Genomic DNA, 144,179 nt, shown 5'->3' on the forward strand with positions numbered 1-144,179 from the left:
AAAAACGTTCGAGTTATCAGATTATAAGCGATCCGCTTTCCAGTAGGGGAAGTGGAATCTTAACTTCGAACTCCTCCTATGTTCTTCTGATTAATTTCGTTGCGGGTCCAATGACAGTTTAACTTTTCCCCGGGACAAACTTGACCTTCACTGGTTGGGTTTTTATTGACGGTCAAGCTACTCAGATCCTGAGATCCTGGCTACACAGAAGTTGCAGCGATGGGAACGAGAGGTGGGAATAGTCCCGTTTTATGATAAGCGACCACCACCATCAAATGCGCACAACATATCACCATCAGAAACGCCAGAATTTCAGTGACCATTTTTAATGTTTTTTTGAAGGGACGCGCGCTGGTAGCTTGAAGAGCTTTTCCAGCTTCACCGGGCAGAGTGGCAAGTACAGAAGGTACTCTAGCCGTTTGGAGATCGTCGGTGCGCGTGCCGACGAGGCTCGTCCGCGTCGGTCGCACCATTTTTAATTATGATTCCTTGGATATTGATGAGGGTAACTCAATTTTATAGCCAGCCAGAACTAAACTGAAAAGATCGTCGGAACTTTACCAATAAATCTTAACGGAAGCAATTTAATCTAATGACTATAACTTGATAGTTTAGCCTCGCCTTTACGTCGGCTTCTCCTGGAAATCTCAGTTACATGTAACACTAGCTGCTTGCCTAACGATGGTTCCGTTAATGCTTTTCGGAGCAATTTGTGCATACTAGAATAATATGGAGTTATGAATAATTTTAACATGAATTTTTAGATATTTTGAAGACGAAGACGTACACCTATGAATTTTGAAGAAATAAGGAGTTTCTTGAATGTAATAAATTAAAATAGAAAAAAATACGTTACAGTGGTATCGAAGTTGGACAGAAGAAATTACATAAACTACTGCATAAAAACAATATAAAAAGTCAAAACAATTTCATTCAAATGAAATTCAATCTCTATCATAGCTTGTCTTAGTCTAAATATAGAAATTCAACCAAACTTTTGTTTTGTTTTGAACCAAAATTTGTTTTAAGTTTAACTTGAAAAATATCTTAAAGCACATGAGCGTCGGTCTACGGACCTAAGGCATCATTCCAGCAAACTATATCTATACTAACATTAAAAATCTGAAGAGTTTGTTTGTTTGAACGCGCTAATCTCAAGAACAACTGGACTGATTTTTAAAAAATTTTCACCGTTGGATATGTACGGGGTCCCTGAGTGCTAGGCACGTAATGTACCACGGGCAAAGCCGGGGCGGACCACTATTATTAAATAGTGACACGCCCCGATTTCACACGGGTGCGACTTTATCTATTACAAAAAAACCGCATCAAAATCCGTTGCTTAGTTTTAATCTAAGCATACATAGGGACAGACAGCCGAAAGCGTCTTGGTTTTATACTATGTAGCGATAGTGACTACTATACCTACTATTATTTATTTAAAAAAAAAACAGCTATTTCTCAAAGCAGCACAAAGGCACATCAGTAGCAATCAAGTGCGGCCCTCGACGCGTACGATCCGTTCCACTTGGGGTAATCCTCTTAGGATGCAGCCTCATCCCACATCCCTCTACACGGATAGTTGAAAGCTTTTACTTTAGCAACCTGTTACTTCAAATAAAAATATTAGACGCCATATTTTGGGATAATTCTGATAATATTGGCTTTTATAACCGGTTGACAGCCTAGCCAGGGATACCAAAATGATAATAATAAACTGCAACTTTATATTTTTTTACGAAACGCGTTATTTATCCCAACTAATATTATAAATGCGAAAGTAACTCTGTCTGTCTGTCTGTCTGTTACGCTTTCCCGCTTAAACCTCGCAACCGATTTTGATGAAATTTGGCATAGAGATAGTTTGAGTCCCGGGAAAGAACATAGGATAGTTTTTATCCCGGTTTTTGAAACAGGGACGCGCGCGATAAAGTTTTTCTGTGACAGACAAAATTCCACGCGGGCGAAGCCGCGGGCGGAAAGCTAGTGTGTTATAAATTATAAATCAGTGATTTTAGATTTTGAAGTTTGTAAGTTATTTCCGATAATTTTCATTACGAATTTATTTAACTATGTATTTCTAGATGGGTACAATTTTATGAATATGTGTTTTAGTACATATTCGTAAATATCCATTTTTAGCTAACTAGTTAAATACCCGTAGACATCAAAACCCATAACAACTGTTAGCTATAGTGCGATTGTCTTGACGGACAGCAAAAAGTCGTAACTTTTATACATTTCCTTTGGGAAAGCAGTAATGCGTGAGCTACTTCCTTATATCAAATATCATAACATGCCACTTTTGTACTCATCAGTCTTCATCCCAAACAGTTTTGTCGGTTGTGTGACTACATTACATTTTGGGTATTTAGAACAATAAAAACCACCTATACATACATAATAATATATAGCCACGATAGCCGAACGGTGAAGAGGTCGGAGTGGCCGACGCGAGATCCGAGGAACGCGGGTTCGAATCCCACCGCCACTCGACTATTGTGGTGAGTCCACTCGTAACACAAGCTTATTTAGCTTAACACGAGGGGCTAACGGGACTATTAGTAATTTGTGCAATACAAATTGCTAATAATCTTTAAAAATAAACATTTTGTAAGAGTAGGGGCACACCGTTGATTTTTAGTTGGCCGATAGTTGTGCCCGATTTCAAATTGTATGAAAAATCGGCCAAATCGAATCGGCGTAGTGTGCGCACTCCCATACATGCCCATACTGATCAACTGACCGACTAAACTATCGGCCGACGAAAAATCAACGGTGTGCGCCTACTCTTAGGTGTCGCGTGGTGGTTTTCCACACAGTACTTGTACATTTGTATTCATGAAAGTTTTCTATGTAAAGGTATTAATAAAAAGTTTGTGCTTATTAAAGGTCTACCGTTTAACTCAGTTAGTACCCTAGTTATGACAGCGGTACAGGAAAGATGACATTGACATTATTATGACGTGACAGGGTATACAAATCTGAAGTCTCGCTGACGTTTGGCAGTCACAAAATCACCTTCCCGCTACTCTACCTCAGGCACTGATTGAGTTAAGTGTTAGAACTATAGATAGCGAGTTATTATTTTATTATTAAATAAATAATAATTATCCAGTAATCTTTAAAGTACTTCACTACATACTATAAAACAAAGTCACTTTCCGCTGTCTGTCCCTATGTACTTATTCTTATGCCTGTTTTCACCATCAATCTCTAATTTTTAAGTGACCCCTGTGATGAAAACAAAATGCCTGTTATAATATGTTACCATAGAGGTCACTTAAAAAATAGGGATTGATGGTGAAAACGAGCACTAGATCTTTAAAACTACGCAATGGATTTTCATGCGGGTTTTTTTATAGAGTGATTCAAGAGGAAGGTTTATATGTATACTTAGCACCCGTGAGAAGCCGGGGCGGGTCACTAGCAATATACTAAAAGGACAAGAAATAGCTGTAGTGTGAGCACAAATGCCTACATCAGGTGCAACGTGCTTCAATCGCTAATCCTCTTAGAATGCAGCGCTGGATCGTCTTAGAATGCAGCGCTGGATCGTCTTATGCCACTACTAGGTATAAGCTTTCACAAGGGATAAGTTATCTGGCAACTAGTATGGAGCAGCTGCTTATTTATATGAAGCTGAAAAGTTGTAGACCATTAGAAAGTGTACTTTTATCTTAGGGCAAATCCTCCTTTGCCTTTAACTAATTAGATATTTAGATATCGTCATTGGTCATCTTCCTCCGCAGTGGAGACTAAAGCATGGTGTTTCTCTTAGGTAATTAAACTTTAACGCCAATAAATAAAGTGTAAGTCTTAACCTACAACTAAAGCTCAAGCGTTATTTTTTCAACATAACTTAGGTACTTACTTATATTTTGTAACTCCATCAGCCTCTAACGGAATGATTAAGCAAATCAATTTCAAAAATTTACCCCTTTTCGTTCATATCCTCTGAAAATTCGTTGCCCAAACAATAGACAGCATTTGTTCTCCCCTTCGCGCCCTTGACACAAATCTCTTCCAAAGCACTGAAATATCAAATAAAGCATCACCTCTTGTTAATATTCCACGCACGGGTCTCCCTTTCATGTGTAATACAAACCCGAATAGTCGATTCTGCGGATGCTGTGGTAAAAATACGTGAAAAGGGCTGCACCCGTCTATTTGGATTAAGGCAATATTAGGTACACATGCCTGTCAAACGGAAAAGTAGCTTACTTTGTAGAGGCATTTGCAAGACAGGCAGAATCGGGATTCACGGGCATGCAATTTGCGTCCAAAAATCAAATTCTTTGCGATTCAGTCGCTTGCTAGATAAAAGCATGCCAAAGCCTTATACCGAGTAAAATGTTACTAGTCCGAGAGAGGTGGGTGATTCGTCGAGTATCTGTCTCGCCAAAAAACTCGGTAATGTTCATGCACACCGAGCACTGTCTCGCCCGTTTACTCGGTACGTGTGATCAAGGCATAAGCATATACAGGGTGTTAGGTAAATGGGTATATGAGCCGACACTAGCCCATGTTAATATATGCCCATGGGTATATACAGTGTGTCCGGGCATGTAGTGATCAAACTTTAAGGGCGTAATCTATGGACAATTTTATCGGTGAAAATACTTTAAATTTGGGGCTTGACCCATTTCTCGCATATTTACAAGGATTTAAGTTTTTAATTTTAAGTTTTCACCTCTTCCTTCAAAAACAAGTGATAGCGTGGGTAACTTAACATTAATAAGCAAATATTTTAGATCATGCGATAGCCAATAAAATTATCTACTAGTGGAAGTAGAAAACAGACACAAGTTTCATACATTTTAAGGGAGTAAGAATGGATTTAATTAGAAATAAACATGATTTTTTTCACATCTTTTTCAGTTATTTCCCACCACAAGAAAAACCAGGTCGTTAAGGTATGTTTTATTTGCATTGTATTATTAGTATTTGAGCCATTCTACAAAACGAATGTAAATTTATTAGTCTACGTCTATTAGTTTCGACATAATTATTGAACAGAGATACCCATTCCCAGCGGTTTCCATAGTAATCGGAATAGGTTGTGTGATTCTTTCAGGCAGTGCATTTTCGCATGTCGCGTGCGCTATGGAAACCGCTGGGAAGGGGTATCTTTGTTCAACAATTACGTCGAAACTAATAGACGTAGACTAATAAATTTACATTCGTGCTGTAGAATAGCTCAAATACTAATAATAAAATGCAAATAAAACATACCTTAACGACCTGGTTTTTCTTGTGTTGGGGAATAACTGAAAAAGATGTGAAAAAAATCATGTTTATTTCTAATTAAATCTATTCTTACACCCTTAAAATGTATGAAACTTGTATCTGTTTTCTACTTCTACTAATAGATAATTTTATTGGCTATCGCATGATATAAATTTTTTGCTTATTAATGTTAAACTACCCACGCTATCACTTGTTTTTGAAGGAAGAGGTGAAAACTTAAAATTAAAAACTTAAATCCTTGTAAATATGCGAGAAATGGGTCAAGCCCCAAATTTAAAGTATTTTTACCGATAAAATTGTCCATAGATGACGCCCTTAAAGTTTGATCACTACATGCCCGGACACACTGTATATGGTATGGTGAAGTCAGAAACTTGATATCATCATTTTTTTTTTAATTGTCATGCAAAATAAATTTTATAAAATCCGATTTGTATGAAAATTTAAATAATTAAAATGAAGATATCAATTTTCTGACTTCACCATACCATTTATATGCCTATGTTAACATGGACTAGTGTCGGCTCATAAACCCATTTACCTAACACCCTGTATACGCAATGACGTGCAAGGAACTTTCAAGGTCGTCCGAATGACGAAACTGCTAGTCACAAATCTACTTGTAACCACGCTGTCGTGCAGAGCCGAAACGTCAAACTGTATTATCAGCGTCGAATAGTTCGTGAACCCCAAAGTGGCCAAAAAGTGGACATAACCACCTTATTCCAATTGTAACAAAGACGTGTTGCGAACTCTACTTTATAAAAATGTCGCGTTAAGATCCTTGATTCTCTATTTTAATTGGATGTAATTGGTATGTAAGTGTACCAGTTACTGGCACGTGTATCACACACACATTACACATGCACACACATCATCACACATGACACACTCGCACGTTATATCTTTTACCTGGGTTCTAGTATTAATTAGTATTTTTGCATTAATTTAACTTTTATTTTAATTTTCACTTGTAAAATATTATAAAGTTTAGTGTACTTATTTGTTTATTTCCTTCTATGCACCCTAAACGCAATTAAAATAATTGCCTTATAATAATTTGCCTACCTACGTTATGTATTGTTATAGAAGAGCCTAGCACAAGCAACATCTGTTGCTTAACAGGAAGCTCCAAAAACTTGTAACTGAACTAGGCTAAGCTAAAGAAATAAACGAATTTGAATTTGATTTGAATTTGTATCGCCTTAAAACTCAAAGCGTTACAACAGCGATGGAACTAAAGTAGGTCACTCTTATATCACTTACGGGTTCCACTGCTGGCCCTGATAAAGCGGAGGATAATGAACACTTAAGGAAACTTGCGTTGTAAATATCCATTTATATCCGCTTTGCTTAGTTGAGATTAATTTAAAGGCTTTGTGATTTGTTGTGTTTGGAACACATTAAAGTAGGATTTAATCATTTGATGCTAACAATAAAAAATAAATGTTTTTTTTTCGTTCGATATGCAGTCATCAAACGAGGAAGCTTTAAAATCACATTATCCGTTATTCTGTTGGTACGTGGATAGGAAAATATACGGAAATTGGCTTGGTATTATTTTTTATTAATGATTAAAATAACCAGGATTCATCGGGTGCAATAATTATTAATTTTTATCCAATAAATGCAGAATAATCGCAACAACACAATTATTATTTTTGAAATAGTGCTACAAACTCAAATGATTAAGTAGGTATGTATTTCTTGGAAAATACATCAACAACAACAAAGATTTTTCCTTCAAATCTCAAAAAAATGCTGAACAATATAACAAAACACAGCGGAAACGAATCAAATGCCTTGGCTGATTTGTGCGAGTGACGAAAACTCAAATAAACTGACAAGGGTTGAATATATTTAGAAAGATATATTTCTGACATAGCGGGTTTCGTTTACCGCCCTTCGAGGCAAATAAAACTGGTCGGAGCGAGCCATGTGAACGCGTATTCAGTGAGTTGTAACTATTATTATTCGTACATAGTCATAAGGATTAATATTGTTGTTTTGGCCTTCTAACATTATAGTCAGGTCAATAAACACAACATCAACTATGTAATTAATAATAATGTAGGAAGCAAAATATGTATTAGTTAATTGTATGTAGAGTCATACATCAGATACAGGGCCTTTTTAAAGCAAGAGTGAATAGACACTTACAGGGTAGATATGTACAATCCTAGACTGCATCTCACTTAACACCAGAGGTGGAATTGTGTAAAGCAATCGTTATCATTTGACAGTTCATAACGTACGATTATTCTGTCTAATGCTTTGTTTAACTGACTTTATCGTACGTTATGATCACAATTTCACCTCTGGTGTGATTCCGGTCAAATACCTGCCTTGTTATGCAAAAAAAGGTTCTATATTGGCTCACATAAAATTCTAAATCCTATTCTTTGTCTTACTACCGATTTGTGTTCATAATAATCTCTCTTCATAATTTTATTTTTCATACTTTTTTTATTCATATATTTTTATTACTACCATCGGAGCTCATAACAGTTAGTAATCATAATTTTTTTATCAATACTGTTACTACTAAGAACCATTTAAAATACATAATTTTTATTTTCAGATCTTTTTTTTTCATAACATTCATTGATCATAATATTGTTTTAATTAATAATGTTGTTACTAAGAACATACTTCAACTCATAATGTTGTTGTTCAGAATAATTTACTTTATAACAGACATACTCGTATCTTTAAAAAAATCATATATAATTTAATAGAGTAGATAAGCATGCAGAGCATGCAGCATGCATTGGTATCTCCTCGTCTCCGGCGCTGCGGGATGTGCAGCCCTTCCGCCCTTGCGTAACGAGGCTCAGGCACCCACGCTTGCTTCCGCAGCTTCGGCTTTTTGGATCGCCATCGGCGCCTTCGGCGCCTCGGCGACCAGCCTCAGCCGCTCCAGCTCACCCGGGCGCCTGAGCCTCGTTACAGCGGGCGAGGGCTGCCCTCCCTCCGCGCCTCCGGCTTTTAAATTACACTCTAGGGGTAGGGCAGACAAGACTACGTGGAGTCGGTTTTGCAGCGATTCGTTTCTGTCACGTTAGTTTTGTGGCACAAAATATTGCCTGTTTTGGACCATTTCAAATTAATTTAATGTTAAAATACGATTTAATACGAATATAGACATCATGATTTTCAATAATATGGATAAATACACTTATGAGTAATAAATTTATGAAAACAAATATAAGGATACATCACATTTATGAATATTATAGTTATTTAATCGAATGATTATGAGTTTCGATCATTAGTATAGAAAAATATATGAAAACAAATATTAGTAAAAACTAAGTGTATGATTAGTGATATTATGAATATCAATGATTATGTTTTTAAATATGTAGGTTTTAATTTTTTTATGAAGAATGATCATTATGGTATCAAATTGTATGAGAAATATTTTCGGACCTCCAATGATAGGAATTGAAAAGTTATGTAAGAAAATGCGCTACCGCAAAAAAATTTTTGTTCCTAAGTAGAATCTATTGCAACAGCATAAGGTCCGGAAGACGTAGTTTGGGCAGGTCGACAACTAGGTGGACCGACGATCTAGTGAAGGTCGTAGGAAACATCTGGATGCGGGTAGTGCAGGGCCGGTCATTGTGGAAATCTTTGGGGGAGGCCTTTGTCCAGCAGTGGACGTTATTTGGCTGAAAGAAATGAAGGTCCTAGTGCTTAGCAATATTTGGTGTAGTCCGTAGATAAACAATTTTCATGTTTTTTTTTCAATTCCCAATAATATAATTATTATGTTATTGTTTAAGGAACAAATGACTATGGCTATTAATATAAAATGACTTCATTTAATAAGCTGATAGATATCAGCCGTCTTATCGCAATCTTGCAGAACCATTATGTAGAGAATAATAGCGAAATAAAACTTCGATTTGGTATCCATTATTCCCCAAAAAAGACATTACTAGTTTCAGACGAAAAGAAGTTGATAGCAAAATCGAAGATAAAAATATTGAGCAGAAAGCCTCTTTTTGTTTGACTGAACAAGCTAATACGGGTCTAATTTCCACAAATACTCTACGGTTACTATCTCTTTAAGATTATGAAAATCCAAGAAATATATTCGATGACACTCGCTGTAGCTGCCAAATACCATAAATCGAAATTGTATTGTGTTCTCCCCATACATATTTGGTGCATGTAATAATGGGTACTTCTCATTTACACTCAAATGTGATGGTCACACAATAATAGTTCTTATTTTTATTTATTTTTAACTTTGAAATCAGTTGATAAAATATCTATTTAGCTACATACAAAATAAATTTTATCGTAATAGAAGCATAACTAATACGAAAACATCACATGAAACGATAAAAAACGGGGTCATTTTTCGCGTTCTCATCGTGTCACACCTTCGGTTTCAATGAAACATTTGGTTACTTCATTCACAATTTTCATTCAATTTGTGTGTAGCATATACTAAAATCATCGTAATTAAATATACTTTTCACACAATAGTAAAAAAAATATATTCTTATAATTATTTCGAATAGAGAAAGCGAAATACGTTGGTCACACGATTTTAGGTACCTAAAATTTTGAATAATAATACAAGATTGCCGTTAAACCGAACACCAGCAACCAATCACAGCGTTTTATTCGGTTAACGTCAGTCGTGCTCCGGCCATTGGGGAGGTGAGATAGGTCGATCGTCGCTCCGCGAAAAAAATACGTAACTTTTTGTGATTATCCATAGACATACCATCGCTTGCTTGAACAATATTTTCTACCTCTAAAATTTAACCAATTTAATTGAAACTTAGGCCATTGAAAACTTAACATGTTAGACTTATTTGTGTAGTATTCGACTTGAACCGTTAAATTCAAATTTAAGGATAATTCATAAAAAACTAAAATTTTCGTCACCTTCGTGGCATCACCTTCGTGGTGTTTTATACACGAAGGTGATTTTAGGCCACGAAAGTGATTTCTTGCTTTGGTTTATTTTAAAATATAGTGACTGGTGTTTATGTTTTTACAATATTTTAATAACTAATAAATTATACGTGGTAAGTAGAGTTCAGTACATCAATAAAAAAATAAGGGCCTCGTATTTTTGTTGTCTGTCTCTCTGTATGACTGTATGTATGTCTGTATGACTGTATGTATGTCTGTATATGTGACTGTGTATCTGTTTGTAAGATCAATTTAATCTGAAGTTTGAGTTAAAAGTTGTACCTACAACAAAAATACGAGGCCCTCTGGCCTCAATAAAAATATATATTTTTGTTGAGGGACTGATAATCAGTTAGAGTTCTTTTTATTGAGGTACTGATAATCCTTTTTTTGCTTCTTCAGCATTTCAGAATGCCACCAGTGTCACCCTTAAAACCAATTGCGTAGAATCTTGTAACTTTGTAGGTGACGTTATCGGTAAAATTTTATCTTGTTTTTAAGTAGGTACCTATTTATAGTATGTTATTGCTATTTATCTATGAAAATAAGACTAAATATATGTTTTATAAACACTTAAGAGTCATTTACAGTAGTAAAGTTTGAAAAAAATATTGCTGTGAAGTACAGAATCACTTTCGTGGCATCAAAAAATTCAAAACGTTAAAGCTTCCAAACGAGACTCACTATTTGACTGATTTACTAAGAATACAATCTTTACATCAAGCGCTACAATTTTTGTTTACAAAAAGTTGAAAAAAGTTAGAAATAAAATTTGCCACGAAGGTGACGATGAGAACCGTAGCGATGAGAAATACCCTAATACGTTGTTCCTAGAAAAATGTCCAAATATTTCTATGTAGGTTCGGTATTTCACAATATCAGTAACAATGTGTGCCAGTTCGGCAAAAATTAAAAAACCTAAGGCCGGTATTCCTGAACTGAGCGACTGAAACTAAAAACTAGTTTGGGTTATGATTAGGTATCTATCTAGTTTAGAATTCTACCAATATTGTTGATGGTAGTTTTTAGTCTGAATCGAGTTTATAATGTGGATCAAATAGAGATTGTTGTTGTTGCTGCTGCATATTTACTTTTATTAAGATTTTAATATTGGTAATAGTAGAGTTTTATAATGCAAGCTCTTTTATAATGCGAAAAGCTAGGGACTGGAATTCGCTGCCTGCTGCTGTCTTTCCTAACCACTATAATCCGTGCCTTTTCAAGGTGAGAGTGAATAGGCACTTACAGGGCAGATATGTACCATCCTAGACTGCATCTCACTTAACACCAGGTGCGATTGCGGTCAAATACCAGCCTTGTTATGCATGAAAAAAATATTTCTTTTGTCTCTGGTAAATTAGAGTGGGTTGTAGTCCAGCAGTGGTGACTTAATGACTATCATGATGATGATGATGTGTCCGTTTGACTGATTTACTTTGATTAAATTTTAATAAGCAACCATTTGGAAGTTGAAATTGAAAAAAGTATAATATCCAACATAATTACGAATTTGAGGATAATCCATCGAGGATACCCTTAAGGATACCTAGGTATCCACTTAACTAAAATATTGACGTTTACTCTTTTCGTTCCCTTAATGTACTTACGAAGGGATAGAGTTTTTCGTCGGGAACTCCTAAATTCAATAAAGACTTAGGCAACTCATAACTCAAGAACGTTCCATACCGTAAGTTGGTACGTGAGGTGGTTGGTCAGAAGAAAAATACGCAAATAACTTTTGTTGTTTGATTAACTACTGGTAAGACATTTGCTCAAATAAGCTAATCAAATGACTAAATGAATCACTTAGGTACCTATGCTAATTTTAACCTTTACTGTAATTTTAAGACGTAGCGTGGGCAGGCCTCCTACTAGGTGGACCGACGATCTGGTAAAGGTCGCGGGAAGAGCCTGGATGCGGGCAGCGCAGGACCGTTCATTGTGGAAAACCTTGGGGGAGGCCTTTGTCCAGCAGTGGACGTCATTTGGCTGAAACAACAACAACTGTAATTTTAAATCTGCGTAGTAAATTCAGACCGGACTAGTATTAGTACTTTTACCGATAGAGAGAGGTGACTGAGTTTGTTGCGGTCACGGAGCTTCTTCTTAGTATATTTATGACAAAATATAGTAATTTTTTTACAGACATTTAGGGGGTTAAAGGCTCTCTTTTATTAGTCTAATGTCTGTTTGTACCATCAATCCCTAATTTTTAAGTGACCCCTATGGTAACGCATAAAAGGAACTTCATTTTCATAGGGTCACTTAAAAATTAGGAATTGGTAGTGAAAACGAGCATAACTTCTCTCTTTTTTAAAGTGTTGCCTAAGCGCACAAATACCCTGATAGGTAAATTATTTATAACTACGAGTATAGCCTCTAGTCTCAAAGCCACTTAATTATCCTTAGATTTCGCCTGACTAAAGGGGCACTTGTGTACTCGGAATGGAATTCTCACTTAGTAGGCATTAAGGCGCGAATCCACCTCCAGTCCCATCTAGCTCTTGCGCGGTCAGTCGCTAATCTGCCCCGAGCTAAGCCTGATAGCTTTACAAGCCTGACTTACGACTAGTGTTTAGTTGAGGGTCCCTTTGTGCTGCGAATTAGTAAGAGTCGCTTAAATTTCGATACTCTGAACTAAGTATTATTTTAATCCTACTTTGCTTGGTAAAGGAAAAGTGACTAGCTTTTTTACCGCGGCTTTGGCTTCGCCCGCGTGTGTTTAGAAATATCATTCAGGGACTGGGTAGTAAATGCGAAAAAACGCTCAACGGTTGGAATGTGCAGGTGTCAAAATGTCCATACGGACCGGTTGTTAGTGTGGCAGAAAGTATGAACGTCAAAAAGTCCCAGTGCCAAAATGTACATTGTTACCATGGTTACAATGGTTTAGTGACAAATGGTACACATCACAAAATACAAGTACAACAAAAGGTGTGATAGATAAAATAATCAACTGATATATTGTGCTCATGAATAAATTAATAAAATTAAATGTCAAAATGTTCAATGTTCTTGCAGTCTAGTCAATAAAGTTTTTTTGGACATTTTTACCTTGATGTTTTTAAACACGTGTTCACGTTAGCTATTATACAATAAGACGCTTGTTCAAATAAACCCAAAGACATTTTAACTTCAGATCATTTTAACTATTAATAAAACTTTATTGACTAGACTACAAGAACATTGAACATTTTGACATTTAATTTTATTAATGTATTCATGAGCACAATATATCAGTTGATCATTTTATCTATCACACCTTTTGTTGTACTTGTATTTTGTGATGTGTACCATTTGTCACTAAACCATTGTAACCATGGTAACAATGTACATTTTGGCACTGGGACTTTTTGACGTTCATACTTTCTGCCACACTAACAACCGGTCCACCTCTCGTTCCCACCACTGCAACTCCTGTGTAGCCAGGATCTACAGCTTGACCGCCACAAAAACCCAACCAATGAAGGTCAAGTTTGTCCCGGGGGAAAGTTAAACTGTCATTGGACCCGCAACGAAATTAATCAAAAGAATATAGGAGGAGTTCGAAATTAAGGTTCGACTTCCCTCCATTGCAAAGCGGATGACAGGTGACAAACAAAGGTTTAAAACCTTTAAGAAAAAGATTATGCACCACGGACAATAAATTAAATTAAACGTTTGTCGGGAAAGTGGAAATAAATAATTAGGTACCTATCTAATACATAAAATAATATTCTTTGATAAATCGTTCGGTCGTTCGTTTCAGCCAAATGACGCCCACTGCTGGACAAAGGCCTCCCCCAAGGTTTTCCATAATGAACGGTCCTGCGCTGCCCGCATCCAGGCTCTACCCGTGACCTTTACCAGATCGTCGGTCCACCTAGTAGGAGGCCTGCCCACGCTACGTCTTCCAGCCCGTGGTCGCCACTCGAGAACTTTCCTGCCCCAACGGCCCTAGTTAAATATTGAATCTTTATTTACATGCTATGTCATAACAATGAAATCACATGTTGTTAAGCAACCATAAAGAAGGTCAGACATGACACGCCTCCGCCGCGATTCTGCGGCACTGCTGGCACCAGTGGCGCCGGCAGCAGCTGGTCAAGATGGCGCGTCCAGGTCAAACCGCCGTCCGTACGCACGACATAGTGCAGCTTGCCCAGGCGCTGTACCACTGTGGCAAATGTCCACTTCTGTGCGGAGCTTCCGTAAAGTCTAGCCTGCACTCTGTCTCCACAAACAAAATGCAGTCTTGAAGGTAAGGCCAATGTGCCATTATTTCTCGATGGAGTGACTGATGGGGTTTTGAGCACAGTATGAAGTCTAGTCCTTACTTCTCGGCCAAACATGAGCTCGTAAGCTGAGTGTCCACTAGCTAGCGCCAGGGGTACCTACGCCTCAGTCGATATTTAATCTCTAGAGTCGCCTCTCTCCCCCGCCATTGCACGCAGTGCGCTCTTGATGCTCTGTACGAACCTTTCAGCATGCACCATGAACTTGTAGTGATTTTTGTTGGGATATTTCAACCCATTTCGAAAATGCGTCAACGATAATGAAGAGAATATGTCCATTTGATGGACCTGCGAAGTCGATATGAACTCTTTGCCATGGACCGTTTGGTTCTTCCCAGTGATGAATCTAAGGAGCTCGAGTTGGTTGATGTTGTTCTAAACGACATGCTTTGCAAATTTATTTACTTTATTTTCTATATCTTTGTCTATATTCTTCCAAAAAAAATAGCTACGAGCCAGTAACCCAATATGGCCCGCATGTAATTCGTTTAGTATCTGAATGTGTAAGTTTTTTGGAATAAATACGCAGGGTATTTCTTTTAAAAATGCAATCATTTTGTAGAGTAAGTTCATTATCTTTGTAAAATGTTTCAGAGATCGTCCTGATTTCAGCGCTTCTAGTATTGTGATTTTAAGCTTAAGTTCATTATCTTTAGCAGTTTCTCGAGCGATGACTTGCGACCCTATCTCCAGTGTGCTAATTTGCTGTATTTGGTGGAAGAATTTCTTTAACCCTCAATGTAGGTATAGATGTTGCTTCTTTGTCAATTTGACTAAGTATACCTACTTCTTTTCACTTGAATTTAAAGATCTCGACGCAAACACGATTGGCCGTTCGGACCCATCAGGGTATTATCTATGAGAGAGAACAGCTCCCAATCCGAGCGGTGACGCATCAGTAGGTAGCTTAGAACAAGTGGCCTGGTTGGATCAAAATAATTATGTCAATACTCTTTCGCTGAAATTTCTTTCTTTATTATCAAAAGTGGTCTGGCATTTCGAATTCCATATAAATTCCGATTTTTCACCTCTTATGCATAGCTCCAGTTAACTTAACCCTAAATGGATTTATAGAAATAAAACACAGATTCCCTTAAATCTGAACTATTTAATACTGTAACAAAACAACCATAACTATCTAAAATAGGTAGTTTGATAAATCAAATCGATATATTTTTAGTTATAGGAATGAGGAATGGTTTCATTAAAGTATGTAAATTCTACGAAAATGGTTCAAATTTTCATAGCAATATCTGTTTACTATTATTAGGCATAACAAGAGTACATGTATTCAAAAATTATTGATTTTTTACCAAATTGACTTTTGTAATCGTTATGAAAGATTTAAAACACTCCATCAAAATATCAGACATGATTTCTCCAAAATCTTAGTTAAAATATGAAAAATAATTATAATATTTATTTGAATTAGACAGATGATTGTTGTGTGTCCATACAATTTTAATTTTAGCTCGTAAGAGAATGATCTCTTTGTCAACACCAAGGACTACCTATATAATCATATTTGTCAAAAAAGCAATTCCTGGCCTACAGCCCGATGAAAACTTACAACTAAGAGAATGACTAATACAACCCCAGGCAAAAGGGCCTAGTTTTTATAGCAATCATTCTATGTATATTTACGTTATTAGTCTTAATCAGTAAATCACTTATGCTAACCGCACACATCCAACCAGATTATTATGTAATAAATATCAGAAACTGACTCACATAAGGAACATCGCATAATCGAGTTTGTGTGTACGTTATTTGAGATGTCACCAGAAATTTCTCTTCTTTCTAAAGAAAATTTTACAAAAAATACTGACAGTCTTTATCCTAAATCTAAGGATCAGATTCAATACAACAATTTGATTCAAGGCATAAAATTTTCAGTTGTGTTCAGGTGTTTGTATAACAAAAACATTAAACTTTTCACTTTGTGTCAATATTATCTTAACTCTATTGAAGATTCTTTTACTGTCACGAATCACAAATAATACATATTAATTTGTTTTTTAATTATATTATTTTCTCACTATAACATTTTCAAGTTCATGATACTGAGGATGAATCTTACTTACGTACCTTAGGCACCTCAAGATTAAATGCTTCAGTTCATAAATTTTAAAAAAGCTCGACATTAATATCTACGTACTACCTAAGCAGATATATCTTTTTTGGTAATGAAAAATGCCATCTTATCACCAACATTGTTTTCGAATTTACAACCCGCAGGGTTTTAGCCATATTGTGGGAACAAATGATTTGTTCCCACTACAGTTGTATGTCACATAATAATGGGGTTCCCAAACTTGCAACTAATTAGTTAAATGTAGATCCAAAAATTATAATTTTTGTAAGTAAAATTTTCTTATACGTAGCAACTAATGCCTTTTTTTACTAACCTAGAGTTGTATCACATTTCGATAATGCACTAGAAATATTCTCACACATTTTAATTTAGATATTTTATCTACATACATGTCTTACATCTAGGAAATGGCTACAGAGGCGTTCGGAGCTAGTAACAATAAGAAACACAACCTACTTACTGCACGTGAATTATAAAATACTAATATAATCTCAAACAAAGATATTTGAGCATTACAGAAAATAAAATTTTTGTAAGTCGGAAATATAGCGTTTATTGAAATGTAACATAATAAAAAACTAGCCAGAATTATAAAGGTAATTTCACTTTTTAATTCCTAACCCTTAATATTCGGATCGGAGCCGTATACCGAGTAGTCATGCGCTGCTTAGATTAATCTTCTCCTTTGATTATATCGAGAACACTTACATAGGAACCAGTGAGGAAGCCGAGGATTCCAAAAGAAATAAGGAAGAGATTCTTCCACAGCACCCAGTAGCATGTGCCAAGTCCGTTAGGTCGGTCCCAGTAAGTGACAGTTTCGATCACGGCAGGGAAGATAAGACCCAAGAAGGAGAGACAGACGGCGCCAACGAGCGAGATGAAGGGTCCAAGGTTCGGGATGGCAATAGCTATGCAAACTGTCATCACCACGAGAGCGATCCTGATGCTGTACTCGGCGAGGTTCTTCTTGGCACCGAACCAGTGACGAACATTCTTCCAGATGATTTCCATGGGCACGTAGAATTGGAGACTGTATGTGAAGAAGATTGCTACAGCGATCATCAGCTTAACACTCTGTCCCAATCTGAAATAATATTTTTTACTATTAATGGATATCCTATTAATCGTGGGCTCGATTCCGACATTTCCGACCTTAGGCAGATCGATTTTTTTCAAGGTAATCAATATAATAATTTATAATTTAGTTTGAGATTAAAAATTTAATAAATATCCTATAAATCTATGTAGAGAGAAAATATAATATAGTAAATACGATATTTGACTGGATTAAAATAAAATTGACTATAATAAGTCCTACATAGTTTAAAAAAGTGACACGTTTTTAGACAGTTAGTTACTAATACTTACACTTCGTCTTCAGGCAGATTGAGCGTGATGCTGCTCTGAGTGTCTGGCCCATACTTGAGGTATCCGGTGAAGCCGATGAAGGCGTACAGAGAAACCACGAAGAACATGCCAGTGTTGAGAACGCCTGGGCATCCGATGAAGTGAGTCGGCGTCTTCATGTTGTTTTCAAGGGGCATGACAACACCAATGCCTTCAAGAGCGAAGATAGCAGTTCCAAAGAAGGTTGGCAAGCGTTCGAATCCAGCAAAAGGTGATCGGTCGCTAATGCTTGGCACGTCTTGAAAGAGGTAGTAAACGGTGATACCCATGCCGGTTCCGACCAAAAGGTTCGCAATCATTGAGAATGGTGCGAGATATTTCAGGTTCCTGATCAAGTTCACCGTGATAAGAAGAGGGAGAAGCACAGCCATGTAAATTCTGAGATCGATGTCATGATAATCCTTGGAATCCTTTGTGTAATAATCCACAACTTGCTTGACATTCTTGGAGACGAATACTATGTAGACGCAGCAGCAGCCTAGTAGATCTATTACCAAAAACCAATTAACCATTGCTCTGAAACAAGTACACGAGACGTTTAGTGATGCAGAAAAAAGAAATCGTGATTCACGAGTCATATTATGTGTTAATTAAGTGCAGTTTAGATTTATATTTTCAAAGTGTCAATTAAGATTTTAAATACTCATACAAAGTAAGTATGCAGGAAGTACGAATAAAACTTGAAGAAACGGATTAACTACAACAGGTCATTGTGTACTTACTTAGCAAGCCTAGAAAACTTGTGCATTGCGGGAGGTCCAGATAAAAATGCGGCTTCAGCGGTTTCGGCAAATCCCAGAGATGGTTTTTGCATTCTTCTGCACAGGTCATGCGAGGTCCTGACCAGGACGTGCACGCAATACGTGCAGATGCCTCCGATCGCGAACGTGGCCACCAGCCCGAAGTAGAGACCTGCGTTCAGGAATGCCATTGGCATAGCCAGGATACCGCTTCCGAGGGAGCCCTTTAGGAGATGGATGAGAGTGTCCATGTCTCTGAAAACGAAATTTTAAATATTGTAATCACCATGTATAGTTAGTTACCTTTATTTATATTCTGTATTGTATTGATTACTTTTAATTTTGACGATATAGAGTTTAATTAATTTAAAATGTATTAAGTAAAGTACGAATTTATGTTTGACGTCTATAACTTATTATACTTAACACCAATTAAGTAAGGTACCTCTAAAATTATTCATTTAAAATCACGCTACTGAAAAATTTAATTCTGACTGGATAAAGCTTTCATAATAAGTATGCAAAAATGTAAGTGCAAGAATTTGTGAATGTGTTAAATGAACGCAACGTCAGTGCACTTACGATGTAGGATGAGCAAGTTTCCTGTGCTCAAACGGATTATAGTCTTCGTCCGCCTCCACATCCCGACCAGGAATCTCCATAAGAGGTAGGGTTGACCCCGCCTGTTGTTCCACAGGGATCTCATTCGGGTCAACTTTGTACCTGTGGAATGTTTTCCCAAAAACTGTTATAGTAATTGACATAACTGATACAGCACCAACTAATTAAGTGATGTTGATAGGTTAGAAGTGAGTCGGTATAAGAGTGTAAAAAACAATCATTCACTAAGTCGAATTTAAGCATAACCATGTACTTTGATGGTAGCGGTAACATATAAAGCGCCACATTTCAAGCTTGAATATGAAATGATCGAGGTGTGTACGAGGTGGTGTCGCGGTCGCGGGCGGTCGGATAACTACTTACTCGCGAGGACTACTAACTTTGTGGCAACGTTAAAAAACGCGAATGGATCTTACTACAAAATGTTAGCAGAATCTCTACTGTGTGTCAGTGTTTTGTGTAAAGTGTGATACATTCATTATGGTCTCCAAAATAATGTACAGTTTCTTTTTTCGGTGCGCTTCACTCTGTTAAGACTCGGCATTTACAAAAAGATGGCTCAACTATAAATTCAATACAGCTTTACGTAGAGGTCATGAAAGACTACAAGGACGTCTCCGACGAGGAAATTGTACAACAAGATTTAATCTTCGACTATTTTCTGGTGTTGTTGCAGGTTTTCAATTGAGATAAGTAAAATAGACATAAAGCTAAATCAAATTTGTACAAATCTCCAGTGCTAGAGCCAATCCCGAGCCTGAACAGAGATGGCGCACGAGCGGCCGCCACCGGCCCAGGCGGCGCGTGGGCCGGTGCATGCGGTCGCTCAGCAGATGACATAATATTTAACAGAACCAAACAAAACAAATTAAATAAACAAAATTGAAACCATAAAATGGAATGATGTACCGGTGTATGAGTCCATTGCTAGATGATCAAGGTCGACGAATGACTTTAATCTCGTGGAAGCAGCACACGTCTTCCCGGATCGTCCCGAAGGCGTCGAGCATTATTAGCTCGTTAAAGGAGCGAATACTTAACAGTCAACATACAATATAAAATACCACGACAATGTAATATTTTTCAAAAACAGAGTAAGTTCGAAAGGCAGCTCGCGCCCCGAGGGGCACCATAATTGAAGTTCTAAATACCGATCTACAGTAGCATTAAAAACTATCTTTTCGATTTCCTGTTGAACAAAAATGTCAATATCATTAGTTTAAGAATTCTGCAATAATTTCAAAATAATATCTTTTGATTGAACAAAAATATGAAGTTAAGCTGTGAGGCATGCTTGTTGATTCATTTTCTAAGTTGATTTTACTAAGAAAGCACAAAACATTTCATCGGGTGTGGCACCAATCAATTTAAATTATTGACAACACATAAAGGCAGTCAAAGCTAGGTCGGTGATTATTATTGCTTTCATGATTTCTGAGTCCTGAACAATGCGTGGGAACAGGGGAACTTACTTGACCATAACGACATCTGACAAGTCATTTCTGACTCCTTTTTTCTTGGGGTCATATTCGGCTATCATGGGCCGCATTTGGGGTTTCTGTAACAAAGAAAAAACAAACAGTTATTAATTTTGAAAAAAAAAATCATTCGCTTAGCATTTTATTTTTCACCTATGTAAATCATTATGACTTTACTGTGTGCAACGAACGCGTAATGACTCTTGCATATTGTAGCCCTTAGAAATAACATGAAAAAATGATCGTATCTTGACCAGGGAAGTGGCTATGACGTGCTTCCGAAGTGGGGGCTCGGTTCATGTTTACCGAACACGTGACCACGCCGTGAGTCGTTATTTTTGGATGCTAAAAATAGACGTTGCTCCCGCGCACGGCCGAAGCAATCGCGAATCTCCCGGACTGGCATCGATTCTAACCTTTTTAGCCTAAGCTAGTTTATCGTTGCCTTAATGGCACAGCACCACGATGATGCGGCCAGATTTCCATTTCATGTTTGCAATTTGAACTTTTTTATCAGTCTTCTCAAATACCTGTAGTAGAAATAATTAATTCCACAATATCCCTGAAACGGACAGACAGATAGCCTTATTCTGATATAAACTTTTTTCTAGTAGATCTTCAAATAGCTTTAAGTCATTAAATTACGTCTTTATGTCACCGTCACGTAGTTTAAACAAGATTTTATTTGAAAACGTTTCACAATACCTTCTCCTCCTGAACTGAAACGTGACACAAATACCAAATAATTGAATTCTTTAAGTTAGACACATGTTTCTGAAGTAACCAGGTAGGCATATGTTGTATATAAACTGTGCAAAGTAATAAATACCTAACGTTGCCTGAGGACATTAGCGTCACTGGGTCTTCCATTAGGAGTTTATCACATACCTACATAACTCATTCATACATACAAATATTTTTGGTCATCATTCGTTAAGAAAATTGGCACAGAAATGTTTGTAACTGAAATTGAAACTTCAACTACCTACTATAAGTAGCTATAATAAATCTTTATTTTTCATTTTGAAGCCCACATGACTGCTATGTACTGATCAATTATTTTTCCTTTAACTTGTTGTTTACGTTTTTGAAGCAGCGTATAATTTTACCTATTCTACTCGTAAAACATTTCGTGTTCAATTTGAGTGTTATCGAAATAGGAATCTAGACTAAAAAGGGCTTGCGTTCTCAGGCATAGGTTCTCCCCTCCGTTTATGTGCATGAGTCACGAGTATTTTGTGTGCATTAATAAAATTCCCCTAATTTTATTCAAAAAGCCTTCCATGGTCTAAGTATCCGTCGATAGTCAATTTTGAGAACTAACAGACGGAGTTAAAGTTTAAGTTGCCGTGGAAGAGTTCACAAGCTATTGGTCTGCCATCAGTGGCACATGAACAGGCTCGAACTGGTTGCGAATAATAAATTGGGAAGAAACCAGTTTTGAAGCCCATAGCCATAGCTCATCCATTGTTATGGAAGCTACGTAATATCGTACGAAACTTTTCGAATGCTGTATTTTACAGTACTTATTATTATTCTGTGATTTTACTTGCAGCAGCTACAGTGAAAGAGCGTGTAAGTACAGTAGAAATGTAAGCATTTGAGAAACTAATAACACATTTCAAACATAGATAAATTACGAAAGCCATGTCGTCACTTGGTTATGAAATTCTGAAAAAGTTTCATAAGATCATCAAGAATAAATAGGTAGTTTCTACTCTGATCAAAGATCAAATGTTTTGCCACAAATGATGATCGACAATTGTGGACAACGATTTCATTGACAAGTCAGCTTCCTGAATGATACATTATGTAATACGATTGAAACCAATGATTGCTGTTTTCAATCAATAATGTTTAACCGACTGTAGCTAGACAAAGATGGTATGTATGTACCTACTTATAGTGCGCTGTAGAAAAATAAGATGAGGTTGACATTGTTCAAGATCAATCTTGATCATTCTAAGGTAATGTTATGTTATGTAAGTGTTGACCAACACGTATGTATGTTGACATAAGCTAAAGGTTTTGTTGTACTGTAGGTATAATCTTGTACCTACATAATGACAAGTTTTGAACGCTACTTCTAAACTTTCTCATAACTACGAGTAAAAAAAATCCTCTCAGGCCTCAGGTAAAAATGTAAGGGGATTAGAAAAATATAATCAGTCGAGTCCATTAAGTAGGTACGTTATAACGTTACATATTATAGGTTGGTTAAACCAAGTAAGAGGTTAAACCAAGTAAGTAGGTAATTCTTGACATTGAATTTTATGACGGCATGCCACTTTTTTTTACCAAACCTTTTTCAGTTTCCAAAATCGTTTAGCCGTTTTCAATGTCAATAACCCCATCTAATTGTAGTCTCCTTCTCCCAGTCGAGTCAGAAATAGGTACATATTTCTATTTAACCAAACAATGCACTACACGGATGTTTTGTGTAAACGGAAATTGAAGCTGAAAATTGATGTTTCGAAATAATCTCTGTCGATGTGCAAAATTTTCCCCACCTAAAAGTTCTTCTGATGTTGCCGTTTCTTTTAGACTAGAGCATTTTCTCAAGCATTCCTATGTAATGTTATGTTCTTACGAATGGTCCAATACAAGTAAAATCTACGACGTTAGGTTTGCGAAAGGTACCTAACCTATTCACCCTTATAAATTACTAAGTGCATGCACTTAGAGTTAATATTCCTTTTCCGAAGGAATATTAACTTTATGGTGCATGCATGGTCATGTCAATGCTGCGTGTTTTTGCAATAAAATTATAAATGTAAGTCACATTCTTGATTTAGGTATGAAAATTAAATGATAGGTATTCTATTAAGCTTTATGTGCCAGGCATGGTAAGATTTGGACACTGGACGAAAATAATATTTAAGAATGTGTGAACAAGCTATAAGGTATAAGTAGATTGTATATCGAAATAATTTAATAGAAATTTATATTACAGTGCAAATTTACACGTCATACTGCGACACATCGGTCGCGGACGCTTTCCTAAGCAATATTTGCAACAAATAAATCAATGTCAACAATATAGGCACGACATTATTGTATATCAGGTCCAGTTTCACAAATAACAGCCGGTCTATTGTACTACCGTCACGAGGCTCTAATAAGCAATACACTTATGATGTATGACGACAACAAAGTACATTATTGTAATATTGTGCGCACTTCCATCTAAATCATGTGCCAAGGTCTTACAGAAGAATTTGCGAAATTAGATGATATTTGTCGGGAATCCATGAGACACGCCTCCCATATGACGTCACTTCTGACATTGGCACGGCCTATGCCTGAAGATTGACAAATTAGTTTTCGTTCAAAATAAGCTCACTCATTTTTCATTTTCGGAACAAAGAAAGCAATCTATAGATATAATTCTACATAGTCCATAGGTCTGTATCACGGTACCAGGAGGAGAGCAACGGCCACCCGCTAGGTCACTAGGTTGGGCTTTAAAATATAGGTTACCTGTAAAATCAATATTTAAAGCTATCCCTTGCATCCCCGTGAGTGCAAACGAGAACTGCAATCAAAACGAAAGTAAAAGTAGGTACATGCGCAATTACTAACTTAACACCCGAAAAGAATAGAAATATCCTGCTGTCACTTTTATTTACGAAAGAGCAAATGGGAGAGATGATAAGGCTCTCTCCTCTATTGCATTTTATGCACAGATACATCAATCCGATTTCAGGGTGGGGGGTACAATGAACAACAAAAGTAGCTGAACATTTTCATCCTTATTACAGTACAGTGTTAAGAGAAAGTTTACCCCTTTATTGGCTGCACCACGTATTATAGAGCAAAACACTTGCTATGTTGTATGGACTCCTGGTAGCAGTACCGCTATATGTATATTTTAATTATCTTTTGCACGTACGTAGTAAACATGAATGAATATAATATTCTCCTTTGCGTAGAAACGCTATCAACAGTATGAATAATATTAGTATTAGCAATTAGGTACTTAAATGACATAATATTATACCATGAGCTTTTCAAAATTCGACAATTATATCTAAAGTTTCAGATTTTTTCATTAAAAAAATAGTTTATGTAGCTAGTTGGAAAAAGTAGGAATATATACCTACTTTTAATAATACCGAACACACATGTTATTATATTTACAGGAGGTTTTTTAAAAGTTTGCTGGACTTAGCACAGAAGCTACCAAAAATGTAAACAAAAGTTCCGTTGTCATGCCAACAGGGCCCGTAAAAGAGATCTGCCGCCCCGGGGACCAGGAGCTTTTAGGAGGTAGTTTGATCCGACGCTAGCCAAGTAACCATGGCAACGGGTCTGCGGCGAGCGCGGCAGATCTAATCCTACCAGGCTGGCAGAAAACGGCGGGAGTTGGCACGTTCCATGAACGGTTATTGATTTGTGTCCTGTGGAAATGATCGTCCTTAGCACCCGGGCATTAGGGATGGTGAGCTTGGCGCATAGGTTGTGTCGTTAGGGCCTTCTGAAATCTAGGAGTTCTAGAATCAGAGCTACGGCGCAAGTCCGTCGCGCCGCCGCACTAACACCCGACCCTAAGTATTGAGCTGAATCGCGACCAAAGTACCAGGGAATCAGAACCCGCGAGGAGATTCAAGTTTCAAAACTAACCACAAGTAAGTACATGAAGACATTCTATGTACAAGAGTCAAGATGCATTCAAGATCGTCAAGTTAGTTAAGTATGACGTATAAATAAACATAGTCTGAGATGTTCATTGTTCATCAATCATTAGTCCAGTCAATAAAGCATTATAGATGGAAAACTGTAGAACACAATTTCTGACTTCAGGACTTTATTTAGACTAGTTAGGAGGTGAACATTGCAAAAGTCCCCGCCCTTAGCCCTTGAGCCGGCGGGGAGAGGGGGGTTTAAAGGTGCCACTTTTCGGTTTTTCGCTTAATCCTCGGAAACTATGCGTCCTAGTGACATGACTACTTTGAACCAAAAAAAGCATATTCAATTTGCTACAGGTGAGACCGTCAAGTTTTTCAATAAATTGTATAGTTTTCTCGGCATCTGCTCTAGAAGGTCTGTAATATTGGAAATTTTATTTTTGTCTTACATGTTCCCATCAGGAGAAAATCGACTAAATCAACATTGAGCAATCATTCTAGACATGCGGGAGCATGTTAAGCCTAGTTCCAGCGAGGGGACTACACCGTGCGTATATTTAGACGAATCACTTTGAGCCACTTTTGACTCCTCATCACTCAAAAACTACTGTGCATTAACACTTCAAATTTGGCTCATGTGTTGAGACTTGCAAGATATACATCAGTTTCAAATTTCATAAATATGCCTCAAACGGTTCTTTAGATATTGACGTCCAAAAATCTACATGTCTGACCTATAGACCAAATTCTAACCACTTCCAGATGACCTCGAAGGTTCAAATTTGGCATCCAGAAAGGTAGTTATGTAAATACAAAGGAACAAATAAAAAACCAGTAAATTTTAACATTTCACATGTGATAGATAGATTTTAGTGCTCTAAATATCGATTTTTGAACGTCAATACCTAAATAACCGTTTGAGGTATATTTATGAAATTTGAAGCTGATGTATATCTTGCAAGTCTCAATACATGAGCCAAATTTGAAGTGTTAATGCACAGTAGTTTTTGAATGATGAGGAGTCAAAAGTGGCTCTAATTGGTTCGTCTAAATATACGCACGGTGCAGTCCCCTCCATGGAACTAGGCTTAACATGCTCCCGCATGTCTATAGTGTTTGCTCAATGTTGATTAAGTCGATTTTCTCCTGAAAGGAACATGTAAGACAACAATAAAATTTCCAATTTTACAGACCTTCTAGAGCAGATGCCGCAAAAACTATACAAGATATAGAAAAACTTGACGGTCTCACCTGTAGCAAATTGAATAAGCTTTTTTTGGTTCATAGTAGTCATGTCACTAGGACGCATAGTTTCCGAGGATTAAGCGAAAAACCGAAAAGTGGTACCTTTAAACCCCCCTCTCCCCGCCGGCTCAAGGGCTAAGGGCGGGGACTTTTGCTATGTTCACCACCTAACTAGGCTAAATGAAGTCCCGAGGTCAGAAATTGTGTTCCACGGATTTCTCTCTACACTGTCGTTAAGGCATTCATTGACTGGACTACATGTTGATTGTTTGTTTGATAGATTTGGATCATTAGCAATTAAAGGAATAAAAATAGATAAGTAAGTACCTACAAAGTATCATAATAATTACCTAATTAATTGCTTTGAAAAATAAAGATGGTTAAGTACCTTTAGGGGATTTCCTCGATGGAACTTTTTAAACTGGAAGTTTAGTGGGTAAAGAAAGTTTATTTGATTTAATAAAAAGCAATCAGCTTTCTCGGGGAAAGAAACAAAGAAACACCTTTATTGGGTGCAGCTCTACTGAAACTAATATTGCTAATATTTTTAATAATAGATAAAAAAAACTATGCATAGAAAATCAAGCCGTTCAGAGTACCAGGGGCACATATCGTCGTGGTGGTTTGGTTCAGCAAACTCATACATTACACACCCGTCGCGATATTGTAACTATAGCCTGACCAGGAACATAAAAACCCTCGCCATGTTGCGGAAAACTAATGGTACTAATTTCTTTTAATGGCAACAGTAACTAAAAACTTCATTGACATGTCACCTTGCATGTCAGTCTATTGCTGTCAAAGTGTAAACAAACTTTATTTTAAATGTGCGCAATTGATTTTGTGAATGAAAATGCTAAAATCTTTTTATAGTCGTGAAAGAAAAGTGGTTCACAATGTGTTAAAGTATTTGTCGAAGAGAAATGCCAAGGGTTCAGACAATATTTTCATTGAAAATGTTTCCAATAAAGGTTGTCAAATTGACTGACATGTTTATCGTATAGTATAGTCCACTATGAAAATTAGCTGTGGTTTGTTTCAACTACCTATTTTAAAGTTTTTTGTCACTTTCTAAAAGTTGAATTTTATGGAATTGGGAAAGAAGTACCGAGTTTGAAGCGTTCATGAGCAGACATTGCAGTTGAATATTCAAGTTCTGAATTTGATTATTGATGAATAATAAAATAAATCCTACTAGTTCGATTGATGGTTTCATTTAATTTATTTAAACCAGGTTACCTATAATAATATTTTTTCGTTAATTTATGAAAATATCAAATTAGCCCGTAATCCTGAATCCTGAAACATAAAGTTAGCCTATTAATTTAATTAGGTACGACTGTACTCAGTGTTGCACTATCTAATGCAATTGAAGCGCCTCTATGCCAGGGTTTTTATGTTCCTGGTCAGGCTATAATTTTATTGTTTTCACATTAAAATACCCACAATACAATGAATTAATTAAATAAATAACTTTCCTAACAATCAAAATTATTTAAAATTATTTTACTTAGGACTTTTCGACTTTTCAATCACTAAAAAGTTTTTTTCCAAATACTGAAAACTTTCTGAAACTTTATTGCATCTTTGTTGTGGGCGGGGCTTATTGGATGCCCACCCATTTTGTTTTCTAGCTTTGTTCCTCACACTGTACTGTTCTCACGGTGATAATAAAATGTCTATAGTCCTTACTTCTCGAAATAAATCCTGTATCACTGTCACTCTCTCGTTTTGAGTTTTGTTGTTACCTGTGTCCCTTATATTATTTATTTTCAATTAAGTATCATTATCATTTTCTGCCCAGTGAATGAAAGAAGTCACCTTCATTGAAGACTTTGTGCAGTTGTCGCGCAGCGCAACAGTGATTAACCGACTTAAAAAAGGAGGAGGTTCTTTTGATGTAAGTACCTACACAAATTTTCTTCTCAATGTAGTGTAGTGTAATAGTACACTGAGAGTCGCAAACTTCTTGAGACATAAAAGATCTATTTTGGTCTTCTATTGTTTTCAAACTATAGATATTTAAATTTTATTTGTGTGAAGACAAAAGTGTTTCTTTGATAATAATATTATTATCTTTCGTCAGATGCCACACCCACAAGTATCTTATATTCATACTCTTGTGTAAATAAGTATACAATGTACTTTGTTGACAGATCTCTTCTTGGCACGTGTACAAAAGGCGTCTACTTAATATTTTTGAGCAAATAAGAAAATTATTTTCTAAATATCACGTTGAATAAGAAAAAACTGTTTATTTAGTGGTGGGAAACTATTCTCTAAAGTACGAGAGAAAATAGAAAATATGCAAAAAGTAGAGGTTCTCATGAGACATTTTGCTGAAAGAAACATTTTTAATTTTCACAAGTTTTTAGTAAAAAGTCACGTGCTCCGCCATTACTTAGGTAAAGCATTTACATTATTTTATGTAAAAAAAATTGTAGTACTTATAGTATTTCAGATGCGACGTCATCGTACCTGAACTACCTGAATATTAATATTTTTACTTTAAATAGTAACTAATTAACCTTAATGAATACTTTTTTTTCACCTGAGTCCACCACACTTTAATCACCTGATGGTAAGTGACGATCAGGCCGAAGCGAAGGTGGAAGCGAGCTTCACCCGTACACTTACTCGCATGTAATTTAATATTCCTTTTAGAAATAGACATTGCTGAAGTTTCATAATCAATAATAAGTTTAATAATAGTGAATAAATATAGACTTTATTGCATAGGTACCTTGAAGCATAAACCGCATCGAACTGATTTCACTGACTTGATTAAATTGAATAAGTAGTTAGTTGCTTTGTACAGAAATAAGTAAGAATGTAAGATATTGCATACGATTATGTTTACGAGTGTATGTATTTACTATTAGACCTTAGTACTAAATAGGTGAAATGTTAACTTTAACATGTTTTTTGAGCTAAATTGATAAATCTTTGCTTGTTAGGCAGGCACGACGCAAAGGTAGGTACTATTTTGGCCGGTAAAATACTAGATTTTAATTTTGAAAAGATATTAACTTTAGGTTTGTGAGTGAGACAAAGACAATAAATATTATTATTAAATATAAGGGGGTAAAGCAGCGGGAAAAGCTAATGTGTGGGCACACATGGTAATTGACACGCACACAAATCCATAGCCTAGGTATTTGTAATACTATCGATCGTGCAAGTTAATGTTATAATTGAATTTATTTATATGGTTAATCGATTTTAGATGTTCTCTTATTATTATACTCCATCTTAATTTTCTCACTATATTGCGAATAAAAATATTGTTGTGAATAACACAGATGTAACAGAAAATGTAGTTGTCCTTACATGCACATGACGCGTTTCAGTCAGGGTTCAATTGAATCGCGAAATTTAAATCGAATTGACTATGAGCCGGATGGCAGTGATTTTGCACTTGGTTCAACTACTGAATTGCTGCTGGGGGGGTCAACGTCAGATAGGCCTTGAGTCCAATGGACCGAGACCTTTCCTCGTCGGCACACCCTTGACTGACAGACGACTATCAATTGCACGTTAATTAGGTATTGCGACGATCGTGCAAGCGGGCCATATCGCAAAATATACGGAATTCGCACGTCAATTTTATTGTTGCTAACGCGCGTGTAACTAACATAATGTTAATTGGAATGGAATGTTCATTAGAAAAACCTATAGTGTTCTAACACCTGGATAAAGTATATGTCTTGACTTATTCCTCCTGGATAAATCTTCCTCCTGGATTAAAGTTTACTGGAAAATTAAAAATACAATGGTAGAGCCCACAGAATAATGAAGTAATCCCACAGGTACTACAGGTACAGGAGAGGTACCTATTCTGAAACCAGGTTCAAGACTCAAAATGGAGGATTCCGTCAACTGGGACGGCAATTAACTGGGACCGCGGTCCCAGTCGCCGGATGCGTAAAAATTAAATAATTTTCTTCCGGCGACTGGGACCACTCATGGATTTTAGTACTGTACCAATTTTAGATTGAATAATATTTTTTTTAAGTCATCTATGAGTGGTCCCANTTTAGATTGAATAATATTTTTTTTAAGTCATCTATGAGTGGTCCCAGTCGCCGGAAGAATTTTTTTTTTTTTTTATGGATCCGGCGACTGGGACCGCGGTCCTAGTTAATTGCGGTCCCAGTCACCGGAAGCCTCAGGAAATGCATGATCATTCTGGGAGTGGGTAGTCAATGCGAAAAAACGCTCAACGGTTGGAATGTGCAGGTGTCAAAATGTCCATACGGACCGGCTGTTAGTGTGGCAAAAAGTAGGCTAGGTCGATTTTATGTTTGTTTTCTATTCAGGCTTCCCGAATTTTTTCACGATAATATATGGACATCTGTTTCACATTGGTATGCCTTATTAATCGTTTAGATCCTTAGTTTAACATATCCTTGTTTTGTTATTGCAAGTAATACCAGTGGGTCTAGACAAAGTGCCATTATAATCGCAAACCAGTCGAAAAGTGGTCGAAAAGCCCCTTTTTTGTATGGAATTTGACGGATTCGATTTTCGATTCGATCAAAAAGTGCGTTTTGTCTAGGGGGTCAGGCCTGTTCATCTCCGCGAGTTTGCATCGAAAACAAAACACGCGCGACTACCCCTCCTGAGATACCAAATCGACAGGACAATCACGAGCGAGTATTGACGCACGCACGTATTCTTCACCCATTTGCATTGTAAAGACAATAAACCATATGTAAAAACGGTGGTGCAATTAATATTCTACAGTATTTTTTAACTGCCTGAATAATATTAGAAACACAAAATATAATTCATGCTTATTCATGTATTTCCTCCGCCATTTTTCGCAGTTTGGCACCTCACGTCACACATCATTTTACCGAAGTCAGCCCTATGTCTTTGGCGCAGTACCGATCACTGACGTTTGTCAACAAAATGGTGCTCGACTCTTGAGACAAGCTAAATTACACCATATTGTTAACGACATTGAGCATACATTTTTTTAAATACCTTCGCGAAGAAAATCTTCTGTACGAAGTACTTATTATTATTCTGTGGTAATACTTACAGAGTTTTTTGTTTAAATAACTTCCACTGCAAATTAATACACGCGCATATCACGAGTGCATTCATTACTCACCATGATTACTCTAAATGATACAACGGAGGAGCTCTTTGTGTGCTTAATCCATAAATGATTGGTGCATTTATCTGTTTGATTGTCTGTCCGCTGTCCAGCTCGTGACAATGATTCAACATAGTTAGAAAAAGTGTGTCAGTCGCAATTCGGAACTAGATTTAGGCAGGCCTGTTCATCTTCGCGAGTTTACATCGAAAACAAAACACGCACGATGGCCCACCTACAGGATACTACCTATTCGACAAGGCCTCACATACGAGCAAACATTGACACACGCACGCGTATTCTTGTGTATGATGGAAGAAAATAAAGAAAATGGTGTACTAAATACTGTGCAGTATTTAACTGCCTAAATAATAATAAAAACACAGAATGTACTTTTTTAAGTTGCCTCAAGACACTGAGAGGTAAATAAGTTTTCATGATAATTCATGCTAAATCATGTATTTCCTCCGCCATTTTCCGCAGTTTGGCACCTCACGTCACATCATTTTACCGAAGTCAGCCCTATAGCTTCGGCGCAGTGCCGATCACTGACGTTTGACAACAAAATGGAGCTTGTCTCTTGAGACAGGCTAAATTACACCATATTGTTAATGACATTGAGCATAAGTACATTTTTTTAAATACCTTCGCGAAGTAAAACTTCTGTACGTAGTACTTATTATTATTCTGTGATTTAGGGCTTAATTCAGTCAGTGCCTGAGGAACGCAAGGGCAGGGGAGGGTGTTTGAGACGTCAAACCTCAACGAGACTTCAGACCCGTGCCGCTCCCATATCTCAGGCACAGACTGAGTTAAGGCCTATTCAGACCTAAGCGGTATTCGCTACCGTCTGCGGCAGAGAAAACCCAGTGGGTATGCGGGAATAATACTGTTCAGACCTAAGCGGTATTCGCTACTGTCTGCGGCAGAGAAAACCCAGTGGGTATGCGGGAATAATACTGTTCAGACCTAAGCGGTATTCGCTACCGTCTGCGGCAGAGAAAACCCAGTGGATATGCGGGAATAATACTGTTCAGACCTAAGCGGTATTCGCTACTGTCTGCGGCAGAGAAAACCCAGTGGATATGCGGGAATAATACTGTTCAGACCTAAGCGGTATTCGCTACTGTCTGCGGCAGAGAAAACCCAGTGGATATGCGGGAATAATACTGTTCAGACCTAAGCGGTATTCGCTACCGTCTGCGGCAGAGAAAACCCAGTGGGTAATGTGGGTATGCGGTAATATTACTGTTCATAACGCTCTAGCCGCGGTACTTGATACTAAATACCTGAGCGAAATCCGCGCGGTATGTATAGGTGTACCAGAATCTCATGGCAAATAGGGAAAATAAACTTTGTTGAGAGCAATACTGGGGAAATTGGAATAAACGATCTTGATACTGTTTATTTAATTTTTTACTTTTATGACATTAATATTAATGAACATGAAGTACGAATATACATTTTAGGTAGGTATGTGTATGAAGAATGTTGTTATACATCGGGTTTTTAACATAGGAAAATGTCTTGAAAAATAAATAAATCGTATTATTACTTTAAGTAACTAATTTTATTATGCATCATACTTTTAACTTATCACTTCATTCAGAACTAGAAAACTATTCTAAGAACTCCACTTGCAATTTCTTGTTCTTCAATAGATGATCAAGATAAAGAGATAAAATCTTTTTCAATTTTCTTTACATGGATGGTCATAACATTTTGACCATTTCTCTGCACCAATTTGTGAGATATACCTGAAAACCCCGATAAAGCAGCTATTAAGAATAATATAAAAAAACATAACCCTCCTTGTGACGTAGTTGGGTAATAAACTAAATGTATCAAAACATTTCAGTTCAACTTACTGTCAACTCGACGACGCGCTTTATAATCAAAGATTGACTTTGAATTATGCCTTATTTTACAATTCACATTGAAAACAATATGACTTGCTTGAGCTTTTTCGACTTTTTCACAAAAATAACAAATAGTCAAGAAGAGATTACAAAATTTTTGCAGCGGCTGACAGATTTCATAATTTTCTTCGGCAGGTGACAATTAAACCATAGACAATTGCCATATGAAAAACACACTTTTCCAATATTTTTGTTTGCCATGAGATTCTGGTAGACCTATACCTCTACCCACAGAGCGGCAGCGAATATATCGCTCAGGTTTGAATAGGCCTTTAAGCTTAGGTACTAACAGTCCTAAATTTTGATAAAGATGACATCATTTTTTACTTATTTAAGTGATGTCATTGAAACTGACAAAAGATAAGAGTGCAATGACATCACTGAAAGTTTAAACATGCGCTACTGAATAACTGAAATACCTGAAATAACCGCGCTCGTTCTAGTTCGAAAAGGGCAGTTATTCTAGACTGAATATTCAATGAAGATGGAAATAGAATCTGTCTTTCAGTTTGCTTTCTTAATAGATTCAAAACTAGCATTATTAATTACCTATTGTGATTGATATTAAATCTATCCATGATATTAATAAAGTTTAGTTGCCTAGTAGCTCGAAGGCTGATTTACACCAACTTATTTTAACCTTGATTTTAACAGACTTTTGACGTTTTAAAGTTAAACATTAACAATAGTCAAAAATCTGTCAAACTCCATATAAAAATCACCGGTTAAAGTTGTAATTAGGTACAAAGTCAGCTGCAACTTAGCCTAAGTATACATATACTATATTAATCACAGAGATACTAAATCTTTCACTACATCACACGATCTCTATATTAAATGCACATGCACTCTTTCAGGTGCATTAGGGTGCATTATAATACTCGTAAGTGTACGTTAAAAAATATGAAGATGTTGCTGTTCCGGTACAATTTTCTGCAACTAACTCAATAAAATTCACTGAAAAATTAGTGTCAGTTATTGTGATGAGTTTCTCAAAGTTTACCTATTTTTACATTTTGGAAAAAATTGGGACTTAGTAACGTTATTTACAGTGAATGACAAATATTACTAGTTCTCCGTTGGGTAAATTTCTACCGATCACTTTAAATTATGTGCTTCACAGCAAATGTAAGGTGAAAGAGGACTTTGGATGAGCACCAAGATTCCATGTGTCTATGATGTTTATTTATTTTCGTTTGTATACAACTCCAGTTATATCTATTGGCTTGTCTTCGAAACGTGACAGATTCCGGTGAGTGATCAATGATACAAAAATAGTTTAAGTCTAGTGGAAGGTACGCAACGCCAAAAACTCATGGGAAAATTCCTAGTTCTGTTTACGCCCAAGTTTAAAGTTCTAGAATCTGTAAAATATCTCTTCAGTGATGTAAGGTTTACTGCTGAAAATTAATTTCTCAAGACTTCTTATTTGTGCATTAAAGTTATTTCGCGTCTGATAATATCAATTGCCTCAGGCCATCGGTGGATTTGCAAGCACTGGAATAGATTGCACCAATTTTCATGTCTTGAGCTAAATTGCTTAACTTTTGAATTATTCAATACCGCCCGCCACATCCTTCAGACGCTGCTCCATTTTATTTAATTTCCTTTTCTATTCCAACTGGTATCTATTACGGGTGGCCTTGTCAGTCATCGTGCTCAAATTCCTCCTGACCTCACAATGCCGCTAAGGGCCTCTATGTAGGTTGACCGGAAGCTGCCCTAGTGCCACATGCGACACTCGCCAATTTCAATAAGTATCTTCGAGTACTTCTAAACGATGCTTGCTTTAAATGTGAAGCAATAAATCGAACGCACAGCGTTGAATAGAGCTCTGTGATTGGTTCGTGTGTCACCCTGTGCGTCCACACCTCAGATCATAGTTCTATGACCTGAGGTCCACACGCACTGTGAGACCTCATAGTAATGTTTGTGAATACGGGCGTTAGTATGCTGGCTGAGAATTTATAGCATCAGTTAATAAACTTAATGGTCGCAAGTATCTGCTTAAAGGTACTAGTAAATACTAACTTAACGGATATTAGATTAGTTAGCTGGTTTATTAATCGTGACAACTATAAAATTGCAGAATGTTTAGTGCCCAATGAAACTGTACTTGGATAGGTGCTTCATTAAAATAACATGCTCTCTCGCCCACAAGTTTAATTCGCAAAGAAAATCTTGAAAATACTTGATTTTTTTACCTGAAATTTGAGAAGGCTGAGAAGAAAAGCATGACAATATTTGCAGGGTTTTCATTGTTTTAAAATACACAAAAAGAAATCATCTTTTTTACGAATTCAGTTATTGTTAAAATAATGATAATTGGGCCAGTATGAATGGACTGAATTTTTTCATTGCCTAACCAACTTAGCACGAGGTGAATGTGCCAAAGAAGGTACCTACCCAAATTAATTCTATTACTATTTAATTAAAGAACAATAGCCTAATGGAGACAAAACTTTCTGAGGACTGAGCCTTATTATCCACTTCCTCCGTCTCAGTTTCTCTACTAGTTGAAGCATGAGCCATAGAACGAACAATGGCTGCTCGTCACGGTATGTGAGCTGACCTTGATGCACCGGAAACAGATGCCATAGCTGCTACAGATTTTCATTCTACAAGCAATAATGAATCACTAATTACCATGCCTATTCTTGCCCCATATAATTGTTTAATAAGGCAAATTACGCATTTGTTTCCTAGACTTCTTTCTCAATTCTTTTATATCTCTTGCATAATTTTATTTCCTGTCCTACTTTAATGAAAACGCACGCTGCAGAGCCTACAAAATGCTTTTGATGTGCCTATGTTGAGTTTTAAGAGCTAAAATGACTACAAAATATTGCTTGGTGTCAACTTAAAGATGTCGAAAAATAGGACACTGTGTCTCTAAAATGCTAATGTTTTCAATGCGTTCGTTTCCATCAGACGTACTACGTTGAGAAGTGTTTTTCAGAATCTTACAGTTTTGGTATGATTAATAAGAACTACGAGTAAATTAAATAAGTGAAAGGATCAAATACTCCGTTGAAGAAGTTGAACCTTCAAAGTTTTAATTTAAAAAAGATCCCTGAACTTCATGGATGACTAGCTAGTATCACCTTCGGTGTGAGTTTCCATCGACATCAAGAGTATAAAGTATCTCGTTAATTAAAAAAAAACCTAACGCGCATATTACAAAGGCGAATTTTACTTTAGCCAGTTTCGTTTGACGAGGGAACATTTTTTTTGGTCTCGCTAATGCCAAATTTTCGTCTGGAGGTTGAAAGAATTTGGAGAGCTTCGGTCAGACTTAAACGTTAGTAAAAAATAGCCCGATGCGCAGTTGTTTCTTGTGTTTTACCTCGCACGTGATCTAAAAATATAATTTGTTACTGTCGCCTAGTAGGTATAGTGTCTGCACCATACGAGTAAACGACGCGTCGACATGTTTTCATAAATAGAGTAGAAAATAGCACATCATCGCAATTTCCCGGTCAGATAAATCTTGATAAAATGACAGAAAGTAAATAATTTACCATTGTCCAAACAAACTTTGCTGGAGTCTTAAATGGTAAACAGAATCAAGATAAAATTGTTATTTTTCATAATCATTTCATCAAACATAATTAACTTAGTTGGTGTAACGAAGCACCACGATTTCTAATAATTTCCTTTAATTAAAGAACTTTGTTATTATAATCAATGTTTGTTTTATTGAACAAGTAATAAAAAAATAGTGAAATCACATTTTTTCAGCACTACGCGACTACGCAAGTGGCTAACATTCCGAGTGTTAATACCGGTTAATACCTTGCTTGTTTGAATTACATGTCCTTCAGTCCATAATCAGTGCAAACTCCCTCTACTGACACACAAACCGAGTCCCACGAATATTGAATCCGTGGGCACTGTAACTGCTTCTTCCTATGTCACGATCATCGGATGACAAGGCCGATCTAATCAGTGCGGGCAGCCGTGATAGTGTTCGTGACAATGTGCGCCTGCCCATCACTATGTGGAAGCGAATTGATTTGACGCATAACTAGGGTTGCCTAGAAGATTATGAAATCCGGGATAATTCTACTAGGACACCGGTGTCGGGTCATAGCCATAGTAAAAAATATCTTCAAGTTTCTTTTTTATATTCAAAATGCCATTTTATTGCCAATGTTATTTAATTAAATAGGTATGTAACTTACTAGGACTTAAGGGCAAGCCAGCCGTTTCATTTGTTGTTACTTTATTTTGTCACAAAACTATTGGGTTCTCGGAATCCGGCACGATAAGGTCTAATTACTGGACTGAACACAGGACAAGACGCAAAATTCTTGGACAATCCCGGGTTTCCCGGTCACCTGGCAACCCTACGCGTAACAGCTATTTGTGCTCTATTAAGCGGTGATCAGGGAACAAAAAGCGTGCTTTGACATACGCCGTTGTGTTAGTATTTTATTGCGATTAAACTAGAACAATAGGGACTTTAACTTGACGATTTACGATTGGAGTCATCATTTGTAGAGAATGCGCTCAGTCTTCATTTAAAGTTACTTGACTTACGAGTAGACTGCAACTTCGCAGCTTTTCGGTTTGAAATTCGTTTCTTTCAACCACCAAAAGATGGAGCTGGTTGTTCTTTAGATCGCGCAGTAAAGAATGAACGATTCTAGTGAAAATGAAAATGAAAAGACGTGCTATTTTGATTACATTCGGCAAAGAAAGAACCTTGTGTAACTTCACATTGTCATAAAATTTAATAAATCTAATGGGACTTTCTTTAAATAAGTACTCCAAAATAAAGTTACGTTACATAGCAGCGACCTCGCTCGCAAACAAACAAATATTTCAATGAATCCGACCAACAGACAACGCGTTGACTGATGCCAAAGCGTAGGGCGTGCAAGCAGCCTGGAAGACTTGAGACAATTGTTTTAATTTAATATCTTTCTCCCGCGGCCTTTTATTCATTTATTTTAGAAAGCTGCTTGAAGGCTTACAGAAAATCCAACGCGAAATACGAACACAAAAAAAATACAAATCAATCGATTGGCATTTCTGTGGTTCTGCCGTTTTCAAGTGGCAGTTGTAAGATAGTGATGACAGTGGGTATTAATAAAATAAATCTATGTCAAATCAACATTTTTTAAAACTACAAAAACCGAGTTTAATTAAGCCAACTTCTTTTGTAATGAAACCTTGTAATATAGAGTATTTGCATTACGGAGTTATTAATAATATTAGTTATAATTATTCGCAGTTTCCTGTATGTTCTAATACTACAATCAACTATTATTTTCCTTATGTCCGCGTATTAGATCAAGACAAAATACGGTATAAATAATACATCGCAGGAAACGGAGACAAATCTAGAGATAATCCACATACTAGTTTTTAAAAGATCACGTTAAAACGCCATAAATTTCTTGTAACAAAATCAAAATTCTTTGGCAAAAATCCAATCATGCAAATCATTCATTGTCAGGTTGAATGATCTACTTTGACGAGTAAAATGGCCGTAAAGTTGTGTGAATGTTTCTGCACGATTAAATTAAATCACTGCTGATTCATGCGTGTGACGTTTTTAATTGTTGTCTATTTTTGTCCTAGTACGACATACTAACTGGTCACTGGTAGCGACATCGTTCGAAAACGCGTGTTGTGACGTCACCGTCTGCTTCCACTCCTTGCGGTGGCGCCAAATTCGGGAGGCCACCCTCGTGAGGTAGAGGTGGTGAAATATTAATAATCACGTGACTTCATTCAAAAGTTACGTTTCAAATGGCTTTATGGAGCTCTAAAATAATTAGCACGAGCTAGCTAATCATATTCTGATTGATGATGAGTATTTGCGAAACAATGCCAACAGCAAATCAAGCTACGAAAATCCAAGAAAGACAGTTGATTACATTCCACGCGATCCTTACCCAGAGAATTGAGGACGAATCTATAAATAATCGTATATGACGTAGAAGTTGAAGAAAACGTAAGAGATTTGCATGTAATCAATCAAGTTATTCAGGAGAAAAGTATTCTAAAGAAAACCATGACCCATCCTTGACACAAACAGGAAAGTGGCGCAGCCCTATATTCGTAAAGATTTGTCTTTTTTCGTGATCTGTTGGGCTCGTGTAAGATTTAGGATGTAAATTAAGTATATTCTGTCTTGTTACATTGTTGTTTTCACACACACACAGAAATTGGGAAATAGAGTTATTTGAATTGTTACTAATAACCATTTTCAGGTTGATTTATTGAATCCTTCGGCAGTCAATAAATTTCCAAAATCACCCTGTATGGTTTTACTTAGTTTAAATAAAGCATACGGATTTTTTACCTAATTAAACATTTAAGATTTTATTGCAGTTTAAAAATGTTTAAAGTGTTTAAAACTACAGGTCGAAACACTCGAAGGCGAAGCCGCAGGCATAAGCTAGTATTATTTAGTTGGATAAAGGCGCACTTAGTCTAATCACTAAATTCACTTCGCAGATTGCACTCGCTGCACTGTGTTTTTTATGTGGTGAATAAACCGGATAATCTTTATGGGCGTGTATTACTTAAAAGATTAGGTGACCTCATTGCTTGTTATGTGATAACTGTTCCATTAAGACATTTTAAGGATAACTAATAATAGTGGTAATAGTCGCCAGCACTTGAAACTATCTACACTATTTTGTTGCAAAATTGCATCTAAGTAGGTTTTATAACATGTCACAGTGTTTATGCTTTTTTAGGTAGGTAAGTATTCTAAAGTCTTTAGTGGATTACTAGTTAGTAGTTTAGAATTCGAGAAATTAAAGTGAAATTACTTAATCAAAATTAAAGAAAAATCTTTATACTGATCTAACTAAGCCCAATATGTAGGTATATGTATACGAGGTTGTACATTTTGTAAGTAATGTCACTGTTTTGATAAAATATCTAGGTAAACCTAAAGCGCAAAAAATGAAGAAAAAATTTTAAAAAAGACAATTGTCAGTAAAACAGCAGATAAACAAAACTCAAGGCCAGTTCTGCTCCTTGCGAGTAAGTAATCTAAACCGAAACAAAACATTTGATATTACAAACATTTGATATTTGATATATCAAATGTTTTGTTTATTTATTATTCAATTAACAATAGCTCGCGACACTGTCCATTATAAAGAACTAAGTACACATAAAGTCTATTTCTTTTTATTGTAACCGTTAACAGTCAATCAAGTTTAAGCGTAATTGGTATTTGTTGTAACAACCATCATATTTCACCCCAGAGACATCCACTGCTGGTCTAGCGTTAGTCTTCTAAAATGATCTAGATATTAATCATTAAGTCATCTAGTAAGTGTTTGCCTAACAGTAGTGCTATCAATGCACATACAGTACAACTTCCTTGACCGTTGTCATTTTTTTGCATAAATTAGACTTTTCATAAGAAACATTTATAAGACTGTCGGCGATCTCTACCCTTAATTCCATAGAACCTTCTTTGCTATAATCTCTAGTCTCTACTCTACATGTTTTGGCTGAACAGGCTGCACTAATATCGAAGGCTATCATGAGTAAAAGCTAGCAAATTATGCTTCTATCACACTTTTAAAGAAGAAACACTGAGTTAAGTATTTATGAATACTTAACTAGACTCTACATGTAAGTCTAGCTAGAGAACGTGCTTTCTTATTAAACCATAGTAGGAATATCATGTCTGAGTTACTCACCAACACATCCTTACAATAATTAACTCTTACTTAGTGTTGGTTTAAATTATTAAGTTTCTCGATTGCTGGCCTCCAGTGAGATTCTGATTTAGAAATATGTACTGTGCAAATTGTATTATAGTTTCCATTCCAATCATCAAGATCAAGTCATATTGTATAATTGGCGCAATTTTACCAATACGGATTTATCGCATTATATCCTAACCAATCAGTTTAAAGCGTCAGCAAAAACGTTAAGTTGAAAGTTAATATTTCGCACTGTTTAGATCATAATTATAAAATCATGTCTAAATAGTACATATTAAAGAAAATTGCTGCAACTCTACATAAGCTGAGAACTTTTAAACAACATTTTAACCGCGATATAAATGAAATTCTCTCCAAGAAGTAAAATGATTCAAGGAATGGTTTAGATGACGTGTAAAACAATGCACCCGAATGAACCGCAGTCGCGTACCAATTCATTATTGGTAAGAACTATAAAAAATATGCTACAAGGAACTTAAGCATTAAAATAGTTTTAAGTTTTTATATTTTTACTATTCCAATGTGTCCTAATTTAACTATAACAAGGTATGTTAGTAATCGCAAGTGTGCTTCGAACGTGCGATAGCGAATCCGAGACCTAGCTGATTGGCAGTGTGTGTGACACTTCCGCACTCTTACGTAAACTTATAGTTTACAAGCACACTTACTCGTGTGTGCGTGCTTTAGGAATAACCGTACAGAATCCGGCGTGGCAGCATGTAAGCCCGCGACTAGACTATTAGAAAATCAGTGTTAACATAGCACAGATTTGGAACTAATCTGAAATGTCGTGTATAAAAACCACCGGAAGTAAGTATTTTCGGGATTAATTTAGTAAGAAATAATTACCTAAATTTATTGCAAACAGCTAAGCTGATCCAGTTTAAGATAAAATTAAAATATAGATCTCGATATCAAAGTTATTAATGGTAAAAAAAAACAGCAGATTTATTAACTTATGTGATCACGGCCCTATGTCTCGCCGCATCACGTGCTAACCGCGTGCGCGGGAGCATAGAGCAACCTTCGCCTAGGCAAGTCATAGACCAAAAGAATTTTATACCAGTTCAGCGATAGCTCAACCGAGTGCCGCCACGAAATGCAACTGGAAATGATCTCTATCTTCAAGCAAGAAAGATGATTTCAAGCAAGCAAATACACACGCAGACCATTAACTTTATGCGCTAACGATAAAGCACAATTTTGCGAGAAATTCGCATTATGGAGTTATAAAATAATTACGTCGAGGAAAAACGTACCGTGGAAAAGTACGAATACCTACTATTTATAGACGAAATATTGATGTATACTTCTACAGTTTACCTATTTATTAATTTACCTACAGACCACCGCTGAATTTACATGAGCTCATAGGCGTAAAGGAGTTACTTTACGATTAATGAATGTAGCAATTAAATATTGAAATACTGTTATTTACAAATACATTTTATATTTAAAGGTTTTAACTATGTCTGTTACAAATTATTCATTTATAAATCGTGGGGTAGTTGCTCTACCTATATTTTCATTTAATGTGGTATTCAATTAATTTCACCCTATTAAAAATACTTAGATGTTTCTGAAATCTGAATCAAATTATTTACTGGTTATACGTACGAGTAGAACTAAATAAAAGTCTTGATTAAATAAATAATCTTTGACCCAACCGTGAAAGTGCGCCGCTTCATTATTGAAGTCTGCTGACTGCTTATTAATTAGTCGGCTAAGTATAAACATGAGTGACCCTATAACAGTGAATCGTCTCTTTGGAATCGAGTCGTTAGTTTCAGAAACATAACTCAAAATAAATGGCAGAGTTACTATGGGATTGCGGCTATGGACTAATATAATATAATACTAGCGGTAGCCCGCGACTTCGTACGCGTGGATCCCGTTTTTCACTCCTTCATTTTTCAATCCTTTCGTAACACCTTCGTTCTAGAACCCCCATGCAAAATTTGAGACTCCTAGCACTTGTAGTTTCTGAGATTTCGTGATGAGTGAGTGACCTTTCGCTTTTATAAAAATATAGATTATTAAGGGTTTCGTGGAAGTATACCAGAACGTCACAATAAGGAACAGCAGAACTAAACTGAAAGCTGAATCCAAGCACTTGCTTCACATTTGCAATGAAACACTTAACTGCTTAGTTTACTCTTTCCATGAACGGTTAATTCCCTATTGTTACAACCTTACAACGGTTTGACCAACCGATGTTACCGTTTCTTCGCAAACCAATTGCTCATTGAAAACTGTGGTTTCATAACAAAACAACTTAATCATTACATGATCTAATTGCAAACTTTCTCAATACAATAAAATGTATTTATAAACTCGCACGGTGGTCACAAGCGTTGACTAGTTGCAACAGCTTCTTACCGCTTTCCGCCGGTTTACTAACCAGATATAACTCGATTTAAATACACGGTGTTACCTTTTTAATGCGGCTCGTGTTTGTAATTGACTAATGATGGAATAGTGGTGCACATGTTAGACCTTTCACACGGCTCTGAGTCACCGTTCTAAAACAGTCCTTGGTGAATTATTTAATAAATTAATCCGCTAGCTTGCTATTCAGGCTTAATTTAAATAGAATACGGATTCTCCTTATTAAATTAAGTACCTACGTACTTTTGTTTCTGTTGATTCACGTGTGTTTATCGCGATTGGTATTGTATTTTTGGAAAAATGCTATTGATTATAAATTTTCGTTTCTTTGTATAGTAATCTTATAGCCTTGACAATCGAATGCATTTCCTAAGCGCCGTTATCAAGCGCCACAGACATTGAGTCAGAGCTGTCGTCTGCTAGATAACTTATCTACAATCTTAAGTTGTAAATTGATTTCCTATGCAATGATAAAATGATAAAACAATTGCGTGAATGTGACGTTAATTTTATCAGATGTTGAACTTGAACAAGGTAATCATTGTTGATGAAGGTAATTATAAGCTTCATAAAGATATCTGTGCCTACGCAAGTACTGGAGCTAAGTAGGGCTAAGTATTATTAGACTTCCTAAGAAACCGAATAAAAGCTTTGCAACAGTCTAAAAGCCATAAATAAAGAAAGTTTTCCTGAATTTCAGAGACCGTAAGCTTAAATTTCGAAACAATAATTGTTAGACTGCAACTGACGTGGCAAGTCACGTTGCTGAAACGAAAGTGCCTAACCAGAACAATATGTAATAAGAAAGTTTATTAAAATAAACAACCCAAGAAAACATACAAAACCTGCATTGTTTAGAGTAAAAAGAAAAACCCAGAACTTTTAAGTCTTCAGGCTGAATAGGTAGTTTTTCACATTGAAGCAAACTTTTCTGCACCCTACCATTATAACAATGTATATTTGTTATTTTATAAGAATTCACCTAAATGTTTCCGTAGTTATGTCCGGAAATAGGAAATGTATCATCACTTTATAAAAACATTTCACTTTTCATAACATTTAAAATATCAACAATTAGCAGACCTTTGGAAAATAAAGTTAGTAAGCAATAAACGCGGCAAGTTTTTCTTTATTACATTAATTTTTAATATAAAAATGAAACAGAAAATATTGTTATGTTATCTTATGTAAGATAATAATAAAGTATATACCTAATGGAAAATCTCGGAAAAAATCTCGTAGATAGAATGAAATGCCTCATGAAAAAATAGAGCGAGCAACCCCGACTGTTTATTACTATCGCCCGTATTCATAAACGATGCTTGCTTAAGTGAAGCAGCAAATCGAGCGCACGCGCACAGCGTTGAAGAGCTCTGTGATTGTTTCATGTGTCATCCTGCGCGTCCACGCGCACTGTGAGACCTCATAGTAATGTTTGTGAATACGGGCGATATGTCTATTCAAAAAGTACATACATATTTGGAAAAAGTTTAATACGATGTTTCATCCATCACCGACGATAAACACCTAGTTTCAAATATAAAGAGAAAGGTACACACACAAGGAACAGCGTAGTAGCAGTAGTAACAGCAGTTTGTGTTCGTCAACACTACCCGCTTTGTCAACAAGCACTTGTTTTGAGAAGATCTGTTGTTGCTGTTGATGCAAACAGATTATTACAGAACTGAAAAAAACTGGTTTTCACTAGTTTCTGAAGATCAATGTATCATTTTCAGGAATACGAAAGAATTTTTTTTAATTATGAAAATGCTGTCCATTTCAATTGTTATTGAGCAAATTGAAGTTAAAATAACCGAAATAAAAAGTCCAGTACGAGTAAACATGCCGAATTGTTAAAATAAGACTTGAATAGATATAGCATTACTAAAATTATTTTTTTATAAAACAACTAGCTTTCCGCCCGCGGCTTCGCCCGCGTGGAATTTTGTCTGTCACAGAAAAACTTTATCGCGCGCGTCCCTGTTTCAAAAACCGGGATAAAAACTATCCTATGTTCTTTCCCGGGACTCAAACTATCTCTATGCCAAATTTCATCAAAATCGGTTGCGAGGTTTAAGCGGGAAAGCGTAACAGACAGACAGACAGACAGACAGACAGACAGACAGACAGACAGACAGACAGACAGACAGAGTTACTTTCGCATTTATAATATTAGTTGGGATGGCAATATGAAATGGAAAGCAAATTAGACTTGGGCGTAGTACGAGTATGGGCGTAGTGCTTCAATGATTTCCTATAGCATAAATAAAAAGGTCTACCTTACTTTTTCGTAAATTTTCCAGTAATTTATGTAAAATGAGTAAATAAGTCTCGCATTCACAAAAATGCTTACAACCCACATTACCCGTAGAATAATTTGAAGTCTAAATGAATATTCAATCGGCTTAATTCGAGTAAGTCATCGTGCCATAATTAAAATTGGTTAAAATAGAATTAGTTTTCTTCTTCTGTTGTGTCGGGCATGAATAATGTACAAATAGATAAGTACGAGTAGGTATTGAAATTTTCTTTGTATTTCGTCTCGAGCAATAGCTGTTTTAAGTTTAACTGACTTTAAATAAGAAGAGAAATCACCTATGCTTGATTTCAAGGAACTGATCACTCTGTAGCTGTTTTACTAAGTATTCCAGTAATAAAATAATGAAGATTATTGTTACCGGAATACTAAATAATAGTACCTATTCCGATAATAAATAGTAGTAATAATACTGATTAATAATTAATCAATAAAAAAAATGAATCGTCAATACTACTCATTGGTACCTATCGCCTTTCATAACAGTCTTGATTGAGCTTACACTTTTTGAACTAATTACGAAAGTAAATGAGTGTAATGTCAATATTTCCTTTGTATATTTAATGTAATGCATATTATATTTGATTAATTATTATCGATTGTTATCACTCAGTCTATGCTTATTATAAAATATTATAAGATTATTTTTAATAGGAATACTTACATGACTCATACGCTTATACTGAAACTCACTTTTACTCATAGCGCCTGAGAAAATCACTTCCAATTAAAAGTAATTTAGATATGCTTTATAAATAAGCCAATTAATATATACTCGTAACTGTTCCAATAATATATGATTAATTAATCGCTAATGCCCAATTTTATACATGTCGAAATCTTTTCAGATTAAAAAAGCTATGAAACAAAACGCTTATTAAAGAAAACTACAGCAATTGCAATGGTGTGACTTAAATAACTGAGATGATTTGATGGTAGAACATCACCTACTTTGGACCTAATTAATGTATTAATAACTATTCGGGGTTAATTTTATCAGAACTGATGAACTGATCTTATTTAGTACCCTGTGTTTCGTGACTAAACCAAAATTGTAACACCCTTAGCACACCTTTTATAGGAATGACTCTACATAAAACATCGTCACACCTTAATGTACCTAGTTGTAATATGTGATTTTGCATTCAAAGTGTATCTTAACATGCTGTACTTTTAAAATTCCGATCACTGAAATAGTCCCAGTATGATAAAGTCGTCAAACTTACGCCACCCTTCGGTTTTTTCCATGGAGGATTACGGAAGATTAAAAGATAGATAGATAACGTTATTTGCTATACTAATGGCATTCTGTAATTAATATAAAATGGAATTAGTAGTAAGTATATTAGCGATATTGGCGGATCAAGTTAACGTGTAGGCAGACATGAGGGTTAGGGTAGCCAGGTCCAAAAACACAAAAGCCGGACTCTATGTTAGTGTGGGGTGCAATTAGTGTCATGGCTCATGAGTGAGTGGAGTGCTATCATCATCGGTTGCCCAACATCCTGATGCGTGCGCTTGATTGTTTTCTGCGGCAGTCACATACGAGTAAAAAGCCTAACACAAGCCGGACAGGCCGGACATGACCATAAAAAGCCAAAAACCTGGCAACCCTAGGCGCGGTGTTCAGTGTTCAGTCTTTGGTCCACTCTGATTACAGTTTATCATGAAAGCTTCAAGTAATGTTGACACTCGCATTAGGGGCGCATGTGTGAACACTGGCGTGAATAACTACAGAAAATGGCAGTGTAGGTAAGGTTTCTTAGCTGAAGCTATCTGTCTACCCGTGTAAATGGGTACGGGAAAAACTTTGTTCGTAATTTAGTATTTCATTCAATTAACAGTATGTAAATGACACAGTTCAAAGTCTATCTCACAATTACAATGAAAAACTCAATTCCTCCAAACATCAATAACAAAAATTATGCTAATTCACATCTTGAAGGCACATGCCAGCTTGAACGACTTACGGTGTAAGATTTTGGCATTTTAGGAGGTTTACCATAATCGTGAAGCGGCGCGTTAGATATTCGATATACCTAAGACGGCACATTGAGGTTCACTGTAATCTTCTTAAGTAGTTGTAATAAAAGCGTTTTTAAAAAGAACACGTATATTTAAAGTGTTGTTGTCTCTACATCACGCACGTGGCACACAACACACTAGATTGGAAAATGCAACTCTATCATTGAAAAACAACGTGACCGCTGATAAGGAAAATTTAACAATGCAGTTACCGATCAAACCGAATCGAGTATCTCAAGTGCCTGGTGATAATACCAAATTCACACTCAACTTATGAAAACATGGTCCCTTGTACATACACTTTCGCGCCATGAAATCAGGCTTAGTAATAAATTCGAAACCATTTTTACCAACTTAGTCACCAACTACCGTGACATGGCTCTTCTTTACGGACAACGCAAACAATTCGCGTTAAAATTTAGTCAATGTAAGAAAAAAATTAGGCTTCTCATTTTTTACAAGTTTTTTGTTCGATTGAAACGGCTCTACCTTTTAAATACTTGCATTTATTCAGGAAATTACACAGCAAATGTGACGGATTCTTTTATCTTTGGATGTCACATCTGGGAGGACGGTTGTTCCTCCGCCAAGTTGAGTAGGTATCATTTCTTGCAATAAGTTACGTTTGACACTTAAGTACCTAGGTAGTACTCCGTGGTTTAAAAACTTCCAACTGTAGTAAAGTACGTGCGAAAAACTAATTATTACAAAGCAAAATCAAGGTCACGTTATCTTATCGACACGGTGCGTGCCGCGATATAATCGATGGTGCTGTAACATAACTGTTGGACGCACTGGGCCCCGATCGCGCTAAAAATCTTCATTTGCAACGCGACTGGACTATGAACGAAATTCAGCTATTTGACAAATCCTTATCGTGGTGTCGTTTTGACAGCTAGTTCAAACGTATCTGAAATGTAAACAGAATGTAACTGCGCTTTTGTAAAAGCTGACAGAAAGCTACTTTTTCTCAAACTTCACGAACATTTGCTGTTTTTAATCATTAGCTTAAAAAATAAGGTTTTCGGATTTTTTATGGAAAGTGCATAAATCCTCCATCTTTGTTCGCGTGTGAACTTTACCGCGATACCGAATCGCACATTGGCTGGAATGAAAATAGAATGCGACTGGCGATGAAACGGGATTGAATTGGGGATAATAAATTAGCGCAATCGGGGCCCTGGTCTTATGGTACGATAGCACAGTAGATAAATCTATATATACTGTGACGATAGCCCGACGTAATATTAATCATAGTTCTTATAAGCCCCATGCAATTTCTTCATTTGGGAGAGTTTTGTGTCCCTTTTTGTGTATGATCCCTGGTTGTAGAGCCCCCGAAACTAGTAAGATTTTTCGATCTATACAGGTACTAAAACTTAAGTAGCGACAAAAACATAAATATGTGAGTCCATAGATGTTTGTTGCAAAAGAGCACCTGTTAAAACTATGTACATAATATGCCACAATATTATGTAGTCGAATATACCGGACTTAGGTAAATATGTTTACACGAGAGTGCAGCGTGGTAAAATTACTTTAGGACTTGTACTAAATAAACTATGTGATCAAAATTATGCGTTTATTTATGTCTACCATCTGTTGCTGATCAGGCAGCGACGTTTAATTACCGTCCAACTTAAGTTGTGTCCATGTTAGAGTTAATTAAAGACTGTCGAACTTAAATTGTAACAATGTTATGTTACATGTGTTAACAAAAGCTATAACGCACCACAGATTACGTTTCCGCTGTGCTAAGCTATGAATAGATCGCCAGTATCATGGTTTTTGCTATACAATGTCAACGAGGTATTTTATTTTATTTTTATCTTGATTGATGTCGGCGTTTGTAATCAAGATGAGTCTAACCGAATATTTTGGGATAGTGACAAAGTTTTCATGGTAAATTAGTCATTATTTTTAGGATTTATAAAAGGTTATATTGCTACAATCTACGTTCTTTTTAGTACATTTCACTTGATGGCTGGATAGTGCTAGTACTTTTCCAGCGAAGTCCCAAAGTTGGAAATAAACAAAAATCATAACCATATCGATGTATACGATAAGGGACTTTACTACCTGTGTAAATACATAAAAGGCCATCTACTTAAATTATAAAATATATCCTATCTATAAGTCGATATTGCCAATAAACCGATTCTGTAAATGAAAATCGTCACATTAACACGTATTTATTTAAACAACCAATAAGCGTACAGTCGCGATCACGAGCGTTAAGCACTAAATATCGTCACCGTCGTGGCAGAATTAAATAACTGACACTTTTGGCAAAAACCACTTTTTCCACTTTTTGTAAAGTAGAAAGTGTTACCTATATTTTGATCTTACTCCCGTGGCAATATCTATGATATTTCCAAAGATATCTTCAGTTTAGTGAAACTATTGACCATAAATTACAACTCTGTTTGTTGTAGAATTTACGTGGCAAAACTGAATAAGTGACTTTATTTAATTCTGCCACAACTCACTGCGAACGTTGCTTCAAAATACTTGTACTAAGAAAGTCAACAAGTGACTTTATTTAATTCTGCCACAACTCAATCCGAAACATTGCTTCAAAATACTCGTACAATTGTGTTTTTGATTTATTTCATTTTTGTAACATTACTTTAAATGTTACTTTTAATTTCAATGTTCATTACTCAGATGTTGAATCTGGATAGTTACCTTCATCATTATCATCATTTCAGCCATATAGGACGTCAACTGCCGAACATAGGTCTCCCCCAATGATTTTCAATATGACCGGCTGGTAGCGGTCTGCATCCAGTGCTTTCTTGCTACCTTTATGAAGTCCACGTTGTGCTTTCCGGTACGTGCCCTCCACTCCAGAACCTTGCTGCCCCATCGTCTGTCAGTTCTGCGTACTATGTGCCTTGTCTCTTGTACAGAAAAACCGAGCATAGCCCTCTTCAAAGCACGCTGTGCAACTTTGAGCTTATTTATAAGGCCTATAGTAAGAGGCCGCGTTCCCGAGCCATACATCATCAGTGGTAACACATACAGATCGTAGATTTTCGTCTTTAGGTACTGAAATATTTTGGATGAAAGGATGTTGTGTAGTTTCCCGAACGCTACCCAGCCGAGTTGGATTCGACCTCTTTCTCTACCTAGTTAACGTTTGTCCGAGGTAGACATACTTGTCAACAATCTCGAGATTCGAGCTCCTAACCGAAACTGGGTAGGAGGGCGCAACATAGACATTCGACAAAACTGACAAAAGCTTCGTTTTTCTATGTTGTTCACCCGAAGGCCTACCTTTTGGGAGATTAAGGTCTTCGAGCATTGTGCCGAGGTCTTCCAGTGATTTTGCACTGACCACACAATATCGTCGGCAAACCGAAGGTGAGTGATGTACTCGTCGTTGATGTTTATGCCGAATCCTTTCTATTCGAGGAGTTTGAAAGCGTCTTCCAATGCAGCGGTGAATAGTTTCGGAGATCCGGAGATATAACATCTCCCTCATGCCTCGCTGCAGAGGAATCGCCCTCGTACTCCACTCCTGTACTCGGACCAACATGGTGGCGTGTATAAGCACTTCAGCACCTCGATATGTACCGATACTTTTCAGAAACCGGCTTGTTCGGGAGGCTGGAAGTCATCGAACCTACGCGCGAGATCATTCGTGATAACTTTAGAAAACAGCTTGTAGACATGACTCAGAAGTGAGATTAGTCAGTAATTCTTCAGCAAGGTTTTATCCCCTTTCTTGAAGAAGAGTACCACCACGCTTCTGTTCCATGCCTCTGGCGTTGTTCCCTGGAGTAAGACGAAGTTAAATAGTCTCTGAAGGACTTGACTTTAATATCGATGTTCCACCCGCGTTCAGAAGCTTCGAGGTTATTCCGTCATCACCCGGTACCTTGTTGTTCTTTAGGTGTTTGAGAGCCATCCTAATCTCATATAGGCTGATAATGCTGATATCCACAACATCTTCGTCGAGGTATACAGCTGTCCATAAAACTTTTCAATCTCACCCAGAACCTCGGCTTTTGTTGACGTTACACTACCTTCCGCAGTCTTCAGCTTCGTAAGCTAGCTTCGCCCAATAGAGTAGTCTCTTGCGAACACTTTCGAGCCTTGGTTCCGCTCTATCGCCTCTTTAATACAATTTGTATTAAAGTTGCGAACATCATGTTGCAAGGACTTCCATATCTGTCTATTGAGCTGCCGATGTGCCTTAGCGTCAACGGAGATCTGCAGAGACATTGAACGTCGTTCTGCTATGACGTTGAGGGTAAGGAATCCCTATGGATCCCTAGGGAGAGATCCCTATTACAGTTTTATTGTTTTTGGATTATTTTAATCTTGATATTCATTTCGATGTTGGTTCTTTCAATTGTATTTCAATGTTATAGGAATCTGATGTTGATGGTTACCATACCAATTTGTTAAAAATTTATAAGTATTAAATAAGTAGGTATATTCTAGTATTATTTAACAATTTTACAGATTTTGACTAAAATTGCATTGACAAAACAAATAAAATAAAATGAACAAATCAACATTTAGGTCAATAAAAGTGTGGCAAAATTAAACAAGTGTACTTATTCAATGGAAATATTCGTTTTTGTAATACCTTGGTTGAGGCAAAACTAAATAAGTGACATTCAAAAACTAAATAACTGCAACTTAGTTGTAAAATACGGTTGTGGCAAAACTAAATAATTACATTTTTATTTTTTTATTTAAAATAATACAAAGTAACGTCATCGAATACTTTTGAATTAATAAAGGTAAATTTGCTGTATAAAATATCAAAAGACCGACAGTAAAATATTTTAACCCTTAAAAGTTATCGCCATTTTTAACGAAAAAAAACACAAAAACGTGAATATCTCGCAACTTTGGTTTTGTCAGTTATTTAATTCTGCCACGACGGTGACGATATATCGTCGTTGATTTATCTTTGTTTCTCGATATTTACTAGTAGATATAGTTTATAGATTTCATATTAGGAAAAAAAGTTATGTAGCTTTAGAAACTACGTTTTTTCCCGTGACTCTACATGCGTGCATATTGTCATAAAAGTAATAGGTAACATTTTTTGGTCAGGAATTTGTTTCCTATAAGATTTTCTGTTAATTGGGAATATCATCAAATTCGATTTTCCGATTCCGTTTTAGGATCTTTGCAGAAACAACGCTGAATTAAAAAACAACTATTTCTAAAAATAATATGGTGCACTATGTTATTTTGTATCAGAAATTAATAAATGGTTTTCTATCATACAAAAAAAACGTAAAAGAATAGTACAGTGTTCAGCACATCAGACTAAATCCTTTTGTTGCAAAATAGCTCCTTTTACGACGACATTAAATGCACCAGTGTTTAGCTTAAGGTGCTGCTGTACAACCAACCTTAAAATAATAGCACAGAATATGAGCAAGATACCCACTTAACATAATTTGAGCGCGGTAATGAACGCGAATGCCCGATAGGTACATTTGCTTTGTCTTTTTTGAGACGTTCAAACATTAGGATGACTCTTAGTTTTTTAATGAATAGCTAAAATACTTCACGTTATACCTAATGGGATGCTAGGTTGTTTTGTTTCTCCGAACGATGACTATTTTAGTTTTTAATGTCTACAAAAAGGCACACAACTTATACTTAAAGTTTCAATACAGCTCTATTGATTGACGTATTTTTTGGCAAATACATATTTGTTATTTATGGAGTCCTACAGAATTGAAGAGTTAGTCTCCTAATAGACAAACAGACTGCCAGTGTTTGGTCACGAGGAGCCACGGCCTCATTAGTATTTGAAGTGCAACCAAAACAATGGGCTGTGAAAGTAGCGTGTAGGTGATCCGCAAATGCCACCCACCGAGATGTAGGTGCTAACTATTGAATAAGCCACCAGTTACAAATCAGCACTCCAGTCATAATAAAAACATGTTGCCAAACACCAAATCTCAACAGCAATAACAAATTAACGGAAGAGTCCTTGATAAAGCTGCTAAAAATTCCTCAGAAGCAGTTCAAACCCTTACAAAAGTGTTCCAAAAAAACCTGTTTCTGGAAAAATCGAAAGCCCATTGTTATAGATAATGAGGCCGTGATTTCTCAGGTAACAGCGAATACAAAAGACAAAACAACCTATGCTCGCTGTCTGGCTCCGTCGGACACACAGACACTACGGTCGTCGACTGTTTTTTGCAACGGTATTTAGGCAGCGATGGCGCCACGCAACTCGCAGCATTATTGGGTCTAATAAAAGCCCAATTGAAATTGACACATCATTACAAAAAAGGAACCCCTTTGTGTCATCTGAACTTGTCGAGACAGGTCGACAAGTCGCGCCCAGCGGCCAGCAACGAAATTCTTTTATGAATCGTGCATGGATGCCGATCTATTCATCAACGGCGCAGAGAACAGGCTCTAGCGGGAGCTCGGAGCCCTTGAATGGGTGTTTTGTGAATCTCAAGGAATGAAAAGGGGAGCGCCGAGACATGAGAACATGAGAAACGGCATTCGGGTATGCGTGCGGGGTGAGGCGCGGGGCGGGCGCGGCAGCCGGCGCGACGCGGCGAGCGAAGCGCGGCCACAGTATATTTTAAGTCGACAGTTATTCAGTTTCGACAGTGTCCTTGAAATTACCCTGAACCGTTCGGTAGCAAAGCACGCAATAGGAATACTCTCTACTATCCCTTTTGACCATGTTTTTCAACATGTTTTTGTCGAAGAGATAATGCTTTTGAACGCTACAATACTTTCCAAGTCTGCCTAATTTTTAATCGCAAACTAGAAGGTAGTTATCGAGGGTAATTAGGTGTTTTCTGATTGTGGAGCTGATAAATTCGTGGCTTTTCGCACCCTTCTGAATGTTATGCATGTGACTGAGGCATTTGCATTATGTTTTTTAATCTATACTGATGTTACATCATTGTTGCTTCAGCCGTAATATGTTCGTATGAATACGTTTGTAATACTGCTTACTTAATTATTCTGTGGCGCGGCAGTGGAAATTTCCATTGCCTAAGCGCCTTGCTCGTATAACTTGTACCAACGCTAAATGACGGCATCGCATTGCAATACCATCCGTATTACAGCAGCGATAAAAGTGACGGCGCCCGCACGCGCTTGTTGGCTGAATTACAAGCCGACGAGTGAGCGAAGCTATCCGCGGTCGCGACCGCCTCCTCTACACTCCTCGCACCGATTTGGAGGCCGCACAATGAGCGCGCGCGCACGTTACAAGCGCGCTTCAGTAAGCTAAGGCCAAAATCTCTACAAGGGCGACTCGCTGAACTTTACATTACAACAATATTATGTAGACTTAATTTTCGCAACTTTCTAAGACCTTGATTAAACAAGCAAGTTTGTACTACTAACTAATTTTAGATGGAAGTGACACTGAAAAGTATGAAGATTAACCACTTCTACATAGACTATTTATATCAGCCATAATCAAACACGATATTGAGTCATCATAATTAATCAACTGAATTTTGACGCTGATTGTACATTGTAGGTACTTGTTTAATTTTAGTGTGCGTTCAGTTATCCTCATATAAAATTTCCTATGCATAGAGGAAACTTGGTCCTATTAATTATTATTTGAACGATGTGAGCGATCAGCGTGATCAGCATTGTTCGCGGATAGATTTCATTGGAAGCATTAGCCATTGTCGTGAAAAGTGTACGTAGGGTCGCCTTACACTGACCGGACAATGCGCACATGACACCGGGAAGTGTAAACAGACACGTGAATTTTACATTATTTCTAACAACATTGTGCATCTGACAATGCACGAAGAAATGTTTACGCCGTGCGTGACCGACTTGCGATGCATTCAAGTTATAATAATATTATTGAAGTTTATGCGTTGAACACAAATAATTCTATATCTTTTGTTTCGCTAATGCGTCTATTCTTATTGCTAATGCACAACCTGTCAGGTTGAGGAGACATGTATTGTTTCTAGTCCCGGGTAAGAGGCTTTTATCCCCACCCACATGTATGGAAAGATCTTTTGTCAAGACAAAAAACAGGGTACTTATTTGCATGACCTTTCTTATTGCTAAAACTTTCATGAAGAGTGGTGTTAAATCGGGCAAGATATTCAAGACGCTTTGGACCATCCCCGGAGAGACACATATCCTAAAATAATGGATAGTCCGAATACTCAAGTAAGAGTAGTATATTATTATCCCCGAAGATTGTTTGAAAAACCGTTCAAAATTACAACGACATCAAGTAACCAAACTTATGTTTCGCCGCAATGTTATGAATTCTGTCATGAAAAGTTATTGAAGACGTGTCCACTCGAAGCGTATTTTAAAATGAGATAACGTGATCGCGATATGAGATATTGATTAATATGAACACGTAAAATGCGTATAGGATTCAAAACCTTTTACACAATATTTATACACCAGTCACAAAAGTTTGGAGCTCAATATGCTAGCTGAATAGGTATGAATTGGTACTCCAGTGTCCAGCAGCCAAGTAGGCAACAGTGATAAAGAAAGAAAGTCTACATAATAATAGTAATTTTTTGTAAAATTGTAATGCAAAAAAGGCAAATATCCTCACTATTGTGACTCTACCAAAGTATAACATCGATGCACAATTATACTTTTATGATAGTGCAAGGCCTTTTCCAGGACCGTTTCCAAAATATTTTGGACTAAGGAATACCTACCAGACCTACCTAACCACCTACTTCCGACATACTCGTAGGAAATGTCTCAGTGAACGCGTCTAAATACGGTTTATTCGAGCGACTTTTGCACGACCTACGCTGTAGAATCAAATTACATACTTGTCTGAGACTCAGGTTGATTCAAGCCTGGATCGTCTGACTAAACTACTTAGTCTCGGAACTAAGTTATTACTGAAGCAAGCAGAAGTTGCAGCTTGAGAGGTTTTTGCAGAACTAATTTAAATATCGCTACCAATGAATGGAAAACTACTTGACGAAACATGAGAAGGGGCATTTTAGATGCACCGTAACTTTGCGAATATCATTTCCACACATGAATTTCATTGTCATTGACGTAGGTACTTATTAACTATTCATTTCTGAATTGTAATACAGACAGACTGTATAAACGCTTGATACATTGCATAAATAAAATGCTCTTTATCCTACCTATGTACTGAAAATTAAGCCAGGTCCAGACGAGTATAATGTTGTTGCAAGCAACATTAAATATTTTTAATTTTTTATATTTTTTGCCAATGGCAACTCTCTTGTACGCAATCTTACGTGGAGTCGGTGTTAAAATGGTGTCTTGAATATAATTATTGTGATAACTGCAAATTACGGTGTTTTCCTGTACCAAGACCTGCCAGGCATCCGTCCATCATACAACACACACCTCACACTGTCTCCGACAAATGTGTAATGTAAGATTACGTGTAATGTAACGTGTGGATGGCATGCTACGAGAGTTACACGTAAAGTGCTGCCCTTGCTATTTCCATTACATTACACGATGCATTCAATTACGCGTTACATCCTTCTAGACCCGGCTTTAGGCTTAAACTTTTTCTCAAATTGATCACACAGTCAACTCTGTTATATACGCGACTGAATCTAAGAAAATAAATAAAAAGAACTAGAATACGAATAGATGTCTGTGAGCTGAAGTTACTATGGCATTAACAAGGCGGCTCATTTGGGTTCTATTCAGTGATATCAAACCCAAAGCTTGCCATAGACTGGATCTGAATTATTTTTGGTAATGATGGTATTCCGATCTGAGATTATAAGGTTCATTTTCGCGACAGGAAAAGGCAGTTGTAAAAGCCCGTACCAATTGAACACTTCAATTAATGTCGGAAATTTTCAGGCCAAGAAATTGGTTAGTTGATACCATTGGTCAATTGACGTAGCTTTTTGCGCTACCAATAGTCTATGCGATTCCCCAATAGTTTTTGTGTAAAGGAACATAATAATTATGACTTCACTGGTTCACCAATTCGATTAAAGCTTTCAATGCAGCTGTAGACCTAAATTTACAGTTAATTCGAAATTGGTCAAGTTTTCAGGATTAAAACGAAATGTTCTCATGGAACTTTTAGTTGAGGAATTTTGGTTGTTTTACTAGGGCACTATTTAAGTTGTGAGCCTCGACAACATAACGTGTTGTTAGACGACATCTAATACTTTTAATGAAAAGTTTGACATTTTTCACTACAACTTTATTCAAAACTTTTTATCATTTGAGCACGTTTTGTATTATTAACATTGAATTGAAAATTATCTTGACTACAAAAACATGGAATTGATTTGCGGAAATTTTCGCACGAAGATTTACTATGGCTTTCGACGTGGTTAATCAATACAAAACTGAAGCGGTCAGCTAAATTTCACTTTCGGTAATAAAGATCTGTCCTTTAACATTGTAAAACGCTAGTTTAAGAAGTATAATATTGTATGTCATTGGCTCACCAGTGAACTTTGAGAAAGTCGTCCAAAATGACTAATTTTGGCGGAAAACATTGATGTTGTCAAAAAAATGGAAGAGAAACCTCGTCATGTGATATATCGTAGGATTGAGATAATCTTAGGCATTGATTCCACCAGCAGTAATAAAATATTGTAGGACCATATTATGGTTAATACGTTTTTTTCTCGCTGGATGTCACAAAATTTTTCAAACGCTCAATAGGACGCTTGTGTCGTTTAGTCCTTGGAAATGTTTGATAAATACGTTTGAAAAGCTTTAAAAGCCGTTTTTAAAATTGTGACAGTTGACGAATTAAGGATCTATGCATAATTAACCTGAAAATAAACAGCTATCGATTATGGAGGTGTTTTAAGATGAACCAATTCCAACAAAAGTCCCATGCGCTCGGAACACTTTGAAACTTACGGTCGCCTATTTTTTCGAAATATCCGATTATATGACAGAAACGTCACTAGAGAAATTTAGAATGGTTAATTCTTAATAGTAAACAGCCACTTTTTTCCAAAAGTCTTCAGTTTAATAAGGGAAACTAACCAGCATAGTCGAATCGCCATTCGTGACGAAAATGTGAGCTTTTACACGTCTCGTCAAACAATTGACTATTTGAACACTCAAAATATGAAATAAACAGGTCCAACGCTACAAAATTCTTGCTTGGAATCTAAACACTTCTTTTGGTACCTATATATTAAAATTAAATGCGTGAACAGCGATTTATGTAGCCAGAAGTAACTGTCGGTGCGGTCAAAAACCATGCTTTGGAGGTGCCTCAAGCTGAGTGGAAAAAATGCTATGAAGTGTTTCGGACACATTAAAAAGTACATAAATCATGAAAGACAATACCAATAAACGCAATCAATACCATTTTAATAATAAACTACTTTGTTTTCATAGTTAGGCTCACAACTTAAATAGTGTCCCACGTATGAAATCAAATTGAGCTATTTACGAAAACATTGCTGATATTGGTTCAGCCAACAACCGAATAGTAAAGAGTTAAAAAAGTTAGTTTATAATTATGGTATCCTGTTATGGACGTTTTTAGGACGGCATTGAGTTGGTATTCGATTGCTTGTTGTGTCTATTAACAAAACAAACAACTCGATAGTAAATAATAACAAAGGAGAAAACACGAACGAAATGGAAAGTAGGTATGAAACTTCATCCAGTGTCTCGGATATTGGGGTAGTAAAGATTTTATGAGTTTACGCTCTACATACCGCTTCAGGTTTGGCGTGTGCTGTATAGTATTAGAATTTATCAAAATTACATTTACTTTTCTAGCGTAAACTAAAGTAGCTATAGTATAGACGCTACCTTTAATTTTTCTACTCCTACTAGGTGGACTGACGATCTGGTAAAGGTCGCGGGAAGAACTCGGATGCGGGCAGCGCAGGACCGTTCATTATGGAAAACGATAGCAATTTAAAGTTACTTTATTTATATTGGTTTTCACTTGTGCTGTGGCACCACTCGTGTCCACCTTAATTTTCTAATGGAAAGCTATCTTACGGTCCATGTGGACTCCGTCTATTTCCGGAATAAGGAAAAGGCGTAAAATTAAATATCGCTTGGAGATACTACGGAAAGAAGCTTTCTTGAGTTATTTTCAGAATATCAATAGAATCCGTAATTTTATGAAAAATATAGCACAATTCTTGTGGTACAAAAGTAAGTCGCGAGTATTTCAAGATTCTACCACCCTATCTTCCACTACCAGACAGTTTTATCTTTAGGTATATTACCACCTTTATTACTAAAAGTTACTGGGTTCTTTCGAAAAAATATGATATAACTGACGTGTACATAACATCACAACATTGAGTAGGGACAATAGAAACGCAATTCACTCGAATAATGTATAGCGAGGCGAGGGTAGCCTTCGGTGCTGACCGATTTGCTTGCCAAAAGTATCTAGTATCAGAGAATAATGTACTACTTGGTCTAGTAATTATTCTTCCTAGACTTATTCTCAAGGTAATGCTCCCGTTTTCTGTTTTGTTTCATTAATCACCATCATTGTTGTTTTTTTGATAAAATTGAGTCTAAAGGAAGATGGATGTACTTGTAAAGTACTGAGTATTTTGCAAATAATGCATAGGTACCTGGAATGCTTAATAATTCATAAGGCGTAGTAAGTGAGCATTAAATATCAGTGAAAGAATTATACAAATCGGACCACTGTTACAAGAGATTACTCCTTACAAACGAAATCCTTCCTCTTAACTAAGTGAAAATCGTGTCAAAATCTCTACTTACTTAGTTTCTTTCTAAGTTCTAAAGATAGACAGACAATACGGCAGACAGACGCGTCCAGTCACTCATTTATATAAGAAGGTTAGATACAAAAGCCTCGTGGAGGTCTCGGGCAACGATCATCTATAGAAATGTATGTACAGTATCAGTTATTATTGACTGAGAGTTCGAATATTGATTCCCAATTAACTTTTTGATTAAGGGCAATCACTTCAATCAGATTTCAAGTGATTCGAGAAATGAGTGGAGCCAGCGTCTTAATGTTTCTTAATTGAGTGCAATTAGTATGTACAGTATGTGACAGTTTATAAGGGTAGTTGGAAAACTTGCAATGCAATTTCTGAAAAATAGTTGTTGCAAATATTCTTTCGTGGCTAGCGTCCATTTTAGCCATTGGATATCAATATTATGTTTTTTTTTATACTGATTTTGTTGTACGAAGATAATGTTCAATCAAATAAGAGAAAACAAGTTCTCCTTTCTAGCTCGAATTTTGATTGAACAAGTAGGAATAGAATTCAATTTGGCGACCCTTCTGAAAGGAGTGGTCCCATGTTCCTGATAGGCTATTCTACCATGTAATGCAAATACATTATTAATGTATGGTAATCCTTCGCGACTCGATCCGTATTTGTCTGTTCTGTATATTAACTACTTATGTGTTGCAAAATAGCAGACTGCCAAGAATAAATACAATTTTTACTGTATTTGTTACCATTATAACACTGTCCACTGAATACATGATATACATTATGTTCCGAATCATTTTACATGTTTGTTACTGAAGCTGTAGCTTAAATTAAAACGATTTGTACCTGCCTATAAAATATTATATTTTATTTTTTAAATTGCTTTCTGGTTAGTCTCATTCTATTTAATTATTAAAACTATGCATTAAATTAATTTAATTGAAGTACTTTATAGGAAGTAGTAGTGTGTAGCCCAAATAACGTTCTAGAATAAGAAAAAAAAAGTAAAGTAAAAAAAAAAAAAAAGTAAAAAAGTATTTATTACTAAAAGATGTCACATTGTACAAATTATTCTGGCGGTCTCTGCACTAAGCAGGAAAGCTTGTATCGCAGCGGCCAATACGAACAATTACCTTAAAAATAATGACATCGGTCTTAATAGGACGGACATGTTTAAACTGGTTTAAACTAGTTAACAAGTTAGGCTTAACATTTATAAAGTGTTAAAATATAGTTTATATATAAAACTGTTCTAAACAAAGAGAAGTTATTTATTATGTTATGAACTTTAATTACACTTCTTTCAATAGTTTTTAGTGATTATTAAATTGAATTTTCAGTCATCTACATGGGAATATAATGTTAACAGTTTAACCAGCACAGGGAAACATATTTATATATAGACCTACCTACAAAATAGGGAGGTAGGTATTGTGTCACAGATGTAAAGTAATGAATGAAACATGCAGTTCAGTTTTCTGCTGAAAAACGTCTTTTTACCAAATATAAATGAATATATTTTAACAACGGCTTTATTTAGTCGCCTGATTCATATTTTAAGGACATTAAGAAATTACTGGTGTGGTGTTTTGTCCACAGCTTATTTCAGCAAATGGGCCATGTCCTGTGCTGTATAATGCAGTCTGCCCACGTAGAAATAAAGTGATACGGAACTGTAGCTATTATGTATTCAGTTTAGGGGTTAAATGAGATGCATAGCACTTTAATACTAAGTATTAAGAGGATGAGTTCAAGATGCAAGTACATTCTGAAGGGGAATTGAAAATAGATTCTGAAAGTTCATTATTTCGTGAAAACTATTTTCTGCTTAGATTTCTGGGAATACAAAGTATTTGTAAATAAATAGACTATTGTGCGTTAAATTCTAATTTATATAGTTGCGGCAAATAGAGGTAGTTTATTAAATAGCTATTGTATTAAAAGAAATGTTTTACCTTTCACCTTTTTACAACTGGTTTGAAAACCAACTATGTATAAGCGATATAGCAATAGGTATGTGTGCGTTATCTAGTAAGTATTATGAATTTATTATATTCAGGGGTGGTCATTGAGGGTGGTGCAATAAAGATTTGAGTTAAATACCCACAAATGCAGTAAGGGCTGAGAAAAATTTAATATTGCATTATATCGTACTGAAATTAAGGAAAATATTGTTTGGTTTAATGAAATTGTCTGAAACTGCCCAACAAGAGTTAAATGATTAGCACTGCGGAGGCGTGTAGGGTCGCGGTCACAAACATGTTTTGGCCCAAGACACGCGTAGGCGGTTTCAGGCACTCGCTCAGCAATTCAATTGAACGCACCAATTGACTGTAAAAAGTGTTGCTTTAAATGATGCAATCATTACAATACTAATTACGCATACGAACTTCAGCCGCTTCGGAACTGCTCAAGGAAAATACTTTTCCGTTAAGTGACGTCAACAATACTCGGGGAAATAATGAATAAACTGTAACAACTCTTCAGGCCGATTTGGCTGACCGAGACAACTTTTGATTGAGGTCACGCGTTTTGCACACGAGGTGAGATTCTTTGAAAGTAGAGAAAATCATACAAACACTGTAAATAACTCGAGGAGAATTAAAATTATGATGAAAACGAGTTTCATTTTATGTGAACACGTTCTAATTCTCAGCGCAGTTTACGTCCACTTTCAAACTGAATTATCGCAAAGCATTCGTTTCAAGTACGACCCGATCCACAAGAATCGTAAAAACAAACACATAAAAAATAAATAAAATTCGCCAATAGGTAAAACAAATGAAGATAAACAAAAAAGAAACTCACCTTAAACACCGCCGGGGCTAACGGTATCGCAGCTTGATTGTGAAGATGTTTTTTCGACATTTTCGCTCCTTATCTGCTCCACGTCTATTGAAAATTTGTCGAAATCGTCACAAAGAAAAAAAACTAGGTAAATATCTCTAAAAATTTAGAAAACAATTCCAAACAAAATTATTCTGAAAGCGAGTTGCGCTCCGCAAATCGCCGTCTAAAATTGCAGTTAAAAACTTTTTCGGCGTGCGAAAAGATGTTTCGGTGACCGCGTTCAATCGTGAACGTTTCGTTGTGTTCGAGAGGTTGACTGAGTTGTGTTTTTATAGTGTTTTTTGGTGAAAAAAAAGTTGGCGATTTAAATTAGGAAGACGCGTTGCCAAGAGTACGTCGCTCCACGGTTGCGGTCAAGTCGGCAATGAGCGGGTGGGGCGAGCGCGTTCACGAGTTTCACGACATCGGAGCGCGCGGAGTCGGGCCGGTGTGGTGCGGCGTCCGCTGTATGGCGCGCGCCGTGACGTGGGCTTGGAACCGAATCGGCGGCGGCGAGACGCGTGGCGCCGCCACAGCGCCGCGGTGCTCCTACGCCAAGGGACGCCCTAAATCACTTTCGAACACCACTTCGTAGACCATACATCACCAGGACTATTGACATAACTTTTGGCTACCGTAAATTAGGCTTTGACTTTTCAAGGTTCAGGACTCATCAAATTGGTAAATCAGGGGCGATGAGCTAAGTTTATTCAGCTTAACTGTCAAGTTTATTCAGTAAATCTATCTAGAACCGATTTCCAAACATACTTAGGTAAATAATACCTAATTATTACTAGTTATGAGTAGCTGAGTGGACTTTGCCCAATGAGTTTTTAATTTTCCGCTTTTTGTCATGGTTTCAAAACTTTTCATAACTTTGATGGCCCCACACGCAAGAACTTGATGATACTCGTAGTTCTTCGTATGAAAAACAAATTAACCCGTACCAATATTAGGTATCTTAAAAGCAAACCCTACATTTAGAAAAAACAATTCGGGATATTAAAAAATAATGTTTTATTAACTTTAGTACAAAATGTTCATCGATAAACAGACCTTAAGTAATCGAAGTTTGGCTACAATTCTAGTAAAATAGCCTTTCTAATTATGAGAACTTCTAATACCGTTTTTAGAGACAAATCTTTTATCTCGCTCGGACATTCCAAGAATCGGTCGTCATGAATATTGACATGCTCTTCGTGTGACTCGTGACGACACTGTAATGTACAAATACAGACAATGTGACATACCTACCTAGGTATGTAGGTAGATACTTTCATTGCAAATAAAGAGAATATTTTTGATATTACTTTTCAGATGAATAAGATGCATCGTTTCTGATATGACTTATCACTGAGGATCGAATGATTAATAACTTACACAATTTTATCTCGCTTCATAGCTTTTAGTCATCGCAAATTACCAAGAACAAAAATCAGATCAACGAAAATAATATACTGAAAAAGATCCATTTATCTGTAAAAATATTTCTTCAGCCTTATCTACGAATTGTTTCAGAAAACTGTATCAACCTTTTTCTTTTTTCTTTAGACGCCTGCAAAATAAAGCGACTCTATAACAGCGGTTAAAACTCAATGATGAATTTAAATAAAAATAGTTTAAATTTAGCAGACGCAGTTTTATTGCAGAGAGATTACCACAGACAACAAGATGGCGACATAGAGCGTTTTGTCTATTAACTAGAGACGTAACTACATACTAGTGTAGATCTGCTGAATCGGTAAATAGGGTTCAATATTAATAAATACAACACTCTCACCTAATTTGAACCCTTGTTCTTAAAACATAACTACTTTAAAATCAATACAAATAACATTTTGCATCTAAAGTAAACTTAAAGACATATTAATAGCTCTCACCAAAAATTAACAGTTTTAGTAATGTGCAAGTTTCATAATACCAATTTTACTTCTAAGATACTGAAACTTGTCTCTAGGTAAAGCTTTAGTGAATACATCAGCAAATTGCTCCTTAGTACAAACATAATTGAGATCAATTTGTTTCTCTACATATTTCTCCTTTATAAAATTATATTTGACATCGATGTGTTTACAACGCTTATGGTAATCAATATTTTTGATTAAACAAATTGCACTTTGGTTATCTATATTCAAACAAATTGAATCCTGATTGAATTTGTGGTTGTGATCAGATCTCTTAGCAATCCAACACGGCGTGTCAAACCGTTATCATCGAACGCTTTGGCGAGGTTATTCCATACCTCTCTTGCAGTTTTGGCCTCTTGAATATGTACATAGTTGATAGGATGTACAAGTAAAATTATTTTCGATTTGGCCTTCGTGTCAAGTCTGGAATCAACAGGCTCCTTCGCCGTTATACAGCACCAAAGTTCCTCATGTTCGAGATATGTTTGGACTGCGAATTTCCAAGTGGGATAATTATCTCGTCCTGTCAGCTTTTCGATTAACGCCATTGTATTATTTGACGACATTTTTGCTGAATTTTAAAGATGGAACCACGTGAAAATTTTTTGCAATATTTTTGCGTATTTCTCAATTTACTAACTGTTAAACTATTTGTTTTATTCTACTGTTCACTTTTATGCAAAAATCAGGTGGCCTGGGCCCATAACCTGATGAATTTAAATAAAAATAGTTTAAATTTAGCAGACGCAGTTTTATTGCAGAGAGATTACCACAGACAACAAGATGGCGACATAGAGCGTTTTGTCTATTAACTAGAGACGTAACTACATACTAGTGTAGATCTGCTGAATCGGTAAATAGGGTTCAATATTAATAAATACAACACTCAATTATCCATGATTGTATCAATATGTAGCATAAAACAAATTAACAACTTATTTTAGGCGTTAGATCATCAGCCAACTGCTGTATACTTATGTCTCCCCCATAATTATTAACTATGATTTTTGACTACTTCAATGTACCTACTTAGTGCTTTTCAGATAATGTTCGTTCATGCCTATGGTTTCCAATCTCCATGTTTTCTTTGACTTTTCCAAACTTCATGAGACTTGGAAGCTCTTCCCATCTTGAACCCCTTGAATCCCAGGAAAACTTCAATTCAAAAGAATCCTATCTTGCTAGCTCAACGAAGCTATAAATTACCATCGATCCCGTGCCTACATGTTGAGCATACAACATAATCATCACGACAAAACACGTGCAGTGTTCTTTGCCAAAAATGATGACGTCTGCGTGCCATAGGAAAACTTAAACAGCACTGGGAAACTGAAAGTGAGAAAATGCCATCTATTTTGGCTGCCTTAAGATGTGATGGATGAAGGGAATCTATTAAAAATTCGTTCTTCTACTTCATTTGGAGTCAAGTCACTCCTTCCTTTGTAGTCTCTAAAAGACATCTCGATCTACACACAAGATAGAGTATCAAAATAAATCAAGAGTACATCTATTAGATACGTAGATAGTAAAGGCACAGTATATATATGAGCTAATTATCTACTGTGGTAAAGGGGTAGGGTAGGTAAGTCTGATCAAACAAGGAAATATCTAACAGTGACCATAATTACTTATACATTCACTGCTTGCTGCTGTCTTTCCCGAATAGCTACTGCTTATAATCCGGGCCTCTTCAAGACGAGAGCGAATAGGTACTAACAGGGCAGCTTGTACCATCCTAGACTGCATCTCAGTTAACATCAGGTGTGATGCAGTCAAATAAAAAATATATTTGTAAGAAACTGAGTTACACGCTCGCTCACCAAAAGCTACATTGAGTACCTACACTACCTACTTAATTATGTAGTTACACGACAAGCAGCAAAGATGCTGAACAAAACCGTTATTAAAGACAAGAAAACCCGGTCCAAAGTAATAGGGTCACATTGGGGTCTAACGATGATGATGGGGTGCCGAGAATGAGGGAGAGACTGGAAGGAAGTTGTAAGGAAGCGGGTTTTGATGATTTGTTCCATGAAAACCGGTCTAGCAGGAAGGGGAAGGGGCAAAAGAATTTTGATCTGGGAGTTTATCCATCCAATTCGAGGACGGTCATGCGACTCTCAGATCTAATTACAAAACGAGGTTCAAACTCTAAATTATTTTGTCTTAGAAAAGTAGGTACAGTCAAATCAAAAAATATTTATTCAATTTTGACCAGTATTTTGGCATTAATGTGTAGTAGGTAGTAGCGTAATTTTAAGGTGTTTAAAGGTCCTGTGGCATAGATTGCTACTTTAATTATATTACCAGCATTCACGGTTCACGTGATTTTGTATTGATTGTGTGATGCTATCGGCGATGATGAAGATAGATAACGCGTAAATTACAATGTTAGATAAGCTGATATAAAAATACAGTACTTTATCGATAAAAACGTGCTTTTTTCCAGTTACAAATAGTACCACTTCTGGTGCTTTTAAAAACGTAACGCTATAGTTACGGTTAAAGTTACGGTGATGCAACTTAACACAACACTTATGTTTATAGCCCCAAAAGTAGAGAAAAGTCTGTAGTAGTCCGGTAGGTGTTAAATTAAAGATAATCATACTTTACTTATGTTGCAACAAGACGTGTATTCAATATTTACCAAATTAGGATCTATGTAGGATAACCACCGTATTTTAACGCTATATTTCTGTATCTCCAAAGAGTCTGCGACTAAGGCGCCACTTCTAATGGAAACGTAATGGGCGTCTTCCGCGAAAATGTGAGTACTGCTTGCGATATGGTGATTAGACAAGAATTTACACGACTAGATAGGTACAGACATCATAGCAAGCTCAACACTGGACTCCTCCTCCTTATGCCTCTGAACTTAGGTGCTGTTTTCCGACAAAAATGGATAACCTGATGTGCTGTTGACTGTATCTGCTTACTAGCAAACGTGTCATTAACGGCCCATGCGCAGTTAGCTGATAATCTGACGCCGATTTTAAATAAGAGGGAAAATGCTTACCTCACGTTTTCACAATTTTAGGCTAATTACGAACTTTATTAGTACCTAGTAGAAGCGTTATAAGTTGTTAACTCTACGGATAGTCCGTCAGTGATCGTTAAATTTGTATTGTGAAGCTTTTTATGGACACTGTCTGATTTAACCACACAATACCTAGATGCCTGACTTATATGAATGTCTGAATGTGCTGTTGATTGAGCGTAATATGTACTGTACAGAGTAAGTAATAAAGACGCTATGGCAAAGGATTGCTAGAAATCAAGCACATTTAAGTGGTAGGTAATCGACTGATGGATTCATTCGTCTTTGCGAATGAACAATTTAATTCAAGCTGGTTATATCCTAACCAAACCAGGAACAACTCCCAAGAATGTGACCGATTTCGTACTTAGTAGTCGACAACCATTCAGACCTTTGAAGACCTACATATCTTGCGTCCAGCTGGGCTAGGGTGGTAATCATATCGTTGATTTTAGACGACAATTAGGCTTATCATGTAAAATCGATAAAAGCTTATGGCGGCGCGTATCCTAGGCCTAACTATCTCGGTACGCGTTGATTTGTATACCTACTTAATAATGATTTGTTGAAATAAAAATTCAAGTAGGTAGGTATCCCAACTCCCAAGTCAATGTAGCTCTTGAGATACAATGTAGAGCGGGTTGGAGACCAAACTATGCAGTAGGTAAGTAGATTATGATCTGAAGATTGCTAATATCTTGGAATAGAAGATCAAATATGGGAATCGGGCATAAGTCAAGTAGCCCAAGCAGGTTCTCAATAAATTGGTGTACCTACCAATACCTTAATTAATTTACACAAAATATGTTTTATTGTTCTATGAACTGAAGAAGCTTAGTGCGCACTTCTGTTGCTAATTAGGTAGCCATAGTCAAGTGGAAAGTCTATAGTCATGACCCAGCCTGACCTCATCAAATTGTTGGCATCATCAAAAGTAGGTATAAAAAATTAACTAAGTTTAAGCTACTTTAGATTTGCGTTCTTTGCGGCTGTCTTGATGAGCTAGCTGTCTTAGATTAGCCTTCAGTTATTGGATTGATTGACGGCAAAGTTGTAGAGGCCTACAGCATTTTTAGTGGCGTAGAAAGGTGTGGTGGTAGGCATTGTTCCTTCGACACAATACAAAGGTCGTTAATTCTTAAATTATCATGTTGTATTTTACTTAAGGTGTTTCTATACAAAATTAGTTTTCTACATTGATTTGACCATAATAATATGATTCAGGATATGCATCCACTATACCAAGTGTAAATAGGTACCGAGGTCAGTACAGTATCGAAATAAACACAGTTTAGTTGTGTTCTTCGTCTAAATACATTTTAATTCCATTGAAACACGTTACAGAAAAAAAGTCGGAATTCTCCCATTATGAGGCAAAATGCCATTATAAGATAGCAGGTAGAAATATCGCAACTATTGCCCAAACCACGAAAGGCTGTAAGTGCCCTGGAAAGGGCTTATATTTTGATTTTGATATCATTCGCTGTTTTGTGATTATGGTAAATCAATAAATGACTGGATGAACCTCATAAAACAGTAAATAAAACTTTGATTGTCAAATGTGTACGATAAAAAACAGGAAGTATGAAACAGCGATTAAAATCTTGCATAAATTATGTGTATGTATTTTATTTTGGTCTCCTATGAATACATTATGCTGAAAGTATATGCGCAAACGCATAAATTTATTTTTATTGCACACGTATTATGACCGTATCTTGATGGCGCGACGTAGAGTTGACATTCAGTGTGCCTAAGTAAAGAGAGGAATATAACTAACTAGCTGACCCGGCGAACTTTGTTCCGCCTTAATGGCAATAAATAAGCAGACTTTTTTTTTCGAACGGGATAAAAAGTATCCTATGTCCTTCTCCTGGCTGTAAACTACCTCCCTGACAATTTTCAGCTAAATCGGTTCAGCCGTTCTTGAGTTATAAGTGGAGTAACTAACACGACTTTCTTTTATATATATTGATAACTAATACCTTCATAAACAAGAAATACATAACATAATAGATTTCTACTACAACCTATTACAATCATTAAGGATAGTGAACTCTTCGTTCGTTCAGCTTTAACTGAACAATTTTAAGTGAAATAGATGATGTCATCATCATCGTCATCATTATTTCAGCCATTGGACGTCCACTGCTGAACATAGGCCTCCCCTAATGATTTCAAAGGCCGGTTGGTGGTGAAAGAGACGTGAAGTGAAGGAAGTAATAAATGAGTTGGAGGCTGCTTGATCCATCTGGGTAGGTAGGTACTTTACGGATCCAGTGTGTTTTATGGTGAATTCTATCAGATGTATTGTTCTTAATAACAATGATATCATGGCACCTAAAATACATACGATCTGATTTATTGTAACCGAATAAAACCCTTTTGCTAAAAGTATAGGAAACGTCCATAATCATTATGGAAATTACCAGGAACCCTTTCAGCAAACGATCGACATTAAACGCTGTTGTCGAAATACCCTCGTTAATATTTGATTACAAGTGGCTAGTGTCTATAAACTAAGGCTGAGTGCACACTGATCGCAAACAGGGCCGTTTTACGTATTGTGTTCAGGGTTTCATGGTAGAATAACAAGGATATGTTTTGGAACAGTTGCTAAAATATTACAATTTGGAGAATGATTCTGGGTTAGTGGGTATTAAAATTAAATGTACTTAGATTAAAAAATTACACCCAGAAAATTCACGAATACATTACATAATGTTATTGTAATAAGGTTACTATCGTCGTAAGCTATTTCATGGTAACTAGACGTGCTTGCTTCTAGAAGGACTGATAGTCAGTAAGATGAGTAAGAACGCATTCTAAAATTCGCGAATATTCATCGCTACTTTACACGGGATCAAAGTATTGTAATTTATGAAAACCAGCGTGATCGTGAGCCAATTTGGAAGCTGCTGCGAAACAATGCGCGAACGCAGTTAGCACCTCCGAGACGGCGCTAATGGATTGATCAGTTTCGCGGTGCGATAACTTCAACAGGCCTCTTTTACGGTAATTCGGTCCCTGTCACCCATGCTGGCATCCCGCTTTGCGTGAGTGGGATGGAAACATATTAACTTTGTGAATAGCTCCGCCTTTTTCGGTGCATGCGCACTGACATCTAGTAAAGGTAAAACTTCGTATATTTAAACAGCAAAACATATCCTTTACAACTATTGCTGTATGTCGTGTGTGTATTTAATGAACGTAAACAATGATGTACTGTACCAATACAAAGAAACATCTCCGTTTAAATTTTACAGGACTTTTTAACGCAGTAATCACAAACTACGTTTATGGTATGATGATTTCAGAATTAAGTCATCATCCGAATTAGATTTCGACCAACTGAGTAAGACCTGAAAACGCGTCTAAATAGCTCCTACCTATGATGCGTTTTGTCACGCCGTGATTTTCCTTGGTGCCTTATCGGGCCTTATCTAAGTTTCTACAGATTATATTGCGTCACCTGGAATGGGCGTGTTGTGGTATCATTAAAATGATTCATCACGTCTTCGTCGGAGATAACGTTTTTCACTGTACTTCCCTCGCTTGTGTGTGTAGGGGCTCTACTCGTACAGCAAGGCACATCAAGCTGAACCACAAAATAAGTAATTGTAGCTGAACACTATGGCATCTCATGCTGTTGAAATAGCAATTATTTTGCAACAAACATGAGCATTCTGATATGCTGACACCTGTTCTATGTTGCATACTAATATTACTAATGCTTACAAACCAATACCTACGGCTCCGTTCGTGTAAAGGTCAGTTAAACAAAAAATATTTGGCAAATTCGACTCGACCGCGAATCATAGAACCTCTGGGTCGCCCGCCAGTCGCCACGCCCGGGCACATGCGGCTCGTTTGAAACTTGTAGGAGGCAAACTTGCCCCGGAAAATGCATTTTCGGAGTCACGGGCATTGCATTTTAGTAAAAGCTACACGTAGTAAAACTATGATATAGTATATACAGGGTGGAAACGATAAGTGATCTCACTCGATTATACAAGATATCAAAAAACTAGTTACTGATCCTGAAAGTGGTTTATGAGCTCTATCAAACGGTATTAATAATATGTTACAGAATAAACTGGATCTATCCGAAAATTCAATGTTTCCAGCTTCCATACATTTGGTAGTCACATTATTTTAAAAACTACACATGATAATATCGTAAAACTGATTACTGATTCTAAAAGTGCTTCACAAGCTCTATCCAATGGTATCAATACAGAATAAACTGGATCTATCAAAAAATTCAATGTTTCCTTCTTCCATACATTTAGTACTACCACAGTCATGACACTCATCTATTGACAATATTATAGCAAGTAAAGCCTAAAACCAATGTTTTCCATGAATAATTTTAAATAAGAATACAATTTACGAGTTTATTTTAAGAGTTTATTATTCAATGAAAAAAAATACACTTCTAATATTGTGTGTCTGGCATACATTTAGTATGGAAGCCGGAAACATTGAATTTTCATATAGATCCAGTTTATTCTGAAACCTATTATTGGTACCGTTTGAAAGAGCTCGTGAAGCACTTTCAGGATCAGTAACGAGTTTTTCAATATCATGAATAGTTTAGAAATAATCGAGTGAGATCACATAGAGTAGCTTCAGATCAATGCAAAGTTTTATTTATAACTTTGTATAATATTGAGTCACGGATTTACTGATAAGCTAACATACTCGTATTTGATTACGAGAAGCTTTGATAAATGTCAGTTTTATAATGATCTTGTCAGTTACCAGAAATGAACGCGTCATAATTCGTACAGACGAAAGCTCACAGACATATCTACGTCTATCTATACAGGGTGGAAACGTTAATGTGTTTATAATAGGATGATGATTTATTAAACTAAAATCAGAAATCTGTGGCAAACGTATGGATAGATAAGTAAGATCTACCAAAGCTATTTCCTTACCTATTTATATTTACCCTTATCAAAACCGCAGTCCCTGTGAACTTTAAAGCGAGAACGAAAATACTATTAGGAATTTAATAAATAGGAATATTCCGTTGCATGAACTTGCATGACGCACATTTCTTAGGTACGTATTTATTTGTCCTAATTAACTAGCGCGTGCAATAACACCTAATTATTAACCGTAAATATGTAAGTGTGTGTCAGACTCAATCGTGGTTATCAAACCACTTTTGTACTAACTTTAGTTTAAATAAATTGACCGTTCGTGCGCCTATTGAAAATTATAATTTCCGAATAAGTGGGTAGGTTACGAGTAGGTACACAATACACATACACAACCACTAGTTCATACCATACCAGTAATGTTTTGCGTATTACTGGGCATAGGCCTATGTAAGCTCTTGTCACTGAGTCGTAGAAAGTAGGACCTTATTCAATACGTAGCTTTGCGTATTCATCCCGCCATCTCTTTGGAGGAAGAAGCGGTCTCTAAGGTCGAGGTCAAGGACCACCTACTGTTAATTCGACGTTATTCCTTACGGATACAAATGTAACAAATTATTTACCACCGAAATTATAAACAAATCGAAAAAATTAAGATGCAACGCTTAAAATTTATACTATTTACCTTACCACCGAACACAATTGACTGCAGGTAGCTTTACGAAGAGACTAGGCGCAGACCACCGACTTTTAGTTGGCCGATAGTTGGGCCCGATTCTAATTTGTATGAAAAATAGGATAGGCCGATAACAAATCGGTGGTGTGCGCACTTTCATACATCTCCATTCTCCATACTGATAAACAGCCCGAGCCTGACACACCTATCGGCCAACTGAACTGTGGTCTGCGCCTAGGCTTCTTAATTAATAATAGCTTTTGAGATAAGTAAGTAGATCTTCAAAACAAAAAACTACTGGATGTACGACAATAAGTATTGTGCCAATGTATTTCTTAGGTTTCTCGACGTTACTCCTTGAATGACGCGATTCAATAGAAGCCAAACTTAAAGGTCAACTCCAGCATCATGAACGAGTGGGGGTGGGGAATGGTCTTGGCCTGGATGGCTGAAGGATCGATGGCTCCGGCGCCGCTCCGTCTGGCTCCAATGTGACGTCACTGGAGAAAGCGGATAAGCAGGGGTGTTTGGGTGATATAAAAGATTTGGCTACTGTAGATATCTATATTTAGAACGTGATCCCGACAAAAACAATGTTTATTGAATGAAGGTTGCACGTTGTCTGTCTGTTGTGTAGTTACGAAATTATTTAGGTAAACTACCCAAAATGAACTCGTACCTACCTAAATTGCATTCTTAATTATAATTATTCTTGGAAAACATTGGTTTTAGGGTTATTACTTGCTATAATATTAACAAGACATGCATGAGTACCATGACTGTGGCTGTACTAAATGTATAGAAGCTGGAAACATTGAATTTTCGAATGGATCCAGTTTATTTTGTAACCTATTAAGTACCGTTGGATAGAGCTCGTGAAGCACTTTCAGGATCAGTAACCTGTTTTTTTACTAAATGTATGGAAGCTGGAAACATAGAATTTTCGAATGGATCCAGTTTATTTTGTAACCTATTATTTGTGCCGTTGGATAGAGGAGCTCGTGAAGCACTTTCAGGATCAGTAACCTGTTTTTGAATATCTTGTATAGTTTTTAATATTAGGTGGTTTTACTAAATGTATGGAAGCTGGAAACATTGAATTTGCGGATAGATACAGTTTATTCTGTAACCTATTATTGGTACTGTTTGAAAGAGCTTGTGAAGCACATTTAGAATCAGTAATCATTTTTTCGATATCTTGTAGTTTAGAAGAAATCGAGTGAGATCACTTAACGTTTCCACCCTGTAGGTACTTAGTTATAATTAATTTATTTAACAGCCTAAGAAATAAGTTTCAGCTTTAAAAATGACAATAATTCCCTATTAATCTTTCATCCCCCATTATGTAGCTTAATGTCATTTAGGCTCTAAGACTAGAGGCTAGCTCAAGACCAGAGGTGGCCAAACTTTTGACCTGTGAGGTCTACATAATGCTCGAAAATATTTCTTGCGGTCGACTAAGTAGAGTTTTTAAAATCTAATAGAGTTTAAAAAAAGTATAAATTTTATTTAAATCGGTTTACTTTCGGAGCCTAAGTATTTAACACAAACAGACAAAAAACATAACTACAAAAATACAAATGGGTAGTATATAACTGCAAGTCAAAAAATCATCATATTGCATTACTAAAAAAATCCGAATTCTAAGCAAAGATACTGATTGCACAGCAAAATAATTACCTCAAAATATTAAAATCTTAGCAGCAATTTAAGTTCGTGACGCATTGCTATTTATTTAAAAAGTGAAGCTAAGTATTTAATGAGTGCATAGCTAATATAACTTGCGCACAGTAAATGTATTATAATAGGTAACTACGAGTACATCACTTATACAGTGCCGGATTAAGCCAGCGCGGGGCCTGTAGCAAATTTCTACCAAGGGGCCCTTGGTTTGCTTTAGGTTCTCAAGTTTAGGGTATTAAATGAAACAAAACTGTTACAAATGAACTTTTCTTGATTTCATGTGGGCAAATTTAGATATAACACTTTCAATATCAACTTCTTTAAGCAAATCATGCTCTATATTCAACAAAGTAAGATGATTAAGACGTTATTGTCCCATCGTGTTCCTTAATTCATTTTTAATACGTTTTAATGTTGAAAAAGAACGTTCGCCATTGCAGTTAGTGATCATGAGAGACATGTAAATGCGCAAGGCAATTTCTAAGTTTGGAAAACACGATTCTAAAGAATTATTTATTAAAAGTTTATAAAATTGCTGCTCCAGAGGCTTCGGTTTCTTGCTGTCAATAACAGTAGCCACATCTGTTTTCAGCAGCTCTGCAAACTGCACTAATTCGCCACATAGGCTGTTCTCCCAATCATCTTCGTATGCACTGACCATACTTAAGGATTTGTCCAAAATCTCTTCTGGTGTAAGAGATTTTAATTGTAGAAATACTTCAAAAACACTAGTAATCTTATAATATGCTTTGCTTTCATACGTTTAGTTAAAGCAGACAGTACGTTATCAATAATGACAATAAACACCTGAACTTCGAAACGTTGTCCAGGTGTTTGATTTTCGACAAAGTCGTCGAGTGTAGTAGAGCCGCTGAAATGGTCGTACTTTGTATTTAGCTTGATTCGTCTTGATGTCTGTTGCTGGTATTCTTCACAGTTGGTCAGATATTTGGCTCTTGCCTCAATATCTGAAAATGTGGATGGCATTTTTTGGACGTAGCCATAAATAAGTAATGATTCATAAAGAGCGTATCCCGTATTAAGGTCTTGATCAGACGACTGTAGCGAAGCACTAGTCGCTTGCATGCGTTCTAGGATTCCGTTCCATGTAATTGTCATTATTCCCGTTTCTAACTTATTCATCGTTGAAACTAGTCCGTAAGCTTTATTACGGCACTCCGGTTTTTGATCCACGTTACTGAAAATGTCTTTCAAAACTTGCTTAAAAGTGACAAAACCACATAAAAGTGCCTTCGTAGCATCAGCTCGGGCTGACCACCTAAATTCAAATTCAAATTCAAATATTTATTTGCACAATTTTGGGTAAACATAGTGGTCTTAAAACTAGTATAAGTAGATCGCCAAAATTTGCTGTATAATTAGTCAGCGTACAAATATTTAAATAATTTCTACAAGAATAAATTACAAATAATTATTATGTCATTTACTACATGAAAATAATTAAATATGTCAGAAATATAAAAAATAAAACAATGTCAAAACAATCAAAATAAATTAAATCAAACAATAAAATAATGCCATTAAAAGAATAATTAAAAATAAGTAATAAATGTCATTTTCGATTGAAATATTCATTCATAGTATAAAACGTATTTTCTAATAACCATGCATGCAATCTGGTTTTATATAAAGGCCCTGCAAGTGTCCTAATTTCTTCGGGTAAAGCATTATATACTTTCACCGCCATTGAAAATGCATTCTTATTACTTAGCGTTAGTCTACAGAAGGGGACTTCAAGCAATCCTGTAGGACCACCTAGTGTCCGATAACCGTTTTAAAATCGGAATTTTTGAAGTAGAATCTTTAAGTGCGTTCGTAAGACGACCCCATCGATAGGTAGAAGCGGAAAAAAATGTATAGAGGTTTTTAATGAAATCGAAGAAAAGTAATGCTTATGTACAGCAGTCTGCAGCGCACTTAGCAACATTTTACGCTCCTATCTAAATTAATATTTTTTTATTTCGGTCAGACAGGCGTTGGAGCGCGGGGCCCCCAAATTCGCGGGGCCCGTAGCATTTGCTACTCTTGCTACGTGGCTAATCCGGCACTGCACTTATACCACGTACATTAAGTGCTCTCAATCGTTTCCTGGACCAAAACCCAAAATGTGACGTATTTGCAGAGGGGTGGAGTACGTTACTAGCAGAATGTTTGGGTTACTGTGAAAATAATCGCATCTGATTTATGTACTTTTCCTAAATTAAGTTAAGTTAAATTGTTTTTAATTACTTAAATGTTATTCTGAGCTTTGTTACGTCTTGTTTGAATAGTGTAATTGGTACTACCGTTCTATTCATGAATAAAATAAATAAATAAATAAATAAATAAATAAATCATTTATTTAAAAAATTCTCCCAATTTTTATATCATGCACTGCAGTTTATCTAAATGAAAATCATTTTATTTGTCATAATAATTGAAAGCCCAGCTTGCGTTTTTGGCCATTTAGCTAAGTATATTTTTGGCTTCTGCAGGCGATGTGACATACTTGAGTCGAATCGCAAGCCCTATAAATGCTTGCATAAATTACTTTATTTAAAAAAAAAGGGGACAGTTAGGTACATTTAACATTCATCCTGCATTTTTTTAAATCCATTTCACTTGTGTACACAATACACCAAGTCCGGCGACTTGGTGTCGGCGGTCTTATTTCAAACGAATCATGTCACCGTTTTTGTTTGTCGGCGAAAAGCCGCCGACTCATGTCGGTGGATCGTCAGGACTGCATTATTGAACGGCGGCATAAAGTGTTAGAAAAGACGCAAAATAGATTTTCAGTTCAACTTTAAGAAATAATGCCATACAAAGAACATTATTTTGATTTAATTTTATTAAATTTGCCTCACAAGTTCTCTGAAATTTTGAGACATTATTGTTGAGCAACTTTTAAAATGCACATTATAAAACATGTTGCAAGAATAGTTATATTGATATGAGTATGAGTATTACTGATGTACGTTCGGGTAAATTTGCTGTGCAATTAGTATATTGGTTGAGAAAATAATATTTTTGCACATCAACTTTTTAGTTGCGCGTTTTAGAAAAAAATATAGTACACTTTTGATGTGTAACATATTCGTATTATTTCTAGTAGGTACTAAGTAGTTTTGTTAAACAATTTGTTTGTTTGCAATGAAATAATTTATTTGATGTAAAAGTTATTTAAATTGATGAAAATAATAATACGATTAAATTGATGAACGATAAGTTATTTGATGTGCGATTAATAATATCCCAATACAAATTAATCTTTTCTCTATAAGTATGGTTAAAGGTAATCTTAGTCTGAGTACTTAAAGATGTTACAGTTAAAGCCGAGTGCCAAAAGTAGGGAAATTAAACACTTGCAATTTGTTATTTGGGAAAAGAAATTTGACCAAACTTGAAAAAAATATTGGAAAAAAGTGTGCTAACTGATAAATTGCGATACGTTGTTTTGGGAAATGAAAAGGATGATGGGCACAAATGTATGGAAAGTGGTACCCGCTCCAATAGCTATAACCAATATATATTTTAAAAGGCCTTTAGATGTAGGATAATGTCTGCTATGGGGCCAGTTCTAATTCACGTTTTGAAAGCAGTAATTCCACTAAGTATTATAATGAAAGTATGACACAATCATCCATGTATTATGTATTATGACTACAATCTATTAATATAGCTAAAAGAAGCATTGAAAAGGAAAGGATTATACCTACGATGAACTACCCAAGCTATTAGCCCTTTATTCGCTTTCATCATCATCATTATGATCATTTTAGCCATAGGACGTCCAGTTGAAAATAGGCCTCCCCCAATGATTTCCACAATGGCCGGTTGGTGGCAGCCTGCATCCAGCGCCTTCCCGCTACCTTTATGAGGTCGTCGGTCCATCTTGTAGGTGGACTTATTGGGTCTTGTGGGTTTATTCGCTTTAGTAACTCATAATAAAACCCTTAAGAAGTAATCAAACTTTAACCCCTTTATTAATAAAAGTTACACCCTAGTTGAACTTTAGCTTAAATTGTCATTTGGTATGGAAATGTCATTTTAATCCAAGGTTCTTCCTAGGTGTAACTTTTTATTAATAAGGGGGTAGTACTTCTTTAAATAAAAATATTTATTTCACAATTATCCCCATCAATAATTATAGAGTTAAGGAAGGATGCTGGAGCAGTAAACCCTTCCTGCCTCGCATAACCTAAGTACCATACGATGGACACGTATGATACTTCTTCTTCTTCTTCCTCGGTCCCTCACTGATGAGGATCGCGACCACAGATAGTGTTCCTCCACAGACTGCGGTCATAAGCTGTGTGGACCGCACGATGCAAACTCCCGCCCACCGTCTTCCTCACCGCGTCCGACCATCTCGTCGGTGCCCTGCCCCGAGCGCGTCTGCCTTCCATACTGTATGATACTTAGGTTACACAAAAAGTATCTTTATCTTCTAACGCAACCAGATCTGAGGCTGGTGGCCATAGTAAATGTTGTTCGTCTTGATAAGACCTTTCAAATAACACTACAAACATAACTATTGGAGCCGATTCTGCAAAAAAGTATGTATATCTTCGTACACAACCAGATCTGTATATGATCAGCTGGTAGAGAATGACGTATGGCATTAAGCTCGCCTTTTTGTACAGAACATTGTTGTGTGTGCAATAAAGTCTTTAAATAAATAAATAAATCTGTGGCTGGTGGTCATAGTAAAAGTTGTTCATCTTGGCAAGACCTTTCAAACGATACTAGACACATATCTATTGGAGCCGGGTACCATTTTGCCCATTGTCCTTTGTGTATAGCCTGACCAGGAACATAAAAACCCTCGCCATGTTGCGGAAAACTAATGGTACTAATTTCTTTTAATGGCAACAGTAACTGAAAACTTCATTCACATGTCACCATGCATGTCAGTCTATTGTTGTCAAAGTGTAAACAAACTTTATTTTAAATGTGTGCAATTGATTTCGTGAATTAAATTGCTAAAATATTTTTATAGTCGTGAAAGAAAAGTGGTTCACGATGTGTTAATGTATTTGTCGAAGAGAAATACTAAGGGTTCGGACAATATTTTCATTGAATAATGTTTCCGACAAAGGTTGTCAAATTGACTGACATGTTTATCGTATGGTACAGTCCACTATGAAAATTAGCTGTAGTCTGTTTCAACTACCTATTTTAAAGTTTTTTGTCACTTTCTAAGTTTTGAATTTTATGGAATTGGGAAAGAAGTACCGAGTTTGAAGCGTTCATGAGCAGACATTGCAGTTGAATATTCATGTTCTGAATTTGATTATTGATGAATAATAAAATAAATCCTACTAGCTCGATTGATGGTTTCATTTAATTTATTTAAACCAGGTTATCTTTAATAATATTTTTCGTTAATTTATGAAAATATCAAATTAGCCCGTAATCCTGAATCCTGATACATAAATTTAGCCTATTAATTTAACACATGTACGACTGTACTCAGTGTTGCACTATCAAATGCAATTGAAGCGCCTCTGTGCCAGGGTTTTTATGTTCCTGGTCAGGCTATAACGTATGTGATACTTTGGGAAAAGTTTTTTGACTATACGTTAGTAAACCTGTGCTCACACTATTTACTTCGATTAATGTCCGCAAACGCGAGTAGTATTAGTAGTGTAACTGAGGTATTGTTGAAAGAATCATTTTCAAACAACGCGTTTTCCCAAAAGTATTCAGTGAAAACTAGTTTTAACTAGGGAAAACCATTTTTCACTGAAAACGGATTTTAACTGTAACATAAATTAAATAAATCTATCTACCTTAATCAATGATATTATATAAAACTTTTGTTTTTATATAATATCATTGATGATTGACCTTAATCTATCTATAAAACTGAGATGGCACAGTTTTAGGTAAATTCGTTACAAAATAGCCAGAACCAGCTATACTAGCGCCATCTAGAGGGTTGAACTACAACGAATGAGCGCTGTAAAGCCTTGTTCGCACTAGTCGAGTAATTTAGTAGAGTATTTATCTCGCCTTCAGTAACTAAAAAGAACTAAATTACTAGCTGCTGACAAAAAACCCGTCCGCACTTTGGTCGATTACGGCACATTACGGTTTACAAGTCCTAGTTAGGGGTTTTCAATAAGCTGCCCGATTCGTCGGACTCGTTTAGTCGATGAGCGAATGAGCAGGTACGCGTGGTGGGAGTATGGAGGGGAAAGGGTTATTACTATTTATTACTCGCCTAAATTTTTGGTGTTCTGACACGTGCAACTACTCGACTAAATTACTAGACTAGTGCGAACAAGCCTTACATAGTGCTTCTTCTTTGTTTTATTGTATCTTTGATCTTTAAGATTTTTTTTGGTGGCAACATTAATGACAATATTGATTATTTTTTATTATTTACAAAGACTGTTCGTTACTTTTTTGATAAAAAGTTTAGTTAATATTTATTTATAATTACTTTTACAGATTTCTAAATAAATTGAAATTGTAATTTTCATCGCCTAAAGAAATATTTTTTAAGACAAAAAATAAAAATGTATCATTGCGTACACACAGAATGTTGCCATCCATCAGCCTTTCACATCTCTGCAAACACCGCGATGCGCAACAATGTCATCGCGCAGATCAATACAAGCAACAAGCTCTGTAAATAATTTTCTTACAAAAGCGTCAACAAAACAAAATGCTCCCAGTTTCCAGTTTTACTTCATCATGGCTTGTGAGAGTGTCTAATGGCAGCCGGGTATTTCTTCTCTAGTAGCTTGGGGGGTCTCACAGTTTAATTTTATTTGTGAATAGTAAACGGTTACAGTTTTGTATCACGTCCGACGGTTCCAATTTTAATTTAACATAATCACATGAGTTTAGATTGTGTCGTTTTGACTTCATTTTTGTCGTTATTGGTAGGCGCAGGTGAGGTGATAAGCTTGTCAATAATCAAAAATAAAGATGAATGAATGAGTTGTTACCGTGATACATTATTCCCCAACGATGAACGGATATTTTTTCTTTTGGTAAATATACTAGAGATAGATGGCAGCTGTACTTTCATTATCATTGTGTTCACAGCATTATGCCCATCTGAACTTTAAATTGTATATGCTCTGGACTGGAATGCTTTTAAACTGTATGTATTTGTATAAAATTTATTCACATTATTCAATTATTTAATGCATAAAAATATATATTTATTTGAGATTGTACTTACAGAAGTATCTAATGTCATGGTCCATCTTTAAAATCGTTTTGTACATCAATATAAAATGGCCAATGCTAACTATGTAAGCAACATTTTGCTAGCATGCATGTAGGTCCTACATTCAAAAACCAAGCCAGTTAATTAGTCCTGAAAAAACAGTTCATCCTCTATTATTAGACTATTATTCTTACTATGCCTATAGATAAAAAAATATAATAATATAATTAATATGTATAGATGAGACCCATTATTCTCTATCATTATTCTATATCACTATTATCATTATCAATAACTATCATACAATATCATTATGAAAATTGCTAATTAAATATTAAAAATGTTTACTTGGGATAAGACTATACTACAATTAGTTTTCTATTGAGGGAAGGACAACTCGAAGTTTATAGTACTATCTATTAATACAATTTATTATTTTAGTTTGACTTATCATTTGTATTGTATTCTTTGTTGAAGATAACATTATATCAATATTAACAACATCTTAAACAATACCAATTTCACTCATATAGTATTCAAAATATTATTTCATTGTTAAAATGAGACTATTTAAACATTGAGCGGCCAATGTGTTGTCTTATGTTCTACTTCAATTATAGGCAGAAAAAGTAGTACTAGTAAAGAACAAAGTGTGACAAAATGGTCCTAGCCTCAACGATAGACTTGAAAGAAAAAAGGCCTTGAAAAATAAAATTGGTTTTACCACCTGTTTACTTGACTGTTATATTTTAACTGATAAAAAATGTAGGTACTAATTCCCTTGCATTTAAGTGAGATTTGCAATAATCTTAAATATCTGTCATCACTCAACTAGTAGAATTTTCATTCGAAAAGGCCAATAACATTACAATACTCATGTATTTTGAGTGTCTTCATTTCCTATTCAATTAAAAATACATCATTTTATGTGACATGAAAGCTTCAAGTACAATGTATGTACTACAAAATGGCCTCCGTAGATGAGACTCGATTGAAGGGGTGACATACAATGAACTTTTGCATTGAAGATGATACACATAAGGGTCAAGTGAGCTTATACCCTGTACAAAGTAGTCATCGCTTAAATTGTAACAATCTTAAAGGGTTATTATGTGATAGTCACTCTTGTTAATAATAAACGGCAAGCTTTGCTAAGCTATGGCTATGCAGTGTTTATTTTTTTAGGAATAGTACTAAAACTACGTAATATAAAACAGTCACATTCCGTTCTCTGTCCCTATGTATACTTAGAACACAATCTCTCGTAGGATTGCCTTTATTTTATTTTAAGCTACAGATTAAGAAAAAGAAAATGATGAGTTACCTTAAATAATATTTGCAGTGAATTGAGAATTAAGGCAGAATTATTATTACACTGAACAACAACATTACATACGTAATATTATGTATATAATAATATGTTCTTGTGTACTTTAAAATATAATAATGTTTAATGTATTATAATATCAGTTAAGAGCATTGTACAGTTTAAAGTGATCCATTCATTGGTGATATTACATGAATGCCTAGGAAACTCATCATCATTTAATATAAGTTTTGGATTTTCAACGTCACCATCATTCATGGCTTTTGGCTGCTCCATTACGTGTTTAGAAGCAGTAAAAGAAAAATATTGAAGCAAAACCTTTAATAAATTCCTCATGGTAGTGGGATGTGAATTGATAGAATAATGTTATCCTGAGCTCATTTAACGGCTTGAAGTAGCATTTCATCATTCATCAGTCATTATTGCTGCTCGATTTTGTTGTTCGTTCACTGCGTCTGAGGGGTGCGAGTTGTTTGCAGGGTTTGAATCAATAATGCGGTGTCCAATATGAAGGAGATGGTAGGAGGATGCTGCGTGTGCTCGGACGAGCGAGGGTGGCCAGACAACCCGCTGGTATACTGCGACGGGAATGGGTGCACCGTTGCAGTCCACCAAGGTTTGTACATTCATAATTATTTTGTCTTTAGGCTGGGCTGCACCCTCTTAGTTTAACTATAGCGTTTGCTATCAAAAGTCGCGTCAAACTCCATACAATAACACCGGTTATGGTTATAGGTACAGTTATAGTAAGGTGGTGCAACTCATCCTAAAAGTGCCTTTCGTACCGAACTGCAACTGCCGACAGCATAAGCCGCTGCATGAAGTTGGCTACAGCTGTAAGTACTGACTCTAGATATTAAGATACTACAGGTTATTCTTTTTTGCAGCATGTTATGGTATTGTGACTGTACCAACTGGACCGTGGTTCTGCCGAAAATGTGAATGCCCTGACATTAAAGGCAAAGTGGTAAGTGAATCAGGCATAATATTCAAATTGTTAATTATAACGTAACCATAAATCATTTAAACTTAAAGTGATGTGTGTCGAGAATAATTTCGAGTGTAGTAATAAAAAAGTATTTATAAAGAGGGTAGATCTACTACCATTGCTGTTAAAAATACGGCAGCCATGTTCCGTTAGCCATTCATATCTAGGCTTCAGTTTACCCTTGATCATGGCACGTAAAACCGTCTTGAAGTATCCGAGCTACAAAAAACAGGATTACCAGGTGGAAATTTCGTTATAATTAACATTTTTAGCGTTGGTGGCCTACAGTTTTGTTTATATTATGTTTTTGGCGAATTTTTGAACTGGGTTTATTTTGTAGAAATGCGAGCTATGCCCGTCGAAGTCGGGAGCTCTTAAACGGACCGACACAGGGGGCTGGGCCCACGTAGTCTGCGCCCTGTACATCCCAGAAGTGAGGTTCGGCAATGTCACCTCTATGGAACCAATCGTTCTGAGGCTAATCCCCCCGGAGAGATACAACAAGGTAACAAGGGTGACACGTGAGTTGTGAGCATCGTATTAAGTTAGGTATATCAAAATAAATGTAATGTGTTTCTGTTTCAGACTTGTTACATCTGCCACGACCAGGGCAAGACTCATCGTTCGACAGCTGGGGCTTGCATGCAGTGCAACAAATCAGGTTAGTCAATAACTTGAAAAAATTCCCAGGTTATGTTACCTTCTTCTGTTTGTCAAAAAATACATTTATTTCTTTATTCATTTGTCTGGACCCTTTAATCATACATTTAATGCTTGTTGTCTAAACCATAGTTTTCATAATACTTACCTACAGATTATTTGTTTATTTTTGTGTAGGGTGCAAACAACAGTTTCACGTGACCTGTGCCCAAAGCCTGGGACTGCTTTGCGAGGAAGCCGGTAACTACCTGGACAACGTAAAATACTGCGGATACTGTCAACACCACTACAGTAAACTGGTAAGTAGAAGAAAACTTTAATTTTTAAATTGTGTTTAAGATTATTAATTCAGTGTTGTTTAATAATTTTCTTTAGGTAATATAGGAAGGTGATTAAGAACTCATATTATTTCGTGTTACCTATCGTGTGTTTTCAGCTAACTATTTTGATGAAAACAAGAACTCGGGCGCAATGAATGACTATATTTTTATTATTTTCATTAATTATTATTTTGTTCTATTCTAATAAAAATAAATCTAATCATATTCGTTCGCTATGGTGACATTCACATAAGCAGATAATGGATGAATTTCATGAAATTAATCATAGGCTGTATAAAAAGGTCCCTATTTAAATATTTATTTCAATTATCGAAAAAATTTAAATATGTAGGTATCTCGCTCGACGCAAAAGTTTCGATACCTATGCCGATAAATGTTTTTAGTTCTCTTGTACAAACATAACACTACTTATACTTACTACTACTGTGCCGCGTCTGTCTGTTCGCGATAAACTTAAAAACTGAATGGATTTTCATGCGGTTTTCGCAATTAAATAGAGTGATTATGAGAAAAGATTTACGTAAATATTTGTCAAGGAGAAAAGTAAATGATAAGTTTATTGGGACGATTTTTGATAAGGGACGCGCGCTATTGTTAAGTCTTACTATGACAGATTTTCACGCAGACGAAGCTACGGGCAAAAGCTAGTAGGTACTAACTAAATACCTACATCGTCAGTAACATGGTTTTATCATAGCTAACAGTTTTTCCTGGAATTGCATTTTAATAATTGATTAAATCTTTGTAACTCCTGCAATCACACCAAAATGAGCTTGTGCTACGCTACGGTGAGATGATAATGATGTACTTGCACTCTTATCTAAAGAGGTAAAGTGATTCGTGAGTGTATAATTATAATCCCTGACCGTAACCACAGTCCGCCGAATCGAAAACAACTGTAGCATTTTGTTTTTTTATCTGTTTTATTAAAAGTGTTGTTATTGTTGAGTATTTAAGTTGATATTAGCACTGATAATATCTGTCTGTAGAAACCGGTCCATTTCATTCATTCAGCCCTAATAGACAAGGTTGCACTTGTAATAGATGGACCCTCACGTCTTTTGTACCTACGCTACGTGAACTGATCACGAAATTGTATCTGTTACAATGCTACGTCTAGGCCAGGGATGACGAACCAATGGCACGCGACACAATATTTTAAGCACGCAACTGATCACAAAGCTCACTATGGAATAAAATATTAGAAAAGTTTTTTTTACATAACAAATAAGTGTTTTCATTTGATATAAAATTTAGTATGTGACGGCACGTCTATGGCGTCTTATTTTGTCTTAAATGGCACGTTGAATCATAAAGTCTTGCCACCCCTGGACTAGGGGTAAGATCATGCTTCGCAGTCCCAAGACACCACAAAACGATCTAGTTTGGATAGACCTATTCGTATAATGCAAAATGTTATAACAGTGTGTTGCAGTTTATGTTATGTTGTATGTATGAATAAGTACAACTTGTGGCTTTGTAATTAGGAGCCCGAACCATTAAACTCAATTGCTGCCACAATAATTACCATTTTCACTATTTTTACTAGTGGCCGCCCGCGACTTCGTACGCGTGGATCCCGTTTTACCCCCTTAGGGGTTGAATTTTGCAAAATCCCGTCTTAGTGAGCACCTATGTTCTAAAAGGAACTACCATGCAGAATTTGAGACTCCTATCACTTGTAGTTAGTTCCGAACCAAAATTCAAGCAAGTGAAGCCTCGGGCAAAAGCTTGTTTTTCAATTAAGAACGAGCATCGAACATTTTAGAGGAAACATTAAAATGCATCGCTTTGTGTTATTGTGCCGTATTCATATCAATAGCTATGTTTAGTTTATAGACCACGTCGATGCGAAGCGCGGCAATGCCCAGGGTCGGACTGGGCCGGAAGGGCCCGGGTGGCTGATCGCAATCCCGAGGCCCGAGACTAGATCATGGTGATGGGATACTATCGAAAAATACTGAGATACACAAATTGAGATAAATAAACTGTAAAAAATTTATAACAATACTAAAATAAAGTAAAATAATAAGTAGGTATTTACTAATAACAAATAATAATATAAAGCTAGCCAATCAACATTTTTATCAAAACAGGAGAACTTTCAGCTAAGCAGTTAATGACTCGATCGTTAAAGCTGCTGTTTTCGTAATCCTTGATTAGATCCGATTCTGTATTTAATACAGTGTGAGTTACGATAAAGTGCACATATGAAATTAGGTGAAACTAGATCTATTTTTATCGACAAAAAACAGGTCAAAAATTTTTTGAGATTTTTTTTTCATTTTTTATAGATTTTTTTTTCTTCCAATTACTTGTTGTAAAGAAAACGTAATAACTTTTAAACTAAGAGGTATATCCTGTAAAAACAGTAATAATGCTAAATAACAGACGATACTAAAAAAAAATACATAAAATACTCAGAAAATGCCAACAAATAATTAAAAATGATACTTTAAAAAAAATCTGCTTTTAAATTCGTGTTTTCTTGGTTATTTGATAAATTTCTCCAAAAAATGCCCCTATAACCGGTGGTTTTTATTACTTTGTATTATTCTCTATCGTATTACCTTCGTAAAACCAAAAATCTCATGTCTCTATCCCTATCACAACATTTGCTATGATCGTTTGAACTAAGCCTCTCCGGGCGCGCCATTCAACGCTTCGTTAACAACGAAACTGAAAATGGCTCTAGATTTGTAATTTTGATAAAGACAAGTTAGATTTCAAATAAAAACAAAAGATTTCGAAGTAAAATAAGCATTTTAGTTAAAATTAAAATTGTCCCTACCTGTAGCGTAGAATAATGTTGTGGTAGGCCTTTGTTCAAACTATCATAGAAAATGTTGTGATAGGGATAGAGTCGATAGAGACATGCGATTTTTGGTTTTACAAAGGTAATACGATAGAGAATAATACAAAGCAATAAAAACCACCTATTATAGGGGCATTTTTTGGAGAAAACCAAAAAAACACGAATTTATAAGCAGATTTTTTTCAAAAAGTATCATTTTTTATTATTTGTTGGCATTTTCTTAGTATTTTTTTCGTATCGTCTGTTATTTAGCGCTATTACTGTTTTTATTTTATCAGGATATACCTCTAAGTTTAAAAGTTATTACGTTTTCTTTACAATAAGTATAAAAAATTTAATAAAAATCTCAAAAAAATTTTGACCTCTTTTTTGTCGATAAAAATAGGTCTAGTTTCACCTTATTTCATATTATGTACACTTTATCGTGACTCACACTGTATAATTAACGTATCTAACAGTTCTTGCCCCAGTAGAGAACGAAGTCTCGTTTTAATGCGCTTTAATGCTGAAAATCGTCTCTCACAAGTCACTTGCGTGAATGAAATTGTGAGAATTAAACACTGTAATACATAAAAAAAGCAAAATAAAACTCCCATCATTTTCCGGCAATTTTCCGAGTATTGCATTTATTAGAGAACGCAATATTATTTTTGGGACATGTGTGGGTCAATGTGGTCAATAGAAGCTTAACCTCAAGTTTTTGGGGTCGCCCGCCACTCTTGTCCCCCAACCGCCTTCTTGAAAAAAGGGGTGAAAACACTTTTTTAAGCGTCTTACAAAAAATTCGCTATGTCATAATTTGTAGCAAATTGTTTTGCCTACAAATATGTTTACACAGGCTCCTCTTTCCCACTGGGCACTTTGGGCACGTGCCCAGGGCCCCACGACGGAAGGGGCCCCCGTCTGCTCAAAAGACCTTTTTCCAGATGATAAGACCCCCCTTGATCCTTAAGTGCCCAGGGCTCCTAGTAAGTTACTCTTTCAAGGTAACTGACATAATTATTATTACTGGACGGGATTATTACTGATGGAAGAAACATATTCCATAAACAACAACCACTCACCGATCACAGCGCGCATCAGCTCGTGATACACGATGTGCTGGTACCTACGCAGCAATGTTCACGTCCCTGGCGACCTGGTAAAGCTTGTCGTCGCCCCAGCAAGGGTTGAGCTCATGCAGCTTGTCGACCAAGTAATTGTGGTTGCGGAACAGCCAGAAGATCAGGTTGACCTGATCTCAACATCAATGCCATGGAGAGCGTTGCGCTTAGCTTAATTATGTTTGTGTGACGAGTGGTTTCCCCACAATAGTTCAGCGGCGGCGGGGTTCAAACCAGTGTTCCTTGGATCCCGAGTCGGCCAGTCTGACATCTTCACCGTTTCATTTTGATCGCTAATGTCAGTTTGTAGCGAGTGACACAACCTCCCCGTCTGAAGGCCAGCGGCCGACTGCCGCCCGCACCCCGCGAAGGCCCCCTCAACAGCAAAACGTTCGGAATTTATCAAAAGTAAAATTTATGAATGAAAGTAATGTTCGATTGAAAAACGCAACGTGTCATTTAAAGATTAAAGAATTCCCAATCTATTCGTGCAAAAATCTTTTAAATTAACATAGCCGTTTTGGAGGAGTAGGGAATTTAAGTAAAAAATCGATGTCCCGTATTTATTTTTTTAATCCAAAACAAAGACACGTAGCGAAAATTCAAACGTCACAAATGTAGTCCTTGAACTGTTGTATAACATACATTTTTTTCAACTATTTCTGTCCAGCAGTAAAAGAGGAGTAGGCTTTACAAAATGCCCATTTAGCGCGGATTGAGGACACTAATCGCCTTAATTTAGGTATGACATACTTAGGCTAAGATTACGCTCGAGTATGAATCTACACTCAAGAACAGATTCTGGCCTTAGATTAGAGTTAACTTTTCAACTTAACTAGAATTTGATGCTGGAGTTCAAATCGAGTCTTAAAATTAGTTTCAGAATAGTTTCGAGCCGTAGGCAATAAAATATTAGTTTATAGTAAATTATAGTAGTATAGAAGGTATTTACAACTATTTCTAAACATGTTTATAACAGTTATCTCTAAAATCTCTAAAGGTATGATTTGTAAAAATAAAACTGCAATAAATAAATTATAGTAATGCTACAATCTGCTATGTATCATGCGAAAACTCATAGATGGTTAGATTTAATACTTATAATACGTTATTTCGTACTGAAATCATCTGAACCGATCGTTCGTTTTAAATATTGTCCATTGAAAATCCCGGGCTAACGATCTCCCGTAGTGCTGGTAGATGTTTCTAGGTATTTCAGAGGACGGTTTATTGTTTTCCAAGTCTATTTTCTCCCTGCGCCGTTTTCAGGTCGTCTCTTTGTTTCGATAAAAACTTTGCTTTGCTGCTATATTTATCAGTGTTGCAAGAAAATCAGTCTTTTAATTATTAAAGGCTTTGAAAATGGCTGGACTCATTTTTGAGGCCTCACAACAAACCATTTCGACCTAAATTAGTCTTCAGTTTTATATCCCGCGGACTACAGACTTTTAGGTGGATTCGACCAAACAGGAGTAAATATTAATCTCAGAATAAATCGTCAGTTTTGACATTTCCCATACTGAAACTGTCAATGTGTCCGTATACCAGGAGTTATTCTAAGATAAAAGTTTGGTAGAATCGGGCCTTAGTCGGCTAACAGTTGGGTAGGGCTGAAGTGTACTATAGATCGTGCCATAAAACAATTCTGCAGTAAGTACAATCAAGGGTCAAATGTTTCGTGACACCCATGGTAGAAAAAAAAGTTTACAAAACTTACAATAGGCTAGATGTCAAAATTTCAATTATTTGTCCGTCAGACAGATAATTAGAAAATATTAGACTCATATTTTTTATTTTCTTTCATAATTAAATAATAACCGTGCTACATCGAGTTGAAATGGCGCGTTACGTCACACTTGAGTAGATTTTTACTCAAAAGTGACGTCACGCGGCATTTCAACTCAATATAATACTGTAATTATTCGATTATGAAAAATAAAATAAAAATATGTGTCCATAATTTCGATTTCATTACCCAGTCAGTCATCATCTCTATTGTGACGAAGACGTGTTGGGAACTTTTTGTCAACTTTGGGGGTCACGAACTATTTGATGCTGACTACTAGGCGTTCCTAAAACAATAAATAGAACGTGCATACAAAATATTTGCCAGAACTAAACAGTAGGTACAAACAGCACAGTTCTTATCCGAGATCTTTCTAATTGCTTTTTTAAATGATGTTTTTTGTGGAAGATCCGTCATGTACGCGTGTGTTTCAAATTATCGCAAATGCCGCTGTTGTTTAACCCACTGACATTGGTGTATCTGTTACCCGAGATTCATTTCGTAAACAACTTTTAATTACTATCCCCGCGACTAAATTTTACTTAGACTTTGCGTTTTGGTACATTAATTTTAATTAACATTGTTCCTGATTATAAATAACTTGAAAAAATCGAACTGCCTAAAGCGGGAATCGAACCCACGACTTTTCGCTTGCCGAGCGACTTGACTTCAGATGCGACTTAACGCTATGATAATAACTATTGTTGCTGATTGCTTGATAACTTTCGTTTTAAGCGTCATCTTCACTGGAACGCAATGTGAAACACTTTTAACATAAGGATGCGGTCAGTTCTACAACACGTGTTACATTACCTACAGCTGGCGCCGAAACTATACAAACATATTATGTAGTTTTATGAAATAAATACAATGCACCGCGGTATACTGCGTGGAATAATGTTAAGGGAATGAAAGCGAAAATTCTGTACCGCTTATGTTTTACATTTTGCCCCAAAATAAAACCAATGATTCCTGATAGTTTGTACGAGTACAAATTACTGATATAGCTATGTCATTCGAAAACATTTTCAAAATTTTGCTTGTTTGAGCTCGTCACGACTAACAATTTGTGTGGATTTTATTTGTGTGCATTTATTTTACTTTGCTGAGTTTTCGCATTTTGGTTTTGCTTTCTACTAATAATACTTTATAGTCAATTGCCAATACCCAGCAACCGATGAGTTCAAACCACAAGCCTAACCGCGAAATTGTTGGTCGGAAGAGCCTGTCTTCTAAAGTTTATAACTCGCACGCCGCCATATGCGCGTGTACATAAATTACACTTAGGTGCAAGTTAATCGGTTTACTTGAAGCTGTTAACTTTTATTGCAGTCTCTCAAATTCTAAAAACTTTCAAATGTCTGCTTTAATGTGTACTGGGATAAAAGTTATACAAAATTTTATGTAGTGTCATGCGAAATTGAAGACGATTGACTTGCACGCAAGTAGATTCACAGAAGCAGTTTGCGACTGAGTCGCGCCCACGAGCTTTATCAAATTTTATATTAAAGTATCCTGTTACCCATAGCGTTACCGCCATATGAACCCGAAGCTCGAAGTCGAGTCGATTTGTCGGTTGGTACACAGTGAGTGTTGATTGCGCAGAAAAAAGGCGGGAACGTGAAGACCATACCGCCTTACAAGCCGGTCTCACACGACAGCCAGTCGAGCGATTCCAGTGGCGAGAAAGAGGACGACGCCTCCTCCGTGCCAGGGGGCAGCGGCACTCCCACGCAGGCCACCAAATCCAAAGGGGTACGTCGGAACAGACTTCATTTGTTCAGTATCTTTCCTTTCTTTCCCTTTCCGTTTGTGTCAAGTAAAGACGTACATTTCGTGATAATGAGAACGAAAAAGGTTAACTCAATTGTGCATTTTTATTTATTGTAGCCATGTTAGGCGTCTGGTAAATTTGATTATTGATCAGACTAAATTTGTTGCGAGTGTTTTTGTACAGTACTGATTGCATATCAGCTTATGAATGTTTGGCGTTTAAGGTGACGAACCCCGCGTACGTATAGGCTAGTAAGAAGTACTTGTTCTTTCAGCCGGGTCGCAAGTCCAGCGCTGCTGCTGGGAAGAGCAATCCCAGCACCACCAAGACTGCCACCGTCACTAGCCAGTCTTTGGGTAAGTCATAATAATAATAATAGTCATAAGTAATAAACGAATCTTTTTACCTACTTACTGTCTACCTCCAAATGAAAATCAAGCTCGCCACTGATCTTATACACCCGACAGTGGCGATACTTCTAAATTGTAGTTATTGTCTATACCTATTTATGCTATACTTTACTCAATTCATCAACAGTTCAAGTCTCTCATGGTCCAGGTCCACAGTTGGCCATGTTCAGATCCTTTAACTTCGTGTACTTTAACTTATCTACCAGTCATATCTACTCGAGACTAGTGGTATCTGACAATACATATTTAACATGTTATTAATGATAAGTAGCTTTAATTGTCCCTGTTATTGTTTTGTTGTTGTACTGTCTTTGGATAATTAATGTAATTGTTGTTTTGTCATCACCCGCTGCAGAGGCGAGTCAGGACCCGGCGGATGCTCCCATTTTAGGCCGCAAACAGAAATCCTCGGACAAAAGTGTGTTCCGAATGTTTATTACTGTGGATGTCTTAGCATGTTTCATTTGTTTCAAACATATGCATGCAGATCATGGTATACATCACTACAATATCAAGGCATCATGCTCCCGATTAGTTTTCAATTTTGCGAATGCCACCACGAATAGTGTATGACCTACTGACTACACGTACCTCTTTGAATCTTGAATCCATCCCTGATAAGTCTTTAACATGATGGACGAGTAAATCAATATTTATGCATATTTTTGTGCCTAGCGATGTCCCATCACGGGTTGCTTCATCTATTGAACTTGAATATATTTTTATTGATGCTTATTCCGAAGTTGTTCCTATTGCAGTTGCCTATATTTACAACTACCGCCACTTGAATATTATTATTTATTTGATATTGTCGAGCAAAATGGATGAATAAAATAAATTCTACAAACTTGCCTAACTACCATAAACATATTTTGCATTACGAGACCACGTGAGCAGGAGGTAACGTTATCGCTCATCTACAAGCTTATTTTATTACTACATCATTATTTATCATTCACGTTTTGAAGGCTGAGACATTTAACATCTTTATAAAGGATTAATTATTTCTAAAATGGTGAGACGCGCTCGCCACTTCATTCAATAGTATAGGCGTGTGGGCAACTATGAAAGAAAAGTTTGTCCTCATTCTTATGAAAGTTACTTATTTCGTATTTAAATGTAATGTAATATTATAACTCTTGCTTGGTACACTAGCTTGAGCCTATATGCGAAGTACTGTAAAGTACTTACTTTATTTCGAAAACCGCGATAGATTAAGAATGTAGTAAATATTTTCATCCAAGTTTTTTGTAAGATATAATTAGAAACAACTTTATCAACACAAGAAGGAAAACGATTAATCTTCAAGTGGTGGTTTTTGTATTTTTAGAACCATTTTGTTATACTTGAAATAGTACTTTATTTTCTGAATCACATTTTTATTAAAGGTGAGGTTATAAATAGGATTTAATTTTGCACGATATGAATAATGCTGCGTCAATGTAATAGTAAAATGTGTTGTATATTTTGTTTTGTTTATGTGTTGTCCTGGGTTTTTTTTGAGGGAGTAGGGTTGGTACGCTATGTTTTTTATTACATGGGTTTATACAGAAAATTCACCCTGTATATTGGAGAGGTTTTTGGTTGGTTGGATTGGAATTGTTCAAATTTCTGATTGAGATTGAATGTAGTTTTGAGTATTGTCTATGTATTACTGATTAAAGTTCATAAATTGAATAAAATGCACTTAACCGGGACCTTCGGGAGATATAAATTAATTAATTCGCTTATTTAGCTTAATTCTATTTAGTTACATTAAAAATGCACCGTACTATTAATAATCACCGTACTATGAAATTTTAATGTCGTCCATATTTAAGTTGTTAAGTAAATAAACAGGCAGTGAAGCACTGTAATTAAACGTTCCCCTGACAAAATACATTCATTTATATTGCTCCTTCACGTCATTTGCAAGTTGGGATTTTTATCTTTTACCAAATACGTTTTTGTGCGCTTCTTCATTTCATTATTAAATCATTTTTAAAACTCATAACAGCTAGAGCTCTGCCTTGTAAAGTTTTCCAAGGAAATAGAACTACTAGAACACAAAGCGGGAATTCCAGAACTGAAAAGCAATTACAGCTTTCAATTGCAACGTGTACTAAGAAAAGCGTACGAGAAAATAGTTTGTGCCTTCATTTCGCTCTGTGTCCCACTGCGTTTGTCTAGCACAAGCATCTTATGTTAAATTCATATTTAGTAGGTACAAGTTCAGTCGTTTTTAAATGTAGGTACATTAGCTACTTTTTATTAGTTCCTTATCTATACCAGCCAGTCTTCATGAAGTGTAAACAATATTATTGCGCACAGTATTTACGAGCGAAGATGTATAGATGAGCTATTGTAAACTTACTTTCATATAAATTGCACGTCTCGATTAAGTGTGGGATAAGCCGGTTTAAATTAAAGTATTAATTTATCAATACAAAGTTAGGCAGTTTGCAAGCGGGTACTAAATCAGCCATAAACTGTTTTCCAAGCGAATATGCGTACTAATCTATCACAGACATCGTTGTTTACGTAGAAATACAAGTGACAGACCGCTCGTGGCTGTGGCTTGTCTCGTGTGCATGCAACCTAAGGTTGATAGTTAAAGAAAGTTGCGCAAGACGACAAACATTCATTATTAAAACAAAAACTAGGCATCAGGTGTCAGTTAACGCTGTTGCTTGCAATATGAGACTGCGTGTCGGTAAAAGTGGTTTGTATGCATGCGTTACTCTACGGTCGGTGTAGTCGAGTATGTATAAGTAGGACTCGATGGTGCAGGTGGGAAGCAGCACTCTGATAAGAAGAAGCCCTCGCCGTCCCGCCGTGGGTCCTCAGCAGGAGACGGAGGCTCCAGCAGCAAGGCTAGCACGCCGGCTCCCTCGCCGCAGCACCCGCCACCGGAGCCCCAGCCGTCCACATCCAAAGGTACATTAGTAGACCCATTCCATTTCAATAGGACCACCACAGTAGCTCACCAACGACATCAACAAGCAAGCTAAAATAGTGCAACCTCATAAGAACAGGGAACCCCAATGTAATTATTAGCATAGGTATTTGTTTCTGATTGCACTTTGTTTGTGCCCTAAAGTATACATAGTAGCGTCGTACTATATTGTCACATCAATAAAAACATATCGATTCATAATTCGTCCATTTGCGACGACAGTGTGACATCTCCAATAAAATTATTGTACGAGATGTTTCGGAATGGCGGGGCACATAGCTCGTAGAGTTCAAGTAAAAGTTCTAGAGAGGCGACCACGAGCCGGAAGACGTAGCGTGGGCAGGCCTCCCACTAGGTGGACAGACGACCTGGTGAAGGTCGCGGGAGGTGCCTGGATGCGGGCGGCGCAGGACCGGTCTTTGTGGAAAACTTTCGGGGAGGACTTTGTCCAGCAGTAGACGTCTTTCGGCTGGAACGAACGAACTAGATGTTTCACTGTGGGCTTGGGTTGAGCAATGAAAGTTTTCCCAGGACATTCCTAGTTCTTTACCTGTACCCTTCATATTTCATCACCAGAAGTCAATATCCTAATGAAGATGCATATTATTTTAGCTCTTAATAACTTGTAATAATGTCGATTCTTGTTCCAGCAGCCGGCGGTTCCACGCCCGGTCCCAAGGCGACCCCGCCGCCCGCGTCGCCGAGCGCCGCCAAAGTAGCCGAGCCGGTCGGCGTCATCAACACAGCGCCGCCGGCGTCTTCCATACCGCTGCCGACTACTCCTGCTACTTCTGTTACGTAAGTATTATTATAGATCGTTTCATCCACGAAGACGCGCTGGTGGGGCGCGTCATTATTGGTCGGAGGAACCGCGCGGTTTGATCCGAGCAATCCGAGCGCCATTATTGTAGTGTGAGAGTACCGATAACACTCCAAACATTAGCGGAAGATTGGTGGGGCGCGTCTTCGTGGATGAAACGATCTATAGTAGTATTGGGGGAAAATGGCAGTATCCAGGTTAGGGCCCAGAGCAGTTCCAGAGAGACGCTTGTGGTAGTTGGTTGGTGTGGGCGTGTATACCGAAACTTTTTCGTTTACCTTGTCTTACTTGGTACCATGATGATGTGAGAATGGCGTGAACCACGACTACATTGGTCTCAACGAAACTTAGCAGGCCGGGGAAGCACAATAAGTCTGCTGACCACGTCTGCTACTCCTTTCACATCTTCTTATCGTGTCGACAACAAACCTACACAGTGTCAGCCCAAAACTCCGCTAAGAGTGGCGTTGTCAGCAGCATTCATTAAATCCTCCTGCGTGCAGTTGCTCGGGCACTCAGGGTATCTTTCAAATGATTATGATGGTGGACAAATGTTTACTAAAAGCAGCGACGTACGGTCACAGATAATATCCAGTCCAATCATGGAATAGTTAGTCTATACAACTATCAGGGAACAGTATGTTTGTCTCATGGTTTCCGGGTTCAGCTTTTTCAGCTTTTCTTAGTGTACCCGGCACACATAATATGCCTAGCACACATAATAAGAAAGAATAGGGGGGGAGGGGGCTTTTTGTGTATTGAGACACACCAGCCATTCTAGTTAGTCTCTCAAGGACGTGTGTAAGTACTACATGTAGAAAGAAAATATGTTTACGCTTTTTCAACAAAGATAACATTGTCTGGAACTTGTTTTTTATTTAACCACTATCTAGACAAAAAGAAACTTAATTGGTCTAGGTGACCTGTATTTTTTATTACTTTCTTAATACAAAACAACTATTTCTTCCTCAGTCAAACTATAACTACATCAGTGGTGCATAGTATCCCGACGAGCAAGCCGCCGTCTTCGTACCAGGAGTCGGTGATCACCAACACAGACGCGATCGACACCAAGCAGACAAAAAAGCGCAAAGCCATATCTGCAGCTAACACGCCTGCTGCTACTCCAGTTGACTACACCTCCACCGCACCGCAAGTAGTGGTAAGTTTCTTGTTTTAAATACCATATTTGCAGGTCATACTAGCTCTAGGAGGTAACAGCTCAAAACAAAAAACCATTTAATTTCCCAACTTTTCATAGCAATGTCCTTGAACGACATAATTCGACAGGGCAATATAGGGTAGCGTTACTGCTTTAATACTTTTTAATACTTTTTAATACGCTAAAGTTGCCCTCTAAATACGCATCTGCGGTATCTTTTTCTTTTTTTGACGTTTATAAGTGGCAAGTTTTGGTCAAAATTAAATAAACTTTTTTATTTTAACTTTAATCCGTACTAGACATGTGAACTACCAAACCCATACAATAATGAGCCATAATCTAAGTTGACATAATGTTCAAAGTTGTGTGCATGTTCTCATGATTATTATTTTGTTTTATAGCCCAACGAGGTGAATCCGCCACCGAGTGTGTGGGAGGGGCCTCATCCCGGCAACAACGAGATACAACACGACCCCATGGATAAAATTATTAAGAAGGTACTTTATATGACCTTTATCGAATTATAATTAAACCTTTCATATAGGCTGAGATTAGTTTCCAGATTCCAGAAGACCATAGATCTACTCGAACAAAAATTGGCACTTTAATCTTTAACATTTTGCAAACGGATCCCTAAATCGAAAAATGGTCTTACAAACCCCTAAGCCATTTTAAAAGACCTATCCAACGGTATCCCACACGATGGGGTAGAAGAAGAAAAAGAATTCATCCCCACTTTATATTTATATATTTTTTTTACAAAATTTTATTCTAGTTTTTGTCCGGCGTGATTAATATACATACCTCCGCAAAACTACAGCTCTGTAGCATCAATAGTTTCCATGCAAAACCTCAGACAGACAGACAGACATATCAAAACTATAAGGGTTCCCTGTCAGGACTACGGAACCCTCAAAACCATACGTCATAGTTTGAATTTATTCAAATTTCTAGCATCTTGGCATTGGTGGTAAGAAAATATAAATTAACTGAAAATGCTTAAAGTTAGTTAAAATCGTAAACTTTATATTTGCGCAACATGTTGTGTCTTATCATCTAGTGCACCTAAGGAGGTCTCTTCCGGGATTAGATAAGAACTTCCTTTTGTAATTTTAGCTTAAGTCGCGCACTTTGCGTTTATTTGCGAACACATTGTACAAATAAGCTTTTTGTAAATATTTAGAAAACAGTGCTTCCTATAATAATCTGTAATACTGAGCCGGCGTTAGTAAAATAGATTGGAGAAAGTGCATAAATAAATGATAACTTATTCATGTATTCATTCGACTACAATAATTCAATAATATTCTGTTAATACAAGACACGTGACATTCGAATACATTGTCTCACGTTTTGTCGCGTCTAGAATCTCATTTGTATTGCTCTGAAATGCAGCGCTGAGGTCAACAGATTCAGACAAAAAATACATTAGATATTACTTAAAATCTTTTAGACTATTAAAAAAACGTAAAGCGTTACTCTTAAGGACCCTTTACATGTCTCAAAATATTTTTGCCCGACCACCGCTTCGGTACAAACATTTGGCAAGTGCTGAGAAGAAGTGCCGCAACAAACTTAGTCACCACAGTCGAAGAGTTTCGTATATAGCGGGCGGACGGGGTGGCATGGCTACTGATGTTGGGCTACTGATTTGAAGATGATAGTTCATAGTGCTAACTTGGATACGATTATACGGTGCGATTGTGGTCAAATAGCTGCCTTGTTGTGCATAAACAAAATCCCCCTCCTCCCCCCGCCCGTAACATGGCATATCAGGGGCCGTGCCCTGAAAATGTTGAAGGGATCCGTATAAAAATTGTGTCTTTCGCAGGCCAAAACGGATGGATCCGAGGCAGTGACCATGCCCGCACACTTTTCGAGCCTGAGTCCGGCGCCGCCGCCGCCACCGCCGCCGCCTGCGCACAGCCCGGCATCCAACCCTAGCCCCAGGTAGGGTTAAAGACATTTGTTTTCTCAAAAGAATTTACAAAATCTACTTAGCGCTCCTGCACACGACGCCGCTACCGCGCCGCCGCCGTGCCGTCGCTGCGCCTTTGCACTGTTTATACGCGCCGCGTGAACATCGCTGCCGCGGGAGAAATTATGCTTTGATGGCACGGTGGCGGCGCAGCGTCGGTTTTACGCGCGCGAATTGTGCGCGCGTATTTGCGACTTGCGACTACTTTTAGTGGGGATTTTACTTTGGGTGTCACGAACAATTTGACGCTGATTGTACACCCACACGCATAAAGTATTGCCAGTACAATATTGTTACTGCTCTGACGGAAGGTTCATGACCTCCGTTTGTAATGTCGTGATGTAAGCAGTTAGACAATTGTCAAACCTGGTTATGATATTGTCTCAAATGTCACAGACATCTGCCGAGCCAGGACCTTCGTTTCTAATATGTCGTGATATGCTGTGAACTGCTGTGTCAATAGGGATGTTTCCTGGGTAAAAATGCAACAGTTTTAATTAGTCCGTCAGTTAACTTATCAAAAAATATTGGACACGTATTTTTCACTTCAAACTAATGAAAATTTAAAGAGATAAACCGCGTCAAAAGAACAGGCCCGTGACGTCAAAGAGTGCTCAAAAGTGCAGCACTTAGTGACGTAGCACGGAACTTCACCGCACTATAACTTTGTAATTATTTTGATTAACAATTAAAAGTGTCCAATATTTTTTGATATTCAAATTGACGGACTCTAATTTTTTTTAGGAAACTAGTTGTGTCATATAGATGACCCACGATGAACTGTCCCACCAAACTCAATGACCGGAGGGCGCTACCACCGTTCAACTATATGGTTTCCAACATGGCAAAAATCTGAACCAGCGATCCGGTATTGACGGTGGCGCCCCACTGTCAATGTCATGGATAGGACAGTTCAGTATTTTGGAACTATAGTATCTATCTCAACTGTCACTGTGTACCTCTCAGGCACCTGCCGAGCCCGATGCCAGGTCCCAGCGGCATGAATACAGCGTCCACAATTCGCTCACCCCAACCTCCCCCACAGGTTAGTTACAACATTGACTTTACGCTTCATTGTGTATCAGTTCGTATCAGTCTTTTTTAATGTCACCGAAAATATTGGCAGATACAAATCAAATAATATCCTAAAGTTCCCATGTAAAATCAAATTTGTGTCTGCTAGTATATTCAAATTTAATAATTTGCATACTCAGTTTAGCTCAATCACAGATTTTATTCAAAAATATTTTTGACGCATGATTTATTTTGATTTAAAATCTTGAAAAGATCCTATTACTTATTCACGATTAAAGTATACAGTTAGGTGAAATGCTTCAGCTTTGCTTCCGTTATTAATTTTATATGAGGCAACGCTTTGGGGTTAAATAACAACGCAATTTTAAACGCTTCGACTTATTTCAAGAAGGATCTTTGGGTCAGCAATAAAATGCGACCTGCTTTTTAAAAATATTATATTTTCATCTATTTTTATATATTAGTAAATCCATATTTTGCTGCTACGACTCATTTTACTTTAAATATGTTTTGAATCGTCTCAAAAATTGAGTTTTAGTAATTGAGTTTGTGGACAAAACGTCACAAGTTTGATAAGTAAACTCAAGTTACGACGAGCTGCATTATTGTGTTCCCTCAACAGTTTGTTTGCATCCACGAGTGTGTCGTCACGATTTGAGTTTTTTAATCTCTTCTAAAATTTTGTAAAGTACCTTTATTCTAAGGACATACCAGTTCTGTTTATTAATTTTTATATTATATCTATTTTTTTATTGTTTCCGAGTTCATTTGTCTAAAAAATAATATTTTAACGTTATTTGTTAGGTATTTCTAGGGCTCACTCATTTGGATTACCTTACATGAACAACGACATTAATTCTAACCAGCTCGTGAGTGTTAAAAAGAAATATGTGTTCCCTAGTTTGTCGCTTAACAGCAAGCATAGAGTTGGATTTTTATGACGTGATCTAAAAATATGGATTGCAATAAACATCAATTTTGCAAACCTGTAATAAACCTGCTAATTTGATTATTAGACTATTCTACACTTGAGATGCTTGAGATACGTTTTTTTTTGCATCTAATCAATTAATTTCAAATGCATAATATTCCTCAAAACACATAAGAATTATATGTAATCTATATACTCAATATTTAATGTATATTTTAGATCTGAGACGTCCCAAGATTCGTGCAGTCAAGACATGTAATTTTCTGCCTTACTGATGATGATGCGATGTTCTGTACACTTACGATCACGAAATAAAAATCCGACCTTAGCATGATGTACCGCGGCCGCTTGACCCTACCGTGTTAACGCTAGCTAGTACTAATAGCGTGGGTTGTGTAGGCCGGGAAGGAGCGCAATGTGCAGGGGCATAGGTCGCTGCTCGTCTCCGTGCCCTTACCGTCTACCAGCCATGGACTCAACCTCTCGACGCACGCGCAGGTTCCATCATTACAGACAAGGGTTATTGGCATTTTCATATTTGACAGCTGCAGTTGCTAACAAACAAAATACTAACGATCAATTTATTAGACACTCGATGTTGTATGCTACCACTGTTTTGATTGCTTTACTACTCAACAATCGATCTCTTACATTTAAACGCCACTGATTATGGAGTTTGTCCATTCAGTAATTTATATAACGAGTGTTTATCACTACAAACTGTCAGAAAGATTCAAAATACAGTGGCAGGATATTTTCAGACCTACGGTGCGGAGACTGTGTCAAATTCATAGAAAAAGAAATCGATTAGAGAATTATTAGTTACTTTAAAACACTAGATGATTACCTATATGATTTCAAGACTGTGATGTGTGTTCCACATCAGGGTCTTTTCCAATAATTGGCTTTTTAACCGAAATTAAAAGGTGCCTTTGAAACTAATGGTTCGCACCGTACGTGTCGTAGTGTCTATAGAGCCGACGGATGTACACGCAACCATCACGAATGGTAGGATACAAAGTGAAAAAAGTGGCTAATACTTCTTACCAAATTTAAATTAGGGATTATATTTTACCACATTATCAGCAAGTCAGAACTCAACCAAATTTTAGTACCGCATTCGGCTTCTCAACATTTTATCATATTTATTTATCAGTAGATCATCTTCATAGTGGGACTAGAGGGGTGGTTTCTTTTTAACACTTCATTACTAATATCCACTAGATTAGTATCAAATTGAGAAACACATATTTTTTATTTGATTTTGTTTCCGTTTCCTTTGTGATTTCATTCATTGCATGTATTTTTACATTTCGTTATAATCTTTTACCTCGTTGTGTGTACATGCGTGTCCTTTGTATCAGTCTAATGTGATAGTTATCCACGATCCAACTTCTATGATAACATGGCGTTCCTCCAAAATTGCTTGTTTGTGAAATGTTTTCCATCACCTGAACTAATTATTTCATTTGATTGTCCAACGGCATTGTCACTAACATGAGTATAAAATATGTCATTTATTTTAGTATCATCAGGAATACTTTGAATTATTTTGACGATTAAAATAACGCATACAGATGACCCACGCTGAACTGTCCCACCAAACTCAATGACAGGGGGGCGCTACCATCGTCCAACTATATGGTTTCCAACATGGCAAAAATCGGAACCAGCGATCCGGTATTGACGGTGGCGCCCCACTGTCAATGTCATGGATAGGACAGTTCAGTATTTTGGAACTATATCAAATTTGATTTAAGAGGATGTCATGTTAGCATAGAAAAACTAGGTTATAGGTATAAAGTATAATTATACTTTATACGTTAACTTACTAACACACGCTTACCAAGCGGGAGAGCGTGTGCGCATGATTTAATTACTTCAGTAATTTTGCTTAGCTTCCGCCGTTACAGAATTTAAGTTAAATTATATTCGATTGAACTCGTGAGATGTGCAACTGTTAACCCAGTATTATATTCAAATCTTGGCCATTATTAGTGAAATTGTTTTGACTTGAAAATTATATCAGTTTGTCTCGGAAACTGTCGCACATCTACCGGGGTCACTATCTTAGCATATTTTATTCGGGAGAAGTATCACTATCTATCAGTTAACACTTGATCAATAATTTCAAGATAATATATGTACCACAGGTGTATTTGCATGCACAAAACAATAAAAATCTGATTCAAGTTATTGTCTTTAGGTGTTCCGTCCAATAAGATTCAATCGATAATGTGCCCGCTTTTGACTTGAAGTCGTATTTTTGAAACATGTGAATAATTCGTTTGCTAAATTAACCATCTGTTAAAATTCGTATAATCTTCAAAAATACGCCTCATGTACATAAATATAATAATGTGGTTTAAAACATTGTCTTAGAATCTCATATTTTAACTGAAATTATTAAGACTTCTCCTTAGTCATTGTTTGAACCTGATACACAATAACCAAACATATAATACTATGTAGTAATTGATTTATTATGTACATAATAGGTATCCGCTGCCTCAGACTTGTCGAGGCTCTCCCCTCACATATTCCATCAACCGCAGAAGCTGGTAAGTGTAGTTTTGTTTTATTTCTATCATTAATGTGCCCGCGACTTCGTACGCGGGGTTACTTTCACAGACGAGCCAATTTATGTATGTTCAAAGTATGTATGGAATGCGTTCAATCCGTATTAATTGGTTATCTATAACTATGTAGGAGTGTAGGTATAAAAATGTGCAATAAATAGCTACAATAATAGAAAATATCGACCCAGATAAAAAAATTAGAAGTCACTATACGAGGACTTAAAGGGACTATTTAAATGTAAAAAAAAAAAACATACTGAACTTGAGTTATTATTATGCAACATTATTACATATTAACATTGTTGGCTTCAGGATAGTTCAGAAAAAAATATTATATGGCGAAATCTTAATAATTCCGAATTGTATTCTCTCACGCAAACTAGAAAAGTATTAAACCGAAGGTGTAGATTACACTATCAAAACGATAAGCACTTTCTAAGAACTTCTAAAGATAAAAAATGAAGGGAACACTTTAACACAATACAAGACCCCTAGGGGCACACGCAACTGTTGCAAGGGCTCAATAGGGTTACCGCGGCCTTGCTGTAAACTCATACAAAAGTACTTTCCAATTTAATGCGGCAGTAAAAATTGTTTTAGAATCACCAACGAACTGTCTAGAACATTCCCCCGTACATAATTACTTTATTACGGAACGTAACAGTTTATTTAAACAACGGACACTATTAACTTATAACAAAAAAGTAAAGCGGCATGTAAACTGCGAAAAAAAATGACTGTACATTTTTGAAAAATATCATAAACAATCCTAAGACAATAAATTAAAAAATCGTGCGTTCAATTCTTAGAACCGTATCTTCTATTGCGTCCTATCCTAGCAAGTCGCAAGCGTACCTGCCCGTTTTTCTACCTGCTCGTCTCCATAAAGCACGGTGAAGTTTAACTGTATTATCATTTAAAATAGAACCTAGTTGCATTGAAATAGAGTCCGTTTGGGTGTAAAGCGGCGAGTGGTAGCTTTAGGCGTGCGCAGACGCACATGTGCGCCTCAGTATAGCATCCGCGGCCGCGTGGTCAACATCTGCCGCAAACATTTGGCGCTCCTATACTTATCATACCCATGCCCATGCCGCGATGCCGCGCGCTAACCGCAAGTGCTCTGCCCTCGGCGTTGGTATGAATCCACTACTAAATACACGTTCGTATTATTCCAACACGTTTTATCAAGCGCAATGGTAAGTTTATAAACTTTGTTAACTTATCAAAACTTACTAAAACATACAAAATGCACTTTCGATATTGATATTGTGTAGTCATAATGCAAAGTAAATAATCCACGCCAGTGTTTGATTGTTGTGTTATCGTTAAACTGATAATATGTCTGGTTATGTTAGTGATTTTATTATCCTGCTTTTGACGTTTTTCGTTATTTTGTTGTTGTTTATTTGGCAAATTCTGTTTAAATGATAATTTAGTTACTTATTCTATTAATAAGCAGGAATTAATTAAAATTTAAAATTTAATCGTACGCGTAACACGATATGTGTTTGTTATTATTATTATTATAGGTTATTATTGATTTAGGTACGTTTAATAAACAGAAATAACACATATTATTCCTCAAACCCAATCATTTACCTTTTGTAAAGTGATGATAAATATGATTATTCTATTTGGTATTCACCAAAACAGCTTGTTTGAATACTCCTATTTGCATATTTAAATGATAATTTAAATTGTTTAAATTCACGTTTATTTGCCAAAAATAACTTACTTCATTTGGCAGTTACTTAACATAAATACATTGTCAATTCTTCCGTAAGAGAGTAGTAGGTTTTTACGAGAAAATAGTGTATCCCTAGTTGTGTGGTTGCGGAAAGTAATATTTAACGTAGAAATAAAAACTCTTTCATACGAGTTAATCTAAAAAAGCTCTAGCAAAGCAGGTTGGGCCCAGGCAATAGTTTTCAGCAACCGTTGACCTATTATTAGCACATATCCTGCGTTTTAGGGATTCACTCTGTAATTGCAGAGTATGTGCCATTTTTCCCCATATAAAAATACTTTGGATTGTAGGTTACGCTATTCGCTAATAATATTGTGTTATTAAACGTCACGCAATATGGTCGAGGGGGATAATATGTATGTTATTTTATTGTCATTACAATAACCCACAAAAGAGCAATCGGACGTGTATAATTTTGCGAATAAGTTGAATAAAGTGAGTCACCCTTCAAGAAGTCCCAGAGTGATAGCCAATCCGCTAACTGATAATGATAACCATTTAAAGTGAGGCCTTAAGTTTATGAACAGGAGTCGCACCGACTTCAGTCCAAACGTAGACGACCTCGAAGAAACATCTCACAACTCAACAACACATATTACAGTAGGCAGTGCTTCAAAAAATTGTGTAAATAAAGACTAACTAGTGAGGTGAGGGTGCATAAGAAATTGCTGTTTTTTGCTCAATTTGCAAACAAAACGTTTGAAATGGGCGTTATGATAATAGCTCTTCTTTACTTCTGGGATCTTCAAGGTCTTTGAAAGATGTTTGTCGTAACGTGAACGTGTTGTTTTTCAGGCGGCTATGGAGCCTAGTATGTCCAGTCACATCCCGCACAACGTTCCCGGCCGCTCGGCGTGGGGAGGTCTAAACGTCGCCTACGAGATGCAACAGGATCCCAACAAGCCAGGGTAAGTGAAGTCACTTGATTGATTGTTTCTGTACGAGAAATTGCATGCGATTTATTCCCATGGTTTGCAACGATTCTTTTGAACAACTCCGCAGGAAGCTCTTGAGTTGATGTCTGTAATAAGATAATGTTGGAACTCATTCCAACCCGTCCTCGAACCCCGCTGTGGGCAATTCAAACTTTTTTTTAAACATGACCTGCTTTTTGTGAGACAATTGGTGCAATTGTCTGTAGTATTATTTATTTTGTATTTAGTCCACGACAATCAATTCAAACTGTTACAATCGATTCAATACCAGAGAATGACAACAATCTATTCGAGTCCATTTTATAATTATTTTGTTTGTAATACATTGATTTGTTTCTCCAATTGTTGTTGTATTCTAAAGTAGATATCTTATCACTGTTGTTATACGTTTCTAGGTAATGTGCACTTTTTATGTTGAAAAGCGCGCGAAATATTGCTAAGCGAATTATAGATCGTTTCATCCACGAAGACGTTCTCCACCATTCTTCCGCTAATATTTGAGTGTTATCGGTACACGCTAAGTCATCCATGAGTGCACACGAACACTACATTAACGCTCGGATTGATCGGATTAAACTCGCCGCACCCCGCGCTTTCCTGGACCAAAAATTGGTGGGGCGCGTCTTCGTCGAAGAAACGATCAATAGCGAATAAGCCAGTGTTGCAGTGCGTAAATGAATTTATCCTGAAACTGATTGCCCTGCTTGAACGTAATTATAGGATCAGGAAAAATGTAAATTGTTCAGTTGTGTCGCGCTTAGCGTATGTTTATTCTCAATTTGCTGGCATAAGAGCGGTTACCTAAATACATTTGGCAGGCGTAGGACGTTGCGGGTTCAAATCCCGTTTAATACGACGTGTATTCTAGAATCCTTTCTCTGAATCTGGAACAAAAGAATTGCATGGATATAATTAAAATTGCAAGTAATTTAGGACAGAAGAAAATATAGCGTAGCTCATGTTAGGTTGCATTTGCGAGAGAAGCGTAATAATTGTATTTGCATAATGCATGTTTTATCAACTTTTGTGTGTTACTGGGAGCAGAGCGTATAGAAAAATTAAATGAAAATAATTATACGTAAAGATTAAATGGCCACCTGGTTAAATGGCTCAACCTGTGGGTTCAAATCCCACATGGTTCGAAATGAGTAAAAAAGTATTTATAAATTACTATTGCTATAGCGTAAACTTTGCTTTGTTTGGAGCAGCACCTGTATCTGATCTGCAAAGAAAAATTTAATAAAAATTTAAGTAAAGGGTAAGTAAATGGCCACCTGGTTAAGTGGTTCATCCTGTGGGTTCAATTCCCGCATTATTCTTCTAAATGAGTAAATTATGCATTTTTATATTATAATTTATATTGCTATTGCGCAAACTCCTTAGTTTTGAGGCAGCATCTGCAACTGGTGTATTATGCTTAATTAAAAAGAATGTTGGCAGGAATTGTACAAGAGCTTTATTTTATTGGGATTCGTGGTGTATGTTGGGGTCAGTAATGATGATGATGATGGTGGTGGCGATGATGATGTTGTGAACTCTAATTTTAGAATTATTTAATGTGTGTGATGCTAATAACAACTCTGCGAGCTTTGCGATGTATGATTTCCTTTTTTGCTATGCAAAATTATACTTTTCAGATATTTCCTATAGCTAGTATTTTTACTGTAGGTTTGTAAATAATATATGGGTTCAAATCCTGAAAAAAAAATATATTGAGTCCTCTTCAAACTATAACGATATAATTACAATATGCGTAGTAATTATCCGTGTCAGCAATAGAATAAGCGTTCATTGACATCTTATTAATATGTGTCAGCGAATCTAAATGTTTACACAGCACATTTTGTCATCCGATCCCGCGTTGCAGAAAATGTAGCGTGCATGCACTTTACTATTGCGTTTCATTCGTTGTTTAACCGTGCAAGATGAGTGAGCTACTGCGTTACATGTTCGACCGTTTGGCCAACAGAGTGAGCGGTGTGCCTGGTACCAGCAAAGACATCAACCTGGCAGGTATACCGATGCCGCCGGCCGCGATCCGGACGAAGAAACGCGCGGCGATGGCCGCCTCAGTCGTCAACATGGCCACCGCGCCGCCGCCGCCGACGCCGATGCGTGAGTCTTTTGTCTTTTTACTTGATTGTGTGCGTGAGCTTCCAAGTTTATGTTGCATTTCGCATGTTGTTGAGCGTCTGCTGTTTATTTAGTGTTGAATCTAAACAATAGACTAGTTGAATCATTAAAGTCGATGTTGTTAGGAATGTGTTGTTTGAAAACTTAACCTTTAGAAATCTAGTAATTTTTCATTTACTCACTTCGTAAACTCTTGACAGTATTATACGCAATAAAATACAAAAAAGACACAATAAATAATGTTTGTGGATAAATTATAAGTATTTCTCGGAAGTCTCTTATCAATTTAGCACTTGAAAGTTCAAAGATAGTAGCGTTATTTGTGACGTGATAACTATTACTTAAGTGACTTTGGCAGAATGTTTAACGGGTAATAGGCAAAAAAGGATAACTTTTCTTTAAGGAACAAGACATGCTTCTGTGTTGTGTTATCGTGACGCGAACAAATGAGTCGCTAAAAAGCAAAGAAAACGTATGCTTGCTTTAAATGTTGTGATTTCTATGACGGTGGGTTTAGTATAAATGGCAATAGAGTTGACAAAAGTTATCAAAATAACAAGAACGAGCAAACAATGCTCCAGATCTATGCTCGTTTAGTTTAACTAAACCCACCTTTTTATGTCCAATATTTTCTATCACATTCTAATATTGCCAATATACTGTTTCAAGGTGGTGCATACAAAAATCGACTCAGAGGTGACGAACCTTTCTTATTTCACCACTGTAGATTGTGTTGACTGTTGAATGGGGTGCTGATGAGTGTATTCTGCTTTAGGCTCGGTGACTGAGACCGTGACGTCGCAAAGTCTGGCCAATGTGAGGCGCGCGCCGCAGCCGACGCCGCCGCCTCTGTACCAAGAAACTATCAGAGACTCCCCGCCCGTATCGCCGAGTAAGTGATCGTGATCTATTTTTTTTTCTCTTTCTCCCCTTGGTGATATTCTTATATTAAAATTGATCCAATTACAGGCCTAATCTAAAGTACGGCCAACGAGAAGCGATACCAAATGTAAACAAACCCAATGTCATGGGCGAACCCGTCTGACTTTGATATATTTTGGCGGGAGAACGAGGCATTACGACAAATACACAAGATGTGAAGAGACAGATTATGTTGTCAACTCGACAGTCGTATCGACCTTTTATATCGCTGCTAGTGAGCCGTACTTTGGAAACGAGTTTGATACTTTATTTTAGAATACAGGCGCTTTAAATTTGATTTCCAAACCGTCAAGAAAGAAAGTCTCGAGGCAGTAGCAGAGTAATTTAGTCTGATGTATTCAAAATTGTCGTACTCTGAAAAAGTATTGACAATTTAGTTTTTGTTATGATATACATACTTATCTGTTTACCGACAAAAATAGATTAATGAATACTTTTTATTATAACATATTTCTTTTATTTCCAGGTTCAGAACGTCCGTTGAGGCAAAAATTGGACGCTAAGTAAGTATTCTGGGAATATTATATTGATTTATAAGATACTTCGTATATTATTATGGTAGTCACGCTACAAAAACGCGCACAACTCTAGACGTTAGTTAAAACTAGCAGAAAGCTTTAGTGATAGCAAAATAAACACAGGCAAACTTATGGGGTTTATTCGAATAATTTCGGCAATGTTCAATTCAAAGTAATTTTGTGGCAACATATCATTTTGGCAACAAAACTCGTTAATGTCAAAACTAAAGAAATACGTCAATAAATGCGTTTTCTTATAATGATTGTATCATCAATCATAAAAGTATGAAGCACTCCATACCATTATCGCCAATGCAACGTAACCCTTGTGTTAGCTAAGTTTTGCGTCATGGAATTGAATTGCCTTATAATTATTGAGTCACTACTGTACATTACTCTTCCGTTCTGTGAGCATACCATGCTACTGCGTATTTCCAGCAGGTGCCTCGAGCACTAGAATCCTGCGTATATTGAAAGTAAAATAAAATCTTGGCCATATTGGTAGCGTTCTCTTAAAGGATCATCCTCCAGTGAATACGGAAAGTTCCCAAACATTGTAAAAGTAGTATTTTCAGCCGACTAGGCGTGAACTGCACGGCGCCGCATATGCTGGGCAACGAGCTCAATCCCGAGAGCGGAGCCGCCGCCCGCCTGCAGGAGCAGCTGACGGCCGAGCTGGCGGCGCACGCGGCCGGCGGCGCCGGGCCCGACTCGCTGGTGCCGCCGCCGCTCATCAACAAGGCGGCCGCGGTGAGTGACGTCACCTCCACAGCTGGCCCTAGAGCCGCCGCCTGCAGGAGCAGCTGACGGCCGAGCTGGCGGCGCACGCGGCCGGCGGCGCCGGGCCCGACTCGCTGGTGCCGCCGCCGCTCATCAACAAGGCGGCCGCGGTGAGTGACGTCACCTCCACAGCTGGCCCGAGAGCCGCCGCCTGCAGGAGCAGCTGACGGCCGAGCTGGCGGCGCACGCGGCCGGCGGCGCCGGGCCCGACTCGCTGGTGCCGCCGCCGCTCATCAACAAGGCGGCCGCGGTGAGTGACGTCATCATCATCACAAAACGTCCAATGGTAAACGTAGGCCTCCCACAATGATTTCCAGATTGACCGATTGGACCAGCCTGCATCCAGCGCATTCCTGCAATCTTTATAAGGTGAACATATGGACCCAATATTGTCATTATCATCTTTTTAGGTACAGTTGTCTGGTAATTTGCTAATAGAAAAGCTCTTGGCCTGCATTCCACTTAATCGACACTTGACAGTAATGGTCAAGCCGAAGGTGGAAGCGAGCTTTACCCGAAACCCTCGTCCACAGAGGATCTGGCTATCTTACCTCCAACTGGCGAGACGCTGTTAATGTGGTTGTCTACTCACGGACATTGCCCGCGGGCGGCGTGACCGGAGGGAGCGGCGAGCGTTCGGCGAACGAACGAGCAATGAACGAATGATCCTGACGCACTCTCTTCAACGACTTTGCACTAAACGGTCTCGATAATCTTGTAAAGGACAATGACCAAAAGTGGTCCAAATGTCCACCACCAATGAGACCTATATTGGCTTATAGTCCTTTAAATAGAGATTAACTTTCAGTATGGGACGAAAAAAAAAATAAGCTGTCAGTAAAAAGTTATGACTGTTTAAAAATTGTAGTAGTTTACGCGCTAATCTCAGGCACTACTGGTCCGATTTGAAAAATTCTTTTTGTTATGGATAGCCTATTTATCAAGGATGGTTTTAAGATAAATAACATCACCCTACAACCAATAGGGGCGGAGCAGTAAAGACAAATGTTGTAAAAATGGGAAATATTATTCAAACAATTTTCACGCGTACAAAGTCGTAGGCACAGTTAGTATAATATTTAATAAAATTCATCTATAACCCCGCGCCACATGCGACATGACATAACATGCGTAGATTAGTCCAAAATGTGCAATGAATAGAATGATATCAAGAACATTTTTCGGATGAAAAGGTAAAAAACAGACTTTTCATTCAGTCATAACTTTTTACTGACAGCATATTTTTGATTGCGGTTTGGTTATAATGAATCAGTATTTAGTAGACTATTTTACTACATAGGTTTCGTTAGTGGTGGACATTTGGACCACACTCCATACATTTTTGGTCATTGTCCTTTATACCGAATAGACAATTATTTTCATACAGTCCACTCTTTTCATTTATTAACTTCCACTACACTCACTATCGAAGTAACTGGTGATTGGTGGACTTGGTGGTAGCTAGCCAGCAGAACTTAGAACAAGCATCACAAAGGCAGTCACAACACGTCAATTTGTATTTTATAAGACTCATGAATTTATTTATAAATAACTTATTGTTTTTTATTTCTGTTGTCTGGTACCCATAATACAAGCTTTGCTTAGTTTGGGACTAGAAACGTAGTGTAAAATGTCTAATGATATTTTAAATTTTATTTATTTATCTATTATTTCGCAGAGCGGCGGGCAAGGCCGCGGCACTTCCAGCGCCCAGAGCCTCGACCAGCTGCTAGAAAGGCAGTGGGAGCAGGGCTCACAGTTCCTCATGGAGCAAGCGCAGCATTTCGACAGTAAGTACCTTCTTATATTTCGCCATTGTTTGACTTGACTTACTATTCCCATTCCCACCTCTCGTTCCCACCGCCGCAACTCCTGTGTAGCCAAGATGAAAGATGTGCTTGAATTGACTTGTTATCCAACGTTAAAAGCTATCGGGGATTTAAATTCGGTATCTTGAAAGATATACATACTGTCCCAAAATTCAACGATAAGCCGGTGCCGTAGGGGCATAGTGACTACTTTATGAAAAATAAGAAAAAAATAATTATTCTGACCGTATCTTATTTCAACCGGCAGACAATGGTGACTGAATTTGTAACGGCGCTTCTTCTCAGCACTTGCCAAATGTTGGTCTCGAAGCGCTGGTAGGGCAGAAAGATTGAGAGATGTGAAGGCTCCATAAGAGCAAGACTTAAAGATTTTTTTTAATTATTTTTTTTATTTTAATATTTGACTATTTGTAAGCGCTATTTTTAATAGGCGTAGATTATACACCCACTTAATAATACGTACTGGGCCTACGTGGTAGTGTTTATTGACCACCCTACAGTTGACTACAGTTACTGAGGTCTGTGAACGTAGGCTCATTGTGTTTTTGCTCTTCTAATAGAGCTATATTGTGAAAATAAGTTATCTTGTTGATATATCATACAGATAGGCTGGGTTCAAAAGGGCTGCGGGACTAATCCCACCTCTCTTTTCCACCCCTGTATAGCCAAGATCTACAGCGCGACCTTCAATGAAACTCAACCAGTGAATATGAAATAGTCCCGAGGGATAGCTTACCGCCTTAAATGATTGATCCCGCAACGAATTTAAGTTCTATATTGAATTTAAACTTAAGTTAAAAAATTTATAAAATTCTGCTAAAAGTATATTTATTAAGTTACTAGCAAACATTTTGTATCTTGCATTAACTATAGGAAGGTGGGTATTCACACATCTGCAATTCATAGCGATTCTGTTAAATCAAATAAATCTGGGAAAAGTTAACCCGAAAAACAAGAAAAAATTAAAGCCTAATAATATCAAAAATAAAAAAAAAATACAAACATCAGCTTGACACCTTACAGGAAACACCCTAAGAAGGGCTATCCTAAGGTCCGGTTCCCGCCAAAGCGGAGAGGAATGGTGTTTGAATAACCAATCAGAATTCATTAATACTTTGACCTAACGTTCTATATTACAGTCGCATCACTGCTATCATGCCTGCACCAGCTGCGCACTGAGAACGTGCGACTTGAGGAACACGTCGGCAACCTGCTTCAACGCCGCGACCACTTGTTGGCTGTCAACGCGCGACTCGCCATACCGCTTTCCACCGGACAATATGTAGACGGTGTACAGATGCACACTGGTAATCATCCATTTTGATCGGGCACTTTCAAATAAACAGTAGCAGATGCTTGCTACTGTTTATTTCAAAGTGCCCGCTCTACCGAGATTCGGTTCGTACGCCGTGAGGCAGGTAGAACCGTGGAATGGTGGAGGGATTGTTCGTTTCAACCAAAAGACGGACTGCTGGAGAAACGCCACCTAGACCACCATCCGGATCCGATATACCGCTTACCATCAGACAAACGTAGATGGTGTACGAATGCACGCTGGTAAATATCTAATTTAAGGGCCGAAAGAGGTGATAATGGAAAAGCCCTTATTTGATGATCTACTCACTCCTGGCCATCGTCTAAATTGGAACGATGCCAGCGGTCACATCGGAAAAATATATTTGACGGCGGAAGGATGTACAGATGCACACTAGAGAACCTAGTCACCTGATACTGTTGGTTTTAACCAAAGAACTTCAACTGTTGGACAAACGACACCTCCAAAGATTTCCAACAGTTAGTCCTGCACAGCTTGCATCCAAGAGGCCTGACTACATACGTCTTCCACCGCACCAGTCACCGCTTAAAGTTTATTACGGATGGCTGTAATGGCGGACGCAGTCGCATCCCTGTTCATCTGTTACGTGTACTGAGGGAGACGATGATAGAAGAAGAACCTTATGTGATCATCAACCTGTCATCAGCTTAAAATGATGCTTGCAGTCTCATCCTTGTTCCTGTATTAATAAGAACTACGTTGGTGACCTACAGCGGATAAAACTATTTTAATTAATCCGACACCTCTTATTATCCATTCTATGCGTCATAAAGGTGTCAATGGTCGCAATCCAGCTCTCCTGTGTCCATCACTGGGTATCGTTAATTTATCAGACTTTTAGTTTTTAGCTCTTTTAGTTAAATGATTCATTTTCTTGTATGCGTGTTTGTCATATTGGTTGTCCTTATAAAAAATCCTACTAATATTATAAAGGCGAAAGTTTGGATGTCATGATGTCTGGATGTTTGTTACTCTTTCGCGCTAAAATTACTGAACGGATTTTGTTGAAACTTTACAGTATTATTGTTTATATCCCAGATTAACATACAGGCTATAATATATGACGATACGTGACAAATAAATTTCAATAAACAAATAAGACGTGTCTAAAAGCGCCATATATCGTCATTGGTTAAAATCTACAGCGCTGGACAAACTACGGTTTTTGACGTTCGTAAATATTCATGTGGTCCCATCAAACGACATCTACATGATATCTAACGGGGGTAAAACGAGGTCCACGCGTACGATCTCGCGGGCGGCCGCTAGTATAAAATGAAAATAAGAGACATTTCTAACACTTGTGTTTCGCATGAGTTCTCGACTGTCGACCTTACCACGTAAGTCATGGGTGTATTTTCGCGTGCAGCGTACAACGCCAGCGGAGTCCCGGTGTCGGGGCCGCCGGGCCCGGACCCGCCGCGTCTGCAGCGCGACAACTCGCAGGTGCGAGCGCCGTCGGCATCCGTGCGGGCACCCGAGACCATCACTTCGGAGCGCCCACACCAGGTACAATAGAATATTGTTTACTAGCTGACCCGGCGAACTTTGTTCCGCCTTAATGGCAATAAATAACGGGATAAAAAGTATCCTATGTCCTTCTCCTGGCTCTAAACTACCTCCCTGACAATTTTCAGCTAAATCGGTTCAGCCGTTCTTGAGTTATAAGTGGAGTAACTAACACGACTTTCTTTTATATACAGGGTGGAAACGATAAGTGATCTCACTCGATTATTTCTAAACTACATAAGATATCCAAAAACTGATTACTGATCCTAAAAGTGCTTCACGAGCTCTATCCAACGGTACCAATAATAGGTTACAAAATTAACTGCATCTATCTGAAAATTCAATGTTTCCAGCCTCCATACATTTAGTAAAACCACATAATATTAAAAACTATACAATATATCGAAAAACTGGTAACTGATCCTGAAAGTGCTTCACGAGCTCTATTCAACGGTACCAATAATAAGTTATAAAATAAACTGGATCTATCCGAAAATTAAATGTTTCCAGCTTTCATACATTTAGTACGGCCGCAGTCATGGCACGCATGTCTTGATAATATTATAGCCAGTAAAGCCTGACCAATGTTTTCCATGAATAATTTTAAACTGGAATGCAATTTACGAGTTAATTTTAAGTGTTTATTATTTATTTAAAAAAAAAATTAACACTTCCAATATTGTGTGACTGGCATACATTTAGTATGGAGGCTGAAAACATTGAATTTTCGGAGAGATCCAGTTAATTCTGTATTCCATTACTGATATCGTTTGAAAGAGCTCGTGAAGCACTTTCAGGATCAGTAATCAGTTTTTCGATATCTTGTATAGTTTAGAATTAACCGCGTGAGATCACTTATCGTTTCCACCCTGTATATAGATTTAACACAATCTATACTTCTAAAGCCTGGTCCGTGCGCACGTAGAATCCCGTCCAATGACCCCAAGCTACCCATCCTTACCGCTCGCGCGTAATTATATTGCTGTCGCGACTGTGCGACGCGCGCCCGCAGTGAGTGTGCGAGCGCGACAGCAACATAATTACGTGCGAGCGACAAGGATGGGCAGCTTGAGGTCATTGGACGGGATTCTACGTGCTCACGGACCAGGCTTTATACTAATATTATATATGCGAAAGTAACTCTGTCTGTCTCTCTTTCACGTCTAAACCACTGAACCGATTTTGATGAAACTTTTATTATATAGAGATAGTTTGAGTCCCGGGAAAGGACAGGATAGTTTTTATCCCGGTTTTTGAAACAGGAACGCGCGTATTAAAGTTTTTCTGTGACAGACAAAATTACACGCGGGCGAAGCCGCGGGCGGAAAGCTAGTACACAATACAAGACACAGGCACAATACAAGATAAAACCAGGCCTGTTCATCTCCGCGAGTTTACATCGAAAACAAAACACGCACGATGACCCACCTACAGGATACTATTCGACAAGGCCTCACATACGAGCGAACATTGACTCACGCACGCGTATTCTTGTGTATGATGGAAGAAAATAAAGAAGATGGTGTACTAAATACTGTGCAGTATTTAACTGCCTAAATAATATAAAAACATAGAATGTACTTTTTTAAGTTGCCTCAAGACACTGAGAGGTAAATAAGTAGTTAATATTATTCATGATAATTCATGCTAAATCATGTATTTCCTCCCCCATTTTCTGCAGTTTGGCACCTCACGTCACATCATTTTACCGAAGTCAGCCCTATAGCTTCGGCGCAGTACCAATCACTGACGTTTGTCAACAAAACGGTGCTTGACTCTTGAGACAAACTAAATTACACCATAATATTGTTAATGACATTGAGCTTACATTTTTTAAATACCTTCGCGAAGTAAAACTTCTGTACGTAGTACTTATTATTATTCTGTGGCCATACCCGTCCACTGCTGAACATAGGCCACCCACAACGCTTTTCATGTTGCCCGGTTGGTAGCGGCCTACGTCGAACGCCTTCCTGCTTCGATTTCGTCGGTCCTTGTGGGTGGACGACCCACGCTGCGTTTTCCGGTACGCTGCCTCCACTCCAGAGAGCTCATGAAAAATATTTCAGTTGACCAGGGTGTCAACTACCTTATTGTGAGCACACAAGAGCACACTTCAAGAGCGCTTGCTCATTAGGGCGTTAGTAGCGCGACTGCAGCGCGGCAGCGGCGTTTTTATAATGTGAAGGTAGGCATCCGCTGTCATATATGAAGTTATCGATAGCGCATCTGTCGCGCAACCCAACCCAACTCCGGACTGACTAAACATGACTGCCTGAAAGCTCCCTGGCATCCAGGAACCGCCCGTTCGCTGGTCGTTCACTGGGCCTCGACCAACGTCGACTCACCCGGTGGGACAGTGGTGCCAGGTAGAAGCCCAGGTCAGTCCGTCGCCAAAGCGACGCCTCAACCACCGACTGGCAGTAGCCAGCCGAGAAGAAGCACGGGCCATGAGCACCAGCTCGACGCCCGAACCAGCCAAAAGGTCGAAGACCTGATAGCTAGCGCTACTAGTGAAAATATTAATAAAATGTAAAACCGCTCTAAGCAATCTCTATTTCCCTAGCTCATGATGCGGGAGGTGCAGCAAAAGCCCAGCTGAAATGAGTTTCGCGGCGGCGGGGACGGCCGGGGCCCGCCCGCGGCCCCGGACGGGCCCGAGGCGCTGCACGCCGTCCAGACGTACATCATGTACGAGCAGCGGCGGCGGCCCGACTTCTCCATCGACTCCATACTCAAGTACGACCACTAAGCCACCGGAGACCACCCGACGCCCGTAGTTACAGTGAAGTGCGCACGCTCGGCTATACCGCCCGCCAAGTCAACAATATTGCGCCAATATTCTCAATATCGCCTGATTATGAATATTGCCGCAATATTAACACGCTTGCGGGCCACACGCTGCTCGTTCAAGCACCTATCAATAGTGATATGGACACTGCAATAGATATTGGCATACGCTATGAGATGTCAACACATTATTCATATAATATGTGTATTATTTTAATTGCATATTACCGTATCCGTATAGTATACTCACTCGTATAGATTATCTATTAATGTTTTCACAGCTCATGCTATGTATGTCAGATGACAATTTTTATTAGCATATCAGTGCAAAACAGTTTTAATACAATAGTGTTACAAACCAAAGACAATTACAGCATAATTAGTGGAATACATTTTAATAAACAATACATTTTAGCATTAAAAGGCGTCGTTTATACGAATGATTCCGTAACGGTTGTCCGTGTGTGTAGTGATCTAAGTAAGTGTCAAAGAAAAATATTCCTATGACGGTGAAGTGAAGGCGCGTGGCTTATTTGTGACAAATGTTTGGAATAGTCGTCGAATTCAAAGACTTAATGGTACTATGTGTACAAATAAGCCGTGTGGTGACGTCTATTTGTCGTTTTATTTCCACCCTCGTCGTGGAAACAATACGTCGAAACATCGACGATTGCCATACAAATGCAGCGCAAACATTAGTAATGCCCATTATGTTTTGTTTGTCTTCGAGGACACCTTACGAAGTAGTCGCGCATTTTTTTTGCATGGTACGTCAGTCGCGTGTTTCGTTACGTCACTCGAGGGAAGGTAGTTTTCATAGTCGATTCTATTTTTTAGGACTTCTGGACCAATAGAAATCGGCAAATGATATTTTACTGAATTCTATTGCAATTGTGATTAATTTTCCTAAAAACTACTACAGGTAGCGTAGATGTATGTATTTAATCTGCAGAATTGCTACGGCAGGGTTGTTGCCAATTTTTGGAAGCAATATTTTTTGACATTGCTATGTGACATTTGTTTCCAAAATCAAGCAGATTTACCATAGTCAAACTGTATGTAGATAATCCAAAGTATGTGTATAGTAAGGCGCTAGGGGACGCGCTGGATAAGATTTGTGTTCGAGTTCCGTATTGTACAGTATGGAGCGTACACAACTATTAACTGTGTAAATATTTTCCTGATTTTATCAGATGTGTCTTACTCCCAAATTGAATCGTTAAAATAAACGATATTTCCGTCTCACTCACGTTTAACACCATGGTTTTTAAATGCTTTTATTAGTCATAATGACTAATTCTTATTACCCCATTTTTAGGGTTCCGTATTCACGGTGGCCAATCCTAGAATGGATGTCGCAGGCAAGCCATCATAATATAAATAGATCATTCTTGATTGAGACACATCTGTATGTATAGCACTTAGAAGATAATAAATGTGAAAAAAGATAAAACTCTTAAAAAAAAAACACGACGCAACAGAAATATGGATTGAATGTGTACATACTTCATCCAATTTAATTATTGCGTGATGTAGTTCCTTGATAGTTGTAAAATAGTTTAAGCGGACTCTGTTATAACGATTTCGGTAACAAAAACATTTTAGATCGTATTAAAAACGTACTTTGGAATTCTATTGATTATTACCTGTTGTCCATAATGTTATTTGAATATTATGAAAATAAAATTTTCATTAGAACTTCTTTACTTGAAAATTCTTTGTAACGGAGTCTGATTGGGCATCTTTTGTTTGCGGATGAGTCAGGAAGAAGACGAAATTATTAGTGTAAAAAATTTGGAGCTCGTATGCAACGCGACGTCGCTCCATGCGTACACCGCGCGTGTATCGTTTAATACTCGGCTTAGACAAATTGCCAGGAAACACACGGGTATATACAGGGTGGAATTTTGTAATGCCACCTGGAGGGAAAGTACTCTTAATACTGTAGATAGAAAATTTTACTCAAAGGAAACATTCCTTTATTTTTGAAAAGAAATAGAATTGCATTCAAAGATTTCTAAAAATTTGTTTGCCACACCCGGGAATCGAACCACTAAAATTTGTTAAAAATTACACCCTGTATTTTTATTGCATCGATCGTTAGGGTTAAGTATAAGGATGAAATCTCTTCATCAAACTTGATAAATCAAATGAAAGGAAAACCATGAAATCTTGAGTTATTTTCATTATGTACAGAAAATTGTATGGTAAAGAGAATTTTCTAAAAATTTTCAAAAACCTTTGAATGCAGTTCTCTTTCTTTTCAAAAATAAAGGAATGTTTTCTTTCAGTAAAATCTTCTATCTACAGTATTAAGAGTACTTTCCCTCCAGGTGGCATTACAAAATTCCACCCTGTATACAGGCATTGTATCTACTGTGCGAACCCCCTTTCAAGACTTGTGGGTCGTAATTAGAGTTACGGCTCAACAGACGTAAGACTGAAGAGCCCGGGATTGTGCCCAAATAAATAAGAACCAATTTTAGGCTTTCATTGATTCAACATATTCGGACAATAAAAAGATGCGAAGACTTTCGACGACTGTATCACTTGCGTTGGTGCTGCTAGATTTTAGAGACAAAATTACCTATCAAAATGTATGAATTTCGGTTCACAAAAAAGTTGAAATTGATTCGCGGCACCAACGACTAATTTTATCGAGACTTAACTTATAGTGAATGTTTTATCTAATCGAAGGAATGTATGCATGGTCTTTAGTAATATAAATATTGTTCTATGTTCGATGTTAGGATAAGGGGCATAGTGGTAAGATGAAAAGTAGTGAATAGATTTCTTGAGCGAATAAAGACACTACGTCTTGATGAATACAACAGTGAGTAGAACGCAAGCACCCAGCGCCTCGCTAGTCTGTTTTGACGTCGCTGACTGCATTTGTTAACCACTCTTGTTCCTCTTTCCACTACTGCGGCACCACCTGTGCGACAAGAAATATGTGAACTTGTTTCACGTAGTCTTGTATAACTTGATAATTAACATTAACTGGCCTATAATCTAAGTAATCTTTATCGTCTGATTATTGGATTACAAAAATACAGCTATTTATTACATTTCTGTGAACTGTATTTTGGACGATTCTTTTTAAAATTATTAATTATATTAATCATGTCTCGCACTAAATTTCAATGTGTAATTTTTTCGTCAGTTCATGGTCTTAACAATATAGGTGTAATTCATATACTTACATTATATCCTTAATATTGGTGTTGAATGTAAATTTAAATATTCAATATTCTTGCTGTTTAATTAAAGTAAGAAGTGCTTCATACCAAAGCTATCTGTTCCTTAAATATTTAATTTTCATTGGAATTCACTCGTGATAATTTGTCCACTTACGCATAATTTCATAGAAAAAGCCTATTACTTTTTTGTTTGCTAAACTAAATACCATACATGTTGTACAATAGGAAACATTTCTTAGCAAATATTGTATCTTAAGTTGGATGTATTCAATTCACGCTTATATCGATGTGCGAATAATTTTCATACAATCTCAAATAAAATATATTTCCTATTTGTGAAGCTTCATATAAGAATTCAATGTCCATAATATAGATATTAAATATTATCTACCGCTTAGTTTATACGAGTGATCCCTTGTAATATTAGAAGTGAAATAGTTACTTTACGCCTCCCGTAAATGAATCGCCGCGCCGTCGCGTCTTCAACATTTTAATAATTTTCACTGTGTTTAATTCAGTTTATGATGGCAACAAAATTATTATACACTTTGTTTTTCTACACAAAGTACTTAGCATGCGGGTAGAAAATGGTGCGATGTATAAGAGTACAGTTAGGATCATAAAATCACCTTTTGTATTCATGCACAAATTATCCAATTAGTGCCGTCTTTTTAGCGTATAATAATTTAATTAAGTTTAAAGTCTTATATTTTTTTACATTTTGGTTTAGTTTAAGCTACATTGTAAGAGGTTACTTTTTTACATTTTAAAAGTGATGAATGATTCATCACTAACTCTTAACAATGTATATTTACGTTGATATACATTTTTAAATAAAATGTTGGGATTTTTTTTAGTGCGCATTGAAGCATCATAGTGACACTGCAATATCTCTGTAGTCGTTTAGAACCTAGTCTGCAATTTTTTCAGTAAGAAAACGACTTTTCATACAGAATAGAATCTTGATAGTTAATAGAATCTTGACTGAAAAAATACCCATAATTTCGCTGCACTTGCTATTCTGTGTGCCTACCATGAGTTTACGTTAGGTGAGCTCGCTAGCGAATACGTCAAAAAATTCTATGAAGATCATATTTCTTGAAAGTAGCCACTAGGGGCGCTGCACAATATGTCATACATTTAAATGTCATTTTTTTACGCAGTCGCTAGCGAGCACACCTAACGTAAACTCATGGTAGGCACACTGATATATTTAAAACGAGAAAAGATTTTCAAGCAAGTCTTGGCACAAAATGAATAAGTTGTTTATTCTTTTCCGACTAAAAACTGATAGTTTGTCATTGAGCAGTGAAGCTTTTAAAAATAAAGTAAAGCGCGAACAACATTTGTTAATATTTTAACTTCACCACTGCTTCTGAAAAATAGAACGAGACGACAGACGACTCGTGATGTAAATAAAGTAATTTGTTTTTAAACTTTTAAAAAATCATTCTCGTCCCAATAAAATGTACGGAGATATTGCTGTGTTGTATGATTATTTACAGTTCGATTGCAGATTGGATTTAGTTTAACTTGTCTGATATACCTATGATATCTATTTAGTTTAACTTATTAATGTCATTCAACACATACATATCGTATAATTTTTCTCGTTAGAGATCAAATCTTATTTTTTTTCAATGCAATGTCATATTTTAAAAAAATGTGTTTGTGTTATGGTTCTTAGGTTTTCTATTAATAGTTTAGAAAAGTTGTTCCCAAATATTAAAAAGATCGAATAATTTCACGTATCTTCTCTTGCCGCTCATGGCAGTTATACCAGTTACTTTTGACACTGAGGGTGCCATTGACGCTGGAGTTCAAATCGATGCAGTTTACACTGACTTCAGCGAGGCATTCGACACTGTTGTTCATTCATCATTACATTACATATGTATGTACTTATTTAAAAACAACAGTTACATGCAGTGTCGGGTCCCTTGCTGAGTTAGTTTAGGTTTAACTTTTCAATGGGAGATGGAAAATAAATGTACCGTAGTGATATATCTCGTCTTCAATTTTTGCAAAACGCTCGTCTCCTAAACTCATATCAAAATGACCACAAGACTGTTATGAATAGTGCCAAAATTATGAACACACGTGTGTTTTAAAGTCAGTCCAATCTGCAATCGAATTTAAAGGATATTATTTTAAGATAACCTAGTTTAAGGCCAATATAAACTTGTAATGAAGTGATCTCAGTCGATTGTGCTGGTGATGGTGACCTCGGTCTCCGAAGTCGAGCGCGTGGTCTTAATGGAAGGTATACCGAACCACACTCGACATCGGAATTCCTAGGTAATGTAAGGAAAGTTGAAAGAAAAGTTAGGGAACTGTATGATACGGCGACGTTTGACATCTTCGACACAGAACAGCAATTTGTACAATTAGTTAATCCTAAGGTATACCTACCTCTTTTTTATTTGACATTAAAATCATGTGGAACGTTTTTTTTTAATCTATTTGTTCTTTATTTTACTTGTTATAAGTTTGCATAGTACTTACGATATTACGTAGGAGTCCTGTGTCGCAGGTAGTGATCAAGCCGTCTCATAATAAAATTGACTGATTGTGTGTAATTAACTAGATGTAACACCTGTGCACCCATTTATGTTTCAATGTGGTAACTGCATTTATTGTTAAATCTTTACAGTCAATTAGGACAGGCTATAAGACCCTTGAATAAATTACATCTGGAAATTAAGTCTTTTATTTTGGTTCCTAGACGTTTCCATTAGGGTGTCCCAAAAAATCAGTCTTTTTTTTCAACACAAACCCTCTAATTAGGTTTAAATGGTGTCTTGGTGGAAACCGGGCGTAGCACACAACACGTTCCACTTTTATAGATCCAACGTTCGTAAATGATTATAATACATTAGGTTGCCAAACATTGCATTCGATGACTGATGGTGAGGTTACTGACAGTGGATGAAGGACTGGAGGCGTATATTCAGCGGGGGCAGGAGTGTCTTTAAACTATACTGTCGTGTATTATTAATACTCATTACAAGGTAGGTATACCACACAGATAATACTGTATTGTACTATGACTATGATACATAATAGTAAGTAATAAATCGACTGATCTTTAAAAAATCATGAGTTTTACTTAAGTACCACTAATACCGTAGTGGTTTCCCTAAGTACCCAAAGGGCGAAGAAGCGTGCTATGCTCGGAGCTTCCCTGCGTGATCGAATCAAAAATGAGCCAGGAGTACCAAAGTGACCGACAGTAGCAGAGCTGACGGCCCGCTGGGGCAGAGAGAGCACTGAGTTCTCGAGTGGCGACCACGGGCCACAAGACGTAGTGTGGGCAGGCCCCCAGTTAGATAGACTGATGATCTGGTGAAGGTCGCGGGAGGTGCCTAGATGCGGGCAGCGCAGGATCGGACCAGATGGTGAAGCTGGCAGGCTATTTCCACATTTCCACCAAAGCGGAGCGGAGACGAGACGAAAGGAGATGTGTGAGCTGCCCCCCTAGACAAAACGCACTTTTTGATCGAATCGAAAATCGAATCCGTCAAAACTCCATACAAAAAAGGGGCTTTTCGACCACTTTTCGACTGGTTTGCGATTATAATTTGCACTTTGTCTAGACCCACTGTTCGTAGCTGTCAGCTGTCAGTCGTTGCTATCTATGAAACTCCGTTATGCTCCGCATAGCTCCGTACCGCGCTGCACTGCGACGTGCCGCGCCGCCGCCGCTGTCAGATTCTATAAAAAACAAGTCCACTTTTCCGCTCGTCTCCGCTCGATCCGTTTCCATCGAAGCAGAAAGGAGTGGGCTAGTGGAGAATTTTGGAGATGTGCAAATAATGGAATCTGATTAGTTATTAAAAACGCTTCTCTGCTCCGCTCCGCACCGCTTCGCCTTGGTGGAAGCTAAGAGGCGTAAAAAAAACTCATAAAACTCGTTTATTTTTGCAAATCTACTTCTATTATATAAAAGAAAGTCGTGTTAGTTACTCCAGTTATAACTCAAGAACGGCTGAACTGATTTAGCTGAAAATTGTCAGGGTGGTAGTTTAGAGCCAGGAGAAGGACATAGGATACTTTTTATCCCGTTATTTATTGCCATTAAGGCGGAACAAAGTTCGCCGGGTCAGCTAGTCTATATATAAAAGAAAGTCGTGTTAGTTACTTCGCTTATAACTCAAGAACGGCTGAACCGATTTAGCTGAAAATTGTCAGGGAGGTAGTTTAGAGCCAGGAGAAGGACATAGGATACTTTTTATCCCGTTCGAAATTAAAAAAAAGTCTGCTTATTTATTGCCATTAATGCGAAACAAAGTTCGCCGGGTCAGCTAGTAGGCTTATAAAAAGCACTTTTACACGTCCCAGTATTAACCCGTATGCCTACCACTTTGCAAGCCTAGGAAACGAAACCATTACGGTAATTCTTTGGTGTCCCCTTTAAGCCACTAAGGCCCTATTCGACCAAACTTTTATCCGAGAATAACTCCTGGTTGGTATGTATAACCCGTATAACTGGCACATGGACAGTTTCAGTATGGGAAATATGTCAAAACTGACTGAAATTCTAAACTTAGATTAAATTCTGAGATTAGTAATATTTACTCTTGTTTGGTGGAATCTACCCTAAATCAAATAGATCACTTCTGAGCGTAATTAACCTAATTTACTGTTAAAGGGCAAACCGTGTAACGTCACAGCCTAAGTATTTGGTAGGTACAGTCCACGCGTACGGCGAATCATAGAATAACTAGATTAGTCGCTGTCCCGTGTCCACCCTGGCTATGCATATTCAATTCATCACATGTCATGAACTTATCTGATGCAATTCAATTTCTCCGGCTATCAGCCATTCGACATTTCGCAACCGAGATTATACGTTACCCGTAATCCGTAATTGGACTATCCTACAGGCCCGGATCACGCATGACCCATCTGTATGGCATTACGGACTCAATGGAATCAGAGGAAAAATGTTATAACAAAATGAGCTTAACTACCTAGACTCGCATGCCTGTTTTATGATTGTCCTTCATAATTAGGCAGGTAGGAACAGTTAGCGTCAAATAAATACATAGTTCGTGACACACAGGTTGTGTTGTCAACTTCTTGGCCACTCTGGGAGTCATGAAATATTGTACGCTGACCATAGTCGGCGTCAGATAGTTCGTGTTGTATAATGTTACAATCAAAACTCATAAGTACCTATTAATCACTCAAAACAACTTTTGACTGGAAAAATCAGTCGCAAGTGATATTGACCAAAGGCATTGGTTTTGACTGTAACATTTACATACATAGGTACACCTAGGATCAATCAGCCTCAGAATGGATAAGTATTCGTTAAACCGCCTCTGTTGTTCAGTGGTTTCTGTCTCGGTTCCAGATATCCCGGGTTCGGTTCCCAGTAAGAGCAGTTTTCTGCTCATTTTGGTTGGTCGTGGAACTTCTAAGTCCGCTTTTGCTACTACCATCTTACATTCGAGTGATATTTTGTAGGTATAAGACTTACGTATAGGACTGTCTGACTGATCTGTCTGTCCGGACTAATCCAAATAACTAAGGTAATAGGTAAGTAGTAATAGACTGGAGGGCCGCAGAAATATACTTTAAGGCTGGGTTGCACACCTTACTTTGACCGTAACTATAACGATAACCGGTGCTTTTTGTATGGTGTTTGACAGATTTTTGACGTTTGTCAAAGTTAAAGTAAGTTGGTGCAACCCAGCCTAGTTAAATAAAATTACTTAACAATTAATGCATTACTGGCTGGATCCTGTAGGTACATAATGTGATATTAGTTCTCGTTCAAAATTAATGTCATAAGTACCGCAGCGTCTTTCCGTTCTATACATAGCCAGAACGCAAGGCAAACTAATCGAGTATAGTTTGGAGATGACTTTTTTTACTAAGCTCCTCCAAACTATACACGACCAGTACGCATATGCTGCGTACTGCTCGCGTATACTTTGTAGTGACTTGGGTCAATTATCTTACTCCAAAATATACATCGCCAGTACGCATACGGACTAATCATGTAGGTATGTATTGTAATAAGTGCGTGATTACAATTTATACGCGAGTAGTTGCATGCTAGTCATTTTGTCTTATTGACCTCTCTTACTATTACATACCTATTAATTCATACCTGCGTGTCTACTTTAAATATTGAATCATCTTTCTACACGTATTCTGCCATAGAAAAGATATTTGTTTTGCGGCTGATATTTAATTTTCACCAATTCTCGAATAACTCTTAAATTAAGAATTATGTAGGTATGGAAATATGTCAAAATGATTTTGTTCTTGAGATAAAAGTTAATAAATAAAATAAATAAATATCCTTAGACATTTTACACTGCGCTTCTACATAAACATACATGCTTAAATACTTTTTTTTTGTAAATACATACTTACTATACATAGAAAATACCCAGTCCAATACAAACAAATATGTTCATGCACACAAATGTTTGAATAGTAGTCTCCGGAATAAGGTAAACGGCTAGATACTAGTTCGTGATAGTACGTAAGTTCGTAAGTTTTTTTTCTAGCTCAAATAATAAGCAAATGGAATATTATTTATAAAAATTCTTCATTACTACAAAAACTCTATTATTTAAGCTATCTAAAAAACCAAGTACCAACATTGTGGCGCCAAAAATGAGAGCAATACGAAGCTTCAAACTCTCAGAGAGCCAAAAACAGCCGAGCGGCTTGCAAAGGTTGCTCTCACCGTAAGGTTAGCGCTCCAACTTCTTAAGCTTATAAAAAGGCGAAGGAACGTCCATTTAAATAAAACTTGTAATAGTGGTTTCATGTGTTCCTTGACAATTGATTTGGCTTAGAAAAAAGTTATATGAAAACGTAGAATTCCTTTAAAATTGCGATTAATTGACTCACGAAATAGCGTACATATTATTTTTCGGGTGTCCCCTATTTCGTAACACTACCGATTCAAGGATATTATGGATAACATTTTGATGCTTGGTTTTTAAATAATTATTTATGATAATTTAAATGTAAGTTATGAAACAAATAATGCATTTATTTAAGTTTCTCATGACCTAAATTCGGTATATGTTTCGTTCACTAGAATTTATATGACACGAGTTTACTATACATAGAAAACACCCAGTCCAATACAAACAAATATGTTCATGCACACAAATGTTTGTACTGTGCGGGAATCGAACCCGCTACCTCCGGAATAGTAGTCCGTTTCGAACCACTACACCAAACGGCCGATAATACAAACCTAGCATTTAAAGTCTCGCATAATGTATTAATTGAACTTTCTTCTCTCACTCTCTCTCATTTTAAATGAATTTATGATTACACTAATAATTGTTATTTAATTTGAAATCTACCTAATCAATTTAATTTCAAATACCACTTAGGTACAATAGTGTTAAAAATCTAGATTTATTATAGATTCAGTAAAATAATAATAATAAAAAATAATAATAATATGTGTAATAATATCGAATAAATGTAATTTTAAATATAATTCCATGTTTTACTAAATCAATATCAACTAAACACACTCTAGTCAAGTGTAAGTGGTGTAGTAGAAACTAATCGAGTATAGTTTGGATATGACTTTTTTTACTAAGCTCTTCCAAACTATACATGATCAGTACGCAAAATTCGTGTATAGTTTGGAGTCACAGATTTACAAACGGGCACTACAAAATATACACGAGCAGTTTCCTATGGGTGCGTTCTGGCCATGTATAGAACGGAAAGACGCAGTACCGCACGAGTAGTATGGCTATCTTAAATCCTACTAATCACAGATAGGTGATGTGATGTACGCCGAAAGGGCAGTTCTGGAATGCACGCCATGTAAAGGAGCAGCGTGGGACGTCCACCCACAAGGTGGACCGACGACCTCTAGGTAGCAGAAAGGTGCTGAATGCAGGCAGGCCGCTACCAAACGGGTGATGTGGAAATCATTGGGGGATGCAAGCCTGTGTTCAGCAGTGGACGTTCTGTGTCTGAAACGATGATGATGACTTAAATTTTAGCAGCAGTCAAGTTAAAAATTATTGTACTGACACTTTCATAGACCCTCTTCCTAACTGTTAAACAACTTGCTGTAATCTTTCATCCTGTTAAATTACACAATGAGATTTTAAACAAACTTTTAATTTTACCTAGAAAAAATAATGTTGAGTAACGTTTGACAATAAGTGTAGGTGCTAAGTTGTGTTGTGACTAATCTAGGAAAAAAAATATAGCCCGCCTCACCTTAAAAATCCTAAATAACTGTTATGTAAGACTTACGAATCCCGGCATAACCTACATTCGGAATATAGGTAGTTCGCTGAATAAAATAATGGCGGCGTTACCTATTGTCCGTGTGTGCGTGCGTGCTATGTACAGCCTCCATCACTGACGTCATAGAAGTGAAGCCTGCCCCTTCATCATGTTGACCACGCCTACCCGCACTACAGAAACGCATCAACCCCCTTTTCGCAGAATTTTCCTGCCCCCCACCTTTACACAGCAATGGCTGCAGCCACCCGCCCCCCTTCGCTGAAAAATATTTCACACAAAATAAATGTACATTTTGGACTATGATCTAACAAATGTTACAACAGAAAATTATGCAAATAACATCATTATGCAAACGTAACATGCTTAGGAAAAGTACCAAACGGTCTACTATACAGGGTGGAAACGATAAGTGATCTCACTCGATTATTTCTAAACCATACAAGATATCGAAAAACTGGTTCCTGATCCTGAAAGTGCTTTACGAGCTCTTTCAAACGGCACCAATAACAGGTTACAGAATAAATTGGATCTATCCGAAAATTCAATGTTTCCGGCTTCCATACTAAATGTATGCCAACCACACAATATTAAGTGTAATTTTTTAAAATCAAATTCCTATTAAGACCGATGTCATTATTTTTAAGGTAATTGTTTACATTTTGTTGGTAGCCGGCGACTGGTTGCGCTGCCATGGTGTCCCGGTGAAATATAGCCCTAAAACCGCGGAAAAAGTAAGATTCTGAAACTACAGAATTTCGTAGTAATTTACTTGTCGCTACGACGTAGATGCTTCGTAGTCGAATCTACGTCGTAGTTGACTCGTAGGTAGTCATAAGTGTTATAATGATAAAATTTTCTTTTCTTAGTATGTAAAATAAATTCTAAATCATATTGAGTGACCCAGGATTCATCAGTTATGAAAAAGCAAAATGTTGTAGGTATTGTCATTAAAATTATCAAAACTTTACATCGAGAAAAGGCAATTAGACAGACTACAATTCGACCTTTCTTCCAAACAGTCACACCAATCAAAATCACCTCAATTAAACTGTTAAAATACTCGTACCTACAACAAGAAATGCAAAGGCAAGCACAGTGAAAATTTAAAAGTCAAGTTTGTATCTTGCATTTGAACGTTTCGATAATTGCTAAATTGCATTGCAGGTTTCTTTTTCAGTGAAACAGTAAATTGAAAAACAAGTCTTAGCTTGGACAAACGTAGAATATTATTTTAATTCCGCTAGCAAAGATTTTTTGACATGTAGAAGGTGTGAAAGAGACTCCTCGCTAAGTTGCAGGCAGTAATCATTGAAATTAATACTTGAAACTCATAAAATAGGGTATTTGCCACCAATAATAATCAATTGACGTACTTTTTAAAGCTGTTAAAACGAGAAGCTCTCTACCATAAGTATGGCAATACTAGCCAGTGACGTCACTACTTTGTCAACTCAATTAAACTACTTTTTCGCTTTTTTTCCCCTTGAGCGACCATGAGTAGGTATACTAGTTCATACATTTTTGGGTACTAGTAGTACCCAATGGCCTCTCAAGCGTCAATTACAATGCAACCAAAAATCTTAACTTACAGGTACGAATAATTTAAAATTAATTAAGTTTTTAAGACCACAATGAAGTTGTGCTTTAGAATTATTGGGGAGTGGTGGCAAATACCCAATTCTTCTAGCAGTATCATCGTAGGTATCAACAATTAAAAATTGATGACATGCATAGAAGTAACTAATCAAGATAAACAATGAAAGTAATGAATATACTAGCATTATTTTAATCTTAAGAAACGAACAAACCCTCCACTGACTGCTTGGTCTCTTTAGACCGCCACAAATAAAATTGATTCTTTGTTATTTGCCGAAACAAAATGCGAATATGCATTGGCTCTGTTGGGTGCTAACTGCATAATTTGTGGCCAGTTTCGATTCAGTTTGGAGTGGGATTTCGTGCGGACATCACTGACATGCCATGATCAGACCAACTCGACGCGGTTAACCCGCGTATTGTGTATAGTTTTGCAAAACTAATTAAAATACCTGTTCTCAAATAAGTACCTATCGTAAAGGCAAAACAATATTTGCATAATGCAATAAATGCATAGCATTCTGGTTCAAATCCTACCCTCAATGAAAAGGAATTAAAGGATCAAAACGTTTTAGAGGGGATGCCCGCTTGTTTGAACGGATAATGGCGCGAGGAACACGAGTAAAAATTTTATTTTTGCTATGTAAAGCCTCCGATTACATGTTTATATTCAAAGTAACCGTAATTTGCATTTATTCTCAAAAACTTCATTCTGTGGAATACAGCAAAAAAAATATCACAAATTCCAAATTTTATGTACTTAATTCCATAAATTAGTTATTTTATAAAAAAAAAAACTATTCAACTAGGTATAACATTTTTTATTTTTATAAATGTCCCACATGCATTACGCGGCGATAACGCAGATGTAGGGGGGTTGTTATTGTAGAACAGGTTTATTTTTTCTATTATTTCACTTAAAACTAGGTATTTCAATAGAAAAATATAAACCGTTATAAATATTTTATTCAATTTCATACCATAATGCTCGTACCTTTCCAACTTGAAAGGAGACCATTATTACTTTTATCCAAGTGATTACTGAAATGAATGCCACAGGCCACGGGCTTTCAGTAGATAATTTAATTTTAATTGTTGGTGTCAAATCCCGGGCCCCGGGGAATCTCCCAAGCGCGTGCGGCGCGCAACAAAATTAATTTTGGTTAATGGGTGAATATCAACAAACTCGTTTTTTGCCTAATTCCGGTGGCGAATTTTAATTTCCACTTTCCAAAACTTTTTTGTGGCAAAAATAATAGTAAATAACTTGTATTATTCAATGATATGGTAGAGATCTAAATATTATTAATAGTTCTCGAGATATGTCAATTTGAAATTATCAAGAGCCACCGAAATTGTATTTGAGCCACCGGAATTAAGAACCAATCCACCGAAATTTATTTATACAGCGGACTTCGGAATGTTACGGATGATTGTCTCAAATTACTAATTTATTTGTAATCAATTAANCCATTTAAGGGATAAGTATTATTATCCAGTAAAGATGTTTATAATTAAAAAAAATATTCAGGCTAGGACTAGGGTCCCAACACAGGCCTGAATATTTTTTTTAAAAAAGCATCAAATCTTCACACGTGAGTCGTAATAGCCGACTAAGGAATCAAAATACTGGAGGGTGGGCTGCAGCATCTTTCCGGGTATTATACTACCATACTGGAACTACCAACCAGCCTGCTAAGCATGGTGATAACGGCAAAATCCCTCCATAGAGAACAAATCCAAAACTTTCTGGCTCTAGCCGCCAACAGCCCCGTTATTCTAGAGTCATCACAAAGACATCATACATGACCCTCAAACCCAGAAACCAACTCTAGTCCCGGGAGGGCGACCAACTGCCCCAGGTTGGTGTTAGGTTTATCTTCCATAAGTAAAAATATTGGTCCAGGCTAGCCAAGTTTTCATGATGGTATCATACCTATCCTATACTCAGAATTACGCAACTAATTATTCGCTAAAGACCATGCGAACTGGAGATTAAGTATGAAGATATTTCTAGATCTATACCAGCTACTGAACTAACACATTACATATTTGTGACAGGGTAATTTAACGGAAAACTATGCAAACCTAGCGACAATGAGCTAGATGAAAGTAGTACAATTAAGAAACGGAGGACTAAATCCAGCCAGCCTCATAGAGAGAGAAGGCCTAGCAAAAGATGCCAGAACTGTAAAAGCGTACTGAGCTGCACCCTAATAGTACTGCAAAAATCAAAATGTAGTAATCATTTTTAGACGAACAGGCAATTTAATCACATTTGCATTCTCCGATCACCACACAGCTTATGACCGCAGTCTATGAAGGAACACTATCTGCGGTTGCGATCCTCATCAGTGAGGGACCGAGGAAGAAGAAGAAGTCATCACCGAAATAGAAGAATGCCGAATAAAAGATGCTCAAAAGCTGTCGACTGATGAAGCCTAAGCCACGACCAGTGCCAATCCAGCTCCAAAGCCCCACGAATTTTCATCTCGAGTGGCAGAATAGATTGCAACCTACGAGACTAGGGAAATTTTAGCTGTTTCAGGACTATTCTCATCTGTTTTTAAGATTCTGCTTAGTATCGATGTATAAATAGCTATCCAAGTCCTCACGCTGATACAAAGTGTATTATAGAGACGATTTTTTTGTAATAAATCGAAAGTATGTATTTGCGAGGACCAAATTGAATATACCAACATGAATAACGAGGATAGCAGAACCATTTTGGTAAATGCCTAAGCTGCTAGGAGAGATTAAGAAGCACTACTAGTAATTAGGCTGAAGATCGAGATTATTCCGACACTTTAGCGAAGATATCCTAGACTTTAGCTTGAGTGAGATTAGAATGCCCTATTAAAAACAACAAGGTATGTACCAGGAGATAATGAAATCACAACTGAGCTTATGAAATCAGATGGAATGCTAGTACTAAAGTTCTCTTAAATACCACCATGTTTATTGGTCGATAAACCAAAAAATAAGACATGGTGGTGGTGCTAGAGACTGGAATGGAATGGACGTTGGCGATGGTCCAGAGTCAGGTGAGGCAGCTTTTTCCTGAAACATCCAGTCTCCCAGACAACCTCATTTTCGAAAAGACGTTTGTAATACTACGTACATATTTAATGCTGCGTCAAATTATGCAGAAGACTGAGGACTATAATCAGTCATTATTATTGGCCTTTTTGTACCTTCTTCGATTCGGTCAAGACCTGGGCTGTGCTACAGTCTCTTTAATGGCGTCAAATTGACTGTCGATACATGCAACTTCTGAAGTATTTGTATGAAAACTTCATCATATCAGCCCTCCCCCAAGATCAGAACTCGAAACTTATCTGATTGCTGCGAGGGTTCAGAGTTGGAGACACCATAATCTCTTAAAGTCTTCACTACCTCCCACTTAGAGGTTTTCAAGCTTCTGAGCTAGACCGAGCTCAGTATCAAGATACGGCGAGTACATCACACAACTTCGATTCACTGACGATATTGTAGTTATGACTGAGACCTTAGTAGACCTAGGTACAATGCTCCAGAGCCAATAAGACCAATTCCGGCAATAGATTCGCCACCGGAGCCACCGAAATTGCGCCACCGGAATTGAAAAACTGTTACAAAATTCAAATTATAAAGAAAACTATAATTCTGATCAATAATTTCTGTATGCAGATACAACAAAACACCAAACTTTAATCATGTTAAAGAATCGTTTAGCATCTAAGTAAGTAGCTTTCACTCATACACTTGCCAGCGAAATTGAAAAATTTTGTATTCCTGTGCCGCTGATACTAATATTTACGGGTCTGCTGGAAAAACAATACCACAAGTCGCAAGTCTTTATAGCCCGATCAGGAGGACACAGTTGAGTGATGCAGGGAAGAAGAACTCTACGTCTCTCAAAGCTTCTTTGGAGAAGTAAGAGAGTGTCGAAATTGAGCCACTGTAATTGCTTTTTTTCGTGGGACAGTTTTGAAAGGCTATTTAAAACACTTAAAATATGAAATATCACATTTCTTTCATATCATTTGGAAGTCTTATTTAATGTATTTTATGGCTATACTATTTTTAAATTACTAGAATCCCCGAGAAAGAAGGAATAACACAATTTATGAGTAGAAATAGAGTTAGGACGCGCCACCGCTATTAGATTTTGGGTCTTTGAAAATTTTTTTAGTACATAAAATAACTACCTATTGTCCTGAAGACTTTGCTATCGTGTAAAACGCTGTATAAACTATATACAGAAAAAAAATCATCGCTCTAGTTACATTTCTCCCATCGATTCTCAGCTCCGCCGCGTAAAAAACGTGTTTGGGATATTCACCCTAATCGTTGATTCGCCACCATTGTGATTGTAATTTGTACTCGTGCAATAATTGAAGTTTAAATTACTATCAAATTGGTTTCAATACGCATTCGCAAATCGTAAATCGTTGTACTGATTACAGTATTTAGTGTCGTTATCATGAGCTACTACATGTTGCATAACTGCATTATCTTAATTCTTCGATCGAATTAATTGTTCTACAGTTCCCAATAAATCAGTGAATCCTTTTTGATCTTCATTCTCATCAAATTCTTTTTGATGTTATCATGAGGAAAATTATGCAATTTAAACTGTAATCTATTTTGTATTATGTAGCTACCTATTTTTTGTGCAGTAATGAGAAGATAACGCAAAAAGCTACGTAACTAACTTTAATAATAAGAACAAAGAGCTCAATTTATCATCAAGTCATAAGAAAATAACTATTACGTACTTTAGTGTAACTATCTTCATTTTTACGAACGTGACTTTCCTACTTACCAAGTAATAAAAATAAACATAAATCCAATTAAACACCTGTTATCATTTTATACGAATTAGTAAAGATTCAGCGAGATTAAAATTATCGGTATCGTAAACACCCGCAATGCTACTTATCATTAATTTCATTAGGTTTAAGTTCACGTGTGGTGGTAGCTGATTAATTAATTAATTAATAAATAATTTAATAAAAATGTGCAGTGGAATGGTTTGTGGTGTTACGACGCTGGTGTTGGGGGCAGCTCTAGTGATCGCCAGCAGCATTGTTGGGTTTTTGGTCATACCCGGCATCGTAGAAAATGGTATTATTAACGTAAGTATGGAACTGCCATAAACTAAATTAAATTATTAAGACAACCGTAATCGCAACATACTACTACTCGTTCGCTGACTTGCAGCTTAAAAAAGTTGTCATTAATTACCTACTCGAATGATAAATCTAGTCCTTTATAAGCAGCATCTACAAGGCTGTATCAAGCTTAATGCATATTAGCATTATTACTAGTTACAGTACTCGTAATTGGAAAAATGTATAATTTTATTTTGCACCGTGATACACTTCATACTTACTGCTTTAATCCCTACGGTTTATTAAAAATATTGGTAACTAGAGTATGTTGATCATAGACATCATAGTGTGGTAGTTTTGAGACCCCCATGATCAAATATTTATTTTAACACAACTTATGCATTGCGAATCAAAAACCTAAATTATTTGCCTAATCTATGTAAAAAGCCTCTGCACTTGTTACTTATTTTGTATCCTTTCTGGCGAAATGCGTATCTGACTTGCTGTACATTGCTATTAATCTTAACTCAACTCAACCATGGACTTAATTCCTATCTCAGCCATCGTCCACTGCTGAACATAGGCCTCCCCCAATGCTTTCCATGTTGCCAGGTTGGTAGCGGCCTGCGTCCAGCGCGTTCCTGCTACCTTAGTGATGACGTCGGTCCACCTTGTGGGTCCCACGCTGCGTTTTCCCGTACGCCGTATCATTTTCATTCATTCCTATATCTCAGGAGGTGATACTGCTGAACGACACAGAACAGCTCGAGAGGTTCAAGCAACTGCCCATGCCTCTAAGCTTCAGCATCAGGCTGTTCAACATCAGCAACGCCGAGGAGGTTCTCGAAGGAGCTGTGCCGGAGTTGACAGAAGTGGGGCCGTATACTTATAAGTAAGTTTGAAATTAACCACGAAATTCATCATCACCATCATCATCATTTTCAACCATAGGACGTCCACCGCTGAACATAGGCCTACCCCGATGATTTCCACAATGGTCGGTTGGAGGCGGCCTGCATCCAGCCCCTTCCCGCTACCTTTATGAGGTCGACGGTCCACCTTTTGGGTGGACGTCCTACGCAGAACCAGATTTTTTTCTTCCAGAAGCATAAAAGATACAACAGGACACAACAGTTATTATTTAGGTATTAATTAAAGCTATAATTTCTTAACTCATGTCGACAGGCACTTACTTATAAATAATACTTAGTAGGTTAATTCTAAACTAAGTAACGTGAAACTACGTAATTTACAAATTCACGAAAACACCAATCTCTGAGGTTTGAGGTTTCTTCATTTAAAAAAATATACGAGTGTATTCTTATAACATTATTAAAAATTATTATTGACTCTAAATACCTATCAGGCATCATGAACATCACAAAGTTGAAGAACTTTACTAAACTTTACCGTAGGCAGAGCTTAATAATAACTTATAACTCAAGCTCACAGCGCAACCTCGTGGCTGCAATGGATTTTACTGAAATAATATAAAACCTGCAACGATAAATCTAAATCTATTTCTATAAATCATTCAATATCACAAAGACAGAAGACAGATGGTTATAATGATCAGTGTAGAGTTCTACATAAGAAACAACATGACATTAAACCCTCTACCAAACGCAACCCCTTAAAATGAAAGATCTCGGTTGAGTGCAACAACATAATGCGGCGCTAACAAGATTTTGTACGCGTGCGATATTGCTGGCACAGGTTGACAATACAAGACGACTAAACGATTGTCTCCCAAGAGCCAATATTCAGTTGGTTCATTTAATCACTGCTTGTTACTTATTTTTAGCTAGCAATACCACTGCATTATTGCTCTCTAGTACCCTAATACCTGAAAGTCTCCAAATGATTTTCGCGGTCTCGACTCTATCCATCTTTCTCTCAACGTTGATGAAAGACAGAGCTGGCATATAATGAGGTAACCGTTTGAGGAGTAGACCCTCAGCTTATTATCCTTCGGGACAGTACTCATAATATTGTTTCTCTCGGCGCGACTGTCGCCACGTCCTTTGAATAAGCAGTCGTTGATCTGTAACAGAAGCGGGAACTGGAATCGCTCGCTTTACGCTGTCAATCTAAAATAGAAAGGTTTTTTTATCTGTGATTTTGTGCTCGGTGTACTGGCACTGGCTGAAATAATGGCTATTGTACGAGTAATGTGGTATGTAGTTAGTAGCATAATGAAGGTTATAATGTTTGTTTAATAAGTCAGATTTCAATAGATAGGTATTGGTGAGCGCATTTTAAAGTATTTGTGTAACGCTTTCAAAATCAATGTTTCTCTTAGGATAAGTTGCACCACCTAACTTTGACCGTAACTTCGACGATAACCGGTTATTTTTTTTATGGAGTTTGACAGATTTTTGACGTTTGGTAAAGTTAAAGTAACATTCGGTGCAAACTAGCCTTAGTATAATACCTAACTTGTTCGTAATTGAAGAGTAGCTACATTCGCTTTCATAAACTCCGCTACACTGAATGAGTCTGTTAATAACCCTTTGCTATCACAGACTTCACAATACAAGCGAAAATGAAGGGTGCCGGGATATTGTGTTATATTGATATTATGCGGAGTTATCAAACTTCAGTCAGCATGGTGCTAGCAAATTTGAAACAGCACTGGGTTTTGATTTATTTCAGCCTTAATGCCAGGCCATAAGGTTGACCATAACTACATACCAATCGCCACTAAGCCTGTAACAATCCGGAAAATTCGCTTTGAGTGCGAGTTCCGGCAGGGGTGTCTGGGCTGGGGGTAAACGAGACGGACGGATGACATTCGGTCTGTTGTGCAGTGTTTTGTGTTCGCTAAAACATGTCCGAAACTGTTAATTATTTCTGTATACCGGCGTTTATCGAGTTGGCATATTGTTGATGGTAAGTTGTTGAAAGTGCAAAGGCGGTTGATTTCACACAATAATATTTCAGAAAAATGGTAATTTTAAATAGCTGACTTTTTAAGACCCAAAATTATTGTTGTGTTTTCGATTCAATTAGATTATAATATCACATTACAACTAATAGTTTGCTACTTCATTAAGGATGATAACTATATCACATGATAGAAATGCGATCACGTATCAATATATCGAATGCTGAAGAAATTATATTAAGAAACACACAAAGGAAAGTTGCAGCAAAACGTGTAGGAAATTCAACTAATGAGCGAAATGAAACTTTTAATTGCTTCGATCTTATACTAGATATTGATTTCAAAGCAATAAAGGTAGTTACTACTTTAAATTAAGCTTGCTTTTCAGGTACATAAGAGTTCTCCTAACCATAGTCAGTCAGTATTATACATTAAAGAAAAACGAGTGAGTAGGTACTACATAGTTGACAATTTACGAGTCTTATTTTTCCCAAGATTGGGCTATTGATTTACCATATCCAGGAGCTTAGAAATTGAACTAAACCTCAAGCTTCGGCGGCATTTAGCTTGTTCACTGACGTCACAGCTAGATAAATGCTGCCTCTGGGCCGCGCTCAAGCACGGCACCTAAAATGACAGGAAAATTGTTTCTACGCTTACCGCGCGCATTTACATTTTGTAGTAGGCAGGGGAAACAAGAAGCAAGACGGTTGTAATAAAAATACAAGAGTATATGGGAGTTCTTTCCATCAGAAATCTTCTCTTTTGAAGGTGTCTTCACAATACACTTTGCTCAAAAATAATGTTTCCCAGTTTTTTCTTCTACGTCTACAGTGGAACGTAGGCCTCCCCCGATGATTTCCATAACGATCGGCCGCTACCAATAGCGGCTTGCATCCAGCGCTTTCCTTCTACCTTTTTAAGGTCGTCGGTACACCTTGTGGTTGGACGTCCTACGCTGCGCTCTCCGGTACGTGGCCTTCACTCCAGAACCTTGCTGCTCCATCGGCCGTCAATTCTGCGTTTATTTCTATGTTTGGTGTAGTAGTTCTAAAACGGACCTACTATGCCGAGAGGTCCCGGGTTCGATTCCCGGCCGGGCAGAAATTGAAATGATGAATTTTAATTTCTGTGACGGGTCTGGGTGTTAGGTACTATGTATAATTATGTATGTATTTAATATGTATATGTAGTATATCCGTTAAGCTAGCCATAACACCAGCATATTAATTGCTTACTTTGGGGCTAGATAGCGCTGTGTGAAATTGTCCAAAGATATTTACATTTTTTTTTATTTAGAGACGTATGCTCCCCAGGATGTATCATGGCAGAGAGGTGGAAGGCATGGAGGAGGATGTGCTGCGCTACAGATTGCTGAGCCGATTCGAATTCGATCCTGAAGCCTCGTTCCCGTACTCCGACGACGATTTGGTGCACGTCACCAACATTGCATACCACGTAAGTATTTTATGTACCTATTTAAGTAGACTACTATTATTTCATATTAAGATTATTATTGTTAATTTCTCAATAACTGCAGCAGTGATATGATTGTGATGGTGGAATTTTCTAATGCCTCCTGGAGGGAAAGTATTTTCAATACTGTAGATGGACAATTTTACTTAAAGAAATCATTCCTTTATTTTGAAATGAAATAGAACTGCATTCAAAGATTTCCAAAAATTTGCTTGTCACCCCCGGGAATCTACCAACTACACTCGGCATCAAATAAATCGCACCTCCCGCGACAAGCACTTATCAAACGTATGCATCCCCACTTCCCACCAATATTGGTACCATTTGAAAGCCTAGTTCTAAACTTCATTTCATTAAAGGAAAGGTTTTTACCCCAAAAATGTGTCTTTAGAAGGATCCAGAGTAACTTCTTCAAAAAATAAGTAGTTACGCTATAGCCATTTTTTATGACTATAAAACTGTTAAGTTGGGATTAATCGCTATCCATCTGTTAAAGAGGACACGTGAGATCTTTATTTGGTTTTATAACCATAAAAATTGGTCTAATTGATCCCAGAGGTGAGCCCAAAGTGAGATCTATTTTCAAGTCACATTTATGGTATATGTTAATCATTTATTTAAAAATGAAATGTTTTTTTCTTTAAGGATATTTATTGGGCTTTCAAATAACACCAAAATTGTTGGGGTAACATGATTGTGTCAGAAGAAAATCTTTAAAGTTCGCGTCGCGGAAGGTGCGGTTTATTTGATGTTGAGTGTATATTCTGTTTAAAATTACACCCTGTAATTTTATTGCATGGGTCGTTAGGGTTAAGTCTCTCTAATATACTTGATAAATCAAATTAAGGCCTTGCTAACACGAAAGATGAAGAATCTGCCGGGAATAAGTAGATGTGATCATTCCTTTCATATTTAGTAGCATTTTTCGTTGAAACATCTCATCTCATCTCATTTGGTCTCAGCTACGAGTAATATCACGTGGCATTAGTCATAAGCCTATTCAGAAGCCTTAAAACGGTTGTATAACATTTGAAAATGAGGTTATCACACACCTTTTTACTCACCCCTTCACCAATCCTTACTGTGTCATGCAGTGGGACGTAAAGTAGTCTTACTTTTGCTTGGAAAACAACGTGTTTGTTTGGAGTCTGGACTAATCAGTAAAACATTATGTTTTGCCTGAAATCTTCACTATGTTTGCTGTACAAAAGCAGACTCTTTTTTTTAACCGACTTCTTTTCAGTACTGAGTTGATTTGTCGCGCCCCCCGCCCTGGACTTTGACTTTTAAACTACTTTATCGAGTACAGTCAGCGTTATGAATCACAATTTACTTTAAAAAAACATTAACACTATAGCGTAGGTACTACAAATAAATCAAAATAAAATAAAATAATAATTTAGACTTCAAAATAACGAAATTCCCACCTGTAGGTACTATAATTACTCCCTTTGCGACTAACGGTTCGTACAAATTAATGTACAAG

At 37.0% G+C, this 144,179-nt stretch overlaps 3 protein-coding genes across 20 annotated transcripts in view; 2 read left to right on the forward strand and 1 right to left on the reverse strand.

Annotated features, from left to right (window-relative positions):
- Positions 1–15,676: 15,676 nt before the first annotated feature.
- LOC114353127 (proton-coupled amino acid transporter-like protein pathetic) lies at positions 15,677–64,086 on the reverse strand. Of its 2 annotated transcripts, none has more exons than XM_028304966.1 (6): positions 63,618–64,086; positions 20,801–20,886; positions 19,290–19,430; positions 18,690–18,962; positions 17,929–18,483; positions 15,677–17,644 (listed from the first exon to the last, which is right to left on the reverse strand). In XM_028304966.1, exons 1-6 carry the CDS (start codon positions 63,675–63,677, stop codon positions 17,230–17,232), a joined length of 1,530 nt encoding a protein of 509 aa, XP_028160767.1. In that variant the 5' UTR covers positions 63,678–64,086; the 3' UTR covers positions 15,677–17,229. The 2 variants fall into 2 exon arrangements, with proteins under 2 accessions (XP_028160767.1, XP_028160775.1); XM_028304974.1 differs by lacking the exon at positions 63,618–64,086 and adding an exon at positions 20,238–20,517 and having other exon boundaries at positions 20,801–20,815.
- An 18,382-nt stretch (positions 64,087–82,468) lies between these two features.
- LOC114352957 (coiled coil domain containing protein Alhambra) lies at positions 82,469–121,635 on the forward strand. 17 transcript variants are annotated; one of them, XM_028304761.1, is made up of 27 exons: positions 82,470–82,736; positions 84,826–84,962; positions 85,234–85,313; positions 85,675–85,839; positions 85,920–85,995; positions 86,172–86,293; positions 93,645–93,794; positions 94,088–94,169; positions 94,579–94,641; positions 96,993–97,139; positions 97,812–97,956; positions 98,951–99,140; positions 99,542–99,637; positions 100,972–101,090; positions 102,085–102,163; positions 103,484–103,603; positions 105,583–105,645; positions 108,206–108,318; positions 110,315–110,460; positions 111,148–111,174; positions 111,254–111,370; positions 111,887–111,923; positions 112,514–112,688; positions 114,397–114,508; positions 115,687–115,854; positions 117,253–117,392; positions 119,959–121,635. In XM_028304761.1, exons 2-27 carry the CDS (start codon positions 84,854–84,856, stop codon positions 119,992–119,994), a joined length of 2,877 nt encoding a protein of 958 aa, XP_028160562.1. In that variant the 5' UTR covers positions 82,470–82,736; positions 84,826–84,853; the 3' UTR covers positions 119,995–121,635. The 17 variants fall into 17 exon arrangements, with proteins under 17 accessions (XP_028160620.1, XP_028160562.1, XP_028160537.1 ...); XM_028304736.1 differs by having other exon boundaries at positions 82,471–82,736; positions 97,809–97,956; positions 112,505–112,688; XM_028304758.1 differs by having other exon boundaries at positions 82,471–82,736; positions 97,809–97,956.
- A 16,551-nt stretch (positions 121,636–138,186) lies between these two features.
- Positions 138,187–144,179, forward strand: part of LOC114352950 (sensory neuron membrane protein 2-like) — a gene marked incomplete at its 3' end in the record, with an annotated part of 20,610 nt that continues 14,617 nt past the window's right edge. The window contains exons 1-3 of the mRNA XM_028304726.1: positions 138,187–138,354; positions 139,065–139,222; positions 142,534–142,675. Of these exons, the coding sequence (XP_028160527.1) occupies positions 138,235–138,354; positions 139,065–139,222; positions 142,534–142,675 (420 nt within the window). The remainder of the gene's footprint in view (positions 138,355–139,064; positions 139,223–142,533; positions 142,676–144,179) is intronic.

The sequence above is a fragment of the Ostrinia furnacalis genome, unplaced genomic scaffold (assembly GCF_004193835.3).
Source record: "Ostrinia furnacalis isolate ACB-3 unplaced genomic scaffold, ASM419383v2 OfSCF0155, whole genome shotgun sequence".
In the NCBI taxonomy this organism is placed as follows: domain Eukaryota; kingdom Metazoa; phylum Arthropoda; class Insecta; order Lepidoptera; family Crambidae; genus Ostrinia; species Ostrinia furnacalis.

Excerpts from the sequence above, each read along its gene's own strand:
- LOC114352957 (XM_028304736.1), top strand. The coding sequence starts at position 84,854 with ATGAAGGAGATGGTAGGAGGATGCTGCGTGTGCTCGGACGAGCGAGGG. Across the intron at positions 93,795-94,087 it reads AGGCCACCAAATCCAAAGGG|CCGGGTCGCAAGTCCAGCGC; the intron begins GTACGTCGGAAC and ends TTGTTCTTTCAG. Across the intron at positions 97,140-97,808 it reads CCAGCCGTCCACATCCAAAG|CAGCCGGCGGTTCCACGCCC; the intron begins GTACATTAGTAG and ends TTCTTGTTCCAG.
- LOC114353127 (XM_028304966.1), bottom strand. The coding sequence starts at position 63,677 with ATGTCGAAAAAACATCTTCACAATCAAGCTGCGATACCGTTAGCCCCG. Across the intron at positions 20,887-63,617 it reads TAGCCCCGGCGGTGTTTAAG|AAACCCCAAATGCGGCCCAT; the intron begins GTGAGTTTCTTT and ends TCTTTGTTACAG. Across the intron at positions 18,963-19,289 it reads AAACTTGCTCATCCTACATC|AGACATGGACACTCTCATCC; the intron begins GTAAGTGCACTG and ends TTTCGTTTTCAG.